Source organism: Dama dama, chromosome 22, assembly GCF_033118175.1.
Source record: "Dama dama isolate Ldn47 chromosome 22, ASM3311817v1, whole genome shotgun sequence".
NCBI lineage: Eukaryota > Metazoa > Chordata > Mammalia > Artiodactyla > Cervidae > Dama > Dama dama.
This window is the reverse complement of record NC_083702.1, coordinates 50,152,618-50,296,796: the sequence shown is the minus strand read 5'-3', so window position 1 is coordinate 50,296,796 and position 144,179 is coordinate 50,152,618. Positions and strand designations below refer to the sequence as shown.

General features: G+C 42.3%; 1 protein-coding gene across 1 annotated transcript; it reads left to right on the top strand.

Annotated features, from left to right (window-relative positions):
* Positions 1 to 48,786: 48,786 nt before the first annotated feature.
* C22H12orf75 (chromosome 22 C12orf75 homolog) lies at positions 48,787 to 93,503 on the top strand. The gene is made up of 6 exons (XM_061125454.1): positions 48,787 to 49,045; positions 65,673 to 65,697; positions 85,418 to 85,453; positions 86,268 to 86,347; positions 87,334 to 87,371; positions 92,642 to 93,503. The coding sequence occupies exons 1-5, from the start codon at positions 49,000 to 49,002 to the stop codon at positions 87,336 to 87,338; spliced, it is 192 nt and encodes a 63-aa protein (XP_060981437.1). The 5' UTR covers positions 48,787 to 48,999; the 3' UTR covers positions 87,339 to 87,371; positions 92,642 to 93,503.
* The last annotated feature ends 50,676 nt before the right edge of the window (positions 93,504 to 144,179 follow it).

Sequence of the window (144,179 nt, the reverse complement as noted above, 5' to 3'; positions counted from 1 at the left end):
AGTCAGTTCTTCCCATCAGGTGACCAAAGTATTGGAGCTTTAGTCCTTCAGCATCAGTCCTTACAATGAATATTCAGGGTGGATTTCATTTAGGATTGACCAATTTGATCTCCTTGTTGTCCAAAGCACTCTCAAGAGTCTTCTCTAGCACCACAGTTCGAAAACATAAATTCTTCAGCACTCAGCCTTCTTTATGGCCTTCTCTCACATCCATACATGACTACTGGAAAAACCATGGCTTCAACTATATGGAACTTTGTAGGCAAAGTGATGTGTCTGCTTTTTAAAACACTGTCTAGGTTTATGTATGAATATGATAACAAAAACGAAGGTTAAAGTCATAGAAACAGGTCCAGCATGGAGTGAAAATTAACCCTTCCAGGTTACAGTGTTTACTGCATTGTTCTTGGAGGAGAGGAGTCTGAAACCATCATGTTTTTCAAACACCATGAAAAGTGAAGGCAGGAGCTATGAAAAATGTAAATTTGTTGCAGCATTTCATGAAGTTGACCACTTTAAGAACTACTCTCTGTCCTTACACTGGGCTCCAGCCTTTCTAAGAAAACACACTTTCTGGAAGGCAACAGGTTCTCTGGAGCCTTGGCACTTGCACCTCCCTTTCTAAGGAGCATTTGCTCCCTTTCTTGCCACTGTTTCCTAGATGTTCCTCCTGCCCCATCATCTTGGACACTCAATGACCTGAAGATGGCTTCTCACTGTATCTGCCTCCATAAAGGTGGATGGCACCCTGCAATATAAAGATCTGCTTACAGCCGAGTCTCCTACCTGATGCCACCATCCTTGGAGGGCTCCTTCCTTTCCTGGTGTGACCCAGTCTCTGCTTAGCAAAGCCACTGCATGTTGTAGCCCCTCAATACATATTTCTTGAATGAATGAGTGTTTATGCCTTGGATGATGAAGGGAACATAATCACTGTTCTCTGAAAAAAAAAATTAATAAATAAAGCACAACTTGAGAGCTGTGAGTTAAGTTCTTTGGAGGCAAAATGAGAATATACCCCAGGGGGCGACAGCTTCTCAGATAGCTCTGAGGAACTGCTTCAAAGAAGCGGAGGCAAGGTCAGTGTTACAGATGGGTTTATTGGCAGGGGGGTACGTGCAGTCAGACACATGTTTTGGCAGAGAGTTGTCGCTAGTCATGAGGAGCAGATGTCACTGTTAACGATTTTAGTGCTCTTGTAGATATGACAAGATGCAAGAATTCGAGCTCATAAAACCTCCTCCTGAAAATATTTAAGTCTCTGAAAGCCTGTTCTGCCAGTTTTTCCCAGAGCACAGGGTACTTTATTCCTAGTCTCCACCCCGAACTCCTTTCAGCATGTTTGGGGCGTTATCATTGTGGTCAGGGTGGCAAAACGTATAAATCATTTTTTTTTCCTGAATGCCTCTCTTGTGAATATGAGTTACAGATCCTTGACGCTCTAAATCTTCAGACATGAATCTGATTTGATAGCTGCTGTGTGGCTGTGTCATTCTGACTTCAGATTTCATTTTCTTAGTTCTGCTTGTGCTGTGAATCTCACTCTCACCTCCCACTACCCCCACCAATTTACTCACCACAAGGTGAGTTCCTCTGGGCTCTGGCTTTCTCTAGAGAGGTCAGCAGAGGGATTCCTTCCTTACTCTTCGGTTTTTATCTCTCCCTGGAGGGTATCAGGTTACCTGGCCAATAGCAGAATTTCACTCCTGGAGTTCTTGGCATCTGCAGCATTGGCAGTCAATGGATTTGCAAGTAAAGCTCTCTGACGGGTAGACAGAGGAAGGGTCTCTCCTGAGACCTCCAGTAGCAAGGGTCCAGTGAATACATGGGCTTAGAGGGAAGACTGCCCTGCTTTGGTTACCAGCCAGCCGTTTACTTAGCTTCTTGATCTACAGCTTCCTCACTGATAAGGAGAAGATAATAAAAGTCCTGACATCATAAGGTTTTTTATAATAATTAAATAAAGTCATGCACATAAAGTATAACATCAAATCTGGCCTACACTAAGCAGTCAATAACAAAAGCTAATTGATGCCCCTAATGCATGTGTGTGTGTAATTGATGACATAATAAATTTAGTTTTCTAGTCTAGGGATTTCAGATATGATTCATCTAAACCTCTGGAGCAAGGTTTTGGAATATAAGATATTACAAAATATACCAACAAGGAAGCAACAAAATGCAATACAATATCAAGATTAGGTTCAGCGGTAACAGAGACCTCAAATAACTGTGGCTTCTACAACATAGAAATTTCTCTCGTACATAAAAGCCCAGAATTGGCAGTATAGTGTCAGGATGGCACTTTCTGAGGTCCTCAGAGATCTAGGCTGTCTCTAATCCCTTCCCACCTCCAACTTTATTAAAGTATAATTGACAAAAATATATATATTTAAAGTGTACAACTTGATGCGTTAATACATGTGTACATTGTGAAATGTGTACCACAATCAAGTCAATGAACACATTCATCATGTTACATAGATACTTTTTTAGTGAAAATGCTTGAGATCCATTTTCTTAGCCTATTTCAAGTACACAGTACATTATTATTAACTACAGTCACTATGATGTACATTAGATCCTCAGAACATATTTGTCTTATGACTAAGTTTATACCCTTGGACCAACATCCCCCCATTTTCCATATCCTCAGCCCTTGACACTATCCTCCACCTTTCAACTATGTTTTTATGATTTGACTTTTTTTTTAAAATTCTACATGTGAATGAAACATCCCATATTTGTCCTTGTCTGGCTTATTTTACTTAGTGTAAAGCCCTCCAAGTTCATCCATGTTGTCACAAATGGCAGGATTTCATTCTTTTTTAAGGTAATAATGTATATTTATCTATTTCTTTATCCATTCATCCATCCACAGACACTTAGGTTGTTCCTCTCTCTGTCTTGATGCTTCATCATACATTGATCCCTTGAGTCACTTCATGACCCAAGAGGGCTGCTCAACTCCATCCATCTAATTTAATTCAAAGCAGGAGGAAGTAAACACAGGAAAGAACAGATGGTATAAACTTGCCCTCCTTTTAGGAGGATTCCTGGAAGCTGTCACATGACACTTCTGCTTAGAATCCATTGGCCAGAACTGAGTCACATGGCCTTACCCAACAGCAAAGGAGGCTGAGAAATTCAGCCTTTATTCGGTGTTGCCATATGCCCAAACAAAAATCAGTGGTCCTATTATAACGGAGGAAATGGAAAATGAAGAGTATAAACAGTCTCTGCCATAAAAACCCATCCTTCTCCTCATAATATTCGTCATAATCAAGGATCTTAAGTGAGGTCCCTAAAACTTTACTGCATTTTTTCAATAAATTCAGTAATAAGGCCTAGCATTATGCTTGGCACTGATATATATGCCATAAATCTAGGCACTGAGGGTACAAAGATAAGTAAGGAACAGTTCCTCCCCAAATAAAAATAGTACAATGTTTTATGTGCTGTACCAGCGGTGGTTACAAAGTGTTACTGAATATGGAGGAAGGAATGATTAAACTTTCTGGGGGAGAAGGTTACAGGGGATGGCCTGAGGAGGCCTCATGGAAAATAATTTTTGTTTGGGACCTTCATAGATAAAGAGAAGCTTCTTAGAAATGAGCAGAATTGAGCCCAAAGCCAACTGCTGGGAACATTCTCCACTATAGGAAAGGGATGCTCGGCTTAAGTAAGTGGATTCAAGCAAAAAGTTAGAAATGGAATGCAGAGGGAGAAGAAAAGAATGTAAAGCAATGATCATTTTTTACTTTCAGTGATGAAACATGGCTGGACCACTTATAGTCTTAGCCTAATTTTTTTCCCCTGAAATATTGAGTACTTTTCACAAAGAGCTAATTTAGCATACTGTATATGGGGCAGTGAAGAGGAGAGTGAAAAAGCTGGCTTAAAACTCAACATTCAAAAAACAAAGATCATGGCAACCGGTCCCATCACTTCATGGCAAATAGATGGGGAAACAATGGAAACAGTGGTTGACTTTATTTTCTTGGGCTCCAAAATCACTGCAGATGGTGACTGCAGCCATGAAATTAAAAGACACTTTCTCCTTGGAAGAAAAGCTATGACCAATGTAGATGGCATATTAAAAAGCAGAGACATTACTTTGCTGACAAAGGTCCATCTAGTCAGTTGAACTATGGTTTTTCCAGTAGTCATGTATGGATGTGAGAGTTGGATTATAAAGGAAGCTGAGTGCCAAAGAATTGATGCTTTTGAACTCTGATGTTGGAGAAGACTCTTGAGAGTCCCTTGGACTGCAAGGAGATCAAACCAGTCAATCCTAAAGGAATCAGTCCTGAATATTCATTGGAAGGACTGATGCTGAAGCTGAAACTTTAATACTTTAGCTACCTGATGTGAAGAACTGACTCCTTGAAAAGACCCTGATACAGGGAAGGATTGAAGGCAGGAGGAGAAGGGAATGACAGAGGATGAGATGGACTTGATGGACATGAGTTTGAGCAAGCTCCGGGAGTTGGTGATGGATAGGGAAGCCTGGCATGCTTCAGTCCATGGGGTTGCAAAGAGTCGGACACAACTGAGTGACTGAACTGAACTGATACGGGGCAGAAAGATTCTTTTTAGAAACAGATTAACAGTACTAAATGTCAGACTTAGCTGAAGTTTATATGATATGGAATTTCTGCTAAAATATAGAAAATAATCTCATTGAGAAAGTAATCAAAGCTCTGGGGGAAAAGCTTCAGTGATAGCAATAAAATCAATCTCAGTTTATGATTACAAATGGGGGGAATGAATTTATAAAGTTAACAAGCTTTCCCAAATCACTGGGCTTTATTATGGGAGGAACTCAGATTTTCTCATTCCTGGCAGTGTCGGGTTCCCTCAGTTACTAAGCCTCTTTTAAATGTGGATGTGGAATTTTCTATATTGAATACAAGTGATGATAAATTGAAATAATAATGGAGTACAGTTCAGGCAAATAAACATGGAACTGGGTGTACACTGAGGATCTGGTCTCAGGCACAACTCTGCACCGTCGAGAACTTGAACTTTCTGTGTACTGTACCAGATCCAAGGACATCACCAGCCATATTCAGAACATCACTTGCCAGCTATAACCTTACAATCTCAAGGTCTCCCCTTGTATCTATGCAACCATTTTGGATCACAACCAATCCTTACTTAACAACACCTTTACTTCTTGCCAGATCCAACTATTGTTCAGTTGCTCAGTTGTGTCTGACTCTTTGCGACCCCATGGACTGCAGCACGCCAGGCTTACCTGTACTTCACTATCTCCTGGAGTCTGCTCAAACTCGTATCCATTGAATTGGTGATGTCATCCAACCATCCTATCCTCAAGGTCCCCTTCTCCTCCTGCCTCCAATCTTTCCCAGCATAAAGGTCTTTTCTAATGAGTCAGTTCTTCCCATCAGGTGGCCAAAGTATCAGAGCTTCAGCTTCAGCATCAGTCCTTCCAATGAATATTCTGGGTTGATTTCATTTAGGATTGACCAGTTTGATCTCCTTGCAGATCCAACTATAATTCTTCATAAATAACTCATGTAACCAATTGTAAGCTTGAGATTTTGCCTATATAGGTCTGCTCCATTTTGTAGTCTGGCAGAAAGCAATTCAAGTGCCTCTTGAATCTCTATCTCCCGAGTTACAGTCTCAAACAAACCCCAAATAAACATCTTTTTATTTCAATCGGATCTCTGTTTCTCAAATTCTGTTTAATACATGTAATGTTACAAATTCCAATTTGTTTTCTATTCTGTTCCAGCATGCATACATTCTAACATAAACTCACATGTACAATCTGAAAATACCTATAGTCGATTGTGAAAAATGTCTTAATAAAGCTTTATCATGCATCTGGATAAAAAATTAAACACTGTAGACTGTGATGCTACAAAACTGTCACAATAAACATAGAAGCCATCACATGTCAAAACTGGATTCAAGATAATTTTAAGAACTTCTTTCTAAAAGAGCACAGAAGGACTTCGGTTCATCAGAATCTGGGGAAGAAAAAGTATTCAGCCATCCGAGGCACTGCTAAGTGTGACATAAACCTTACTGCAGTTGGGATGGGAGACTTTGAGAAGCCTAGAGTCTATTCAAGAGAAAGATACAAAGTCTGTATGCAAAATATGCTGCTTTCAGCATAAAAAAATAAGGATGAAGTAAAATAAAAGTAGCAATTGTGTTAGACTCTTTTGTTTCATGCTAGGGAGGGATTTTCAGTGCTAATCAATGTAAATGGCCCATTTTGAAATAATTTCACTATGTAATTTTGAGGAAATGCAATAAAAGTTTCCCAAACAATAAATGTCACTATTAATTTATAAAACTTCTTGTTGCCCACTGGATTTGTATTCAAGATGGTCTTATTTTCTTTCTCTATCTTTTAAGTTACTTTTAATTAGCGTCCGCTTTTGCAGTTTTCTGAGAAGGATTACCATTTCCTAAGTCAGATACAATTTTGCTCTCATTTCTTTTTTTTTACTTTCCTGTCTTGGGAACTTTTGTGATTTGTTTTCATTTTTGGCCACTCCGGATGGTATGTAGAATCTTAGTTTCCTGAGCAGGGATCAAACTCATGCCCTCTACAGTGGAAGGGCAGTCTTAATTACTGGACTGCCAGGGAAGTCCGAGGATTTTTGTTTTTGACTCTTAGGAACCCACCAACCTCTTGGCCAGGGTCTTCCTCTAGCTGAGCCACACCTAGGTTTCCAGTACAAGAGGTTGCAAGGTGGTAGACTCAGTTAGCCAGAGGGGCTATATGCTAGTAAGCAAGAGAACCTTTTGAATAGTAGCCCTGCCACTTTCTAGCTGTGTGACTTTAGACAGGTTGTTTAACCTCTCTGTGTCTCAGTTGCCTACATCATAAGTTGCTGCAAGGATTGAGTGCCCAGGGCATAATGAGTGCTCAAAGAAATGTTACTTAATATCATTATTGTGTTCCCAACAATATATTTATGTCTGAAGCAAATGCTTCTTTTTTAAAAAAATTAATTTATTTAATTGGAGGCTAATTACTTTACAATATTGTAGTGGTTTTTGCCATACATTGACATGAATCAGCCATGGGTGTACATGTATTCCCTATCCTGAACCCCCCTCCCACCTCCCTCCCCATCCCATCTCTCAGGGTCATCCCAGTGCACCATCCCGGAGCACCGTGTCTCATACATCCAACCTGGACTGGTGATCTGTTTCACATATGATAATATACATGTTTCAATGCTATTCTCTCAAATCATCCCACCCTTGCCTTCTCCCAGAGTCCAAAAGACTGTTCTATACATTTGTATCTCTCTTGCTGTCTCACATACAGGGTCATCATTACCATCTTTCTAAATTCCATATATATGTATTAGTATACTGTATTGGTGTTTTTCTTTCTGACTTACTTCACTCTGTATAATAGGCTCCAGTTTCATCCACCTTATTAGAACTGATTCAAATACATTTTTTTAAATGGCTGAGTAATATTCTGTTGTGTATATGTACCACAGCTTTCTTATCCATTCATCTGCTGATGGACATCTAGGTGAAGCAAATGCTTCTTTAACATTTTCTTTAATATAATGTGTCCTGAAGTAGAGAATCCAGTTATTGAAGTCAAAAGATCTTGGTTCAAAGCCCAACATTGCCACGTTCTAAATGTGTAACCTTGGCAAAGCATACAACCCTCACGGGCCTCAGTTTTCTCAACCACAAAATGTAAAGACAGATGGATACGCTTTGATGCAAAACTCCTATACATTCCAGCTCCTCCCTTTGCCTCTTCAGAGCAGTTTCTCAGAGCTGTCTCCCAGGCAGCAGTCCTCATTTTGCCCCAAAGAATGCTTCACTTGCAACTCTCACGTTGTGCAGACTTTTTTCAATATGTATCTGCCCAATATTACCTTTTCAAATATTATTAATTTTTTCAAACGGAGTCATTTTTCAGGGATTCTCCCACACATACCACATATTTGTCATGCAGATGAGCTGTGAATTTAATGTTTCCAGGCTTCCCAGGTGGCGCTAGTGGTAAAGAACCCACCTGCCAATGCAGGAGACATAAGAAATTTGCATTTGATCCCTGGGTTGGGAAGATCCTCTGGAAGAGGGCACGGAAACCCACTCCAGTATTCTTGCCTGGAGAATCCCATGGACAGAGGAGTCTGGTGGGTTACGATCCATGGGATCACAAATATTAGGGTACAACTTGGCAGGCATGGCTTAGGGATCTCTTTGGGAAGCTAGAGGATGCCCAGGAGGCTCTCCACACACTGAGGTGCACACAGGCCAGACAGTTCGGGCACTACCTCAGGGGCTGGCTGACGATACTGTAGCCTAATCATGATCTGTAAGAGTAAGTCACAGCCTGGGGAGTTGTACCACTAGATTACCTCTGGTGGTGCAGTGGTAAAGAATCTACCTGTAGGAGATGCAAAAGACACAGGTTTGATCCCTGGGTGGGGAATATCCCCTGGAGTAGGAAGTGGCAACCCATTCCAGTATTCTTGCCTGGAAAATTCCATGGACAGAGGAACCTGGTGAACTAAACAGTCCATGGGTTTGCAAAGAGTCAGATACTACTGAACATGCACACATGCAACAGAATTCCAGAAATCAGGAAAGGAACTTAGTGGCAGCTACCTGTTTGAGGATCAACACTGGCAAAGATATGTGTCTATCAATCACGTGGGAACTTTGCTTTCTACAAGCAGTGACACAGAGGAATGAAAAGCATTCAAAATGTGAAGCAGGTCATCTAGCTCCCCAGTTCAAGCTCTCCAATGTTTCCTCATCAAATTACTGTAAAATCTAAAGTCTTCTCCATGGTTTGCGAGGTTCTACCTAATCTGGTCCCTGCCTACCTATACTCCCTGGCCCCCACCCCCACTTGCTTCACTCCAAGAATGCTGCCCTTTCATCTGTTTTCAAAGACATCAAGTTGGTTCTTTTATCTCCTGACTGGGGCTCTCTTACTCAGATGTTGTCATTAAGACTTTTCTTGTGACTCAGGTCTCAGCCCTGATGTCCTTGCTGACTGAATCTAAAATTGTCCCTTAGACCCTCTCCATCATTTATAATATCCTGGGAACTTATCACTGTCTTGGTTTTCTTATTTGTTATACATTTATTATCAATGTCAAGCCTAAAGGGTATAATTCCCCTGAGCAGGGAGGGATCTTTTCTGCCTTGTTTCCTGCTGTATCCTCAGGTAGGGAGCAGAGCACCTAGCACATAGTTGGTGCTCAATAAAGTTGTCAATTTAATATATGGATAAGCAAATGAATGAGTGAGGATGGTAGTGGAGAAGCCTGCCCTCTTCTCCATTTTAATTTCATGTAATTAACAGAAGGGGTGGTTTTTGGGGATGGGGGAATTAACACGAAGAAACTCTGAGATGAATCTCAATATCAAAGTGATGTAGTTTATTGAAGACCACAGAATCTGGAGTCAGACTTGCCAAGTTCAGTTCCCACCCTGCTCCTCTGCGACTTGTCGTAGGTTCTCTAACTCTCTGGAAAAAAATAATGAGTGTGATAGTAAAAATGCTTCTTATTGTTTAAATATTAAATGAGATAATGCATATAAAGCTCTTTAAATAATGACAGGCCCATAGTAAATCATTGTGTTGTTGTTTGGTAAAACGTCAAGTCTCTGATTCCCTAGCCTCCTCCCTCCCCGACTTCATGTCAGCTTTCCCAAATGCTGAGCACTGCCTCATGTGACCGGAGCCTGCTGTCCCAGGAGTTCCCAGTCCTCCCCATGCCACTCCCCTGTGCTGAGGAAATTTCCATCTCCAGGTTCCTGGGGTTTAGCTTCAATTCCATTCCTTTCTTTCTTACTAGAGAAAGCACTTTGGAAACCAAAGTGAAAACCCAGTTACTAGAAGGATAACAGGAATCTTCTCAAATTCAAAAAACCATAAGTGTAAATCATTAGAAAACTCCGTCATCTCTCAAATGACACTAGATAAGTGAGCCTGGGGACCACTGGCCTTCAGAGCATACTGAGCAAGAAAAGGATTGAAAATGAAATGGAGAAGAAAGCCGCCTTGAGCAGTAACTGCTGTGGTCCCAAATTATAGCTGATGATGTTACCTACCATCAGGTCTTGGGGAAGAATCTTTCCTGAACTGCATCCAGGAAGTTACACCGTCCATCAAGAGTAATGGAATTGGATCCCTGCCCCTCCACAGGGGAGCAATTGATTGAAAATGGTATGTAAGTTAATGCCTGAAAAAGTCCATTAGCAGAGATTGCATCCTGCCAGAACCGTGCACACGGAACATCAGCAGAATGAATGGCTTCAGACTACTGCTTGGCAGTGGCTGATACTGAAGCTGTTAGGTGTTATAGGTGTTTGAAGAGCTCTGGCTCCTTAATCCTTTACGTCTCAACGCAGAAAGGAATTCAGCGAGAGGCAAAGTGATAGATAAGAAGTGATTTATTAAAATAGGACGCTTGTAAGGGTCATAAGCTGGCAGGCAAGCATTGCGCTGGCTGCCCTGGTTGCTCAGTGGGTTATGAGAAAGAAATAGGGGGAGCTGATCTTCTTTGTCTTTCTTGAGTAGACGTCATGTTTCCATCATCAGTTCCTCCCCCAGGTAGGGCAGGGAGGTTTACCTATCCCTCCCCCAGTCAGGCCAGGACTGTTGTAATGCTTTGGAAAAATATTTTCAGGTGTCCGTACAATGAGGTTCTTTCATTTTGAAAAGTCACCTTCCCATAAATGACTGTTTTGTGTGTGTGTGTGTGTGTGTGTGTGTGTGTGTATGCACAGAACCTGTTTTGGAAGTCATTAACTTGATGATTTCATTGGGTAGTTTGTAGGCCTTATTTTCTACTATTGTTTTATTGTTTTGGGGGGCATGGTACAAAGAACGTGTCTCAGGGACCAAAGAACATGCTTTGCGGTTACTAATTCACTCAGCTCACTGGGCAGGATGTAGGTCTCATGCCACCAATGTTCCATTGTTTGGGGGCATGTCTCCTATTTCTGTTGCATGGCTTTGCTGCTAAGCAGTTAGCTTGATTTCATCATTAGGCAAGCCTGTCTGGCTTTGATGCAAAGTGACTTGTTTTGCTTTATGAGTCAAGCAGGATCACATTGTTTCAGAATTTTCCCATTATTTTCTTGAGTGATCATTAGTCTTACTGTGGTCTCCCAAATTCCTCTAAAGTTCTCTCTCTATCAACAATACTCTAAGGGTTTCTAAGCTAACTATTTGATCATCCTATTCTGTCCTTATATTCTGTTGTTACCTTAATCAATACCATTATTTTTAACTGAATAATAAAATGCATACAATTCTCCTTCTATATTGTGTTCCATTACACTCTTCATTTGTGGTCTTTGTAGAAACCTGAAAAGAAGTACTCCTAAGGACTAGTTATGGATCTGAAGACTAGTTATATATCTGAGCTGGGATACATGACTGTCTTAGAGTTTCTTCCCAAACCAAACCCTTAGGCAAGGATTTGAATGTTAAGTTGCTTATTGGCAAGTACAAGGGACATTGTTAGGAGAGTGGACAAGTGCTACAGGGAACGGATGAAGCCAGTAAAGAGGGTATTATAAAACCAGTGGCCTCAGTGGGCAACTGAAATGTAACACCATAGGGAAATTCTGGGAAACAGTATGAAACACACATCTCAGAATAATCCTACCTGAGGGACAAGGGCTTGGGGTAGATAGAGCAGGAGGGTCATTGGAGTGAGGCAAAGCTGCAATAATTTCCTGGTACTTCTAGCCTGCTGCAAACACATGTCATTGAAAGTGCTTTACAGGTTTCCAAAAACAGCCCTCTAGGTCCCAAGATGCCCATGCTCAGAGCCCCATCAGCTGGAGCACACACAGTCGGCGAGGGCTGTAAGGGGGATGCTGGTGGTGGCTGCATCATTAACCACTGTAGTCGGTGTAAGCTAATCCGAACACCACGACTAGCTGGAAGATCCCTGGCAAAATTTTAACCTTCTTTCGTCTCAGTATTTAAGCCTAAAGATTAATACCAGCCTTATCAGGTCACTGTGAGCATTAGTGCAGAAAATGTATGTCAAGTAAACCCTGGCACACAGTAACTCTTCAACAAATTTTACATATATATGAAGTCCTTGGGGTCCTGAGACCAGGCCAACTGCTCTCTTATTGAATGTAGCTTTAACAGGGCTTACTTTTTTTTTTTAATCATGCTTACTTTGATCTGGGAATGTAACACATTACCAACTACAGCAGGAGAGAAACGGCCCATTTGCATGTCAGATAATCACCCCATTATTAAGTATATATTATACAAATAGGATCTAGATTGCTATGCCCAGAGGTTTAAACAATTTTTGAAGAAGTAACACAAGAGAACTCCTGGGGCCCAGCAGATGGCTTCGTGGCTCCCTCTGCCCTCAGTCTGTGGTTTAGTCCCAAATGCAAGCCCCAGATCAACCCTTTTACCCAGGGGATGTGGGTACTCCCCTTGGCAGTAGATGTGAGGAAACAGGGGGTGTTGTCAGCTTCCAAAGGAACCATTCCTCTCAAGATGCCTAACAGACCTCCATGTTCTTTTCTGTTTGTGGCCATGGTCACTCCATTTGTAAATAATGAAATGTGCTCCTAAACATTATTTCTTTTATGTAAAGAAGAATGCTGTCAAAAGATAAAACTCTTCTTGGTTTTACAAAACTCTAAAAGGAACCCAATAGAAACTGTTGATTTATCTGCATGCTTATTTTTCAAATTGGGGAAATAAATACCTTTTTAGAAATTACCTTTCATACAAAAGATACTTACTGACATTTTACGGGCTTAAAAAAAATCTTTCTTTACTGTATCATTGACAGTCTGAGAAAAGACCTGTTGTATTTAAAGTTATTTTTGTCTTAAAAAAGAACTGTAAATAGCTGCATTCAGTTGGTTCTTAAATATCAGGGTGAGAGTTTGATTTGGATTTTAAAGCTATTAGTCTCCCAGTCAACATTATTGAAGAGCTTCTTTGCAAGAGTACAAATTGAAAGGAGGCAAAATATTTAATAAAAATAGATGGTTATCGAGTTTTCAAGAGAATGTCAATTTCTAACAATCGTTCTTTTTAAATAATTTTTTTATGTGGATCATTTTAAAAGTCTGTTGGATTTGTTACAGTATTGCTTCTGTTGTTTATGTTTTGGATTTTTGGCCAAGATGCATGTGGGATCCAACCCACACACCCTGCACTGGAAGGTGAAGTCTTAACCACTGCACTGCCAGGGAAGTCCCCTAACAATTATTCTTGAGAAAAGATTTGCAGTAGTTTCTGGGTATTTTTAAACAATGGATCAAGATTTGCTTTCTGGTTTTATGTAAAAGCAGTTTGAGCAAGAACAAAAAAAATGTAACTGGTTCCATTTTCACCATCTCTTATCTTTTTTCTTTTATGGCTTGACTGCAGAGAAGAACATCTTGGAAGATTACCAGTTCAATGCCTCTTCTTTTCACAGTCATTAGTAGTATCATTTTGTTCATAGACTGATTTTTTTCAAGGCTGGAATCAGAGTTGATGCTTTTTACGTGCTAATTTCTGCTCATTTAGATTTCTTTTTTTTGGTTTCTCATAATAAATTTTCACCTGTCTTAATTTCAGCCTTTCTTCTTAGTCACTCAATTACTCAAACTACATAATATGTATAATGCCCAAGATCTCATATCCTATTCTCTTTAGAGAAATGACCAGAAACCCCGAAAGTTAATGCTTTCCACTTACAAACTCACTTAAGCCCTGCTAAAGTGGAACTGAGATTTCTTAATTGCTTCTCTGTTTGGCAGAGCTTTGATTTTTAATCCTTGTCTGTACGGTTCCAAAGTTCTAGCATTTTATTTTATATCAAACGCCTCTTTGTTTGGTGCAAAACTGAAAAAAAGAAACTTTTATCTTTTTTGATACTCATACAATGAATGTTGCTGGTGCATCAGGACCAAGGAATGGGAAATTCACAACAAACAGCCAGTTAGTAATCACCTCTAAAGTGCTCAAAATTGGTTGGGAGAAATGTTTGTAATCTTAACAAAACTTTTCAACAAACCTTTACCTCTTTTAGTCAATTTTGAGTTCCCCAAGACAGATGTCTAAGATTTAAAAAGCGTTCTTCATTCACTGCATCTACTTTTGTATTTACTTTCATTACCACCATTGAAACATCTTGTTCCTGCATTTTTTCCTGCAAATAGATAAAACTGAACAACATCAAGGCATAAATAAGCCTCTGGGGGTTGATCTAGGAGCCCTACCCTTTAGAAATTGTTTCTGTGAGAAAACAGGTACCAATTCTGAACAAACAGATTAGAACACAATCCCTTTGTACATTGGACATGATGATTTGTACCAGGTTAAAAATGGATTGGAAGTAGAATGGATTGAAATCTAAAGGTTGACTTTGCCTCCACCTGGGTTTGTCATCTTGAGCAAGTTTCCAAACCTTTCTAAACCTCTATTTCCTTTTTTCTAATATGGGGGAAATAATAGTGCCTACTCCAAAGGGTTGCTATGAGATATAAGTGATATATATAAAGCACCTTGTAAAAGCTAAACAAATATTAGCTATTATGATCATGTTCTTAAGGCACCCTTTAGACCCCAGATTACAAATATTGGGAGCTAGAAAGATCAGGGTTCAGGCCCAAAGTCCTTTCTAGCATGAAATCCAGTGGTTTATTACAGAGAGATTACTGTTACTAGTAAGGATTCCTATTATAACCCTGGAAAATTTCACAATCTTTTGGGTCTGTATTTTCTTCTTTAGAATAGATGTAAGTAATAATAAAACCTACCTCTCCTCTTTTTCCTTTGCTTTTATTGGGCTATAGTTGAATGTAATATTGTGTAAGTTTAAGGTATAGGACTTGATCATTTGATATATGTATATGTTATAAAATGACTGACATAATAAGGTTAGTTAACCCATCACCTCACATAGTTAACTTTTGTGTGTGTGAGTATATGTGATGATTACATTTAAGATCTACTCTCTTAGGAACTTTCAAGTATATAATAGTTTTGTTAACCATCATCACCATGCTGAACATTAGATCCCCAGAATTTCTTCATCTTTTAACTGGAGATTTTAACCCCTTCCCCAACATCTCCCCATTTCCCCCTCCCTCGGCCCCTGGCAGCCACCATTCTACTGTCTATTTCCATTAGTTCAAAAATCTCCCTCTCCTGGGTGTTGAGAAAAGGGAATTCTCTTAAACTCTTGGTGGAAAAACCATAGCTTTAACTAGCAAAGCTAGTCAAAAAACCATAGCTTTGTCAGCAAAGTAGTATCTCTGCTTTTTAATATGCTGTCTAGGTTGGTCATAGCTTTTCTTCCAAGGAGCAAGTGTCTTTTAATTTCATAGCTGCTATCATCATCTGCAGTGATATTGGAGCCCAAGAAAATAAAGTCTGTCACTGTTTCCATTGTTTCTCCATCTATTTGCCATGAAGTGATGGGATCATATGCCATGATCTTCATTTTTTGAATGTTTAGTTTTAAGCCAGCTTTTTCACTGTCTTCTTTCACCTTCATCAAGAGGCTCTTTAGTTCCTCTTCACTTTCTGCCATAATGGTGATATCATCTACATATCTGAGATTATTGATATTTCTCCCTGCAATCTTGATTCCATCTTGTGCTTCATTCAGCTCGGCATTTCACATGATGTACTCTGCATGTAAGTTAAATAAGCAGGGTGACAATATACAGCCTTGACGTACTCCTTTCCCGATTTGGAACCTGTCTGTTGTTACACATCCAGTTCTAACTGTTGCTTCTTTACCTGCATACAGATTTCTCAGGAGGCAGGTCAGGTGGTCTGGTATTCCCATCTCTTAAAGAATTTTCAACAGTTTGTTGTGATCTACACAGTCAAAGGCTTTGGTGTAATCACTAAAGCAGAAGTATATGTTTTTCTGGAATTCTCTTGCTTTTTCTATGATCCAACAGATGTTGTCAATTTGATCTCTGGTTCCTCTGCCTTTTCTAAACTCAGCTTGAACATCTGGAAGTTCATGGTTCACGTACTGTTGAAGCCTGGCTTGGAAAATTTTGAGCATTACTTTGCTGGCGTGTGAGATGAGTGCAATTGTGTGGTAGTTGGAACATTCTTTGGCATTGCCTTCCTTTGAGATTGGAATGAAAACTGACCTTTTCCAGTCCTGTGGCCACTGCTGAGTTTTCCACATTTGCTGGCATATAGAGTGCACTTTAACAGCATCATCTTTTAGGATTTGAATTCCTAAAAGCAAACAACAGCTTTGCTTTGTGGTGATGCTTCCTAAGGCCCACTTGACTTCACATTCCAGGATATCTGGCTCTAGGTGGGTGATCACACCATCGTGGCTATTAGGGTAGTGAAGATCTTTTTTGTATAGTTCTTCTGTGTATTCTTGCCACCTCTTCTTAATATCTTTGCCTTCTGTTAGGTCCATACCATTTCTGTCCTTTATTGTGCCCATCTTTGCATGTAAGATTCCTTTGGTTTCTCTGATTTTCTTGAAGAGATCTCTAGTCTTTCCCATTCTATTGTTCTCCTCTATTTCTTTGCATTGATCACTGAGGAAGGTTTTCTTATCTCTCCTTGCTATTCTTTGGAACTCTGCATTCAAATAGGTATACTTCCCTCAGAGGGCCATGCTAAAGATGAAACAAGATGTTACACATGGCCCACTTTGCATAGTGTCCAATTCAGGATCAGTGATCAAAACATTAGAGATGGGGATGAAGATGGTGATGGTGCTGGTGGTGGTTGTGTTGAGAGTAATGATGAGGAGGATGGTGAAGGCGATGATATTGATAATGGTAATGAATGTGATAATGATCATGACACTGGTGCTGGTGGTAATGATGATGATTTTGTTGATTTACTGCTTAAAATTGTTTACTCTTACATTTTTCTTTTCAGAGTTGCTGTTGTTTGCTGCAGCCACGGGCACTTAAAATACAGACTTGAACTCTCCAAAGATACTCCTTTCTCTATTTTCTAATATAATCTGTTTGAAACTGTTTCCCTGGTCAAATTACCTTGTTGGTTCCATATCTAACTCCTGTTTTATAAGCTACTTGTTAAAACAAAAAGAAATGATGATACGAGACAACTATTTCTACATTTTCTTTTTTCTTTTAATTTAATGAATTTTCTACTTGTTTTAAAGAAACGATATTGGCAGAGTGTGCAGACTGTCATTTTGATGGATCTTTGTAGTATTTGACAAGATTCGACAGAGCTTTCAAAAACTGTTAGGTTTATCAAAATTCTATTCTGTACTTTGTCAAGATCCACCATCATTTATTATAAATCAGAGACCTGTCAGATAGAAACATTGTCATAGCAGGGGTTGTCTATGCTCCTCGGGTCACCTGTACCTCATTCAAACCAAAGAGCTACAATTTTATATCCTGAAATTCCAGATAAGATTTCATTTGAAAAGAGGTTGCACAGCCAAAATATTTGTGCTTTTGTACATGCATGTCTTTCTGTAGACTGAGACAGGAAATATATTTCCAGACAAGAAAAAATTATAATTAGTCATTTTTAGTAGGTCAGAAAGGTAATGGAGAAATGATGAGAAGAGTAAGGAAAAAAGGAGGTAAATAAAGACAGACAAGTAGATAAACACACACTTGATTAGATAAGAATATTTTAAATTTATTTTTTGTTTGACATAGATTAACATATCCTTGGGAACTAAGTTCAACAAGCAGCTCCTTGAAGATAGAAACTGGAATTTACACTGGGTTTTGTACATCATTAGTCTCTGCTCTGGCAGAGTTCAGGTACGGCTGGATCCAGAAGCTTAAAAACTGATTGATTACTCACTGGTCTCTTTATTTTCATCACTCTGCTTTCCTATGTTGGTTTCATAATCAGATAGGATTTTGCCGACATCAGTGATGCCTGTTGCTTCCATGGTTCTTCACTAGTGATCCTGGGAGTGGAGAATTAAAGGGTGGAGAAATACTCTACTTTTTCAGTATTACTAGAAATGGTCCTAAGCATGACCCTCATTACCCTGACTTGAGTCATGTGTCCATATTTTAGCCAATCACTGTGGTCAGAGGAATGAATATTTTCATTGGCCATTTCTGGGTCACGTGTTTATTACTAGAGCCAGAGCCAGGAGGTAAATCCTGTATGATGTATGTGGACCTGAGAGCAAGGAAGGAGTGTTAACTGAAAAGAAAATCAGGGTGCTCTTCCCGAGAGGCAAAACAACTGATATATGTTGTATCTCTGAGGCTGTGGGCTGCCCCGGTGGCTCAGGCATAAAGAATCTGCCTGCTAGTGCAGGAGACGCAGGTTCAATCCCTGGGTCAGGAATATACCCTGGAAAAGGGAAATGGCAAACCACTCCAGTATTCTGGCCTGGGAAATACCATGGACAGAGGAAACTGGTGGGCTACAGTCCACGTGGTCACAGAAAAGTCAGACACGACTTAGTGACTGAACAATAGGAGCAGTATCCTTGCAGCTGCCTCTGCCCTTTCTCCTCGGGTTCACTCCTAAAACTCTCCAAAGGAAATCTTCACTCTCCAAAGGAAATATTATGAAGAAAGAGTTAGAATACCAGCTTTGGAATAAGACATTCTGTGTTTAAACTTTGTTACTAACTTGGTATGTCGCTGGACAATGACCTAACCTCTTTAAACTTCATTAGTTGCTGACATTAAATAAGACTAAAGCAACACTGAGATGTTTGGACCTAGTAAGAACTCAATCAATGTTATATTTCACAGAAGCTCTGTTAACCTCATCCAGCTGCTTAAACTTCTCTCTATTCTCAAAATGCACAGATAGACACCTAGAATGCATCTATGGCTTGCTGAATATCTGGACACTTCTATTCCCACCTTTTGAGTTGCGATTGTTCCCAAACATGTATATCCCACTTGTGCTTCTTATTATTTTAACATAATTATTACTAAACCAATGTCCTAAATGTGCAAAAAGAGAGGTATTTCTGTGAAATGTCTTTCGAATGCTTTATGAATTTTCTAGAAAGATTTGATAGAAGTAAATTACTAAAAAGAATTACTATGAAATTAAAGATGAGCAAAACTAGTGTAAAAGGTTGAGGAAGGTAGTAAAGTTCAAGAAGGATTCTGCTCACCAAATAGTTTACAAGTGTAGTTTAGTGAAGAAACATGATGTAGAACTCTAATATCAGACCTTTACTCAAGTGAAAATTGTGGCTATAGTATATCAGTTGATTGGCGACTGTATATACAATCATGTGTTTTAAATTCAAATAATGCCCAAGGTATCCATGGACTATGTTTATGATTCCATGCTTTAGATATTTTCCTGACTAAACAATAACCAGTCTTAATTGCTTTATATAGATAGAAAATGGTATCTCCTATGTTATTATTATTCCTATTATCACTACGATTCATTGTCAACACTTTTTAACCTCCCATTCACTTCTCAACCATTTACAATCTGGCATCTACATCTGTCACTCTCCTTGAAGTTTTACCTAAGAAATGTGTGACCTCAATTCTTTGCTTGTTCTTTAAAAGTTGCAGTTTCTCAGAATTTTGCCTCCTTCAATTCAGACTCCAGGGGACTATTTCCAAATGCCTCACGAAGCTGAAGAACTAGAAAATCTAATCAGTCTATTTGGGATTCACTTTTCAGCATTATCAGTACCACCACTGACAGCCCACCTGGGGCACAGAGTTCTTATTGTAGGACACCTCTGTTGTCCAAAGTACCTGTACAGGCTTCTTTCATGGTCTCCAACATTCCAGGTCCCAGACTCACATCCACATACTCTGTCTCCTTTCCTGCATCAGGACCACTATGCCTGAGGGCTCTGGAGCAAAGGACCACTTTGCCATATGCTGGGACCAATACCCTAGACCTCGCTGTTGAGTCACATGTCTCCCCTTCCATCTAGAGAGTTCCTCCTTGGGCCTTTGCTGTCCTTCTCTCCCAATGCGCTTCAAGCAGAACATTCTCAGTGTCCTAGAGAGTTTTGTAGGGAAAATTGTCAAAGTCCTTAAGATGAACTCAAAGAGTACCATTTGTCTTTAGTGAAAAACGAGGTGTTTTCTGGCACATCATTCTGGATTATCTGTTGGATGGGGCCCTGTGCCTTTTGCTGTCTTAAAGGGATTTTATAACTATTGTTTTGAGACAGCTAATAGCAATGTCAATACTTTTCCATGGATAAAAGCAAATTCTCTCCACTATAAGGACAACTGTTTCCCACTCTTCAACCAAAGAAGCCAGTTTTGCACCTATTTCTAAATTTATTTTAGAATTTATTTCTTATTATATTAACATAATTATTACTAAACCAATGTCCTAGAAGTGCAAAAAGAGAGGTATTTCTGTGAAATGTCTTTCGAATGCTTTATGAATTTACTTACATAAGTGTAGCAATATGGATTCTCCATTGAACTGATTATAACTGCTTATGGCTACTTCATTAATTAATGAGTTAAACAAAGTCTTTGACGAGTGTTCAACTTGCATTTGTATAAGGGTCATGATTGGGCTTCCCAGGTGGTTCAGTGTTAAAGAATCACCTGCCCATGCTGAAGCCGAGGGGGTCCCTAAATCAGGAAGATCCCCTGGATAAGGAAATGGCAACCTAGTCCAGTATTCTTGCCTCAGAAATCCCATGGGCAGAGGAGCCTGGCAGGCCCCAGTCCATGGGGTCACAAATAGTTGGACACAGCTTGGTGACTGAGCATCCATGCACATACAAGAGTCATGATGACACCATCTTTAAAAAACTTTTCATTTTTTAACAGCTTTTAATATCCTAGATCCTCCCAAGGGTAGCTTTTGTCATATCAGAGTCCTGTTACATCCTCCTCCAGTACAATATGTAGCAATTTTCCTTACCTTCACACCACTAGGAGAAACCACCTACATGATTCTTCCCAGAGCAGAGAAACTCTGCACCAAGATGATTTACTATTTCCATTTGGAAAGCAGCTGGCAGCTCTTACGTGGCAACTTCTCTCTCTCAAGTTCCTTCTAACCAGGTGTCTCCCTACAGGAGGTCACAGACTCATTTTTTACATTCTACATGAACCTGTTCATCTGTATCCTTGTGTCATCTTCCCATCCACCCACTCTCTGGAGCTTTTGGAGTGAGGATATGTCTTATTCATCTTTATAGTCTCCGTGATGTCTAACATTGTGCCTTGTGTATCGTAGGTGTTCAGAAAATGTTTACTGAATTTATGCCATATTATAGGATGGAAGTGGCTCAGTTGGTAAAGAATCTACTTGCAATGCAGGAGACACAGGTTTGATCCCTGGGTTGGGAAGATCCCCTGGAGAAGGAAATGACAACCCATTCGAATATTCCTGCCTAGGACATCCATGGACAGAGGAGCCTGATGGGCTACAGTCCATGGGGTTGCAAGAGTCAGATATGACTTAGTGACTGAACCACCAACCATAGGGTGGAGAAGAATAGAATGACAGCCATTTAGAGCAAGGATCTTAAAGTATATTAGGCTGATAGAATTTTAGAATTAAAAGGACTGAGCAAACTCTGGGAGGTGGTGAAGGATAGGAAAGCCTGGCATGCTGCAGTCCATGGGGTCACAAAGAGTTAAACATAACTGAGTGATTGAATAACCATCTCCTAGTGGATTTGATAAAAGGAAAACTAAAGAGGGAGTGGTAGCCATCTATCAACCATTATTTCAGATGTCCCTTCACAATGCCAAAGTCACTGGCTCCCTCCCTAATCTAAGGGACTAACATACCCCTACAGTCCTAAGAGGCTTTTACTGAATTTGGATCAAGAACAGGCCTTTGCAGAAACAAGGTTAACACTTTGTATCTTTTCAAATCTGGGACACACTGCACTAACAAGGGCAGAGTGATTATAAGCCAAGTAATAACCTGGTACTTGCTGTGCAGGGAATTCTAGATAAAGAGAAGATACTCTGTGATACCTTGAGATTCCTTTCCAGCCAGCACTCAGTGATCCCAGAAGAGATTAAAAATACCACCCAGATTTTTTTTGTTTTTTTCATGAAACTAACCCACAATGTCATCAATTTAACAGAGAACACATGACTCTGGCCGTTCTCCTGAAACACTTTTTACTACAGCAAAATCTAAGAACAGTGCTGTTGAGTTTAGTTCAGTCGCTCAGTCATGTCCGACTCTTTGTGACCCCATGGACTGCAGCATGCCAGGCCTCCCTGTCCATCATCAACTCCTGGAGCTTACTCAAACTTACGTCCATCAAGTTGGTGATGTCATCCCACCATCTCATCCTCTGTTGTCCCCTTCTCCTCCTGCCTTCAATCTTTCCCACCAGTGCTATACATGAGCCTATCAATGAGGTTTGTTTTTTATATATTTGTAAATGAAGTAACTAGAATAAATGAATTCTATCTTTGGTAGCATCAAGTTCGGAATCACAGACTTTCAGAACCATGAAGCTAGGATTTCCCAGTCTAACAGCAGTGAGAAACACAATATTTACCTTTTGTACATCAGAAGAGGATAAGAAACTGACTCCCAAAGTAGTAACAGTCATTGATTGAGCACTGTAAGCATCCTTTAGCTAAAGGAGCTTGTTCAGGTCACCAGGAACACACCTGTGGTTGGACAGGCTGGGCTTATGGCTCAGTACGGCCAGGACCGTGCACACCAGAGCAACTGTGGGTATTTCAGTAAGTGGTGGTAGAAAGAACCTATGATAGGATTTAGGTTTTGGTTGAGGAATCTTGGGGAGAGGCTAATGAAGCAAGGGCCTTATCAGGAAGCAGCGGCAATACCGTGACTGGGCATTTCAATAAATCTTATCTCTAGGGAGGGCAGCCCTGAGTCAGGGATGACGCAGTAATTGGTAAGGAAGTAGTAGTCACTCACTTTAGCAGAGAGAGGCATGCGCGCTATTTTGTGGGCTGCACACAACCTTCTTCTCTCTCGTGTCATCATGGTCTCAGAGTGGCCTTGTCTGATGTCAGTGTCCTGTGAGATGGTTTGTGTCCAGCAGGAGAACCACATGGCCTGTCTGGGAACATCACACCAGCAGTGCAGGGGATGTCAAAGCCTGCTTTCTCAGCATTAACTATGCATTTAGTGCTTCATACACATCATTTCATTCAAACCCTACAATTCTATTGTTGTTTTTGTTGTTCAGTCGCCAAGTCCAACTCTTTACAACCCCATGGACTATAGCACCCCAGCCTCCTCTGTCCTCCAATATTTCCCAGAGTTTGCTCAAATTCATGTCCATTGAGTTGGTAATGCTCTCTAACCATCTCATCCTCTGTCGCCTCCTTCTCCTCCTGCCTCTCAATCTTTCCCAGCATCAGGGTTTTTCCAATGAGATGGCTCTTTGCATCAAGTGGCCAAAGTATTGGAGCTTCAGCATCTTTCCTTCCAATGAATATTCAGGGTTGAATTCCTTTAGGACTGACTGGTTTGATCTCCCTGGAGTCCATTAGGTAGATATAATGAGTCCCATGTTACAAATGAGGCAATAGAGATTTGAAGAAGCTAATGTTGGTGGTGGTGATTTAGTCGCTAAGTAGTGTCCAAATCTTGTGACCCCACGGACAGAGGAGCCTGACAGGCTACAGTCCATGGGATTCTCCAGGCAAGAATACTGGAGTGGGTTGCCATTTCCTTCTCCAGGGGAAGCTAATGTTAGCAGTGAGGAAATGGCAAGTGGAATCAGGGCTGATACAGGCTGGATAGATGTAGGTGCCAATAATAAAAGTTGTTAGGCTGAGGGTTGGAAGGGGTGAATGTATTCCCCAACTCAACATCTGCCTAGGGCTCTTGGGAACCTCTGTAAACCAAAGAAACCCTTCCTTTCAGATGGGTGAAGGCACTTGCTCATTAACTAACATAGACTAACTTTACAAGAAACCCATGTAAGTGTCCAGACCTTTACTCCTGGGTTTTAACCCACTCTAATATTCTTGCCTGGAGAATCCCATGGACAGAGGAGCCTGGCAATTTCCGGTCCATAGGGTCACAAAGAGTTGGACACAACTGAAGCGACTTACCATGCATGCAGGTCTTTAAAATGTAAAAAGACAAAAACTAACTCTCAAATCTACTAGGCTGCACCACTTCTTCTGACTCCTTGAGATGTTGTTACTTATTTATTAAGAAATACTCTCTGCTGCCAGCAGCTTTCTTTTAATTTTCTTTAGAAAATAGCAACTAACATATGCTGCTTTCAGTTGTGGGAATGAATTAATTTCAATTTACAGACTCAGTGATGGGAACTGCTCCAGGATGACCTACTGTAAACAATCTGTTAAAGGTAGGTAAGAAATGAAAGAAAAGTTAATTTTTAAAAGTTCAGCCAGAAAAAGGAAATATTAGTCTCCATGATAATTTTTAATTTGAAAAATATGTTCATTACCCTCCCCCTCAATTCTTGAGATTACTGTCAATTTCAAAAGTATCTTCTACTTCTAAATTCTACAGAGTTCTTGCTTTTGAAACATACTAGTCTATCCCCTGGAGAAGGGAATGGCTACCCACTCCAGTATTCTTGCCTGGAGAATTCCATGGACAGAGGAGCCTGGTGGGTTATAGTCCATGGATCAAAAAGAGTCAGATAGGACTGAGTGACTAACACTTTCATTTTCAGTCTATGTAATAAAGGAGATGAATATGAATCTACTATGCTTAAAAAGCTAGAAAACAATTTCAGAACAGTCGTCAATGCCTACCCTGAACTAATGTAACAAAATCTAGAGAAAAAAGTTAAACAATTCTCAGTATCCCTAGAAAGGAGAAAAATTTAGTTTTCGATCTTGCTGATGATATTGACTGTAAATTTCTTTAACATTTACCTGGTTCTAGGTATTCCTTTTTACTCTGTTGCTATAAAAATGCTGGTTTCAGCAAATAAGTTTAAAAGAAACAGCAAAGCAAACACTAGAGAAGGTAGGTGTTTCTTTTCTGAACTCTAAAGGGAAGAAGGACTGCTTTCATTGCTGGTAATCACATTCTGAAAAACCCAGAGATGAAACTTTTCTTCATTTGTGATATTTTACTTTTCTTCCTTCATTTTCTTCATGTATCTTCACTGCTCAAACCTTATTTGAAAGGTGTATTTTTTAAAAAGTATTTATTTATTTATTTATTTGGCTGTGGTGGGTCTTCATTGTTGATGCAGGCTTTCTCTAGTTGCAGCGAGCAGGGGTACTCTCTAGTTGCGGTGTGCAGGCTTTTCATTGCAGTGGCTTCTCTTGTTGTGGAACACAATCTCTAGAGCATGAGCTCAGAGTTTGGTGCACGGGCTTAGTTGTATCCAAGGCATGTGGAGCCTTCCCAGACCAGGGATTGAATCTGTGTTCCTTGCATTGCAAGGCAAGTTCTTAACCAGTGGACCACCAGGGAAACCCAAAAGGTGTATTTTTTGTATTTTAATGTCAAAGAACAAAAAGATATACAGAGAGAAGTCTTCCTTTGTTCCCTAGAAACTTAACCCTTTCTCAGAGTCAATCTGTGTTTTCAGTTGGTTGTGTATGGCTTTTATGCATTCACATATAAATATGTATCAGTGCTTGTGTGTGTACATGGATCAATTTCTTCTTAAAAGTAACTTTACATTTTGAACTTATTTATGAATCATAAAAAGCTGGAAGAAATGTCACAGAGTTCCTTTGTACACTTTACCCAGCTTCCTGCAAACACCTAGCATCTCCATCCTTTCCTAAATACAGGTATAAAGTTAAAGCACAACTCCGTCTACACAGAGCTGTTACTAGTTGTTATCTCTGGGTTACAGGATTGGGAATGGGAACAACTTGATTTTCTACTTTTATACATTTCCAAATCCATTTTATACTTTTATACATTTCCAAAATGTCTGAATTTTTATAGAAAATGTATTACTTTGATATTGATGAGGTAAAATGTGGTTTGAAAACTAAAGGGCAGGAGAACTCATAGAGGCAGAAAGCAGAGTGCTGGTTGCCAGGGGCTTGAGAGGGGGAAATAGGGAGCTGTTGTCTAATGGGTACAGTTTTATAAGATGAAAAAGTTCTGGAGATTGATTTCATAACAATGGGAATGTACTAACACTACTCAGTTTGGTATGGGCTTCCCAGGTGGCTCAGTGGTAAGAGATCTGCCTGCAATGCAGGTTTGATCCCTGGGTTGGGAAGATCCCCTGGAGAAGAAAATGGCAACCCACTTCAGTATTCTTTCCTGGGAAATCCCATGGACAGAGGAGCCTGGCAGGCTATAGTCCATGGGGTCGCAAACAGTCAGACACAGTTTCGTGACTAAACAACAACGACAACTCAACTGTACAGTTAAAAATTGTTATGGTAGTACATTTTATGTGTGTTTTACCAAAATTTTTACAAAAGTAGAGGGTTTTTTTTTTTTTTAATATTTCAAGAAGCAGAGTATAATTCACCATTGGAATGTAGCCAAGATTCAGATAAAAAGCCTTCCAAATATTTAATGACCATATATGGTGAGGCCCTGAGAAATTATGATCATCCGAAAGATTTAAGCCTTACACCTCTCAGTGAGGGAAAATGACAGCCAGAGAAAATACCCATGGCCATTTTTTCACAAAAATGCCTTTTGATATTGACCACAACTTTAGGATAGGGAAGGAAAAAGATCTAATGTTTGTTTTGAACATTATTCTCCCCCCAAATCCTGACATCCTTAAGTCAGAAAAACTCTGATGTGCAAAACTTTATATCAGTTTATTGTTAAGGATTCCCCACCAAGTAGATTTCTGAGCAAAGATTGTATTACCAGGATAGATAAAGTTAATTTTGTAATACTATAGAGGTTGATAAATCAAGAGGACATAATGATCTTTGATGTTTTTAAGGGTCATGTGCCTATTCCTGTTATTCTAGTTGGAAACCACTAACAAAGATACCTGGTTGGAAAGGGGGTAGAAGTTCTTGCAAAGCAGGAGGACTAAGTAGAAAAAAAACAGTGGATGTCCATTACAAAGATGCTTGGTTAGACTAGTCCAGGAATATGGATGAGGTGTGGTACAAAATACTTGACATTAGGATGTTCTGAGAAGTCCAGGAGACATCGTTAAGAAATCTATACAGCACCATTTCCTTCTTGTACTCAAGGGTATTTATTATTGGTATTTGTGGAAGAAATGAAGAAATTTGTGAAGTTGTCAATTTCAACTCTAAATTTGATATTTTAATTTCTTTCATGAACAAATGAAATTATTTTACAATGGGAGAAGTATGGCTGATAAGTGATGCAGTGCATTTGATACAGCCATTTAAAAAATATTTATTTAACGAAAGACCATATGCTTTCTATTGCTTCAGGAAAGTGACCTTTTGCAAAGCAGAGCTCTTGGATCCTTGGTTGTCTCACATTTCTGTTACTCTAAACCTATAGCTTCTAGATGTGGTTGCCTGACATAATAAAGGGAATACATGAATGTATAGTGAAACAGAGCGTGAAAAATTTTTCTTGGGTTCTTTTTCCATTTTTATTTGATAATAATTGCACATCTTTATTTCTATATTAATTTCCTGCTTTTTTTTTTGCTTTCAAATACTTTGTTTCTTGGTAATTTAATTCAAAAGGGTTTCTCTTGGTACATATTGAAGGAGGCACCAAACTTACACAGTGGGGACTTGATGGAGGAAGCACCCATCTTTGCATTCCAATGCAATCACATTCTCATTGATGAGGGTACACAGTCAACACATGGACAGGGTATAATAAGGAGGTCATTCCCATCACCATTTTGGAATTCTAGCTTACAGGGATGAGTTAAAATTGCGCTTCCTATTTACTTGAGCACTTAATGGGTCCCTTGAGAAAACCAATAAAGAGACATTGGGAACTGATGGATGGACATGGAAACATTTACTTTCTTCTGCAAATACTTTCTGATTCCTTCTCTTTTTTATAAATAACCCTCCTTGTTCCAAAATAGACTATTTGCCCTTGAAAAAAATTTGCCTTTGAAAAAAATTTGCCTGCAAAAAAAAATTTGTCTGCAAAACTTGACAAAAAAGCAAATATTTTATTTTTAAAAATTGTCTAGAAAATTGTTCCTGCCAGTGCAATTTCCATCTATATTTTAATTTTTTCTTCCCTTTTTTAAAATGATTTTTAAAAATCAAAGTATAGTTAATTTCAAATGTTGTGTTAATTTCAGGTGTACGGCAAAGTTATTTGGATATATGGATATGTATGTATTCTCTTTCAGAGTCTTTTCCATTATACGTTATTACAAGCTATTGAGTATAGTCCCCTGTGCTATACAGTGGATCCCTGTTTACCTATTTTATATATGTGTGTGCTTACTTGTGTCCAACTCTTCATGACCCCATGAACTAGCCCACCAGGCTCCTCTGTCCATGGAATTTTCCAGGCAAAATTACTGGAGTGGGTTGCCATTTCCTACTCCAGGGGATCTTCCTGACCCAAGGATCAAACCCAAGTCTCTCACTTCTCCTGCATTGGTGGATTCTTCACCCCTACCCAACCTGGGAAGTCCTCTACATTATATATAGTAGTGTGTGTATGTTAATGCCACACTCCTAAGTTTGTTTTCTGTGTGAGTCTATTTCTGTTTTGTGAACAAGTTCATGTGTATCTTTCTTTAGATTCCACATACAAGTGATATTATATACTATTTGTCTTTCTCTGTATGACTTCATTTAATATGATGATTTCCAGGTCGATTTATGTTGCTGCAATGGCATTATTTTATTCTTTTTTAATGGCTGAGTAATATTCCATTATGTATATGTACTACATCCTCTTTATCCTTTTCTCTGTCAAAGGACTATTAGATTGCTGCCAAGTATTGGCTATTGTAAATAGTGCTGCAATGAACATTGGGGTGCTTGTATTTTTTCAAATTAAAGTTTTCTCCAGATATATCCCTAGGAGTGGGATTGCAGGATCATATGTTAGTTCCCTTGTTTTTTAAGGAACCTTCATACTATTCTCCCTAGTGGTTGTACCACTTTATATTCGCACCAACAGGGTAGGATGGTTCTCTCTTCTCCACACCCTCTCCAACATTCATTACATGTAGACCTCTAAACGATGGCCATTCTGACTGGTGTGATGTCATACCTCACTGTGGTGCTGATTTGCATTTCTCTAATAATTAGCACCATTGAGCATCTTTTCATGTGACTGTTGGCCATCTGTATATTCTTAGGAGAAATGTCAAATTAGGCCTTTTGCCCATTTTTTGATTGGATTGTTTGCTTTTTTGTATTAAGCTGTTTGAACCATTTGTGTATTTTGGAAATTAATCCCTTGTCGGTAGCATCACTTGCAAATATTTTCTCCCAGTCCGTAGGTTGTCTTTTTTGTTTTGTTTATGGTTTCCTTTGCTGTGCAAATGCTTTTAAGTTTAATTAGGTCCCATTTGTTTATTTTTGTTTTTATTTCCATTACTCTAGGCGTTGCATTCCCAAAAGTATTGCTGCAATTTATGTCAAAGAGTATTCTGCCTGTGTTTTCCTCTAAGAGTCTTATAGTATATGATCTTACATTTAGGCCTTTAGTCCTTTCTCTCTAAATGATAATAAATTTTTAGTAAAATCTCTCTTTTTGTATACCACTTGATCACCTGCTATCTTCTCATAACTGTTTTGGGTTTATATATCTTTTATCCTCTAACTCCAGGGAAGAAAGTGGATTTTATTTTCTTTGAATATCCTTCAGTGCTTTGCCTATCATTCTGGCATATAATACATATGAATCCAGCATTTGCTTAATGAGTGAACAAACTGATGACTGCTAAAAGCTTAACAATTTTGAAGCTGCCTGTAAAAATCTCTTTTCAATTTATGGTGAATTATGTTACTGCTGTTGTTCACTCACTCAGCCATCTCCAACTCTTTGCAGCCTCATGGACTGCAGCACACCAGGCTTCCCTGTCTTTCACCGTCTTTGTTTTATAGTAAAGCAACCTGTAAGTAGGCATCTCATATTCACATTTTAAAGATACTAGTGACTAAAAGACAGGAGAAACTTCTTGGACTAGAGAGAGAAGCTTTCCAAAGTTAAGAGTGTGAAATGTGGGTCTTCCCTGGAGGTCCCATGGCTGGGACTCTGCACTTCAAATGCAGGCGGTATGGGCTTGATTCCTGGTTGGGAAACTAGGATCCCACAGCCACATGGTGTGGCCAAAAAAAAGGTGTGAAACGTGAAGAGTCTTTGGAAACAAGGTTGGAAAAAAAGAAAAGGAAGGTTTTTAGAGAAACTGATGATCAGCAGGCATGACACTTAAATGAAGGTGAGGGATCAAACTGGGTTCTGAGACTTGATTTCCAATGTATGCGTAGGGCTTTCCCTTATGGCACCAAGGAATTCTCCAGAAACCAGCTGGTTTCCTACAGTGCAACTCAGTTCTGGCACTATCCACCTGGAGAAAGCACCAGATCAACTAAAGTTTCAGTGCTACAAGACTGTCCGTATCCCCTTCATCTTCAGGGTTGTTACCTTGACTTCTGACCAATTGGCTATAAATCAGAAGTTCTCATGACTCCTATCTCAGGATTGGTTAACTTGCTAGAGTGGCTCAGAGCACTTAGAAAAACATGTTAATTCCTAAATGACTGGTTTATGGTAAAAGGGTATAGCTCAGGAACAGCCTGATGAAGAGATGTATAGAGCGAGGTGTGCATCCAGTTTCCATGCCCTCTCCAGGCACTCCCCTCTCTCAGCCCCTCCAACTTGGAAGTTCTCCAAAGAGTTTTTATGAAGTTTCATTACCTGGGCATGGTTCATTAAATCATTGTTCACTGGTCACTGATTCAACCTTGAGCTGCTCTCCTCTCCCTGGAGGTTGGAGGGTAGGATTGAAAATCCCAACACTCTAATCACACAGTTGGCTCCAATGGCAAACCAGCCCCTATTTTTTGGGTGCTTTCCAAAAGTCACCTCTTTCACATAAAAAAAGATACCCTTATCACTTCCAATTCTTAGGAAGGCCCAAATTTTGGAAACCATGGAGGGAGACCAAATATTCACGAGAATTATATTTGTCACCTGAATGTATATACATATTTTTCTTATAAATCATCATATCACAGGGTGCCACATTGGCTTACTAAGAAATACATTCTATTGATTTCCACAAACAACAGAAACCTCTATTTTGTAGCTTAAGCACATCAGTTTATTTATCTCATGTCTAGGGGGAAGCCATGCAAAGATGGTACTGTGGCTCCAAATTGTCTCCAACTGTTCCCATATGAGGAGCATAAAAATTGCTTGTTCACTAGCTAAAAGTCAGATTTCTGAACCCAGTACCCAATTTACTAAATCAAAATTCTAGGTATGGCCACTGGGAATCTGAATGTTGAACTGGTACCACCTGTTTTTCTAATGGAGGGTACTGACATAAAATAGTGTGCCAGTTATTTTTCTGGCAGAATTTTTTTGGGGGGGTGGGGTGGGGCGGGCATCACCAAAGAATTGCAATACAGACCTGCAACCATGGTGAACCATGTGTGAGTCCTCACGTAACAAGAAGAGGAGAACTCTTTTAAAGAGGGGAAAAGGAAGCTGGGAGGGCTAGAGAAAACAAAGAATTGATTGGAGGAACTGATAGTTTGAAGTATAGTGCTTTTCATTGGCTGAGTTATGACATTCTTCAGTGGCTGAGCTATTTCCAAGAAAGAAGTCTCTTTCTACTTCCTGTTAGGCTCTATTACCTGGTCGGGCATAAGAGCTCCCCCTTCTGGCCTCCCAACTCTTATTTTAATTGAGGTTTCTCAAAATTTTCCAAGCGCCTGACTTGACAATCATTTATATTTTTCTCAATTCCTACCTGCAGGAATTTCTGTCCTGAGATTTATGCGGCAAGTTGGTAAAATGGCTTTGATCTCTAAATGGCTGTGGCAGAGTGTTAAGCCAAGAGTCCAGCATGGAAGAGGGAAAAGGAAAGAAAAAATGTGTTAAAGCTAGTGTCTCAAAGCTGTAAGCTAAAGAGGAGAAGATTCTTGTTCTTTGGCTAACAGCAGTGGAATTTTACCTTTGAGGTATACTAAAAAATATTCCATTTGGGGTTGTTTCAGCCTGTTTCATTAGGACCTATCAAAATGATAAACGATTATAGTTCTTAATAATAACACTCAATATGTTGGCTGTTTCCCTGGTGGCTCAGATGTTAAGGAATGCTCCTGCAATGCAGGAAACCTGGGTTCGATCCCTGGCTTGGGAAGATCCCCTGGAGGAGGGCATGGCAACCCCGTCCAGTATTCTTGCCTGGAGAATCCCCATGGACAGAGGAGCCTGGTGGGCTGCAGTCCATGGGGTCACAAAGAGTTGGACATGACTGAACAACTAAGTACGGCACATGTTGGCTGTTGAAAATCAGACCTTTCAGTAGGGAACTAAAACAGTAAAAATTATAGCTTGATTTATGGATCCTTCATTAAAGGAAGAGAGACAAAGCAGTTTTATGTATGTGGCATATAAGATGGTAGATGGGAATTTACTTTCCCGTTCTCCATCCCTGCAGTAGTTTTAAGACTTTTTTTTCCCTCCTTGGGCTATATTGTTTCCACTTCCAAATTTCAATGTAAGTTGCTTGTTTATTCTCCCATTATGTATTTTCCTTTATTATTTTCTGTGAACCCAGTGCTAGAAAGTGTCAGTGCTGCTTTGAGTCCTTGTACTTGTGGCATAATTAGGAGAACTTGCATCTTGAGAGAAAGTGCAATTCCTTTAAATGAGAAATTATACTAATGGACTTTTATCTCATTTTCCTGGTGCAATGGTCCCTAAAACCGGTTGATGATTAGAAAGCCCTGGGAAATTTTTAGCATATTTTTCACTGCTAATTAATTAATTTCAAGTACAAATGTAGCATGTACTTTTTAAAAAACCGTTCAAATAGTGCAGAAAGGTAAAAAGTGAAAAGTAAATCCCCTCTTCTCCACTTTGAACTTCTTAGAATACTCCTATTGGTAATATATTATTGTGTATTGCCTTTCAAAAACTTTGGTACTTAATGCAACCGTGAAAAGTGAAAAAAAAGTGAAAGTGTTAGTCACTCAGTTGTGTACGACTCTTTGCGACCCCATGGACTGTAGCTGCCAGGCTCCTTCATTGATAGAATTCTCTAGGCAAGAATACTGGAGTGGGTAGCCATTCCCTTCTCCAGGGTCTCTTCCCAACCCAGGGATCAAGCCCCAGTCTCCTGCACTGCAGGCAGATTCTTTACTGTCTGAGGCACCGGGGGAGGCCCTAATACAACCATGGTGGTGGTGGTGGTTCAGTCGCAGAAGTCAGACATGGCTAGCATTGCTAAGTTGTGTCTGACTCTTGCGACCCCATGGACTGTAGCCTGCCAGGCCCCTCTATCATGAGATTCTCTAGGCAAGAATACTGGAGCGGGTTGTCATTTCCTTCTCCAATACAACCATATGCATATTTATATCTTTTTTTCCCCTCACAAATGTGACCATTCTATATCTACCATTCTGTAATTTGCTTTTCCTGTCCACTGTTTCCTGGACACCTTTTTTATATAATATGTGTAGTTCCACTTCAGTGTCTTAAATGGATATGTTTTTCATTAAAATGATTCTGATTCATTCAATCAGGGGAAGGATTTGTGCTTCTCTGAGAAGCTGCTGTATTATTTCTGATACAAACTAATCCATGAACTAGCATTTAGAAACCACTGTCTTAGTTCATGTGGCAAAACATGTTTTAAGATATGTCATCTTCCATGTTTGGCTGAAACTTCTTTACATCAAGGTTAGAAATTATGTTTTCCTTTCTACTTCCTGATAAGAATGAGAAATGCAATATCCAACTGCCCCCTAAGAGATGTTTTTAAAGACAAAAAATTCTCCTATATATACAAGGAAGAAAAGTTTCCTTGGCAACTGATGGCAAGTATGAAAGATAATGGGTGGAATTTATTGTAAGAACAAGGCAACATTTCTACTGAGAATGTCAGACTAAAGTAGTCTAAACAAGGTACTTATAGATTTGCATGCACAGCCAGGAATAAACAACTGAGAGTCATAGATAAATGGATGGACAGTGGCCAAGCAGTTAAAATTAAATACTGCCCCTCCCCTTTTAAAGCAAAGAGTATTTTCCTTCTATCAAAATCATCTTTGCTTTGAACTTGGGTTCTGGTGAATTGCCTTGACTAATGTTTCCTGCCCAGGGATAAAGATTTAATTTTTGAAAAACGCTATCCAAAGTTGTGGGTGGAGGTTTTGAATAGTCTTCTAGGAAACGACTAGAAGTCAAAAGGCCTGCCAAGGAACTTCTCTGGGGCTCCCTGCCTGAGTGGCTTGTCATCGAGCAGCAGGGAAATGTGCTGTTCTGCAGGGTGAATCTTGGCGGGTCAAATTCAGACTTGATAAGAACACTAATTAGAGTAATGGAAGTTAGAGTTCATTTATCCCTTAGGAAAGATTATGAATGGTGTGGGGGTGGGGACTTGAGAATACAGGGTCCATTAAATTCCTTAGTTTAGAAGAAAGGACCTGCCCCTCCAAGCAGAACATCTCCCAGCTTGTGACAAGTGCTAAATGCGGTAAGTTCCCAGGGCCTGAAAATCAAGCTTTATTTTAACCACATCACAGTTTCCAAAATGAAAAAAAATATTAAACAGAACTCAAAAGATCTTTTAAGCTCAATTTCTTCCCCCCCCCAATCATCTATAGAGGCAATTGGAATAGAAGCTGAGCACTTTCAAAACACATTCTTAGAGATTTCAGTTTGGATTTAATCAGCCATGGGACTCTCCCATTTTGGAAATTACCACTTTAAGAATTCAAACTGCATGAGACTGCATATCATAACTATGATAACTATGGAAAAGTTGCATATTTGTATTTCTAGGTTGGTTTCTGAAGAAGTATTCATTGATTTAGGTATTTATTAATCACTCTACATTGCTTTGGTTATAGTTAGAAACCAAGTTTGGTTGCTAAGTCACTTCAGTCGTGTCTGACTCTTTGCAACACTATGGACTGTAACCTGCCAGGCTCTTCTGTCCGTGGGGATTCTCCAGGCAAGACTACTGGGGTGGGTTGCCATGTCCTACTCCAGAGGATCTTCTCAGCCCAGGGATTGAACCCATGTCTCTTATGTCTCCTTAATTGGCAGGCAGGTTCTTTACCACTAGTGCTACCTGGGAAGCCAAGTTAGGTTCACTTGAAAAAATAGAATATATTAGAAGTAAATCACACTGCTTTAGAGAATCATAGGAGGAATTTGTCATAGATAAATAACGGCAAAGTAGTTAAATTAAGTAAATGTTTTTAAAGCCAAGAGTATTTCCTTCTATCAACATCATAGTTACCTTGAATTTGGGTTCTGGTAAATTGCCTTAGCTATTTTAGTTAACAGCAGGCCTCGGGAAAAGGGATCCAGGGAAGAGATGGAGATTCCACAAACAGGCTCTTTTGGGGGCATTGCCATCAGGATGACTCAGCCCCAACTGCCTTCCATGCTGGTGTCACTGCTCAAGATTCAGATTCTGGTGGAAGGATTGGATTGGCCTAGGTTGGTTCACAGCCCATTTCTCAACCATGTCTTCTCCTTCATGAGCTGTTGTGGCCCACAGTCCCATCAGAACCATGCTGAATGGGAGATGAGGAGTTACCCAATGGGTGCTTGTGGTAAGAAGGGAAAAGACGTACTTGGTAGGTCACAACTAGAGCAACCCAGAGGGATAAACTGGGAGATTGGGATTGACATATGTGCTGTGTGCTTAGTCGCTCAGTCGTGTCTGACTGTGATTGCATGGACTGTAGTCCACCAGGCTCCTCTGTCCATGGGATTCTCCAAGCAAGAATACTGGGGTGTGTTGTCATACCCTCCTCCAGGGGATCTTCCCATCCCAGGGATGGAACCCAGGTATCCCACATTGAAAGCAGATTCTTTACCATCTGAGCCAGCAGGGAAACCCAGTATTGACATATATACTCTACTACGTATAGACTACATAACTAATAAGGACCTACTGTATAGCAAAGGGAATTCTTCTCAATACTCTGTAATAAACTATATGGGAAAGAATCTAAAAAAGGAGGGATACTTGTGTATGTATAACTGATTCACTTTGCTGTACAGTGAAACAAACACAACATTGTAAATCAGCTATACTCCAAAAAAAACAAACAAACAAACAAACAAAAAACAAACAAAAAAAACCTAGAGCAGCCACGGATGTCAAGTATATTAATTAAGATGATTTCAGTGGCAAGAAGGACTATCTAACAGTTTTGTGAAAGGTAGAAGTTTTATGGTCTCACCACCTTGGAAGAAGTCCAGAGGTCCCAGAAGATACTCGACAAATACTCATAATGAGTAGACAGGGAGTTCTAGAAAGACAGGAGGTGTGCCATAAATGAGGGAAGTTAGAAAGGGTAGTAGGGGGATAGAATCAAACAACAGAATTTATTTCTACAATGGAGGAAGATATTCTCACTCTGAAAGTCAGAGAAAAGGTAAAAACTGATGCTCTTTGTGTAAAAGAGGAGCGTGATAAATGTGAGATGCATTTTTTGATATAATGGGGGTGGAGTCCAAGGCACAGGTGGAAGGTGACCTACTTGCAGAAAAAGTACATATGGGAGCTTTTTTCACAAGTGGTGAGGAATGGATAATGCTCATCTTAATTTCTGATGTGTGTGACCACATACAATGACTACTGTAGCAGCCCAACTCTGATAACAAGGCAAATGAAAGAGAAAAAAGGTCGCTGATTTTATTTATTTATTTTTTATGTTTTCATTTATTTATTTATTTTTTATTAGTTGGAGGCTAATTATTTTACAATATTGAAGTGGGTTTTGTCATACATTGACATGAATCAGCCATGGAGTTACATGTATTCCCCATCCCAATCCCCCTCCCACCTCCCTCTCCACCCGATTCCTCTGGGTCTTCCCAGTGCACCAGGCCCGAGCACCTGTCTGATGCATCCCACCTGGGCTGGTGATGTGTTTCACCATAGATAATATACATGCTGTTCTTTCGAAACATCCCACCCTCGCCTTCTCCCACAGAGTCCAAAAGTCTGTTCTGTACATCTGTGTCTCTTTTTCTGTTTTGCATATAGGGTTATCATTACCATCTTTCTAAATTCCATATATATGTGTTAGTATGCTGTAACGTTCTTTATCTTTCTGGCTTACTTCACTCTGTATAATGGGCTCCAGTTTCATCCATCTCATTAGAACTGATTCAAATGAATCCTTTTTAATGGCTGAGTAACATTCCATGGTGTATATGTACCACAGCTTCCTTATCCATTCACCTGCTGATGGGCATCTAAGTTGCTTCCATGTCCTGGCTATTATAAACAGTGCTGTGATGAACATTGGGGTGCACGTGTCTCTTTCAGATCTGGTTTCCTCAGTGTGTATGCCCAGAAGTGGTATTGCTGGGTCATATGGCAGTTCTATTTCCAGTTTTTTAAGAAATCTCCACACTGTTTTCCATAGCGGCTGTACTAGTTTGCATTCCCACCAACAGTGTAAGAGGGTTCCCTTTTCTCCACACCCTCTCCAGCATTTATTGCTTGTAGACTTTTGGATGGCAGCCATCCTGACTGGCGTGTAATGGTACCTCATTGTGGTTTTGATTTGCATTTCTCTGATAATGAGTGATGTTGACCATCTTTTCATGTGTTTGTTAGCCATCTGTGTGTCTTCTTTGGAGAAATGTCTGTTTAGTTCTTTGGCCCATTTTTTGATTGGGTCATTTATTGCTGATTTTAAATGCCCTTATCCTGCTTTTGCTGCCATAGGCTTTCTCCTATTAGATATAGTTCATTCTCAGTGATGTTGGTGAAGTACTTTTCAGCACCCTTCACTTAGGGGACCTGCGGGTCAGGTCCCCACATCTATTGGCAGAACCTGAATTGGCCTCATGTATGGCCTTGGCCAGCTATGGAGGATAAGAATTTCATTCTGTGCCAATAGGTGGGAACTATTTCTGATTTATTGCTTAGGGGAATTTAGGTCATGGTCTGTAATGGTTGATAAGAGCTCACTGGATAACATAAGGAACTCAAATTCCAGGACTGGATTTGATAGGATGTGGGACTCCGAAGGATAGTTTCTTCCAGTGACTTTTCTCTTATTGGATGTACATTTCAAAAGAAAGTGCTCCAGAGACTAAAGAGTGAGAAAGTAAGGAAAGCAGGTTGATTTTTTTTTTGCATGAAATTACTGTGGACAATCTCTGGTCGGGTTGAGTGGCTCTTTCTTTAACAAGTTCTCCTTGACTGACTCCATGACTTAGTGAATATTTGTCTAGCATTCATCAGAGAAATAATAGCTTAAGATTACTGAAAGTTTGCCATGTGTTTAGTTACGCTCTGAAAATGGAAAGTTGAATGGAATCTTGACCTTGTGGAATTTGTATTTTAGAGTTGGTTGGGGTGGTTGGATAAACAAGACCTAATGATATAGTATGGTTAGGAATGTGCCTGTGGTATAGTGAAAGTGAAAGTTGCTCAGTCATGTCTGACTCTTTGTGACCCCATGGACTATAGCCTGCCAGACTCCTCTATCCATGGAATTATCCAGGCAAGAACACAAGTAGGTAGCCATGCCATTCTCTAGGGGATCTTCCCAACCCAGGGATAGAACCCAGGTCTCCTACATTGTAGGCAGATTCTTTACCCTCTGAGCCACCAGGGAAGCCCATGGTATAGAGGGAGGAGGAATTATTTCCTCCTGGGAAAATAGGAGAAGACTTGCTGAGAAGATAACACTTGATGGGCCTTGAGGATTGAATATGAAGATGTCAGAGAATGGAGGAGAGGGAGGAAGGTATGCCGGGCCGGGGCACCTATGTGAGCGAAGGTGTGGTGGTGACAGCCTGTTTGGAGTGCTCAGAACACAGTGGTCAGGAAAAGGAGACGGAGCTACAAAGGTGGAAGAATCAGGTGATACAAAGGCTCTAATTGTCACCCAGAGAGCTTGGCCTCTGTCTTATTGACAGTGAGGAGTCAACGTGGGGTGTAAAGGAGGGGAATGATATGATCAAGTGTGTTTGCACAGAAGGCAGCCTTGGCAGCAGTGAGGGTGGCTGCTTTCTCTCCTGGGATGACCCGTTGTCTTCTCCATCTGGCCAGACCATTCATATTTAAAGGTTCAGCTCAGGTGTCACCTCCTTCAGAGCCTTCTCTGATCTCCTCCATCTGGAACACCATGGAATCCTATAAAATGTGTTTCATAGCACCCCACACACCCAGTGACACATTTCTTTCCTGGTTAACCTGAGGGCTGTGAGGATTGGCCTCCTATCCTGGCATCTCTGTGTGGTCAGAACCTGGTACCCTCTGCAGCATTTCCTAATTGCTCACTAAAAATTTTGTTGTTGAATGAATGAGCATAAGCATCCACTGTCTTTATATTTGCTGAAGCTGGTTATACATAAAAAGCACTATCAACTGAATGCTTACTCTTTGTGAGATAATTGTGATCTCACTTAATTCTCACACAAAACTATTTGCAATAGTGAGAATAATGTTTCTTTTTCTTCTACTATGACTACTATTACCACTACTGAAATTTCTTACATGATCTTACTATGTGCCAGACACTGAAGTGATTTGCATACATTAACTCAAGTCTCATGGCAACCTGCTGGTCTAGGTGCTATTCCCCACACCACCCCGCCTTTTTTTTTTTTTTACAAATAAGGAAGCTGAGACAGTGTGTGATGATGTAACTTGCTAGTCAGTGGTGAATTAGGGTTTGGGCTCAAGCAGTCTGGCTCTAAGAATCTGTGAGCTTTTCGTTGTTTAGATTATGTCCAGGACTTCCCTGGCAGTTCAGCAGTTAAGACTACACACTTACACTGCAGGGGGTGTGGATTCAATCCCTGGCTGGGGAATTAAGGTCCCATGTGCTACATCCATATGATAGGTCTAAAGCAGTTAGGAGGGTTTAGGTTATTCAGTTAATAAATGTCAGGACAAAGAACTAACTCCATGTCTATCTGGCTCCAAAGTCCTAAGACTTCAGATTCCTGCTCTGTTTTATATTAAACATAATATGAGTGTTCACCAGGGTTATCACTAGGACATTCAGAAAACTGAATTTCTGCAGAGTTAAACAAAGCGTGATAGGGAGAAGTCTGATTCCTAGAGGGTTTAGAAGTAGGGGAGGCTAGTGAAACTCAGGGTGGGTGGACTGAGTGTCTATGAGAAATTGGAAGTCAGAATTGCTTCAGTCTAGGAAGTTTCTAGACTGAGATACTGTATCTGAAATCAGATTTTAAGACCTTCAAGCTAGGAAACATCTAGTAGCTTGATAGATCTTGTGTGTGTGTGTGTGTGTGGTGGGGGGGGTCATTTGTTGAAGCACTTAAAATCAGAAAATGATGTACTCATAATCTCTCTGAATCCTGAAAGATTTTCTTTACTAAAGAAGCCTGAAATTGGAAATCATTTTCTTTAGAAATCCTTTTGTGTCCAAACACAGTTCAATTTTCGTGTGCTTTAGCTAATGATTAAATATCTCCCCTTCACCCTTCAGTTCCTTCCCCCTTTTCCAAGCAATTTAATCTTAGCCATTCATATATATTGTTTAGTTAGTCATGGCAACCAGGTCCTTTGATAAGCCAGTTAGCAACTAAATTTAGATACAATATTGACAGTCTGGCTGTATTAGCCAAAATTTCTAACATAAGGTTTGAGTGAGTTTCTTTAGCAGGCTAGATTGGTATTGCTTTGTCTTTCAAATGCATTTGTAAGGAAAACATAAGAGGTGACAATGCAGCTCATTTGGTTTCATTTAAGGTAGTCGGTGAAAAAATAATACAGAGGGGAGGAAATTCCTTTGGAAGAAAAGGACTTTTCAGGAGAAATGTGGATGTGGGAATTTCAATATCAAGCTTCCTTTTATTTTCTTGTGTAGAGAAACAAATACGTAACTGTTAAAATCCCATTTTCAAATATCAAACTTACAAATGACAGTCCACGGTAATGAAAACTTCATATAAATGCATCTAAACTGTCACTCTAAGTGACAAGGTTCTCTAAGGTTTGATGGTGTTGTATAATTTAAAATATGTGATTGTAACTGTAATTCAAGTGGAAGGATATTTACAAGTTTAACATTGTCAATGAATATATAACATTGGAAGAGTCTTACTGTATGCTTTTTAAGCCATCAGAGATTATTCAACCATGTTTCAAATCTTCAAAAATAGTATGTAAAAAAATTCATTAAAGAAAATTCAGGCAAATTACTTCCTGCTCTTGAATTCTAGCTTGATGTCTCTTCAGTTCATCAGGGCAAGCTCATCTACTCTCTACAGGTTAATAGCTGCTTTTACATCCTGAATGTTTAGCTGCCCAAGGAAAATGCTCACAGTTCCCTTTAGGAAACGAGAAAATGCTTCAGAGAAAAGGACATGACATTTTTTATTTTATATGTGCATTAAATTTTCATCATGCTGCCGACCAGGCCTCAAGAAGCAGGATTGCCACTTAGCTCCTGCAAATTTTCCCCAGGATCTTCTCATTGTTATAAAAAACTATTGACTCCAGACAGAACATTTTATTCTAGATCTCACTTGGACCTATTTAGTCTGTCAATTCATGGGCACGTCAAACAATATACAAGCTTTAATAATGTAAAAAATACTATGGAATAACCCTAAATGTAAACTGTAATAACATCTCCATTTATATGAAGTGCTCAGAATAGGCAAATCCACAGAGATGGAAAGCAGAGGAGTGGTTGTCAGGGGCTAGGAATAAAGGTGGTGGATGGGGAGTAACCGCTTAACGGGGGCAAGGTTTCCTTCTGAGATGATGAGAAGTGTTTGGATCTAGATAGTGGTGATGGCTGCACACCACTGTGAAGATTAAATGCCACTAAATTGTATAGTTTAAAATGCTTTATTTATGTTATGTGAATTGTATGTCCATTTAAAAAATGTAGTAACGTCAAATTGGGAGCACTGGCAGTGATACTTGGTGAGGGAAACGGTATTTACAAGGAGATTGAAGTCACATGCCTGTTTTTGCTCTCTGCCCCAGCCTCTTCCTTTAAAAACAGCCAAGTAATTAGACATCACCTGGAGAGAAGGAAGCAGACACATCGTGTGAGCTATAAAATGGGGACACCCACCCCAAGATACGTGATGGCAAAACATTGGACCATACTTCCTGGGATCCTTTCTTACTCTGAAATCCCAGGAAATTTGCTCAACACATTTTTCTCACACATTTTCTAGTGGTGTCCCACCTGCTCCTTGATTCTAAGTCCTGAGTTTTGGAGTCCTGAGGAGGTCATAGCCGATTAAAACACAAAGCCAAGAAGCTTTAAAAGCCTAGCTCCTTCCTAGGCCAGAATGCTGGAGTGGCTGGGTAACCTTTCCCTGGTTGTGGATGGATTCTTAACCAGCTGAGTCACAAGGGAAGCCCAAGAATACTGATCTCCAGGGGATCTTCCCAATCCAGGAATTGAACTGGGGTCTCCTGCATTGCAGGCAGATTTTTTACCAACTGACCTGTCAGGGAAGCCCAATCCTATCCTCAGGGGTTACCTTAAATGTCACCATCAGCGTCTATGAAGCTCCTCCACTTGTATATTTAATCTCAGCCTGTTGCGTGACTGAATCTCTTCCTTGCACTTACCCCAACAAGTGATTTGAGGGCATTTATTTGTGGATTTTTGCTGTTATTGCTTTTTTTTTTTCAAACTGTCTCCTTCTCTAGGTCAACCTCACAGTGGCGTGGATGAATGTTTACATATATTCCTGAGTCCCTGCTTAGGTCCAAAGTGATTGAAGTGCTGGAAAAACAATGACTAACTCAAGAAGCTGTAAAAATAGCAAAGCAAACTCAAAAGAGATTAGAAAGAAAAAAATAATAAAGGCTAGATATAAATTGAAAACAAAACAAAACAAAAAAAAGAGGTGGTAAAAAAATGAACAATGGACTCTAAAACTCCAATAAAATGCACAAATCTATAGCAAGACCAATCAAGAAAGAAAGAAAAAGTGCAAATAAACAGCAAAAGTGAGACAGTAAGAGGGAGCACATCCACAGATATAAAAGAGATCAAAATCACAAGGAAAAATACTGTGGTCAATTTTATGCCCATGCATTTGAAAACATATACTGTACCAAACACAGGTTTGGTTGCTGTATCCATGTTATGATATGTTATAAAATGCTATGCTCTGTTTTGATATGATATGGTATGGTATGACATACCTGTTGGTATGTGATGATAACCCTAACATCTCAGTGACTTAAACAGAACAGAAGTTTCTTTCTTGCTCATGCTGTAGGTCCACTGTGTGTGTGGGTGGGGACCTGCCTGATGCAGTGATTTAGAGATCGAGACTGATGGAGGATGAAACTCCTTTACATGTACCTCTAGGGTCCTCACAGCTGGAGAATCTAGCACTTGCAATAAAGAGTGTCTTCATGTGCGGCTGGCTTGGAGATGGGCTACTCAGATTTCCCTTCAAGAGAGAACTTGCTATGAGAGCTGAAGTTGGTTGACAGTCTCCAGTTCTTGCCATCTTCCAGATCTGCTGCTGTGGTCAAGCTGAGGTCAAGATCTCTCTGGACAGCTTCCAGCCCAGCTGGGATCCTAGGGCTTGGCTGTCTCTGCCCAGCACGGGCCTACCCTCGCAGCCAGTCTGCACTTGAAGTTCTGTTGCCTTGGCTAAGACTGTCTCAGAGCTGCACCAGTCTGAGCTTCTTCCTGCCCAGTCCTCCTTAGAGACCTCTCTTCTTCTTCTCTCCATGGATGACAGAGCTAAGAATGCAGCCTGAAAGGCTTTCCCTGCCTACTTCTGATCCTTCTTCCCTATGTCTTTCAGGTGTTTCCTGCAATAAACCTCTTGCACTCCTGACTCCCAGGAGACCAGAATTCATAGAGTCTCTAAGTCATATTTTGTGTGACTTGTACTCACATTTCATTGGCCAAAGCTAATCACATGTCTAATCCCATCTTCAAGGGTGTAGGGCATCTAATCCAGAAGACAACTAGATATTGTAGCACATTTGTAACATCTATGACAACTACTGATTAAGCAGCTATTAATTATCCCTCCTTTTTTTGCCAGCAGAGCCCCAGTTGTGTTCAGGGGTCTATCCTGCACTTTCTGTCATAACTCAGGGACCAACTGTGACTTACCAGAGCCAGTGATTAATGTCCTATTTATCTTCTTAGGGGTTGGATCAGGAAAGGGGCGTGTGACTGATCCTGGCCAGTGAAATGGGAGTGAAAGTGCTCTGGGTACCTCCTGGCTTTAAAAAAGGGATGCAAAGAGGGGAAAGCCCTCTTTGCTGAGGGTACGACAAAGCCCCGCTTTGTTGTCGAGTATTTCTGTATACGGCTGAGCTACTCAGAGCTGAGGCAGCCATCTTGCAGTTGGTCAATAGGGAAAAAGAAAGAAAGCAAAAATAAAGGAAAGTCAGGTGTCCAACTCTTTATGGACGACAAATCATGAAAACTGAGACTGACTGAGCCCTGTGTTTGCCTTATTTTCTCTTTCTTGTCAGATCCATTTCAGTCACACACCTTTTTTCTCTTCTTCTCACCACATCAGTTCTTGTTTAAAGAATGAAAACAACAGCTAAATGGTGTGATTTAAAACTGGCACAGAGAAAGAAGCTAAAATTGACCAGTCAGGAAATGAGGCATGCATTAATGATTTTCTTTTGACTCATTGCTTTTTGAAAATATCCAAATGTGGTTAGCCATTGTCCAGGAAATAAAATAAATTCCTAAAAAGGATAAAGGAGACACTAGACTTACTCTTTCACTTCACGTTAGGGAGAGGACTGACTTTTATGGGGCACTTACTGTATGCCTGACATCTTGTTAGGAAATTTTCGTGTATTGTATCACCAAATGATTTTCCATTGCCCTTCGAATAAAATCATAACTTCTTCCTAAGCCCACCTACCTAGTGTGATGTGGCCTACCTCTTCAGCTGACTACCTCCATCTCATCTCTAGCTTAGCTGTCCTGGCCTTTTGTCGTTGTTGTTTATGAAGTATACCAGCTTGTTCTTGCCTCAGGACTCCTGCACATCTCATTCCCTCTGCCTGGAATGTTCTTTCCTTTATCTTCACAAATCTGACTTCTTTTCATCAATTAGACCTCAGCTAAAATAGCCTTTCTTCAGAGGGCTTTGGGCTTCCCTGGTAGCTCAGTGCTAAAGAATCCACCTGCCAATGCAGAAGATGTGGGTTCGATCCCTGGGTTGGGAAGATCCCCTAGAGAAGGAAATGGCAACCCCGCTCCAGTAGTCTTGCCGGGGAAATCATTGACAGAGGAGCCTGGCAGGCTATAGTCCATGGGACTGGAAAAGAGTCAGACATGGTTGAGCTACTAGATGACAACCACAACAACAGAGGGCCCTTCCTCGACCATGCGCCTACCACAGCCCTCCCCTCAGGCGTCTATTTCAGTTTCCTGCTTGATTTTTCCCCACTGCACTCAGAGCATCTGAAATTACTTTTCATTTGATTTTGATCTGCCTCCTTTAATTAGATTTTTCCTCTGTATCTTGTTCACTGTTGTATCTCAAGCATTTAGAAGAGTGGCTGGCACTAATGAGGCACTCAACAGTGTTTGCTGAAAGAATAGACAGTATACTCTATAGCCTTATAAGGCAGAGCACATATGATTAACAAGGGCCAATGTCCTCCAGCCAAAGACCACTAGGAACATCCTGGCAGTTGAACAAGTTGAGTTTATCATTCATCACAGTGACAGAGAATGCACATCATGGCGAACAGAGTGTTAGGAAAAGATTTAAAAGATCTGGGTTCAAGTTAGGTGATTTTGGTTGGGGTTTAAGGAAGCAGGATTTTTTCCTGGATTGGATATTGTCAGGAAGTATGGACAAGTCTATGATGGGATATTCTTAATGAATGTCACCTACAAGGTAAGAAGACTAGAATGGTGCTAAAACTATAACTGGTAATAATAATTTAAAAAAAAGTAACAGTCATTTGTATTGGTCAGGTTTGGGTGGTGTTTTTGTGGTTTGCCAGTGAATTTGTTTTTGTTATATTTAGACAAGATTACTGAGTGGTCTTTTTGGTCTTACTTCCTCATAGTTATCGAGCACGCATCACTGATATTGGTTTCTATGCAACTGTCTTTAATCAGAGGATGTGAAGACCTAGCCGTGAATGTCAGATCATTTACTGGATGTCAGGGTCTGTTTTCCTCTTTCTGATGAGTGTTCTAGGGCTCCAGCATCATATGGTGAAGAAATCAGTAAAAGTGTTTCTTTTGGCTGTTTGATAATCCCCCACGTTTCTTCCTCATCGGTTCTGTATTTCTATGGAAGTAACCACTGAATCAAGATGGTGCAGGCCAAGTTAGAAGAGCAGTGCTTCTAAATGCCAAACAACTCAAAAATGCACCATTTGCTCAAGAGTTTATTATCATCTCAGCATGAGCCCAAGTATACCTAACTTTAAAGGGGGCATGGTGTATCTTTTGTAACCTGAACGATAGGACTACCCAGTCTTCACTATTGTTCCAAAGATCATGTACAGCCATCCACTAGGGCCCTGGTTCGAATTCAAGGTTTCCTCAAAACACAACTGTATGGTTTTTAGGAAGGTCTTTTACCAGTATCCCAGCACCCTCTGGGTTTCCTGTATTCCTCTGTTAGCATCCCTGATATTTTGTAATTATGTTGCTTATAATCTATCTGCCTGGTTAAACTTTCTCCCATATGTTTGTAACCCTCGACCTTAATTTTAACAAGGGACTTGGCACAGGTTAGATTCTCTATAAATATTATATGGATTTAAAATGGAGATTTAATTCCTGGCTTGAATTCATCTCACACAACATTTATTGAGTCTGTCCTATGAGCCGGGAAGACATTTTGATAAATCAGATGTCCTTACTTTCAGGGAATTAGCACTCACTTATAATAGATTTAAGAAAAAGAAGACCTGTCATTTATTTAGGTACTATGTTAGGGGCTTCGCATGTGTCTGAATAATTATTGCTGTTTTACTGGTAAAACAACCGATAAGTTGTGGGTTAAGTAATTTTGCTGAAGTCACACAGCTACTAAGTGGCAGAGCAAGGATTTTAACTCAGATAGTCTGGCTTCTTTTGCCTTCAATCCTTGCCAGCATCAGAGTCTTTTCCAATGAGTCAGGTGGCCAAAGTATTGGAGCAAAAGGAGAAGGGGGCGACAGAGGACGAGATGGTTAGAACATGAATTTGAGCTGACTCTAGGAGAGAGTGGAGGACAGAGGAGCCTGGTGTGCTGCAGTCCATGGGGTTGCAAAGAGTTGAACATGGCTTAGGGAGTGAAAAAAAGCCTGACTCCAGTAATAGTTTCCCAACTACTAGGCTGAAAGATGCCACATAAATTCACAGTTCTGTCATTAAATCAGTGTTCAAGTTGATCTGGGGGGGGCCTGGGCTTGCGATAGCTTGAAATAGGATCTCAGTTCTTTGACCAGAGATTGAAGCCAGGTGGAGGCAGCGAGAGTGCAGAATCTTAGTCACGAGACCAAGAGGACCAGTGGCTAGCTAGGTCCTGGTTCTTCTGAATTTCAACAAAAAGTTGGAAGTAGCAAAACAAGTGTTTTTTTAGGAGGAAAAATGTATATTGTGGGTAGATATACACAGGTGGGCTCAGAGAGAGTCATGTGCCTTTGTGGGCACGCTTAGTGGCTCAGTCGTGTCCAGCCCTTTGAGACCCCATGAACTGTAGCCCGCCAGGCTCCTCTGTCCATGGGATTCTCCAGGCAAGACTACTGGAGTGGGTTGCCATTCCTTTCTCCAGGGGATCGTCCTGACCCAGGGATTGAACCCAGGTCTCCCACATTGCAGGCGGATTCTTTACTGTCTGAGCTACCATGGAAGCCTTTGCGGTAGCTTTGGTTTCTTATTTGGGGCAGTTCTTGTGAGTTTCCTCTGGTCAATTACCTTGCTTTGCCTGGCTCTAAATGCATATTTGGTACAATTTAGGGCCCTGCCTGTCTTGTATGCAAGCATCTTTTGGCCAAGATGGAGTCCAGTGCAAGGGTTCTGGGAAGTTGACGGAGTATATTATAGTCCAGCACTTCCTCCCTTCTCTGACTTCTGAGGAACCTTTCTGTGTATGTGCAGTTTGGGGGATCTTCTTGATCTCAAAAATGAGAAATATGTATGTAGTCTCTTTATCTTCTATCCAAGCAGGACTGGGCTCCTGTCATTATCTTCATCTTGGAGCATCTGCCCACAGGGGACAGATGTCAGCTGCTCAGCTTGAGGTCCATTTATCTCTTGCATCAAGGTTCTGGATCCAGGTTTTTCAAAATTGCAGCAGATACTTAAAGTCTAGTAGGTTAATAAGACCATCATAGGGAAGACTTTATGTTCCTGTTACTGGCCAGCGTGGATGGGGGAGCAGAGTTGTACTGGCTTTCTGTTAAAGCAGAAGGATTTCCGTTTATAGAAATATAATATATTTGGGGGAGGGGAGCGCCCATTTGCTCAAAACAGGTGTTCCCCGCCACTTTCTCCACGGACCCCCTCCCGTCTCCCGCCCCCCCGCCCCCAAACACACATTCTGAAGTAGGGAGGGGAAGTGGGGAAAAAGAAGAAAAGGCACAGAGGATGTGAAGTGCCGCCAGGTGGGCATCCTCCACAGCCCTGCCACACCCTGCAGCCCGCGCCGGCCACACCCCTCAGCCCCGCCCTCACCTCCAAACCCACTTCAAACTCCCGCCCCCTCTTAACGACGACCAATGTCCGGCTGGGGAGCCCTCAGGAGGCTGAGGATTGGCCGGCGCCGCGGTTGCCGAGGTGACGGGTGGGTCCGGCGGGGTCCCAGAGCCGGGCGGGGCGGGGGCGAGGATTGCCCGGCGGTTTCCGCCCCAGCTGGCCCAGGCCTACTGCGCCCAGGTTTGCCCTCCTGGGTACCTAGAGGGGGTGGTCCCCGCGAGCCCCTCGGACCCGTAAGTCCCCCGCCGGCCTCCGGCTCGGGGCGCGCCGCCCTCCGCCTTCGTCTCCGCCCCCAGGATCTGCGGCTGCCGGCTGCCGAGCGTGGCTTCCCCGGCCGGCGGCGCGATGGGCTGCGGGAACTCCACCGCCACCAGCGCGGGCGCGGGCCAAGGTGAGCGCGGCCGGCCGCTGGGGGCGCGGGGACCGCGACTCGGGGGCGGTGGGGAGCTCTGCAGGGCTGACCGCCTCTGCGGGAGAGGCCAGGAGAGAGGCGGCGAGAAGGACTGGTGCGGGGACCCGGGGCAGGGAGGGCGTGCAGCCCCCTCTCCTCGTCCCCGATTTCGGGGCCCGAGCCGACCGTCCGGGTTAGGACAGCCTGAAAACAGGGCATTTCCCCTCCCTGTGCGGGGGCGGTCACGCCTGGATGAGGAGAACCTGCAGGGCGATCCTGCGCAGGGAGCGCGGGGAGCCCTGGTGGCGGGGCTCCCCTGCAGCGGGTAGTCCCGGCACTCTCCTAGGAGGGAGGTTTCCTAGTCGTGGCCAGCGTCTGCTCCCTCCTTTCTCGCACTCGCTTCCGCAGGCCTCGGGCCCCAGCCCCTCGCAACCCAGAGTCTGCACCTGGAAAAGTGCAGCAGAAAGATTCAGGACTTTCTTTAGAGGAAGGGAAGGTGTTAGTGGGTTGAGAACTGCAAACAGGGCACTAAAAATTCATCTGAGTCTGTCTTGATGTTTAAGACTGGCTGGGCTGTTAAGATTCCTCTGAGAAGCTGCAGTATCGAGGATGCTTTAGAATATGTGTGGCAGAGCTTTAATATTAGCAATGATCTGTTCATATATTTTTCATTAAAAAAAAAAATATTGAAACTTCTTTTTACACTTCTTCATTGTGTTGATTGGCCGGGGAAGTCGTCTAGATTCCCCCCAGTCAGCCAGGCGTTGTATCAAGTGACTTATTCCAAAACTCAACGGTTCTCTTTGACTCAGCTAGTGTCTACAGATTTAAGAGTCTGGGTCTGTTTTGAGTAATACAGTATCTGCTGACCTATTTTGGTGTCTTTTGGATGAAGAACTCATATCTCCTCCAATTGAGATCAATCAGACGCCACATCCCATCCCAACCAGCAAATGGGAGCAGCGCTCTGATGCTGCAGTGTTTCCAAGGCCGGAGCGGATGCCTGGTCAATGACTTTGTGACCTTGGGCCTGTCACTTCCCTTGATCCAGACCTCCTGGAAGATGTAGTTTAAAATTCAAGCCTTTCCAGTTTATTTATTTTAAAGTTTATTTTGTTGTTCACCTGTGGGATCAGATATGGGAATCTGCTCATTTAATTGGCGAAGTTTGTTGTTCCTCTCTGGCTGTCAGTGACCACACATATGAAATATTTTAGGAGAAGGCACTAAAATATGTGCGATTCTAGTCCCAAAGCTGTGAATGAAGCCAGGTAATGATTCATTGAAAAGTTTATCTCTTAGAGGTCATCTTTACCATCTCGAATTAAATTCCCAATCTTGTGACAGGCAGAGAACTCCTGGGGAACAAACCCTTTCAATTCTTGTAACAGCGTCAAAGGTAGTTAGTTTAGTTAGTGCCTTAGCATATGGACAGGAGTCTCACTTGAGAGTGGCCAGAGAGCTCTGTGTGGAAACCTGGAACCATGTCAAGACCGCTTCCTGCACCAGGAATTACAGTTTACTCTTTAACAACTGAGGTTGCACTGTGTGGGTCCACTTATACATGGATTTTTTTTCAATAGTAAATGCTGTAGTAGGACATCCTCTTCAGTCAGTTGAATCCAAGGCTGTGGGACTGTGGATACGGAGGGCTGACCATGAATTATACTCAGATTTTCCACTCTGTGGAGGATTGGCGCCCCTAACCTCCATGTTATTCAAGGGTCAAATGTATATCTCTCAACCTAACATGCCCTGTGGCCCTATGCCTTCCACTGCATGTGCACCTTACTTTTAAAAAGGTTAAAAACCATTACCTTTGGTTTGGTAGGTTTTCCATGTTATCATAAAAAGAAACAAAGAAGAGAAGTTGTAGGAAGGATTTATAACCCATTTGCTTTAAAGTAGAGCTAGCTTACTTCAGGGCGTGTTGCCTCCCTGTCAGGGAATCGAACCCTAGTCTCCTGAGTGAGAGGCAGGGATACTCACCACTATTCTAATGAGGAGGGTTTCCCTGGTAGCTCAGTAGGTAAAGATTCTGCTTGCAATGCAAGGATCTGGGTTCGATCCTTGGGTGGGGAAGATCCTCTGGAGAAGGAAATGACAACCCACTCCAGTATTCTTGCCTGGAAAATCCCTTGGACAGAGAAGCCTGGCAGGCTACAGTCCATGGGGTCCCAAGAGTTGGACGTGACTTAGTGATTAAACCACCACTACCAGCTTACTTCATTTATGTTTTTGTTTATTAATGAACTGCTTGTCAGGTTTGGAGATAGAGGGAGGTTTTCCATTGCTAAACCAGGATGATGATAAGTGAGCTCTGCAATGGTGATGTAAGAAATAGAGAAAACATGATTCTCTTTACAAATATTTGGCTGACCTTTATTCCCCCAATGAGCACATTCCTTTTTATGTAAAGGGAGATACAGTTATATTGAAAGAAACCACTCCGAGCACACGTCTTCGTGATGAGTAGCCTCACTTTTGTTCACGAAGGACAGCTCCTGTAAGAGCGTGCTGTTCTCTCCTCAAGCTCGCTCTTTGCTAAAAATTACTGTATGTTCAGAGAAGAGGAAAATAGCGAGGGCAGACTGTAAAACACGAAGGAGAAGAAAACATTATGAGTTGGAAGTTATTGCATCACCTCTTTGATGACTCTGCCCTTGTCCCTGAGAAGTCATCCCCCAAACATTTCTCTGCTGGTGAGTCCGGGTGCCTAGCCTCGGGCGTTGGCCATTGTTATTTTGAAATTTTCTGTCAGCTGGTGGTGGCACCTTAGGTTCAGAAAGGAAATGCATCGAGAGGAGAGATGGAAGGGTAAGAGAACTAAACCACAGTGCAAAGGTTTCTTTCAATTGTGAACTTTGGCATCAGCATTAAATACGCTATTGCCCAAGCTGCAAATGCATGTCACTGAACTCAAGTAAAATGAAATGCATTAAATTGGTGTTGTCTCCACCCTCTAGTAATTACAGTGCAAAACTTCTGAAATGTCCCAGGAGTCTTACACTTCAATAGTCATTTTTAAGCTTTTTAGCAAAAAAAAAAAAAAAAAAAAAGAGAAAGATGGTGGGCAGGTGCTGAACTTGAATGTGGAGAGTGAAGCTCAAGCTTGACATTGGCACTGTGCTGGCTGTCACTGTGGGCATTTCACTTTATTTTTTTGAGCAACAGGATAGCACCCTACTGTAATTACTATATAGAAGTGGAGTAATACCATGTTGAAGGTGAAATGGTGTTCCCCGAATATTTTTCTATAAGAACACAGCAAATCTGCTTTCAGAAGATACATTAGCACTTCATAACAAGGACCCCCAACGTGAAATCGCCGTTGTAAGCCCTGTCTTACTCTCTGAGTAATTCAGGTAAAACCAGATAATTGTTTCTTTTCCCTGGACTATCTGGACAACAGCTTTTCTTGGCTTTTTTCTGGTGAAATTGGTTTATATGACAAATGGATATTTAGTAGTGTGCTTCAGTAAATTTGATTCTGTATGTCCAATACATGGAGAAACTAAAATGTAGTGCAGTGATCAAACAGCCAGAAGGAATCAGCTCATACAGGCCCTAAATAATTTAGGGTAGATTTCCTTTACAGTAGATTTCTAAGTGTAAGCTAGTACATGGTCCACCTCTGTGTGCAAAGTTTTGTACTTTGTTAGGCAATTTTAGGGCAAGGGTAGGGGCAGCCAGCAAGGGATGACTGTAGAATGAAATCAGGCTTTCCCCTTCTTGAGAAACTGGTTGTTGAGGCAGGAAGATTCACCATTTGAGAACTCCTGCAAAGCAAAGTGTAGTCAAATATACACTGAGCATCCAAATGCCCAAGAGATGTGGAATAAATGATAGTTTATTCAGAGAAGTCTTCAGGGAGGAGTCAAAGTATCCATGCTATCAGGGTAGAAGGGATCATGAGAACCACTTTTGATTATACGAGCGCGGTCCCCATTCTGATGTTTTAGGACCATCACTGTCTCAATATAGGAATTTGATTTTTCCCAACCTAGAACTATACAGGACTTGTATTTTCCATTCAGTGACAATTCAGTACACTTTCCCTGCATAGCGTAGAGTCTAGGCTCTAAACTTTAGAGGAATGTCTGAGTTTAAGAGCCCATCTTTTAAAAATTGAAGTATTGTTGATTTACAGCATTGTGTTAATTTCTGCTATAGAGCAAAGAGATTGTTATATATAGTTTTTAAAATATTCTTTTCCACTATGGTTTATCTTAGGATATTGAATATAGTTCCCTGTGCTATGTAGTCAAATCTTGTCCTTTTTCCATCCTATGTGTAATAGTTTGCATCTGCTAACCCCAGACCCGCAGTCCATCTCTCCCTCATCCCCCACCCCCTGGCAACCACAGGTCTGTTCTCTATGTCTGTGAGTCTGTTTCTGTTCTGTAGATACATTCATTTGTGTCATATTTTAGATTCCACAGTGATATTGTATAGTATCTATCTTACTTTGATAGATAAAGAGTCAATTTTGAAAGGGTTTCATTTGCTACAGGGCAGGGAACTGTTGCTTTCTCTGTGTTTTTCTTTGCTGTCTATCTCCACCACTCTCTCGCTCAGCAGCCAGATTCTCTATTCCCTTGTTTTTCCTTGAATATATTCCTTAATTAGGCGGAGACATGAACACCCCTGCATTTGAGCTGATGAACCATAGCAGGTCAGTCATTTCCTGTGTATAGTCATGCATGTAGATTGTTGCCTGAGTCTGTAATGTAAACCAGGAAATCCTATTTTATGTGAACCAGAAAAATCTCTTCAAAGTTTGGATGGTTCCAAATGTGTACAAGAGCCTATTTCAGTGTAGACTATTTTGCAGGCTGTGAAAAATATTTGCATCAGCAGAGTCATTTCAGAAGTATTCTCCTCCTTGATTGAATTGTTGAGTTGGTTTTTCTACCAGAGATGTGTAAGTGGCAGCTATCTGACCATAACTTAGTTTATTACTAGACTCTTTCTATAGTGGTTCTTTTGTTATTTATATACTAATAGTCTAAGGAGGTGGGGAAGAAGAATTTTATTCTATTTTATCATTGTACCCAGGGAGTTACTATAATTCTTTTGGGTCCAGTTACTTAGGTTAGTTATCACCTTATCCTCTATTAGATACATAATCACATTCTCTTCCGTTGCTGTAACTATGTAGTCCAGCCTTCATCTACATCTGTAGATGGTTTCAGTCAGTTCAGTTCAGTCACTCAGTCATGTCCGACTCTTTGTGACCCCATGAATTGCAGCACACCAGGCTTCCCTGTCCATCACCAACCCCCGGAGTTTCAAACTTATGTCCATTGAGTTGGTGATACCATCCAACCATCTGATCCTCTGTCATCCTTTTCTCCTCCTGCCTTCAGTCTTTCCCAGCATCAGGGTCTTTTCCAGTGAATGTTCCTCCCAATGAATATTCAGTACTGATTTCCTTTAGGAGTGACTGGTTTGATCTCCTTGTAGTCCTAGGGACTCTCAAGAGTCTTCTCCAACACCACAGTTCAAAAGCATCAATTCTTCGGTGCTCAGCTTTCTTTATAGACCAACTCTCACATCCATACATGACTACTGGAATGGTTTGGTAGTTCTGAAATTCAGCCACTGTGCTCAGTATTAGTCCAGGCTGTGTAGTGTTAATAATATAAAATTTTGCTTCATCAAAGAAGTCATTAATATCTTATGTGCTACTTCCCCCCCAGCTCACTTAGGGCCCCCCCCCCCCCCCCACCAATCTGTCTTTCTATTCTTTAAACATGCTCCACTCATTCTTGTTATCTGGCTATTTGAAATACTCTTTCCTGGAGAGCTGACATTTTGTTTATTTATTGTCATTTTTGTTTCCCTTCCCCAAAGGTAAACTTCATGAGAATCTTGTACATCTTGTTCACAGCTGGACACTCGGCCTCAAGACCAATATTCAGTCTTCCAGTGAAATTTTTTGGGTCTTAAAATTTTTTTTTGTTGAATGGATAAATATACTGGGGAAACAAAAAAGATATAAAATTAAGTCCTAACTTGTATAGGCACTCTGTGACTGATATAGCACTAGAGCAATGAAATAAAACCTTAAGCGACCTGGGAAGCCTGCTTGGAAGAGGCGGGACTTGATTTGACTTTGAAGAATAGGTAGGATTTGGATAAGCAGAGAATGGAAGGGAGGGCACTTTTAGAGCAGTAAGAAAACACAGGGACAGAAACGGGCTCGGTGCATTTCAGGGCAGTAGCTCACATTGGTTGCAGAGTGTTGGAAGTAAGAGCCGTCAGGATGGGAGCTGGGAAGGACAGAGAGGCGAGAAGGCCTCAGAACTGAGAGGAGGCTCTGGAGCCAAAAGACCCCAGTTCAAATCCTGCTCGCATCATTTATCAGCTGCATAACCTGGACAACTTGCTGAAACTGTCTATATCTTGGTTTCCTCAGCTGTAGAATGGAAGAGTAGTTATAGAACCTACTCAAGATTAAATGAGTTAATATATATAACGTGCTTAGAGCAGTGCCTTATTGTCTAAGTACTTGGTATGCTATTATTAACACGGGGAAAGACTGTCATACCTGATATAGAAGGACGGAGCCAGCAGTAGAGTGATGTGATTTCAGGCTGTTGTCAGGAGTCCTTAAGTGAGAAGGTTGTTGGTGAATGGTGGAGGCATTGACATCAAGGACCCCTGCAAGCCAGTTAGGCTGAGGACCGGCTACATGTGAGGGAGGTAGGAAGTGGAAGTGAAGCTGCTCAGTTGTGTCCGACTCTGTGACCCCTTGGGCTGTAGCCTATCATGCTCCTCCATCCATGGAATTTTCCAGGCAAGAGTACTGGAGTGGGTTGCCATTTCCTTCCCCAGGGGATCTTCCCAACCCAGGGATCAAACCCAGGTCTCCCGCATTGCGGGCAGATGCTTTACCATCTGAGCCACCAGGGAAGCCCAAGGGAGGTGGCGGGAGAGAGAAATGAAAATGAACCCAAACTGTTAAAGCCTAGGAGACAGGTGGCGCTAGTGGGAAAGAATCTGCCCACAATTCGGGAGACCTGGGTTCGATTCCTGGGTTGGGAAGATCCCCTGTAAGAGGGCATGGCAACCCACTCCAGTATTCTTGCCTGGAGAATCCTGTGGACATAGGAGCCTAGTAGGCTCCAGTCCATGGGGTTGCAGAGTCGGACACAACCGAAGCAGCTTAGCACAGAAGCAGGAGGCTGGAAGGAGCCCTCTAACGGGAAGGTAGGAGGATGCAGGTGACCCATTATCTTCCTGGATGGACTGCATTTGACGTGATGTGAAGGACAAGATGTGTGGAAACACCTCTGTGCAGACAGTTATCCCTGGCGCGAAAGGATTAGGAAATTCACTTGTTCCAGCCCCCCAGGATCGATGTTGCAACCACGTGGCTGGTGAAGGTGACCCAAGAGAGTTATTCAATTCTGCCATGAGCCACTTACAGCTCAATAGAGACATAGCTTAAATTATAGCAGCTAAATGTCAATGCGTTGCCTTATGTCTGTACTTATATAGCTGTGTTTATTAATTTTTGTCTACTGAAAGCGAAATATTTGGCAAAGGCAACCTGTAAGCAAAGAGATTTTCTCTTAAGAACATCCACGTTCATTAACATAATTTTATTTGCGACAACATGGGTTGGACCTAGAGGATATTAAGCTAAGTGAAATAAGTCAGACAGAAAAAGACAAATACTGTATGTTTTCACTTATATGTGGAATCTAAAAAATGACACAAACAAATCACTATAACAAAACAAAAACAGACTCACAGGTACAGAGAGCAAACCAGTGGTTGCCAGGTAGTGAGGGGGGCTTGTGGGTGAAATAGGTGAAGGTATTAAAAGTGTGTGTGTGCCAAGGCGCTTCAGTCATGTCCAACTCTTTGCGACCCTATAGACTATAGCCCGCCAGGCTCCTTTGTCCATGGAATTCTCCAGGCAAGAATACTGGAGTGGGTTGCCATGTTCTCCTCTGGGGGATCTTCCTGACCCAGGGATCGAATCTGTGTCTGCTACGGCTTTTGCATTGCAGACAGATTCTTTATCGCTGAGCCACAGGGAAAGCTCCATTATTAAGAGGTATAAGCTACCAATTATACAATAAGTAAGTCTTATGAATGTAAGTCAGCACAAGGAAAATAGTCAATAATGTTTTAATAACTTTGGTGCATAATCTATAAAAATATTGAATCTTACGTTGTACCTGAAATTAACATAGCATCATAAGTCAACTATACTTTAAAAAATTTACATTTTTAGGATACACTGATCTGAAATTTTTTCTCCACTATTGAAGAAATAACTTAAGATTCTGTGTCTCTTATTGGCTTATTGAAAAATAGACATTGCTGTAGATGAACTAAAGAGCTGTTGTTCTACTTCTTTTGGCCAAATTGAGCTGATGACATAGTTTTAGAACTATTATGGGTCAGAGGAGACATAGCAAGCTGTCAAAATTAAAGGGAGCTTTGTTTTTTTTTCTACAGTTATATTTATACAATTCTCAGACGTTTTTCTTTCACAAAACAAATAAAGAGTAAAACGTTCCTGCATATTTTTATTAGTTCCCATAAGAGCCATAATCATTTATATTTCTGATTAAAAGAAGAATGATTTGTGCATCTTTAGTGCCTTTTAGAAATTCTTCATGTGCATAATTTTATTTTCTGGTGTATGTGTTTTAAGTTATCACTACTCAGTCTGAACAAAGAGATACGATTTACTATGTAATTTAGCGATTCATTTGTTTGTGAACAGTTCCGGTATATTACATCAGTGCTATGAAGTGCATAGAGAACAGGGATGAAAAAGGCATTAATAGAGTGTTTTTTCAAATGTACATATGTCTGTGACCTTTCTTTTAAGAGAGATAAATATTTTCTTTTTGTTAAAATTTGGCATGTGTATGGAAACTCATAAAAATAAATATATGACTCTGAACCATATTGAAAATGTACTGGGCAGTACAGGGCAATCTTTTAAACTTATAAGATTTATTAGATTGCCAAGAAACATCTGTCTATAGGAACCAAGATGTTACAAATATCTGCTTATTATCACTGAACTGATGTATATTGCAGCTAGCTTTATCATGCACTAGGAGTAAAATTTTGTCTGTGTTTGCAGAATAAGTGGCATGTCATATTAAATTTAATTTTTCTTCGATATTAATTTTGCTATGTATTTCTTTTCAAAAGGGAATTTCTGCTTTTGGAGAGGTGGAGGAGCACAGGGATGAGAAGTGTATTGGGTTGAATGGTGACCTCTAAAAAAGATACGTTCTTATCCTAATTTGGAATATTGTCTTGTTCGGAAAAAGAGTCTTTGCTGGTATAATTAAGGATTTTGAGATGAGGACACCGTCTTAGATTATCTGGATAGGCTCTAAATCCTGGATGATGAAGCATCTTTGGAAGAGGCAGACAAGGAGAAGATAGATACGGAGAAGAGGTGATGTGAGGACAGGGGTAGAACAGAGACGGCACTGTCTGGCCACCAGCCGCAGAGTGCCAAGGAGGACCCACTGTCCCGTGATGCTAAGAGGCCTGGCCGTGTTCTTCCCGCAGCCTCTGCGGGGCGTCGGGACCTCCTGACACCTTGATTTTGTACTTCTGGCCTCCAGAACTCCGAGAGCACGCGTCTCTGTTGTCTTAAGGCATTTAGCTTGTGGTGATTTGTTACTGCATTCCTGCAGAACTACCACAGAAAACTTTTTTGTACTTGTTCCTGGAATGGGATAAAATCAGAAAATCAGAACATGAAGAGTTTACAAACAATACCTGTAGTGTGAATAATCATCTGCTGAAGCAGATTCAGCACCATTCAATCTTGGTGTGATTCATACAGAATTTCAAGGCTGTTCAGAGCCTCAGCTATTTATGGGGGTGCCCAGTTTCTATAAAATGTGAAGGTTATCTGAGACGTTTTTCCTTCCTGGATGCCATCTGCCTCTCCAATTCTCTGACACCGTCCAGTTCAATTCTGATGCTCATATGTGGAGTTAGTGTCTGTCACCGTAGGTTTGAGGGCTGAGTCGCCCGAGATGGCCTCACTTCAGACACCAGTAGCAAGTATTGGGTCCCCAGCTTACTTGCACTGCTGTCTGACTTGACAGCAAATTTGGGGGTTCTCACATCCCCCCTCCTCAGATCTGACCATTTGTTAGTATGACTCTATATAAAGGACACAAATGAACAGCCAGATGGAGAGGTACAGAGGTCATGTTAAGAGACTCAGGTATAGGGGTCTCTGTCCCCATAGAGTTAGGGCGTGCCCCCTCCTGGCACATGGATGTTCAACTCAGAAACTTTCTGAACCCTGTCCTTCTAGTGGTTTTATTTCTTGCCTGGAGAATCCCAGGGACAGAGGAGCCTGGTGGTCTGCTGTCTATGGTGTCCCACAGAGTCGGACATGACTGAAATGACTTAGCAGCAGCAGCGTGGACGTTTCATTACATAGGCCTGATTGATCAAATCATTCGCCATTGGCGCTTAACTTGATCTCCAGCCCCTCTCTTTTTCCAAGAGGACAGGGAGTGGGGTCGAAAGTTCCAAGCTTCTTATCAAGCCTTGGCTTTTCTGGTGACCAGCTCCCATCCTGAAGCTATCTGGGGTCCTGCCAAGAGTCACCTCATTGGAAAAAACAGGCTCCTATCACCCTTATCTTAGAAAGTTCCAAGGGTTTTAAAAGCTCTGTGCCAGGAAGAGGGAATGGAGACCAAATATCTTTCTATGATTCCTCAGTATCAGATTCATTTTTAAAAAATGTTTGAATAAATTGCATTTGCTGTGCATTTTTAAGTGACTGAGACTCTTGACTTTGGGACTCATGCATACAATTTTAAAATCTTTTGATGAAAGTAAAAGGTATAGACTTCGGTGGCAGTCCAGTGGTTGAGTCCACGCTTGCACTGCAGGGGGCGTGGGGGTGGATCCGTGGCTGGGGAATCCTGCCTGCCCTACAGTGCAGGCGCTTCCCACCAAAAAAATATATATGTGTACACAATCTTGGTGAAATGAGGCAATATTGTGAACAACAGTCTTCTAAGTGTTAAACAGTTGGATTCAGAAGGAAGTATTCTTTACATACCATAACCACTTACATTTTTTGTCACTGGAACTGAATATGATACTTTTCTGAGAGCAGACTTTCCCCTCCCACTTCCATTTTTTAGGAAGATATTTAAAATTATAATGATCAATAATATAATTTTGGAAAATAGTCATTAAATCTTTTGACTCACGAAAATTCTAATTTAGGTCTATATATTTTGTGTTGCTTCTATCCCACAAGAAACATGGTTACCTGCCTTCCCTTGTATTAATGTACCATAGCTATGTTTAAACAGTAGAGAGGCATTTTGGCAGGAGATGAAGTGGTAGTAAAGGGAAAAATGTTCTACCCCAGGGCCCTTGAAAGAAGTAACTACGCCACTATAAATATTTGTTTAATAAATGATGAATCTCATGAATCATAAACACAGCTTAAAGCAAATGGGATTTTGCCACTATTTGAATTGTTCTAGTCAAAGTATCTTTTGCATAAATTATCTAGAGAAGAACTCTCCATCTGGTTAACTGTAATCAGTATATAGATGAAGTATGATTAAAATGTTATCTTGAGGGTAATCAGAATTTTTCTTCTCTTTCTAGTAATTTTATGATTTTATACTTTTGCAAAACAAAGCTATTTCATATTTTATATACCTAGAAATTCTGATATTTTTGCTGGGAGTTTCAACAATTACAGATTTTGTTTTTCTTTTTCTCTGGGGAGTTGTATGTCAGGGAGTCATGTTCTACCTTTCCTGATTATAAGCTTATCATTAATCCCTTGCTCCTGTGAAGGTATACGCTGTCTTCCCTTTTAGACAGATGAATATACATTATAATCATATCTATAGGCTTGATGTGTATACATCAAATCAGTGTTTCTGACTTCTTGGCCTCCGTCCCCACTGCAGTTAAATAGATGGTGCCCTTTAAGAGAGGTACATTTGCGAACAGAAGAAATGGCTTGCTGATTTCCTTCTGGAAGGTAACACCTGGCATCTGCCTTGGGCCTGCCAGGTGTTAGATGGTGAACCCAGCAGGAAAGAGGCCCTGGGGGTGCCCGGAGTCAAGGTGAAGCGGATGCAGGGTTTCTGGTGACTAATGAAAACAGGTACTGAGGAGATGATGTGTGACTGTTTTGAAATGAATTTCACACACACATTTATTGTGGTTTGTCTTTTCCGGTGCCTTTGTCGGCCCAGGATTAGAAGCTGAAGCAGGGGGATCTAGGGACTGTCAAATAAAATACTGGAGCAGGAATTTTTCCTGGGTCTTCTGCCTTCCAATTCCGTGCTGCTGTTTCCCTACCACCCCGCGGCCGCCCCTCAGAGGCAGCGGGGTGGCTTCTGTCCGCTCTGCCCTCCCTTCATCTCCAACAGCTCAGCACTCGTGGCCCTCACATCACGACCGCTGCCTTCTTTCTGTGTGACGTCCCGGAATCCGTTCTGATGCCTTCTGCTCTCTCCTCCCCTGAGTGCTGCAACCCCCAATCATTCCCCATCTTTTTCCATGAAAGTGAAACTAAGAAAACGAGGATATTTATTTTCTTTTTAGACTTTCTCCCAGATTCTCATGCTTGTTTTGATTCTGAAATAAAATGTCCATTTTTATGGGTTTTTGGTGGCACTCATCTTTTGTTTATTTTTTCCTGTCGGACTCTCCACTGTTATTATGTTTAAGATTTTTTAAAATTTTAAGATTTTTTTTTTTGGTTTTATGATCTCAGATTCCAAAGCCGTTTTTATTTATGTAATCTTAGTGAGAGTTGTGAAACAGAAATATTACTCTCCCCTGAGTAAAGACTCTTTAAGTTTGTTACAAAGTTCAGGTTTGGTCAAAACCTTTAAAGAATTTATTTGAGACATAGTCTTTTTTAAATGCATTTTTAAATAATTTATTTTTTGGCTGTGCTGGCTCTTCATTGCTGCTCAGGCTTTTTCTCTAGTTGTGGCGAGCAGGGGCTTCTCTCTAGCTGTGGGGCACAGGCTTCTCGTTGCAGTGGCTTCTCTTCTTGTGGAGCGAGGGCTCTAGGGCCCCTGGTTTTCAGTAGTTGTGGCTCCAGGGCTCTGGCTCACAGCCTCGGTAGTTGTGGTCCACAGGCTCAGGTGTTCCACGGCATGTGGGATCTTCCCAGGTCAGGGATTGAACTCACGTCTACTGCACTGGCAAGCAGATTCTTTACCACTGAGCCATCAGGGAAGCCTGAGACATAGTCTTGATCATCTTTATTCTTTTCTTTGAATTTGCAGTATTATAGGTCCTAGATTAATATCTCTCGGGTGAAGTTCTTACAATTTTGGCAATAACTCTTCCTGCAGATTTGTTTTTATTTTGTAGCATGTTTTCCTTTATCTTCACACCTCTGTGACCTGTGCAGGAGTTAACTCCCACTTCATAGATAGGAAGATTGAGATACTAAAGAAAATGTGACTGCTAATAACAGTGATGCAGTGCAGGAGATCCAGGTTCAATCCCTGGGTTGGGAAGATCCTCTGGAGAAGGAAATGACAACCCACTCCAGTATTCTCACCTGGAAAATCTCATGGACGGAGGCGCGTGGCAGGCTACAGTCCACAGGGTCGCAAGAGTCGGACACGACTTAGTGACTAAACCACCACCACCAAAAACAGTGAGCTATTTTTATGTGCCAGACTTGGTTCTGTTTACATCTTTTTATAATTAAAAAAAATTTTTTTTGGCAATGCCCTGTGGCCTGTGGGATCTTAGTTCACCTGCCAGGGATCAACCTGTGTCCTCTGCAGTGGGACCGTGGAGTCTGAATTACTGGACCACCAAGGAAGTCTCAATTTTTAAAATGTATTAATTTTCTTTTTTTTTTTTTTACTGAGGTGCAGTTGACATATAACATTATATTGGTTTCAGGTATACAATGAGATGATTCCATGTTTATATATGTAGTGAAATCACCACAATAAGTCTAGTTACCATCTGTCACCATAGGTAGTTAACTTTTAGGATTTATTGTCTTGGCAACTTTCAAGTATGCTGTATAGTATTATCGACTGTAGTCGGTGTGCTGGACATGACATCCCCATGGCTTATTTATTTTAGAACTGGAAGTTTGTATGTCTTGACTTGCTTCACTTGTTTTGCCCATTCCCCGACTTGCCTACCCTGTGGCAACCACCATTCCTTTCTCTGTATCTATGATTTTTTTTTCTACTTGTTTTGTTTTTGAGATTCCACACATAAGAGAAATCACATGGTATTTGTCTTTCTCTGATTTATCTTGCTTAGCGTAATTCTCTCAAGGTCCATCCATGTTGTTGCAAATGGCAAGATTTCTTTCTTTTTTCTTTATGTGCGTGAGTGCATGCTAAGGCACTTCAGTCACGTTCAGCTGTTTGTGACCCCACAGACTGTAACCCATCCATGGGATTCTCCAGGTAAGAATACTAGAGTGGGTAGCCATACCCTCCTCCAGGGGATCTTCCCAGTCCAGGGATTGAACCTGGGTCTCTTAACGTCTCTTGCATTGAACGGTGGGTTCTTTAACTAACACCACCTGGGAATCCCGCTGAGTAGAATTCTATTCTATTATTCTATCCTCCTGTATCTGTATCTCACATCTTCTTTATCCATTCATCCATCGCTGGAGTTAGGTTGTTTCCAATCTTGGCTATTGTGAAAAAAGCTGTGATGAACATAGGGGTGTATATATCTTTTCGAATTAGTGTTTTTGTTTTCTTTGGATAAATGCCCAGGAGTGGAATTGCTGGATCATATGGTAGTTCTATTTTTAATTTTTTTGAGGAACTTCTGTACTGTTTTCTGTAGTGGCTGCACCAGTTTACATTCCCACCAACAGGGCACACTGGTGTCCTTTTTCCACATCACTTGCCAACACCTGTTATTTGTTGTCTTTTTGATAATAAACATTCTAACAGGTATGAGGTGATATCTTGTGGTTTTGATTTGCATTTCTCTGATGATTAGTAGTGTTGAGCATCTTTTCATGTACTCATTGGCTATCTGTATGTCTTCTTTGGAAGAATGTCTATTCAGATTATTTGCCCATTTTAAAATAAAGCTGGTTTCTCTCTTTCTCTCAACCTCTCTCTCTCGCTCGCTGTTGAGTTTTATGAGTTCTTTATATATTTATAATATTAACCTCTTAATCAGATATGTAATTTAGAAGTATTTTCTTCCATTTAGTAGGTTGCTTTTTCATTTTGTTGATAGTTTCCTTTTCTGTGCAGGAATTTTGAAAATTTGATGCAGTCCCACTTGTTTAGTTTTGCTTTTGTTGCCTTTGCTTTTTGAATTAGATCCAAACATTAATTTCTAAGATCAGTGTCAGGTAACTTACTGCCTATATTTTCCTCTCGGAGTTTTATGGTATCAGATCTTACATTTAAGACTTTAATTCATTTTGAGTTAATTTTTGTGTATGATGTGAGATAGTTGTTTAGTTTCATTTTTTTGCATACGACTGTCTAGTTTTCCCAAGATAGTTTATTGAAAAGACTATTCTTTCCATGTTTCATATTCTTGCTTCATTTGTTGTAAATTAAGTGAGCATGTATGCATGGGTTTATTTCTGGGTTCTCTATTCTGCTGCATTGATCTGTGTGTCTGTTTTTTGCTGAAACATACTGTTCTGATTACTATAGCTTTGTCACGTAGTTTGAAATAAGGAGCATGATGCCTCCAGATTTGTTCTTTCTCAAGATGCTTTGGCAATTTGGGGTCTGTTGTGGTTCCATAGACATTTTAGTATTATTTGTTTTATTTTCTTGAAAAATGTCTGGTATTTTGATAGAGATACATAGATTTTAAAGAACTTCACGGTAACTTTTGAGAAAGATATTCTTATTTTCCTCATTTGACACGAGGGAAGTGAAGTTATAAGAGGTTAAATGATACTTAATTCCATGTAGCTTTCAAAGTTGGAACTAAGTTCTATTTGTTTAGGTAAGGATATTAGGGGGCAGAAGTGCAGATGGAACTGTGTTGTGGGCGGAGAATCTGTGGTAAGTGAGAGGACTGGGGTCCAAAAGAGATGGGTTGTTTTTGGCATGTGGGTGGGAAGCAGAAATGAGAGGGTTCAATAGCAAATAGGATAAGAGTTGGAAATGAATGTTACTCCTTTTGGAGCTGGGCTGGCATCTTTGAGACTTCCCAATTCATTTAGGATGTCATCTCCATTTTTGTCATGTGACTTTGCTTTACTTTTTGATTAGTGCATAGTGTAACATAACAGTTCCATGTAGGTACCAGCTTAGAAGTCGTGTGGCTTAGAAAAGAAAATATTTCTCAAATATGTTACTGTATCTGTAAAATTAGCAGATTAGATTGGGCTGTCTTGTAAGGTTCCTTTCAGAATTAGCACTTTATGATTTATAGGAATTGTTACAAATGGAGAGAATAAATTCTAAACCTAAGATTTGGCTTTTTATGATTTTCCTGTTCTCCTTTTTCTTCTTTTGTGAGATGATCTTTCAAAAAATCGTATTCTCAACTCATCTCTTGAAAAAGTTATTTTAGTTGAATATTGGGCTTAAGATTTTTGTACTGGTGTTACCAAGATAATGAGAAAATATCTTTTTCTATTTTTTCCCAGGCCCTGGAGGAGCAGCTAAAGACGTGTAAGTACTTAACATTATGATTTTCTAAACTGTTTCCGAGGAAGACACTGTTTTCATGATTATGACCTTTAGATACGTAGGTTTGGCTGAAAAGACATGGAAGTACTTTCTGTACTGAACACAAATCAAGGCTTTCATTTGATTTGTAACTAAAGTGCTATTTGAATAAAGGGATTATTTGTGGCTTTTTATTTTAGCCTTTCCGTTGCCCTAGCACTTTAACCCAGAAGTTTATGCAAGGGAAATGTTTAATTGTGTTTCCATCCTAGCTTGTGTAGAGATTTCTTCTAATCGCAAGCCTGTGATTACGGCAGAATTAAGCACCTAGCTTCTATGACTATGCAACATCTTAGAGTTTAGCCTTTGGGAAGGGTGGGAGCCAAGCATTTACCAAAGACACACTAAGTCGCTTTGAAGTTGAATAAATAGACATTTGAGTGAATGTGTATGTCCATTCAGGGTCATCAGGATTGAGTTTGAGGGTTTCCATCATGCATCTTCTTTGCATCTTCCTACCTTGACTCTAGGTATAGACAGGACACTGCAGTAGTTCACTATTTAAGAGTGTTTGTGGCACTGGGAACTGTATTCAATATTCTGTAATAAACCATAACAGAAAAGAATATGAAAAAGAATATATATATATGACTGAGTATATACACATAACTGAGTCACTTTGCTGTATTATACACCAGAAACTAACACAAGATTGTAAATCAACTATACTTCAATTAAAAAAGAGATAAATGCAAATGTTCTGGGAAAAAAAGTGTCATTTAGGGAGCTGGGTAGTGAAGGTGGAGTAGGGAAGGGAGAAGGTGGGGATGAAGAGCCCCCAAGGACAAAAGTAGAAAAAAGAGTGTTTGTGGTCACTCCATGGGTTGTGGGACCAGCCTCTGTCCAAGCCACTGCAGTCGGTTTGGAGGTCACGACTGCTGGTGCCACACACACAGACCAAGAGGGCAGGAGAAGATGTGTTACTCACATAACGGGGCTTTCTAGAGAGCGCAAGGCGGTCTCCTAAACTGGTCCATTCGGTTTGCATGAAGGACGGGGTAAGTGGCTTTGTTTCTTATTATGAGTGGTGCTGGGGGTGGGTGGGGGCGGTGGGCAGAGGAGTGCCTGGCTGTCTCCTCCCTCTTGGCACCCATGAAGGAGTTCACAGGTTTTTTTTTTTAGGCTTGCACAGTTGTGGGGCAAAAGGATCAGTGGGACTTGAAAGCTTTTGTCACAAGCAGAGTCAGGCATTTATATATATATATTACCAAAAAGGAATACAGAGAAGATTAGATTAGGGCTATAAAGTTTTGGGTGGATTAAATAAGCTTTTCATATGGAACTTGAGGTACAAAGGAAGCAGTGTAGAATACTTCAGTCTCCTGGTTGCAGTGGTTGGGTTTATTACCAAAGCATCTAGCAACGATGCGTTCAGCATCCTTACGTGTTCCTGCTATGGAAGTGCCTCCATCTCTCCTTCAGTCTCTCCCTTCCTTTTCTGTACGTTGTTGCCAGGTTAATCCCCTGCCCTTTTAGGATCTCTGCTCCCAATTTTAGATTAGTCTCCATTGCCCATGGGATTGAGTCCAGAATCCTTTGCAAAGAGGAAAAGGCCCTTTAGCTTCCAGCCTTTAGGAGAAGGAAGCCCTGCAGTCAGGGAGTGACAAGGTCAAGGACCCAGCAGGGAGCTGGGCGCTATGAGACCACGCTCAGGGTCTCAGACTGACTTCCTGATTTCCGTCTTGGCTCCTTGATTTTTTTTTTTGCTCTTTCCTCTGCCTGGAATGGCGAATTCTGTCTGTAAAAATCCTGTCTATTCTTCTTGGCTTATATCTTATCCTTTATGAGAAGAACATCCCTGATCTCTCTGTTAGCTATGGTATCTCCCTCTTACAGCAGTTTGGATTTTTTTCCATTGGGAATTGAGAGAAGTCCCCTCTCGTTCATAGTATCATGTTGGGGACATAGCTAGTGTGTAACGAATGAATCTCATCATTTTTCTTTAAGGAGAGATTGATGTTGTGACTTCTTCTTTCTTTTAAAGGTATGGAAATTTCTAAGAAGATTTAGTGATGGCTTTGTGGATGTTCTTGTCAACATTAACTTCTCCAGGACAAGACATGACATTTAACTATAACTACTTTTAAATTGTTTATTTATTTTTTCTTTTTGACTGTGCCAGGTCTTCGCTGATGCTGCGGCTTTTCTCTAGATGTGGCAAGCGGGGCCTACTCTCTAGTCGCGGTGCGCGGGCTTCTCTTTGTGGTGGCTTCTCTTGTTGCGGAGTACAGGCTCTAGGGCATGCGGGCTTTAGTACTTGCAACACATGGGCTCAGTAGTTGCAGCTCCCAGGCTCTGGAGCACAGGCTGAACAGTTGTGGTCCACGGGCTTAGCTGTCCTGTGGCATGTGGGATCTTCCCAGATCAGGGATCAAACACGTGTCTCCTGCATTGGCAGACAGATTCTTTACCACTGAGCCACCAGGAAAGTCCCTTACCTACTTTTTAAAATCTTGAATTCACTAGATGTAAATGTCCTGTGACTTTGTGTACCTCATAACTTCTGTAACTAAAAAGATATAATTTTATTCAATAAGTGACCCTTTAAAAATAAATTGGTAGATTTAATTGGAAAAAGTTAAAGAAAGTATAGTATTTTTTTCCTTGCACAAAAGGTATATTCAAACCATTTTTTTTAAAGCAGAAGCTGTAGATTTATAAATCTTGACTGTAACATTAGAGGGTGTCATGAATGACGGAGGAAACCAAGAAATTAAGACAATTTAAACTTTTAGTATGAAAATTTAAATTTTTTGTTTTTGTTTGTCATCTAAAGAGACTGATCCCAAATTAAAAGAAGTGGCCAGACCCATGTCATGGATGATGAGAGTACAGAACTTCAAATAGGGCACCCAGTATATTATAGAGACCACATAAAAGTCTTTTGAGGGGGGTTGTGATTGTTTTTATAAGTCAGAATCATTATAATTGCTCCTTTAATATATAATCAATGCTCTAGGGACGGTTTGGGATTTTTACAGTATCTCCCTTTTACTATTATTTGCCTGCTTTCTATAGGCAAGAAACCAGGATATAATAAATAAAATGATATTTTTGCCCTAGAGCAGGTCAGTGCCTACTGGGGACTAAACTACAGTGTAACAAGTGCTAATTGTTAAAATAATCAAAATGTAATGCTAGTCTGGGTCCTGAAGGGTGAACAGGAGTCCGTGTGAGGAGGGGAAGAGTGGCAGGGCAGGGGAGAGAACACAAAAAGAGGCCCATGGGTGCCAGAGAGCCTCATGCTCTTCTGGAAAGTCGGCCAGTGTTCCCGGAGCCTTTGGCGCAGGCTCAGACAAGTGGAAGATGAGGCTGGTGGGCTGGAACCAGCTCGTGGAAGGCCTTTGGTGGCAAGCTGGTCATGGCACTTGATTTTTATATGCATTCAAGAGCCATTCAGAATTTTAAGGTGGGGACTTCCATGACTGTGTTTGGGCTTTAGGGTGATGACTCCCAGGGCAGTGGGCTGTGTGAGATGGGGGAGGGTGGGGGCCCAGCAGTGGGGGACTAAGGCCCCGAGAGGGTCAGGCAGCAGACAGGAGCACAGGTGACGATGCATTCAGGGTGCACCTGGAAATGTCATTGATAAGACCTGCTGAACGACTGAACAGGGAAGAAAAGGAAAGGAAAACCTGAGGTGAAATGATAGCTCTGCGGTTTCAAACTCGAGCCAAGGGAAGGAATGGCTGATGACCCAAAGAGGTCACATGAGCTAAAGAGAGAAGCGAAGCCATTGGATGCAACGTGATGGCTATGCTGGTCACTGGGGGATGTGGTTTCAGTTGAGTGGAGTGAGTACCAGTAGAGTCTGAGTGGCCGTGAACTAGGAGTGAGGAAGTGATGCCTGGTTTTTTGTTTTACAATATTAGGCAGTAAGGGATGGAAAAATGTGGTAGCTTAAAGAGGAAACATATTTTAAGAAATATATTTCTGTTATAAAATAAATACTAAGGAGATTTGTAAACCACAGAAAAGCATTTTAAAAAAGAAAAAAGAAAAAAAAATCAGCTATTATCCTACCATGAGAGACAAGAGACAATCAGCATTAATATTTTACATTATTTTCTTCCATTTCTTTGTGATTTTTTTCTGCCTGATTATGTGTATGGGTGATTTTATATACTGAAGTCTGATTTTATTTCTCTATTTATTTTTACAGAAGAGACAGAGGGTGCACCGATAGGTGAAAGTATAGGAACCAGTAGAGTGAACAAAGCTGAGGGTGGTTTGCGGAGGGGTTATCTGTGTGAGGGAGAGAATAATTGATGGATGTAGATTCTAGAACATGCAAGAAGGATTAAAAACATAGAAGGTTCACCTTACCAACTTGAGATAAGGAAGAAAGCATTGAGTGAAGATATATAGACATTTAATCATCATAAGACAGACCTACATGTATATCAGGGAGTGAGACTTTGTTTTTCTCACTCCCTCTTGTCAAAATTAAACCACAGAACACTCACATGCAGAACAAAATAGAAGTGAATTCAACTTGATGACATTTGACTGTTTTCACAAACCTGCAAAATCAACCATGCTTTTATTTTATTTCAGCGAATTATCTTAGCTATTTGGCACAGATAGGTTGTGTTGGGATATTTTTGGTTGGAAATGGCAGAAGCCCAGCTTAAACTGGCCTAAACAAACAAACATAAAGGAATTTATTGGCACGTGTAACGGAAAAGCTCCAGGGGTTCAGCCTTAGTCACAGCTTGATCCAGGTGATCGAATGACAGGAAGAAACTCTTTCCTCTTCGCTTTCCTGTGTTTGGCTCCATTCTGAGGCAGCTTTTCCTCAGTGGTGATGAAGATGGCCAGTTTTTAATCTCATTGGCTTAATTCCCATGAAAAAAGAGCTTGTCTTTCCCTGAAGTTTGATCAAGGCATAGCGCTAGGCTCTCCCTGGCCAGGACATGGGGTCAGGTGCCTCTCTCTGAACCAGTCCGAGGCCAGGGGCACGTGGGTTTCTCATTGGCCAGGCCTGGGTCACGTGCCGACTGCTGGAGCCAATCAGTGTCGTTAGCCTCTCCTAACCTTAAATAGTGGGAGAGCCGTGCTTCCCACACCAAAGGAAAATTGGGATGCTGTTACCAAAATGGGAGAGAATTATAACGGGACAGGCAGAGAAAAAGCAGGTGTTCCATGTAGGTCAACTTTCATATTATTTCAAAATAATCTTTTGATTTAATTTTTATTGGAGTGTAGTTGCTTTATACTGCTCTGTCACTTTCTGCTGGATAGCAAAGTGAATCAGCCATATGCATACACATATCCCCTCTTTTTAGGATTTCCTTCCCATTTAGGTTACCACAGTGCATCAAGTCGAGTTCTCTGTGCTATATAATAGGTTCTTGGTAGTTACCCATTTTCGGAGAAGGCAATGGCACCCCACTCCAGGACTCTTGCCTGGAAAAACCCACGGACGGAGGAGCCTGGTAGGCTGCGGTCCATCGGGTCACTACGAGTCAGACATGACTGAGCGACTTCACTTTCCCTTTTCACTTTCACACATTGGAGAAAGAAATGGCAACCCACTCCAGTGTTCTTGCCTGGAGAATCCCAGGGACGGGGGAGCCTGGTGGGCTGCCGTCTATGGGGTCGCACAGAGTCGGACACGACTGAAGCGACTTGGCAAGCAAGTAAGTTATCTATTTTATACATGGCAGGGTATATATGTCGATCCCAGTCTTTCAATTCATCCCACCCCTTAATTTTCAGTGTGTGTGTGTATATATATGTTTTACAAATATATTTGGATAAGAAACAGTATTAAACAAGTTGAATCAAATTTAATGTTTGCCTTTGAAAATAAAAGATCATAGCCTCTCAATTTAAACAAGGTTTTTCAAATACTTCTTTCATTTAAAACTTGTAAAGTGATATTTCATTAAGATTTTTCTGACAAAGCAGTTTTATTGTTATGGAAGGTAACAGCTATAGAGAAAAATATCTTGGAATAAGTTACCATGAAACGCATCAAACCTTTGCCTTTTTAAAAAGTTTAAATTACATATCTCTGGTCTTGAGTTTCCTTGGAATCCTTTATAAATTTCCCATGTCTAATATATCTGTGTCAGCTGAGCCCTTTCCTGATTAAAGATCTGAGTGTATCTGATAACCTTGTTTCTCCTTTGTGAAGTGGCATGCAAGGCTGTTTTCTGAGGGTGAGGTAGCTTACTTACTACTCAAAAATGTTACCTATTTTCTGGGGGTAGGAGCGTAGTTAGCATTGAAAAAAACCTGCATTTTGGAAGCAGAGAGAACTGAGTTTAAACTTCTGTCCACCCTTTACTGTGCATGTGTGCTCAGGTGTGTCTGACTCTTGGCGACCCCATCGACTAGCTCCTTTGTCCATGGAATTTTCCAGGCAAGAATACTGGAGCAGGTTGTCATTTCCTTCTCCAGGGGATCTTCCCAACCCAGGGATTGAAATTGTGTATCCCGCATTGGCAGGTGGATTTGTTACCACTAGTGCCATCATAACATTGGGATAATATTAACTGTTCAGAGTAGCCACCTTCATCATTATCATCATCATTCTCAAAATTAAATATTAAAATCATTTTAATAGCTTATCTTTGTTGAGAACTGCATACCATAGAGTGAATTCTAGTACTTGAAGTACATCATCTCACTCACTACCCCCGATAGTGTGATGAAGACAGTAGTGCTTTTTCATTTTACAAATGGGGAGATGGGACACAGAGAAGTTAAGTAACCTCTTAAGGGTTACGATGGTTATTGACAGTATACTTAGTATCCCAGCATAATACTTGGTATTATGTGTTGTCCCCTCCCTCATAAATTGTAGCTAGAATTACTAGGTGGTTTAAGGGTTGTTGAAAAGATTTGGCAGTGCCTCTATCATGAATCACTGATGGGAAAAGTGCATCAAGGGCCTCGCTGTGGTTAGAAATCTCACATTCCCATTGGTTGTCCATCAACACATGAGTAGATTTTCCTCGGTAGGACTCTGTGGAATAGAACAGGCAGAGAAGCAATTGGGCGTGTTCATTCAGGGATAGAGAGGGATTGGTGACCAGCAAGTATTGCCGAAATGTTTGACTACAAGGCATTTGCTAGAGAGAGGGGGAGGGGAAGCACTACGGGGCTGAGAAAGGGTAGAGCCTAGAGGGTGGGTGGACTGGAGGCTTCTTTGGGATTGGTTGGGGGGGGATGGGAGATCAAAGGAAGATTGTTTTCCCCCCAGGGAGTGGAGCTGTCTGCTCTAAAATATGAGAGGTGAAATAGTTGCAGGAACTAAGCTCCATGGAGCACCCATGGGAGTAAGTTATTAGAAGAGCAGTAAAAATTTCTGGGGTAGAGGAAGTTAGCAAAATGTGAAGCAAGAGGTCGACTGAATGGTTTTCATGGGATTTAAAATTGTCCAAGATAATGATGGTGAGAAAGAAAACCTTTGAGCCCAGGCCAAAATCTTCAGTGCATCCGGGGTCTGTTATGGCAAGGTTCTGATGCCAAGAGGAGAATTTTGGAGTGAAAATAAAATTGATCTCAGCTGAAACAGTGCTTTGGAAGTTGGAAGTATTCTGGCTCCATCTCCTGTTTGGAGATACTGGGACAAGGGAAAACTAGCTGCTTATTCCCTAGGTTTTGAGAAAAGTGATACATCAGGGGAAAACAAGGTTCCTTAAGGAGGAGAGAACATTCCTGCCTGCCTTGTAGCAAAGGATACTTCTACAGCCAATATTGAAATAATCCAACACTGTGTGCTTCTTAAAAGGGGAGCAGGAGAGGGGTAGGGAAATTGCAATTTAATTTTTGACCCATTAAACCCCATCCGAAGAGCGAATGTTACTGAAGTTCTCCGGTAATATTATGCATTCTGGAAGAAAGAAAGGGACCAACATTGGCTAAGGGGTCTGACCCAGGAGAGAGACTGAAAGCTAACTACTGTCCTAAGGAGTTTTGAGATTGTGAAGACATGAATGAGATTACACATAGGCCCAAACAGTCAGTGATAAAACATTAATTCTGTCCAAAATCATATGTAATTGAATGCTTGGTGGAATTGATTTGAATTTCCCTGAAAAGTAGGAGTCATCGTAAAAACCTCTTACAGAGAAAATTAAATGATTGCACTTTATTTGGAGGACTGTAGAGTGGGTAGAAGGAAACACTGTCAATTAATAAGCTTATTCCAAAAGTCAATCATGAATGGTAACTAAAACTAGATCATTGGAACTACACAAATGATCCCCAGAGGTTTTCATATTGAAATTGTACTGTTTACAAATCACAAGCTTGGCCTCTTTTGTTACACTGCAAATAGGGAAAAAGAAAAGACTGCAGACTGTTTTCTACTTCTTAGATCATCCTTAATAAGAATAACGCTATATTTAGAACACTTTTCTTGATGAATAAATGAAAAATAAATAATTTCTTTGCCATGGAACTATGTTGTTCTGGAAAGCTTGGGAAATGAGAACTTTCTGAATTTTAAGGTAACTGTAGCCACCATGCTTGAGGAGATATTAATTGGAGTGGCTGGCGGCTGCCTGATATTTATCATCTGTGTTTGTTCTGGCGAATGCGCCTAATGTATCCATGCCGTGGGTTCATTATTTTACCTCTGAAACCCTTCTGTTGGTCCCTCAGGACAGCTATTTTATGCAACCCAGAAACTAAGCAAATATAGTGACGAAAATATTTTTATTACCAAGTGCTACTGAGAAAGAAAAAAAAGTAGTGGTTTGTATTTGCCTTAGTAACTCAGAATAAGGTCTCTACATGATTGTTGATAAATGGACATCATAGTGGAATAAGAAGGGGCTTCTCTGGTGCCTCAGACAGTAAAGAGTCTGCTTGCAGTGTGGGCAACTTGGGTTCAATCCCCTGGAGAAGGAAATGGCAACCCACTCCAATATTCCTGCCTGGAAAATCCCATGGATGGAGGAGCCTGGCAGGCTACAGTTCATGGGGTCGAAAAGAGTCATACATGACTGAGTGACTTCACATGGTGGTATAAACTGATGAAAGGCTTTAGGTGTTTGGTGTGGCTATTTAGTTTTATATAGGTATATGCACAAAATGGGCTTCCCTGCAGGCTCAGTGGTAAAGAATCTGCCTGTCAATGCAGAAGATGCAGGTTCGAACATCCCTGGGTTGGGACGTGGGGAAGATTCCCCTGAAGGAGGGGATGGCAACCCACTCCAGTATTCTTGCCTGAGAAATCCCATGGACAGAGGAGCCTGGTGGGCGACAGTCCACAGGGTCACAAATAGTCAGACATGACTTAGTGACTAAACAACAATTCACAAAATTCATTAATGAAGAAAGAACAGGCAGAGGAAAACCAGCCAACCCCGAAGAGCAACCACAGACATGGAGCTGGCTGGAAGGCAGCTCACCTTCTGGAACCTTGACTTAAAAGCAGTCCGAGCTTATTTATAGTTAGAGAGAAAGTCAGTGTCTCCGGTTCATTTCGAGAAGGTGTGCAAAGCTATTAGGAAGCAGATGGGTGTGTAGTGACTAGCAAATCTGGATCAGTATAGACAGTCAATCTGAGAAGGGTTAGAAAAGAACCATGCTGGTTTCACTGGAAGTGGGCTAGAAGTATTTGGTGGAAACTTAGATGTAAGAAAGTAGTTTTGAAACTAACGGTTGCTTTTTTTTTTTTTCCTTTTTCTCACATGGCCTCAAATCGGGGCAACTTTGGTGAGACAGAAATCACTAAACACTGTACCACTCTGCAAAGGTGTGTCATTTTTAAACTATCAACTGTGAATTTAGCTTTTCAGCAATCCCCAGAGTAGGGGAGATGATAGACTAGTGGTCTATCCTCAGTCATGCTTGACTCTCCAAACGTTTTTATTGATGCAGTGGCTGAGAATCTGAGTCAGAGCTTGGGCGCGGGTGACCTAACTGCAGGAGCTTATGGTGAAACTCAGTGGGTGACTTTAACCTTTTCTTTCTCCTTGTACACCTGTCCTTTGATAAAAGAAACTAAGTCTTTGCTAACAAAAAGAGACCCAGTGATAATTAAATGCCCAGTGTATTTTTATAAACCTAGTCCAGAATGATTAATATGTGTTCCATGGTTCTTAGGAAGTGTTTCTTATGGTTTAAAAGTTTTTTTCCCCTTAAGATGGGATGTGACCTTTGTTTAAGTAATATTGTGCTGCTACATTTTTTTCTCAAATATGATGTCACTTTCCACAAATTTTCAAATGCTGGGTGTGTGTGTTAGTCGCTCAGTCATGTCCAACTCTTTGCCACTCCACGGACTGTAGCCCGTCAAGGCTCTGTCCATGGGGTTCTCCAGGCAAGATTACTGGAGTGAGTAGCCATTCCCTTCTCCAGGGGATCTTCCCAACCCAGGGATCGAACCCAGGTTTCCTGCATTATTGGCAGATTCTTTACCATCTGAGCTACTAGGGCAGCCCACTTCAAATACTGTATATGCTCAGAAATAAGACACTGTCTTGAAACCAGAGAAAGCAATATAACAATAGGCTTTTAGTCAGGCTTCTGGAAAAAGCAGGTTTATCACATAAGTTTATTCTGTAGCGTATTGGTTCATGGGATTTGAAAATGGAGGAAACTACTTGATCTAAGTCCTTTAGTACCATTTTGTTCCTTTACTCTTTGGACCTGAGAAGTATGTCTTTAGTACCATTTTGTTCCTTTACTCTTTGGACCTGAGAAGTATGTCTTCTTCGAATATGCATCCTGGGCATAACTCTAAAATGGACAGTGCAGCCCAGCTCTTAGTTCCAGCCCCTTCCTCGGGGCCTGGCCCCCTTTCTCATATGCCTTTCCCGTCATTGACACTGAGGCACACCTGACAAATAATAGAGAATTTGAATTTGTAACTTTTGCCACCAGGTAAAATCAAACTATATTTAAATCATGGCCTTTCCAGACCCTTAAAATTATTCAAATATGTGGTTGCCTACACCACTGAATAAAAATGCCAGCCCACCTGCTTCTCCATACTCACCCCTCTTCTTCACCTAGTTGTGGCGGTCAGAAATCAGGGGTGTGTGTGTGACTTTCTCAACTTGCTGCATTTGTCGTGATATTAAGGCATTAGAACTGTGTTAGTTGGCAGGGCTTTCTGTTAGCTGTTTTAGCTTTAGTTCCACATTTCCGGGAGTAGTATGTGGGCATTTAGTCCCTGGTTAGATTAGAGACAGCTGTTGTAGCCTCTTCTATTTCCCATTTCCTCTCTCTCGAGCAGTAGACTGGCGTACATCAGAATTAAGGTGGAGCTAATGAAGAACTGACTTGCTCTCCCAATCTTTGCCAGACAGAAACTTTCTATTTTCCTAGCAGGGCCTTTGAGAATAGGGTAGACCAGCTAGGTAGGAGGCATGGAGTTGGGTGCCCTCGCCTGGGTGGTTGCCTTGTTAGGGGGTAGTTGTCTTCCTCAGGACCTGCTGCAACCAACCCTTATTGTTATTGGGCCCAATAGTAGATCCGATCTCAGGGTGCTCCCACAGACAGGCACAAAATCTGGCCTGGGAGGAAAGAGCTTATACTGCTAAGTAATTGCAGGATTTTGTAAGTTTCTTTTACTACAATCCTCGGGAACATGTGTGGAAATGGCTTCTAAGGGTGTGAGACCAAGGAGGAAGGAGTGTATAAGGAGACTGAATTTATTATTTAACAGATTCTAGACTTAATAATTCAGTTGCATGGCTGGGACTCTTAACAGTTTAGTCAACTTGGTTGATGAACTTTAACTGAAGGAGTTTACACTCTCACCAGGGGAGGAGTATGTCAGAACTTTCCTGGTGTGATGGGGAGGAGGGAATACAAAGGTTTGCAGAGATAGGAATGCTGGTATGGATTTTTCAAGTGTGAGCTGCTCCCCACTGCAGAGGAGACCCCCTTCCCCAAGGCACTGAGCAAATTGAGAAACACATAGTGAAGGGAGTATCCAGGGGGGTCATTCTTTGTAACATGGCTGTGACAGTGGGAGATGCTGCCCTTGAGATGGGTTCTTTGTTTCCTTGAGGGGACGGGATCCCAGAGAAGCAGAGGTCAGGAACTCAACCACCCAGTCAAGAGGGAGGGGATATATGATTCACAACAGTATACAGCAGAAACTAGGACAGCATTGTAAAGCAACTATGTGTGCATGCATACGCAGTTGCTCAGTCGTGTCCGATTCTTTGTAGCCCACCAGGCTTCTCTGTCCATGGGATTTCGCAGGCAAGAAGACTGGATTGGGTTACCATTTCCTCTTCCAGGGGATCTTTCCAACCCAGGGATCAAATCCACGTCTCTTGCGACTCTGGCATTGGTAGGCAGATTCTTTACCCCTGAGCCACCTGGGAAGCCCCAAAGCAACTATACTCCAATGAAAAAAAAATGAAGAACTCAATCACCCAAGACAAGATAGGCATACTCACCATCATGGGCAGTAGGATGAAGAGGCACATTGTTTCATCTTGGAAGGAATTTTGAGAGTAGCTAGTTGATCACACTCTCCCTGGAGATAAATGAGAAGCATAGCCTCAATGTTCCTTTTCTCCCTTTATGAATCTTGTAAGAGGAAGACTTCTGGTGTGCGAGCCAGAAACTTGAACTGAGATCATCACAATGGAAAGGCATGGCTTCTTAACCCAGTTTCCAGACTCAAGTCAGATTCAAAGTGATCAAGGCCACATTTCCTTGAGGGAATTTTAAACATGGCTACATACATTCATGGTAGAGATTCTTTCATGTCTTCTCAGAGTTGTGTTCATTCATTAGAGCACCTGTGCCCAGGACAGAAGGAAGTATCTGGACCTTCTCGAGATTTCTAGGCACTGGCTCTGGTTGATATTAATGCCTGAGGATGCAAAATGCCACTCTGGGCCATCAGTCCATGTGTGGGCTTATAGTGGTCAGGGAAGCAATGGAATTTTGGCTAACCTGAAAACTGTGGTGAGTCTAATAGTCTGCAGATCCCGGGCTCTGGTCATTTCCTTTGTGAGTTCATAATCAGAGTAGATGTATTTGGAAACTGAAAGAATTCCCACACTGGTTGTCATGGTAGGAAGGATCAAGTAGAAGCCCATGGAATTTCCCTTCGTACCAGAATAATATACAAACAGGAACACTGAATTCCTGGAGTTGCAGGAATTAGTGCCCCCCCCAAAGATGTGGAAAAATGAAAACATGAACACACTTCTCATATCTCCTTTTAACTTGTCTGTTTGGCCTGTGCAGAAGGCAGATTTATTTTAGAGAGTGACTTTGGATTCTTATAAGTTTAATGAAATGATGATTCCAACTTCAGCTGCTGTTCAACGTATGGTATCTTTACTGAAAACAATCAACATAGCCCCTAGCTTCTGTTATGCAACATTTGTCAAATGCTTTATCTTTGAACCAGTTTGCAAGGATTACAGAAGCAGTTTGCTTTTACCTGGTAAGGTCAACAGTATACCATTGTAGTCTTGCTGCTCATTCTGTATTCTGCAATATCTTGATGTTATTGACATCTTATAGCACATCATACTGGTCCAGTACATTGATGATGTTATAGAGATTAGACCTGATAAACAGGAAATAACGCATCCTTTAAATACTTCAGTGAGACACATTCAGTCCAGGGAGTGCAAGATAAACCTCAGTCTTGCTGTAATGTATCAGTTAGTGTCAACTTAGGGTAAAGGAAACCACATTAGCTGAGAATTTACCGTTAGGAATTGATTAAGCAGGTCATGGAGGATTGAGGATGTGAGAAAGGAAGACTGAGATAATAGGGAGCATCATATCAGGAAGTGGCTGCCACTCCTAGGGAAGGGGTGACAAAGGAAAAAGGTTGGGGTTGCCAGAATCTAAGAGCTGGAAGAGGAGGGGGGTTCTCTGGGCTTGGGATGCTGACTTCTGGGGAGAGGGCGCTGCCAGGCCGGTGTCACATCTGAATTTTGTAATCCAGCAGGAACCACAGCTGGAGGCCACATAGTATCCGTGGCCTGCCCACTTGAGCTGTGATGACCAGAAAAAGAGTGTTAACAAGGCTGGTCCCGTCAGCCAGCTCCTGGGCTGCTGCAGGCAGGAGCAGCGCGCGGAGCTGGAAAGGGCAGTCCTTTTCCCTTTCCTGCATTTTGTGTCTCTCGAGCATCCCCTTTGGTGGAACCGAACGGGGAGCCAGGTGGCAAAGGAGGCTGTTGCTCCGAGTCCTTGCAGTGTGTGGGGAGGGGGGGTCCCGCACAGCTTCCCCGCAAGAGCAGATTTTGTCTGGATAGGCCACACAGTTGTTCCAGCTGTCGACCGCTTGGTGTTAATAATTTGTGCGGGTTTTCCTTCCCCCTTATTGACGTCAGCCTCCATCGTGGTGAAATTGGGGCTGGGGCAGGAGAAAAAGGGAGGGAAATTGGTGAACGTTGCCTTCCCCTTTCTGTTTTTTAGGCAGTTTGATTTATGGTACGTGGTCCCTTCCCTCCTATACCCGTGTGTTTTGGTTCTCTTGGTAGAAGCCTTCTTCTCAAGGTTTCTTCCCCTTTGTGGTAAATTCAGGGGGATTCTTGTCCCGGAAGGCCTTCATTCACATTTCCCGTCTTCAGTGTCTCTGCGTGTAGGCACCTGGGCGTTGACTCCTGAACTATGTCTCAGAACTGTTATTTAGAAGTGGACCACTACCCTGAAACTTCTAGTTTCTTTTTCTTTTTTTAATTAATTTATTTTTTAATTGAAGGATAATTTTGCTTTACAGAATTTTGTTGTTTTCTGTCAGACAGCAACAAGAATCAGCTGATTGACAGTACACCCATGTCGCCTCCCTCCGAGGCTCCCTCCCATCTCCCTCCCCAGCCCACCCTTCCAGATTGTTACATGGCTCCTGTGTGAGTTCCCTGAGTCATATAGCAAATTCCCGTTGGCTGTCTGTTTCACATGTGGTATTGTAAATTTTCATGTTGCTCTCTCTATACATTTCACCTTCTCCCTCCTGCCCTCCCCCCACGTCCATAGGTCTGTTCTCTATGTCTGTTTCTCCATTGCTGCCCTGCAGATAAATTCATCAGTGCCATCTTTCTAGATTCTGTATATGTGCATTAGTATGCGATATTTATATTTCTCTTTCTGACTTATTTCACTCTGTATAATAGGCTCTAGGTTCGTCCACCTCATTAGAACTGACTCAAACGTGTTCCTTTTTATGACTGAGTAATATTCCGTTGAATATATGTACCACAGCTTCTTTATCCATTTATCTTAATGGACATTTAGTTTGCTTCCATGTTCTAGCTATTGTAAATAGCGCTGCAATGAACATTGGGGTACATGTGTCTTTTTCAATTTTGGTTTCTTTAGGGTAGTAGTGGGATTGCTGGGTCATATGGTGGATTTATTCCTAGTTTTTTAAAGGAATCTCCAAACAGTCTTCCATAGCGGCTGTATCAATTTACATTCCCACCAGCAATGCAAGAGGGTTCCCTTTTCTTCACACCCTCTCAAGCGTTTATTGTCTGTAGACTTTTTAATGATGGCCATTCTGACTGGTGTGAAGTGGTGTCTCATTGTAGTTTTGATTTGCATTTCTCTAATAATGAGCGATGTTGAGCATCTTTTCATGTGTTTGTTAGCCATCTGTATGTCTTCTTTGGAGAAATGTCCGTTTAGGTCTTTCTCCCACTTCCTGATTGGGTTGTTTGTTTCTGTGGTATTGATTTGTATGAGCTGCTTGTATATTTTGGAAATTAATTCTTTGTCAGTTGTTTCCTTTGCTACCATTTTCTCCCATTCTGAGGGTTATCTTTTCACCTTGTTTGTAGTTTCCTTTGCTGTGCAAAAGCTTTTAAGTTTAATTAGGTCCCACTTGTTTATTTTTGTTTTTATTTCCATTACTCCCTAGGAGATTTCTGCTGGTCAATGTATGTTGACTTGCCCCTTGTCTAGGGTAGCAGGATTATGGGCCAAATGTGTGGAGATATTTGGACCAGTGAACTCCTGAGCAGTACTGTCAGAAGAGGCAGAGCGGTTTGGCCTCTTCCGGCTCATCTCCTGTGAATCGGCTTCCTTTTTACTTTGTCGTTCCCAGCATGGACTAATTCAATCTTCAGTCTCTCTTTTCTAAACAAAGACTCCAGGGTGAAATCATCTCATTCTTTGTCTTTAGTGCTGGCAGAAAATAGAGCCGTGATGGCCACGACCAAGGGCTTTCTAGGCTCTGCCAGTGGCTGCTTTCTCGCCAAGCCAGGGTTTACATGGCTTTCTGTCCTGCTCTCCCTGCCCACATCCTTCCCTGCTTTTGGGAACAGATCTTGTGATCCGTCAGCAATCACAGCTGCACAATAGTCACTGCCCTTGCCCTAAAGCTATAGTGACCAGGAAAGAAAAATGATCAAGTCCTCCATGAAGATCAGCCCTCCTTCAAGGGCTCCGTGGTAAGGGGGTGCCCTGGTCTGACCACAGGCTATTTTCATAACTTTAGAAACTGAACAGAAATCTGCATTGCATGTGCCTACAACGAGGCTGCACAGGCTGTAGGTTAGCAAAACATAAGGTTTATTTGCCTTTGATTCACATTCTACACATTCCCAGTGGGAATCATCCCATGCTTCAGAGGCTTTGTATGTCTTCGGCACTTGTATGTCTAGGAAAATTGTCAGTAAGTGAGTTACTAAGGCCGGTTGACAACAGGATCTTTCAAAACACACTCTGTGAGGGGAAACAAGTACAGTGATCCTTTAAGATGGTGCACGGGCGGGGCAGCCCAGGTGTTCGGACAGCCAAGGCGTTATCCCAGACTTGTGAGTCTTCCCAGGTATTAGAATTCTGAAGGCTGAAGTTTCTTGCTAAGTTGCTTAGCTGTCAGATAAATTTATCACCCCCAGTTGTTTTGAACTGCCCTGAGATAATGTCCACTTTTCATCAACAAGAAATGCTCTTTCGAAAGAAGCTGGTCTTCACACCAAAGGGGTATTTTTTTAGATGCTTAACATCTCTAGATCTTCCTCTTCCCAGGAATGTTTGTTGCTGCTTGATGAACCGTTTCTTTTTCTGAAGGCAATAGCCAGTGCAGTCAGGGCAGGACCACATCACCACAGCTGAGAGGCTGCCGTCCTCTCGAACAGGACAGGGTAGCACTTGGCTCTCAGGCAGCCAGAGTGGCTTAGCCCTCTCTGTCCACAAGGAGATTTGGTTTAGACCAGCCACTATTTTTTGATTTAACTTTGATTTGGACCTGGTTGTTCAGATGAATACAGTCTAATATAACTGCTGATCTGGAGAGGTTTTCAGCCGAGAAAACGTCAATACATAACTATGTTGCCATTTAACAAGTTGTAAAAGATTGCGTGCCCCTGACAGCATAGAGGCTTAGGTCTAATGCAAATGAAACATTGACTAAGACCCCTCTGCCACCTTGGTTCCCTCTTATAAATGGGATGATAAAATCAGAGAGATCCAGCTTGGGAGACAGAGGTGTTTCTCTGATACAAATTAGCACGGGCTCACAGTTTATGAAGCAGGAGCTGGAATTACACACACAAAAAATCACACACACATACAAATCTTTATTGGCGTATCAACCCAGTGAATCTTAAGGGAAATCAACCCTGAATACTTGTTGGAAGGATTGATGCTTGAGCTGAAATTCCAGTATTTTGGTCATCTGATGCAAACAGCTGACTCTGGAAAAGTCTCTGATGCTGGGAAAGATTGAGGACAGAAGGAGAAGAGGGCATCAGAGGATGAGATGACTAGATGGCATCACTGAAGCAATGGACATGAACTTGGGCAAACTTTGGGAGATGGTGAGGGACAGGGAGGTCTGGCGTGCTGCAGTCCATGGGGTCGCAAAGAGTCAGACACGACTCGGTGACTTAACAACAACAACAACAGCAGAACAACATGGTTGCTTTGCAGTATTAAATTAGTTTCTATTGTTCAGCAGCCTTTGGTTTGAATTCTGGCTCTAAACTTGGCCGTGTAACCTGGGGTGCAGTACTCTACCTTTCAGAGTCTTAGTTTTTCATTTTTAAATGTGACTAATGCTCATTTTGGGCTTCCTGGGTGGCTCAGTAGTAAAGAATCTGCCTGCCAATGCAGCAAAGGTGAGTTCGATCCCAGGGTCGGGAAGATTCCCTGGAGAAGGAAATGGCAATCCACTCTTGGATCCTTGCCTGGGAGATCCTGTGGACAGAGGAGCCTGGTGGGCTACTGTCCATGGGGTCGTAAAGAGTTGAAAATGACTGATCGACTACACAACAGCAGCAGCAACAAATCCCTGTTTTTCAGGATTGTGACGAGGATTAAAGGAAATACTAGACTTGCAGGAGCAAATGCCTGGTGCAGTTACATAGGCAGGTTGTGAGACGGGGATGAGGCTCAAAGCTTTTGCCAAGAGTGGTGTGGAGGCAGCGCCCGCTCCAGGGGAAGCCACCACGTAGGTTTGTCACAGGAAGTGTTTTTCACTTTAACGTCTTCCTATTTGAGAGGCAGAGCGGTGAATTGGAATGTGCAATGTGGTTTTGGTGTCGGATGGGTGGGGTTTCAATGTTGGTCTCACTTGTTGGACTTGCATATTTGTTCACTACCTGGCTCTCTGAAGCTATTTCCTCAGAACTGTTGGGAGAAATCGCACTGGTGCATGTGGAATGTCTGGCATGTGGAATCTGACACATGGGAAGGACTCATTGATAATGCTGTTTTTACCGGTGTAGTCTTTAGTCTCCAGTCTTTGTATCATAGAATAATCATTTGTGGAATGAAGGGAGCATGTAGATAAAGGCAGGCATTATATCTTAATTGAAGGTTTAGAAAATGGCCATCTGATAAGTCTTTATAAAGGGTATTTTTAAACATTTAGTAATATATCTGAAGCTTAATTTATTACCCAATAAATATGGCAGCTACATTATCATTTCCTGCAAATTAGATGCATAAGATATTGATTAATTTTATACAGAGAATGCAAGTTGGGTTTTAGGGCATTGAATAATTTATGAGGTAATGGATTAAAAATAATTCACTATTTTCTTACATTTAGGGAAGTGAAATATATTTTAAAACATTGAATATATCCTTGAGCTGAATCACACAAAAGGGGAAAGACTTAAGATACAGAGATATGTCACTGGATAGGAAAAGAATATCTGTAGCAAAAAATGAGGCATTCTGTATGTCCACGTCTGCCAGTAACAGCTTCAAAAACAATTTCATGATAACACTGGCCATTCAGAACCAGAGTAGATTGTTCTGATAATCTTGAACAAGTTTGTCACCATCATTTTCCTAGTGTCTGTACTGATGGGTTATAAATCCATTTTAATTAAGAGTTGTAAATAGCACCTAAAAGTGTTAATACCACTTCAATAAGCATAGCATTGGGTCTACTACAGTATGACTTTGACACCTTTGAATTAAAAAATGATCCAACTTTATCAAGAGGTAAATGAGGTTGATCATTAGCTGGTGAATTCAGATTATGGGCTCAATTTGGACAAATTAGATCACAGGGTGGTTTTTGCCCTCTGTGGGAGTATTTTCTGTGTGTATGGCCAGTGCTCAGCAGATAAATTCCAAATCTCCACTTCCTTTCTCTGTAGAGGTAGAGACAGTATATTGTGTTACTGAAATACTCAATGGAAGAACTTGAAAGAAACAAAACTGTCTTTAACTCATCAATCCCCTTTTGCTCAGAACCAAAAATGAAGTCTCTGTGTAACCAAATGGCTCATATCAAATGTTTTTGATCTCTTAGAACAGAAGAGTCGATAACAGAAGATGACAAGAGGAGGTATGTTTGGTGTTGAAGCTGCCTTTAATTTGAATAATTTTGGCCACACCTCATGGATTTAATTTATCACAAATTAATTTAACTCACAAATTTAATTGACCCCTGGGTAGCACATTGCCGATAATACAGATTCCTCCAGGAAAACTTCTGGTGCAGAGAACACAGGTGGGAGCATGCAGTGTGATAAAGACCTTGCCCAGAGTTCTTCTTTATCTTTGCTTCTTCCAAACAAGCGTGGTTGGCCCTGTGCATGCAGCCTGTGCTAGTTTCCACTTGTGGGCTTTGGAGGAGCTGTTCTCTCAAATTGGATGACATCTCTTCATTTCCTCTGCCTTCTCCACCCTTCCATCCTGTGATTAGCTGCACTTCACTCTCATTACTCCTTACCTCTCTCTTTCTCCTCACTTTATATCTACCTACACGTAAAGTGTTTTTGTGTGTTCATAGCACCTACTACCACATTAGTCAAATTCTTGATAAATATTGACCGATTAACTGTAACGTGTCACACTACTGATATTTATTGCTCCACTGAATTCTAAAAAAATCCCAACTCTTTCTTTCTCATTGCAAGTAAAATATCTAAAAACTACTCTACAACTTTCTTTTTTTATGTGTAGCTTTTCTTTAAACATAGAAAAACAATGATCTTCCAAGGACAATAGTATTCTGGATTCTACTTTTGAAAAATCGTGAATTAGTTTAATAATTCTGTAGTTGTTTGATAGTTCCCCTGATATCATCACTTTCTGCAAATGTATAGTAACTATGTAGTTTGGTCTGATTTTTCTGTCTCTGCTTCTTTTTCATCAAGAAACTATGGAGGAGTGTATGTTGGTCTGCCATCTGAAGCTGTCAATATGGTGTCCAATCAGACAAAGACTGTGCAGAAAAGTAAGTAAAACTCCATGATATTTACTGTTTCTCCATGCTTCTTTGTTATGTGAAAACAAACGTGAAACTGGTATTTCCACTTGCCTGGCTCACTCTAAATATTACTGAGTTTCAGTGAACCATGTATAAGAACCATATTTGGGACTTCCTTAGCAGTTCAGGGTTGAGACTTCAAGCTTCTACTGCAGAGGGCATGGGTTCAATCCCTAGTTATGGAACTAAGATTCCACACGCCACCAGGCATGGCCTGAAACAGAAACAAACAACAACAGTAACAGCAAAAACCCGTATGTGCTCATTGTAATCATTTGTTGAAACTGCCACCCACGTGATGAGAATAATTCCAGAACAACAGTTAGCTTCTGTCTGTGGTTGATCCATGGATATTTTAAATTTCATATTAATTTTAGTAATGATCAGTGTGAAAGCAAATGTTTCAGTAAATTTATGGAATTTTTGTAGAACATAAAAGTAAATTCCTGTTATATATTATAAATGTAACTGGTAAGTAGCCTGGTGATTAGAGGAAAATTAACTGCCTTTTGTGTAATGAAATGAAGTGGAGGCTCCTTTTTCTGAGTTTTAGTAGGAAGTAATTGTGGGGCTAATGAAGTCCTTCTGATAATAGGTATGACTGCAGCCTTGTAGATAGCTTCTTGCTTAAGTGAAGTTTTAATGTGGCTTGTAAAGAACACTGATTTACTAATCACTATCCAGTTGTCTGATATGTGATTTTTTAAAGAACTATTGCTATGTACACATATAATTATATAGATGTAACATGTAATTTAATTTGTACACAAATATAATAAAAATATTATATTATTTTTAACATACCATGGTTATTTGTTCCTCATTGCTTTTTATCTACTTGATGATTTAGACTAGCAAATATGTATATATCCTAGCTATTTGTAGTTCTGTGGGAAACTGGAATATGTTCTTTATAACTGAATATTTAACTTTTCTTAATTTTCTTTTTTAAGATTAGAAGAAAATAATATCATGACTCAATAATCAAGAGGTACTGTACATTTTTCTAAATAATTCTGTATATTTAACCTTGATCAATGAACTATAGATATTAATAATGCTCTGTATAAGATTAGGAGGGATCTCATCTTTCAGTTAAATCTGTGGAATCCAATATGTTTTATTGCAAAGAAGTCTTTAATGATTAGATTGATTTTCTCTGCAGTTAACTTAGTTTTTTTCAACTGCAACTTAATTCATTAAGTAAGAACAAGCTATGTGTTTGCTTAGACTTACCGAGGTTTCACTCTTCATTGCCAGATTCTTTGAGGGGCTATGACCTTGAAAATGATAGACAAGGAAAGACTAGAGAGGCTGGGAGTTAGATTTGGATCCATATTAAATGTTTGGCAATAGCTGGGGTAGTTGATAGAGAGAAGATTTATCAGTACCAAAACTCCAATAGAGATAGGTAGTCATAAATGTGCAAAGATGCAGTTTTGCAGGAAGGAATAGTAAAATTATAGACCAAGTTTAAAAGATGAAGCACTGTTGACCTGATGAAGAGTGTGGAGTTAGAATTATATTGATACAATGAACAGGAACAAAGATACAAGAAAAATTGCTTTCATTAGCTACCCTCTGGGTACCAGACACTCTAAAAGATACTGAGCAACCCTAGAGCCAAAGAATTGCAGTTCACCTGGTCCACAATGCATGCAATGCTTAGATCTTGCCTGTCTTTCCGTCTTGCCAAACATCCAATGATCAGGAATGCTCTGTCTCCTGAGATAGCCCGTTCTCTTTTGGGAGTCAGACAGCCTTGGTTTTGAGTTCAGGCTCTTTCTGTTACTAGCCTGGCAAGTTACTTCCCCCGATATTTATCTTGATGGGGTCTTGTTAGGATTAAATATGAAGTCAATGATACATTCTGCTGTAGTTGTCATTGTCATCATCACCAGCATTATCATCATTGTACCATCATCCTTTTTTGTAACCAGAATCCAGCCATTGGTAGACCAGAAGCAAGACTGATTTGATGTTGAACCAACTTCTTGCTCAGAACCAGTATGGGTACTGGTGTCTGGGATGATATGGGCTGCAAAATAAACTCACAAATGGAGACAAATAAACTGTCCAGTTGGAGGAAAGGGACATGGAAGCTTTAACTGGTTTCTTTGGGATAAGAAATACAACAGTATTAGGCAGCCACTTCTTCAAAGACTTTCTCATCAAGGCTACAACATTATGGAGCATTATTCCCTAGTGCTCATATCCATGTTCGGGTGTTGAGTTTCTCTTTAAGTTGCTGGAGATTTTCTATTTCTAGTATTTTTAAGAGTTCTAAATCTCATGTGAATTTCTAAGTTCCCTGCTGTTTTTTTCTGATGTGACTGTATTTTTTTTATTATCTGAATCAAATAGAAAAGATAATCTGGTTGAAAATAAGCATACATTAGTGTTTACCCTCCGAAAACAGGGTGTATTTCAGAAAGCATCTGAACAGAGTGGGAAGCAGTGCTGTGTAGACAGAGAGATCAGGAGACTCGGCAGGTCTGTTTTAACGCAGGAGCTTAGATGAATCCCTCACTTTCTCCCAACTTCACCCAATTTCAATTTTCACATGAGAGAGTTAGACAAGATGGTTGTGGAACCTTTGTATATGGATCTGAAATTTCCTGATAACAGTGGAACCACACTGCTGGTGAATCAACCCACATAATGTTAGATGGTGAGCTCGAATATTTCCCTACTGCTCATGGCTGTCAGTATGAAAACAGACACTATTTTATTACCATCCCTCTCTCTTCTCATCTTTCCCCATTCTTTAACTCTACGGCTGAACAATCAATTTGCCTCTTTTGAATTATCTGAGAAGTTTTCTACATTGAAAGGCTGTCCATTTACTCAATAGTTAAGCATCCTAGGTGGTACTTATCTGTGAGGTGTCGGAACATGTGGTGTCTGAGCTTAAATTATTGGGCAGGAATGCTGATGATAAGAGACATTTTACGGAAGAGATTGGAGATTCTTGTGTTTTTTGACCTAAACCAGAGATCAAGTTGCCAACATCCATTGGATCACAGAAAAAGCAAGAGAATTCCAGAAAAACATCTACTTCTGCTTCCTTGACTACACTTTAGCCTTTGACTGTGTGGATCACAACAAATGTGGAAAATTCTTAAAAGTAGTCAATAGACCACCTTACCTGCCTCTGAGAAACCTGTATGCAGATCAAGAAGCAACAGTTAGAACCAGACATGGAACAAAGAACTGGTTCCAAATTGGGAAAGGAGTACGTCAGGCTGTATACTATCATCCTGCTTATTTAATGTCTATACAGAGTTCAGTTCAGTTGCTCAGTCATGTCTGACTGTTTGCAACCCCATGGACTTCGCACGCCAGGACTCCCTGTCCATCACCAACTCCCAGGGTTTACTCAAACTCATGTCCATTGAGTTGGTGATGCCATCCAACCATCTCATCCTCTGTCGTCCTCTTCTCCTCCTGCCTTCACTCTTTCCCAGGATCAGAGTCTTTTCAGATGAGTCAGTTCTTTGCATCAGGTGGCCAAAGTATTGGAGTTTCAGCTTCAGCATCAGTCCCTCCGATGAATATTCGGGACTGATTTCCTTTAGGATGGACTGGTTGGATCTCCTTGCAGTCCAAGGGACTTTCAAGAGTCTTCTCCAACATCACAGTTCAAAAGCATCAATTCTTTGGTGCTCAGCTTTCTTTATAGTCCAACTCTCACATCCATACATGACCACTGGAAAAATCATAGCCTTGACCAGATGGACCTTTGTTGGGGAAGTAATGTCTCTGCTTTTTAATATGCTGTCTAGGTTGGTCATAACTTTTCTTCCAAGGAGTAAGTATCTTTTAATTTCATGGCTGTAGTCACCATCTGCAGTGATTTTGGAGCCCCCCAAAATTAAGTCTGTCACTGTTTCCCAGTGTTTCCCCATCTATTTGCCAAGAAGTGATGGGACCGGATGCCATGATCTTAGTTTTCTGAATGTTGAGCTTTAAGCCAACTTTTTCACTCTCCTCTTTCACTTTCATCAAGAGGCTCTTTAGTTCTTCGCTTTCTGCCGTAAGGGTGGTGTCATCTGCATATCTGAGGTTATTGATATTTCTCCCGGCAATCTTGATTCCAGCCTGTGCTTCATCTAGCTCAGCATTTCTCATGATGTACTCTGCATGTAAGTTAAATAAGCAGAGTGACAATATATAGCCTTGATGTACTCCTTTCCCTATTTGAAACCAGTCTGTTGTTCCATATCCAGTTCTAACTGTTGCTTTCTGACCTGCATACAGATTTGTCAGGAGACAGGTCAGGTGGTCTGGAATTTCCGTCTCTTTAAGAATTTTCCACAGTTTGTTGTGATCCACACAGTCAAAGGCTTTGGCATAGTCAATAAAGCAGAAATAGATGTTTTCTGGAACTCTCTTGCATTTTTGATGATCCAGCGGATGTTGGCAATTTGATCTCTGGTTCCTCTGCCTTTTCTAAAACCAGCTTGAACATCTGGAAGTTTACGGTTCACATACTGTTGAAGCCTGGCTTGGAAAATTTTGAGCATTACTATGCAGAGTACATCATGAGAAACGCTGAGCTGGATGAAGCACACACTGGAATCAAGGTTGCCGAGAGAAATATCAATAACCTCAGATATGTAGATGACACCACCCTTATGGCACAAAGTGAAGAGGAACTAAAAGCCTCTTGATGAAAGTGAAAGAGGAGAGTGAAAAAGCTGGCTTAAAACAGCGTTCAAAAAACAGCGATCATGGCATCCAGTCCCATCACTTTATGGCAAATAGATAGGGAAACAATGGAAACAGCGACACATTTTATTTTTTGGGCTCCAAAATCACTGCAGATGGTGACTGCAGCCACAAAATTAAAAGGTGCTTTTGGAAGAAAAGCTATGACCAAACTAGACAGCATATTAAAAAGCAGAGATATTATTTTGCTGACAAAGGTTCATATAATCAAAGCTATGGTTTTTCCAGTAGTCACGTATGGATGTGAGATTTCGACTATAAAAAAAGCTGAGCACCGAAGAATTGGTGCTTTTGAACTATGGTTTTGGAGAAGACTCTTTAGAGTCCCTTGGACTGCAGGGACGTCATACCAGGCCATCCTAAATGAAATCAGTCCTGACTATTCACTAGAAGGACTAATGCTGAAGCTGAAACTCCAATACTTTGGCCACCTGATGTTAAGAGCTGACTCATTGGAAAAGACTCTGATGCTGGGAAAGATTGAAGGCAGGAGGAGAAGGGGACAACAGAGGATGAGATGGATGAATGGCATCACCGACTCAATGAACATGAGTTTGAGCGTGGGGAAGATGAAGATGGTGAAGGACAGGGAAGCCTGGCGTGCTGCAGACCATGTGACCACCAAAGACGGACACAACTGAGTGACTGAACAACAGATGTGTAAAATCTTAGTGACCCAAGTTCACGGTTGAATTGGTTACTTTTTGAAGCTATTGGCTCAAATGGTAAAGAGTTTGCCTGCAATGCAGGAGACCCAGGTTTAATCCCTCGGTTGGGAAGATTCCCCTGGAGAAGGAACTGGCAACCCAACCCACTCCAGTATTCTTCCCTAGAGAATTTCAAGAGCAGAGGAGCCTGGCGGGCTACAGTCCATGGGGTTGAAAAGAGATTTGGACACAACTGAGCGACTGACACTTTCGCTTTCAGAATCTCTTAAAATTGGCTATGTCTCCAGATGTGTCGTTTTTTCTGCAGATGACCCAAGGGTGGAAGTTTTGCCTGTTGAGATGTATGGGGTGCTGCCAGCACAGTAATGCTTCTCAAATGCCCGTGGATGGGCTTGCTACGTCAGATCCCCAGGGAGGATGGGGATGGCTCGCCCCCTCCCAGGAAGGTCTGACTGAGCAGGGAAGGCGTGGGGTTGTGGCTGAACAATCTGTATCTTGTGCTGTGGATGGGTAGCTAGATTTGGGCATCATCCCATTGGTGTATTGGGTTAGCCAAAAAAGTTCAATTCATAAGATGTTGTGGAAAAACTCAAATGAACTTTTTGACCAACCCATAGTTTAATTATAAGCTGAGAGTCTCTTTCTCCATCCACCTTTGTCTCTTTATGTAAATGTCATCAGTTCTTCACCCAACTCTGGCAGCATTTTCATTCTCAGATCAATGTTAAACGGATGTTGAATGTGTATTTTACTGAAAAGAAAATCAGTAAAAAATTTGCAGGCTTAACGCTGATGTATTTTATCCAAGTGTTGCCTTTTGTGCTTCCTAATAACTCTTTCTCCTTTTTTGTCACCCTCATAGCCTGTTCATCAAGATCTGGATGAAATTTTTCCTTCATGGGATTTTGTAACGTGCACAGACATTTCCAAGGAAATTCTAAACAGTCTCCACACCTCCCCCGTAATTCTTAGTTGATAGTTAAAACCATGGGTACATACTGAATGTTGTGGTACTAGAGAGGAATTGGTTAAACAACATGCTTGGATATGGAGCTTTCTGTGATCCGCTTGCAGAAGGCAAACTTATGAAGGCTTCTTGCCCAGCTGGTCCTGTGTCCCCGCTGGGGTCTCACCTGAACATCCCCACAGCTCATGAAGATCATGTCTTTTCACTGATGCTTTTTTTGATAGTTTTTATAAATCAAAATCCTTCATCTATTTATAACTTAAATAATAAAGCACTATCAACGAGTTACCCAAAGTAATATATTTGTGTGTTATTTTTCACTATTTCTACTTCATGTTGATTTTTAGCTGTAAAATTGATTAAATTGATACTTCCTGCCATCTCTTTCCCTTTTTTACTATTGGTTTTCAGCTTTATTTAAATGTCTAAGGAGTTTCTTTATTGGGAACAACGCATTACATGGCAATACTTCAGCTGCTGAGGTTTGCATTGCATGCTGTATGTACATTTTGATTAACTTCCTCTTTGCTTTAGTTAAAGGCTTATGTAACTACAAGTACTTCATAGCCATCAAGTCTCCCATTCTTCCTGTGTGTGATCATAGCATCTTATCATGTTAATTCTGTACTATTTTCAAGGACTTGTCACTGATGGTTAGTGGGATATTTGGAAAGTTCTTAATTTGATAACAACCTTGTACTGAAGTGTAAATCACTCAATTGTATTTCAACAATTAAAACATTTTTATCCCTCTTTACCTGGATTTCTTCATTATTTTTCGGAAGAACACTTTCACATGTTGTGAAAGTCACATGTTGTGATATGTAGATGCAATACATCAGTATAAAAATAATAATGTATAAATGGATTGCTATGAAAAGAAAAAAGTCTTTCACAAGAAGAAAATCATTACCTTATGTATTCCATACAACAATCATAGGGACTTCAAATGGATTTGAAAAAAACAAACAAACTGAAGATTAGAATCACTGAGAAATATTATGATACATGTACTCCTGTCCCATATCCATACGTCCATAATGGCATTTAGGTGAAATGTCATGTTTATCCCATAGAGATAACAGATAGATTAACTTTTGAAAACTTTTAATTTTGAAATAAATTTATATTTCAAGAGGAGTGTAGATGGTACAGAGCGTTCTTAAATGCTGTTCTCCAGCTTTCCTTAATGTTAACATCTTACATAAACATAGTATATTTGTCAAAACTGAAATATTAAACATCGGTATAATGCTATAAACTAAGCTACAGGCTCTCATTGGATTCCATTAGCTGTTCTGTTAGCATCCTTTTTCTGTTCAGGATCCAACCTGAAATTCCACTGCATTCTTTTTTTTTTTTTAATTATTTGTTTGGCCACACCAGGTCTAAGTTGTGGCATGTGAGATCTAGTTCCCTGACCAGGAATGGAACCCAGGCCCCCTGCATTGGAAGCATGGAGTTTTAGCCACCAGAACACCAGGGACGTCCCAAAATTCTACTGCGTTCTGTTGTATTTGTCATCCTGAGTCTCCTCTTCTTGGCGTTTTCTCATAATTTCCTTATTTTTCATGACTTGAGACGTTTGAAACCTACGTATTTTATAGTATTTTCCTCAGTCTGGATTTCTCTGATGTTTTCTTATGGATGGGGGTTATAAGTTTGAGGGGAATACCACAGAGATGAAGAGCCCCCTTCATCACATCATATGTAATATCTTATGATTCCAACATAATTTGTTATTGGTGATATTAACTATGATCACCTGGATAGCAGCATCTGTCAGGTTCCTCCTCTGTGAGGTGTCTTGTGTTCTGTTTCCATCCTCTGTTCCTTATAAGTGAGTCAGACGTTTAGACCATACTCAATAGAAGAAAGTGAAAGTTTAGTCACTCAGTCGTGTCTGACTCTCTGCGACCTCATGGACTGTAGACTACCAGCCTCCTCCGTCCATGGGATTTTCCTGGCAAGAACGTTGGAGTGGCTTGCCATTTCCTTCTCCAGAGGATCTCCCTGACCCAGGGATGAAACCCGGGTCTCCCACATTGTAGGCAGACGCTTTATGGTCTGAGCCGCCAGGGAAGTTTGACTACACTCAAAGGAGAGGGGAATTAAGCTCAACCTCCTGGAGTAAAGAGTGTCAAGGAATTTTTAAGAAGCATTCTGTATTACTTGCCATAAAAAAATGAAATCTTGCCATTTGTGACAACATGGATGAACTTATTTATATTAAGTGAAATAAGTCAGACAGAGGAAGACAAATACTGATGATTTCACTTATATGTGGAATCTAAAAAACCAAACGAATAACTAACAGAAACAGTCATGCAAACAGCTGTTTGCCAGAGGGGAGGAGGGGGGACGGAATGAATAGGTGAAGGAGATTAAGAGATATAAACTTCCAGTTACAAAATAAATGAGTCATGGGGATAAAATGTACAGTGTGGGGAATGTAGTCCATAATAACGTAGCATCTTTGTATGGTGATAGATGGTAACCAGAGTTACATGGTGATCATTTTGAAATGTATAGACATATCAAGTCATTATATTGTGCACCAGAGTTTACAAAAGAGGTCAAGTATACTTCAATTAAAATATAAAGCAAAAGGGAAAGGAAAGGGAAAAACCACAGTAATTATTAAGTATTTTAGGGGAGACACTTTGAGACTCTGAACATGTCCCGTTTTTAAAGGTTTGCCCACTAATTTTAGCATTCATCCCTGGACCTTGCTGGCAGCATATACTGTGGCGTTCCAGTGCTCATGTTCTACTTCCCTTGTTCCTTCACATGTGTTACTTGGAATCCTTCTCTGAAGAATACTTGTCTCTTCTCCCACATTTGCCTTCCCAGGTGGCTCAGTGGTTAAAGAATCCATCTGCAATGTAGGAGAGGCAGGAGACTTGGGTTTGATCCCTGGGTCAGGAAGATCCCCCGGAGGAGGAAATGGCAATCCACTCCAGTATCCCTGCTGGGAAATCCCATGGCAGAAGAGTGTGGCAGCCTACAGTCCATGGGGTCACGAAGAGTTGGACGTGACTGAGCACCTCCATTTATGTTTTTTATTCAATCATTTATTTATATCCATAGGACTCATGGATACTATTTTCTTCTTTAGGTTATAGTCTAGCACTATAATGATACCTATTTTATTGCTCACATTGTTCAAGTTTTGCTCATTGGTTGTTTTTTCATGTTAGTTCTTGAAAAACCCCATCCTTTGTTCTTCTTAGGTTGACTTTTATTAGCAAGCAAGAACAAAAATCCAATTCAAAAGTTAGTTTAAACACATTGCTAAAACTCCATCAAATTTTATTATAAATGAACAGTATTTTCCATATTATGACAAGTCTTGTCATTTTTCTTCAACTAGACATTATTTAAATTTAGAACCTTGTGATTCTTACATGTTAATAACACCACCCACTTACCTGTGTCTTAAGTCTAATGATTAACATTTTTATTAAGTATTGCAAGGATCTTGAGTGAAAGTCTTAGAGAAGAGTAATTACTAATGTTAAGAGCTTTTTAAGAGCTTTCTAAAGTGAGAGATTGGAGAAACCTTTCAGTTCAGTTCAGTTGCTCAGTCGTGTCTGACTCTTTGCAACCCCGTGGACGGCAGTATGCCAGGCTTCCCTGTCCATCACCAACTCCCGGAGCCTACTCAAACTCATATCCATTGAGTCGGTGATGCCTTCCAACCATCTCGTCCTCTGTCTTCCCCTTCTCCTTCCACCTTCAGTCTTTCCCAGCATCAGGATCTTTTCAAATGAGTCAGTTCTTCGCATCAGGTGGCCAAAGTATTGGGGTTTCAGCTTCAGCATCAGTCCTTCCAATGAATGTTCAGGACTGTGCCCAAAATTTGAGAGTTAAAAACTTTTCAATCAATGTATTCTGGTTCTTTGTAAGACTTACTGAAATGTAACATATTCTGGAGAGATGAGTTTCAGAGAATTTCTGACTAATTATTTTGACTGGAAAAGATTTCTTAAGAAACCTATGCTAGGAGACATTTATTTCTAGACTTGGTTTTAGGAGACTGCTTGATGTTAGTTTTGGAAGAACTGTTTCAATCTCTGGAATGTAGATATCTGGTTTTGGCAAGTACAACTAACTTCTGGGGTTGTATGGCAGAGTGGCTGCCTTGAACTGAATTCTCAGAAGTGATCTGGAGGAGGCTCTAGGGAGAGGAACACAATGATAGAAGAGGCTAAGTTAGTACTTGCCTGGAGAATCACCATGGACAGAGGAGCCTGGTGGGCTATGGTCCATAGGGTCACAAAGAGTCGGACATGACGGAAGTGACTTAGCAAGCACAAGTTAGTACAACTGGGAGGTTATCTCACTGGGCTTTCCAGTTGGGGAGAGCTTGAAGAGGAAGAAAAGAAGGTTCTGTTTTGCAAATGGGAGCTTTATGTAGTCGTATCATATCTGTGCCGAAAGTTGTGAAGAATTTCAGGAGTGAAAAGTTATGTAAGGAACTCATTGTCAGGAAGATAGTTTACATTTTCTTAGCTTGCTTTTACTAATTGAACATGATAACTCCAAGCTGAACAAAATGATGCGCTTTAGATTGGTTTCTGATGCCCCATTCTGATTCTTAGTTATTTTATCGATCATCACCAATTGGGTTCTTGCTGTGCCCCGCAGGGACACTAGTCACTGAGGAGACTGCTGAAAGACCCAAGCCCTGCATTCGGGGCTCTTTAGAATAGCGGGGGAGCGGGCGCTGGGTAACCTGTAATAAGCGCAGAGCAAGGCCCAGGGGAGCCTGACGGCTTTGGGCGCACAGTGCAGGTGCACGCTGTCAGACTTCTGGCTTAGCTTAGACTTCCCAGAGTGCAGTTCCCTGCCGAGCCATGAGGGGGAGCACCAGGCAGCCAAATACGGGCAGAAGACGACCAGTAAGGGTAGAGAACCGCAAGCCCAGAGCCCTGAAGACCCCCAGCGTGTCTTGGGAACTGCTGGGAGTTCATCCTGGCTGGTGGGGGTGGTGGGAATTGGGGGGAAGAGGTGGGCAGGGTGACTGGGAGCTTCATGGGGTGAGGTGAAGCTTCTCCTGAAGATTGTGGGAAGCCACTGTCGGGGGAAGCAATTGTGGGGTTTACCTGCTGGGTGCCCCCAATCACCTGTCACCTAAGGGCCATCAGAAGGCTTCGTCCTTCGTTCTCTTCCAACCCCTGGTTTGTGACTCTCTTTGTAAGAGACATGACTTAATACTTGCAGTTCCAGTTTGTGATGATGGGCCTTTCCCATTTAATGGATAATACAAAAGACTTAGAGTTCTTAGACACAGTGCAATTTGTGGAAAGCTTTGTTAAACAAACAATAACATCCATCTCCTACACAAGACATTCCTTCAAGACTAGGAAGGGTGGTTGGCTGTTTAATGCACAAAAACGGACACAGAGAGCTAAGGAAAAGAAACAAAAGTGTATGTTCCAACCAAGACCTTCTACTAGGAAGGTCAGAAACATTCCAGGGGGCAGGGCCACCCCTCCCCCAGCACCAAGTGTAACCAGCTGCTTAGGAATTGGGTTTTTGATAATATTGAGGCCATCCTGTTACTTCACATCCCTCTCCCCTTCTCTTTCCACTAAAGCAATTCATTAAATGAAGACAAACTTCTTTCGCCACCAGTAGAGTCTGTAACACCAGAGGATGAGATGGTTAGATAGCATCACCGACTCAATGGACATGAGTTTGAGCAAACTCTGGGAGATAGTGAAGGACAAGGAAACCTGGTATGCTGCAGTCTATGAAGGTTGCAAAGTGTCAGATACAACTTAGCAACTTAACAACAACAACAGAGTCTGTAACCACATGTTACATAATAATTTAGCACTTCTTTTATCTATTTTGCTTATTCCATAAATATTTAATGTTAAAGTGCTGCAGACTCCCTAGAAGGTAGGCATCTTGTATATTCTTTTCCATTCTTAGAATTGAGTCTAAGGGACCTATATGAAAAAAATGACTTTGTATTGATATGAAAGCAAGAGAATTTGTGACTCTCAGACAGGGTGTGTTTTCTCTAGAGTAGTAGTATCTTTGGGACAGATTTAAGGCCTTTGGTAAATCTTTTGGCTATTTCTGTGCCTTGAAAAATTTCAGTAAATAGGACAAAACCTATTCTGGTTTTCTTCTAAGATTGTTATTAGAAGGATTCATTAATTCACTGATTCATTCATCCAACAATTATTTCCTGAGAGTCTACTCTAGGTCTGGCATTTATTTTAAAAAAATGTAGCAAACTTTATCTTTTTACTCATCCTGTGGATGTGTATTTTTAAAAATTAATGTATTTGGCCGTGTTGGGTCTTAGTTGTGGCACTGGGGATCTTCACTGTGACCCCCAGGATCTTTTGTTACAGCGCATGGACTCTGTAGTTGTAGCAAGCAGGTTTAGTTGCTCCAAGGCATGTGGGATCTTAGTTTCCCATCCAGGGATTGAACCCGTGTCCCCTGAATTGGAAGATGGATTCATAACCACTGGACTGCCAGGGAAGTCCCTACTCAAAGTATGAAAGTGTTAGCCACTCAGTCGTGTCTGACTCCTTGTGACGCCATGGACTGTAGCCTGCCAGGCTCCTCCATCCATGGGATTTTCCAGGCAAGAACACTGGAGTGGGTTGCCATTTCCTTCTCCAGGGCATCTTCCCCACCCAGAGATAGAACCTGGGTCTCCCACATTTGCAGGCAGACTCTTTACTGTCTGAGCTACCAGGATACCTCTATCTCATCTAATTCATTAGGACATTTTTATTTTTTAGAATTTCTGTAATTTTTATTAATTTTTTTCTGGCCATGCTGGGACTTGTAGTGTGTGGGCTTTCTCTAGTTGTGGAGCTTGGGCTTTGTTGCCCCATAGCATTTGGGATCTTAGTTTCCTGACCAGGGATCAAACCCCTGCATTGGAAGGCAGATTCTTAACCACTGTACCACCAGGGAAGTCCCACTGCCCTTTTGATAAGAACAATCACTGGCTGGAGGCCTGGCATTGTTTTAGGCATTGGAGATGCAACAGTGAGCCAATCAGACAAAAGTCCTTGATATCAGGTTTATGTTTTACAGAGGGGAGATGCACTAAGTGAATAAATATTATGTATGTGGTTACAGTAGTAAGTTCTATGGGGAAAACTAAGCCAGAAAAGAAGGAATAGAGAGCTAGTTGGGAAGGTGGGTTTGCAATTTTAATCTTGAATAGGAAGATCAGGGAATTACTCACTAAAAAGACATTTGAAGGAGAAGTAGCTACCCATGTAGGTTCCAGCAGAACATTTTAAGAAGTGGGAAGCTAAAATGCCTCATGCAAAAGTATGTCTAGAATATTTAAAGAAGAGGGAAGAATTCAGTGTGGTTGGAAAAGGATATGGCAAATGGGAGGGTTGTTGGAGAGGTTAGAAGGTCGCTGGGGAGGGGTATTTTGGAGAAAGACCAGGACCATTATAGACTTTTAATTCTTTAAAATGTATTTTAAAATAAAAACTGTATATGTTTATTGTGTTCAACATGACTTCATATACATAGTGAAATGATTACTACAGTCAAACCAACACATTATTTCCCATATGTGTCTGTGATGAGTTTGGTTGAGATCTACTTTCTTAGCATATTTTGGTTATTCAATACAGTATTATTAACTATAGCCATCATGCTGAGCCTTGGCTCTTTAGACTTGTTCATCCCACATAACTGCAACTTTTTACCCTCTGACCAGCATCTCCTCATTTCTCTCACTCTCCCAAACCCTGGTACCCACTATTCTACTCTCTGTTTCTATGAATTCATTTCTTTATAAAAAATTTTTACTCACAAGTGTGATCAGACAATATTTCTCTTTGTCTGTCTTAATTTACTTGGAATAATGTCCTCCAGGTTCATCCATGATTTTTCAAATGGCAGGATTTCCTTCTTCTTTTATGGTTGGTTAATCTTCCATTGTGTATATACACACACACACCACATTTTCTTTATTTATTTTTACAGACATCAGCAGAAACCAAAATTGCTTGCATGTCTTGACCAGTGTCAGTAATAATGCAGGGAACATGGTGGGGGTGGGGGGCAGATATCTCTTTGAGATAGTGATTTTACTTCCTTCAGCGATATACCCAGAAGGAGGATTGCTGAATCCCATGGTAGTTCTATTTTTCTTTGCAGAATTTCCATGCTGTTTTCCATAGTAGCTGCACCAATTTCCATTCCCACCAACAGAGTAAAAGGGTTTCCTCTTCCCCACATCTTTCTCGAGACAGTGATTTCATTTCCTTCAGCTACATACTGAGGAGGGGAAATGCTGGTGCCTATGGCAGTTCTGGCGGCTTAGACAGTAAAGTATCCGCTTACAACGCAGGAGACCTGGGTTCGATTCCTGGGTCGGGAAGATCCCCTGGAGGAGGCATGGCTACCCACTCCAGTATTCTTGCCTGGAGAGTCCTGATGGACAGAGGAGCCTGGTGGGCTACAGTCCACGGGGTCGTAGAGAGTCAGACACAACTGGGCAACTAGCACGTGGCAGTTCTATTTCTAACTTTTTGAGGAACCTCCATACTGTTTTCCATAGTAGCTGCACCAGTTTACATTCCCCTCAAGAGTACAAGTGTCTCCTTTCCCCTCATCCTCTCAGCACTTAACTGCTTGTCTTTTTGATGATGGCCATTTTAATAGGTGTGAGGTGATACTTCACTGTGGCTTTTTGATTTGCATTTTCCTGATGATTAGTCATGTTGAACACTTTCTGTGTTTCTCTTCAGTTGATTGTTTCCTTTGCTGCGTTCGACAATAAAGGAATGTTTTATGAGTCAGCTATATGGGAATATTATATAGTCAGAAAAATTATGCTTTTGATGAATATGTAATTTAATGGGGAAATGTACACAGTATGTTTCAGAAAGCAAACGTAAATTTACATACAGAATTATCCCGGATATTTTTGTATATATGTGTAAGGGTGTATATGTATACACACAGAATAAGGGTGAGTGGGGTGTGGTGCAGTGACGGAGTGGGTCCTTGTCTCTCTCATTGTTCAGTGACCTTCAAGCCTGAAACACCCTGACCCTGAGCATTAGTGCAGTGTCGGCTCACAGGAGTGAGTAAAACTGGTTTATTGCATATTGATGGAGGAAGTCCTTTCATCAGTTTACCAGATCTTGAGTTTTACCAGACACTTGACTGTATTATAGTTAACTCTCACAGAAATCTTCTGTACTTTAAGGTAATAGGAAACTAGTTTGAGTTGACTTCTTAACAGTCTGCATAAAGTCTGTAATAACTTTGAGTGTTTAACATCTTGGGAAAAAAAAAAAAAGACCAACTCCATTGGCTAGGGGCATGCCTATGTAATGCATGCATTTACTGCCCTCTTGTGGAACTAACTTCTAATAGCAAGTTAATTTTTTAAAGTGTTTTCCAGAGGAGCCTGGCCGGCTACAGCCCGTGGGGTTGCAGAGTCAGACGCGACTGAGCACGCCCGCACCCTGCTTTACAGGGTTGTGGTAGTTTCTGCCGCATGTCAGCGTGGATCAGCTGTCAGTCACTGTAGTCGCTCAGTCGTGTCCGACTCCTTGTGACCCCGAGAACGGCAGCATGCCAGGCTTCCCTGTCCTTCACCAACTCCCAGAACGTGCTCAAACTCATGTCCATCGAGTCAGTGATGCCATCCAACCATCTCATCCTCTGTCGCCCCCTTCTCCTCCTGTGTTTAATCTTTCCCAGCATCAGGGTCTTTTCCAATGAGTCAGTTCTTCGCATCAGGTGGCCAAAGTATTGGAGTTTCAGCTTCAGCATCAGTCCTTCCAATGAATATTCAGGACTGATTTTCTTTAGGATGGACGGGTTGGATCTCCTCACTGTCCAAAGGACTCTCAAGGCTTCTCCAACACCACAGTTCAAAAGCATCACTTCTTCGGCGCTCAGTTTTCTTTATAGTCCAACTCTCACATCCATACACAACCACTGGAAAAACCATAGCCTTGACTAGACAGACCTTTGTTGGCAGAATAATGTCTCTGTTTTTTAATATGCTGTCTAGGTTGGTCACAACTTTTGTTCTAAGGAGCAAGATCTTTTAATTTCATCGCTGCAGTCACCATTTGCAGTGATTTTGGAGCCCCGCCCCCTCACCAAAAAGGCTCTCACTGTATACACATATCCCCTCCTTCTTGATTGGGTGGTTGAGTTCCTGACCTCTGCTTCTCTGGGGTCTCACTCCCCCACCCCAAGGAAACAAAGAACCCATCTCAAGGGCAGCATCTCCCACTGTCACAACATTACAGAGAATGATCCCCCTGGACACTCCCTTCACTGTGTGTTTCTCAATTTGCTCAGTGCCTTGGGGAAGGGGCTCTCCTCTGTGGTGGGGAGTAGCTCACACTTGAGAAATTCACACCAGCATTCCTATCTCCTCAAACCTTTGGATTCCCTCCTCCCCATCACATCAGGAAAGTTCTGACATACTCCTGCCCTGCCAATTGTGCAATGGAAAAGGAAAGAGAGAGAGACTCTGCCGTGGGCTCCTGGTGTTAGACTCAGCCTGGAAGGTCTCTAGCGCTGCTTGACTTATTATGGTGAGTACTATGAGCGCTCTTTACTCTCAGAAACCTTTACCAAAGAACGTTGCTGTTTCCTTGATTCTTCTCTGGCAGAACCATTTATTTCATGGTGAAATATCTCTTTCCTGGAACACAGGGTTTCTCTGTGATGTTTATGATCACTTCTGTGTTTCTGATGAGGAAGCCAAGATACAGCAGAGCCGTGCACTTGCCTCGGTCTGAGCCTCTGTAAGGTGGCGCATTCCATTCACACATTAACTGCACATCTGTGAGGAGGCAGGCCCTAAGGGCTGGTCGATGCCAAGGTGGGACTTGAGTCCAGGTTTGTAGAATCTCAAAGCCTTTCCATGATAGCATGGCAACATTTGTCAGAGGCTTAACTTACCAAAGAGTAGTTAAAAAGCAAAAGGAGAGAGAAGAGGAAATGCCAGGGAAGAAGAAAAAAGTATGCAGGAGAGAAATGATCTCATTCCAGTATGATTTAGAGGTTGCAAACAGGCAGCATTAACTGTTGAACTTCTAGGAGATAAACTCTCCCAACAGGAACCAGTGTAGAGATAAACACAGGAATCAGACAGATGGAGATTAAAATATCACTCTTAAAAAAATCCTGGGGATTTCCCTGATGGTCCACTGGCTAAGACGTTGTGCTCTCAATGTAGGGGCCCCGGGTTTGATCCCTGGTAAGGGAACTGGATCCCATGTGCTGCAACTGAATTTGCTTGCCTCAACCAAAGATCCTGCATGCTGCAACAAAGATCAATGATCTCACATGCTGCAACTAAGACCTGGTGTAGCCAAATAAATAAATAATAATAAAAATTCTGTTGAGTAACATCCTCTTCCAAAATTCATGCTCATTCCACCTCAGAATGTGACCTGATTTGGAAATAGGGTTTTTGCAGATGTAATTAGTCTAGATGAGGCCATGCCAGGTTAAATGAACACTGAATCCAGTATGTCTCATGCCTTATAAGAAGGTAAAACAGATGCACGAAGAGGGAGCATGTCATGTGAAGACAGAGGCAGAGATGGAAGTGATGCAGTTGTGAGTCATGGAAGCCCAAGGATTGCCAGGAGGCACCAGAAGCTGGAAGGGGCAAGAAAAGAGCCTTCCCTGAAAACTTCAGAGGAAGTATGGCCCTGCTGACACCTTGATTTTGGACTTCTGGCCTCCAGGACTCTGAGAGAGTACATTTCTGTTGTTGTAAGTACCAGTCTGTGGTACTTCATTATGGTAGACACAGGAAAGGAAAACACCACAAAAGCAGTTTGGAGAACATGACTTTCTGCTCACTTTCTGAGTGCCCCATGGGGTCACAAAAGAGTCGGATGTGACTTAGTGACTAAACAACAACAAATCCTTGAGTAGACAGACTTCCCCCCCAGCCTTTCTTTGAAGATTTTCCACAGATCAGGCTGGCTCCTTGGAGGATGGAGACTAGGTGAGCAAGCAAGCCCAGTTCCTTCCTGGAAACTCACCAATCAGAGGGGAAGAATGAGGCGGGTATTGGGGGTAGTCTTGCTAAACTTCCTCCAACAGGAAACATGAAGAGTAGGGGATAAGAGTTCCTGCCTGACAGTGTAGATGCCAATTTTCAGACTGCATCATGTTTTTCTAAAGATATTTGAATCAGTTCCCATAAAAGTTGGGAGATTTCATATAAAATCCAGATTTCAAGCGTCTTTCAGAAAATGGAAAATCTGGTCACACTGGCCACTTTCCCACAGGGCTAGGACTGGCTGTTACTGCCAAGCGGTGTCTTCTTCTGATGGGGGCCCTCTGGCTCCGCATTCTGCCTGCCACTCTCTATGTCTTATCCCTGGTCCACACCATCCTCTCTGCTCCTGCCCGGCACTTTCAGACATTCTGGCTTAGGATTCTTGGAGTAGTGGTTGAGAGCACAGAGTTGAGTCAGACTAATCCTGGGTTCAAATCTGTGCTCAGTTACTTCCTAAATGTGTGGACTTGGGCAATTGATTTTACCTCCTTGAGCCTCAGTTTTCTCATATGTAAAATGGGGATAATAAGAGAACCTATGTTGGTATATGGCAAAAGTTGATACAGCATTTTAAAGCAATCATCCTCCAATTAAAAATTAATTAATTAATTAAAAAAAAAATCCACGACTATTGCAATCCCTTCCAAGGGGGGGGGGGCGGGAAAGAGAGAACCTACCTTATGGAGCCTTGGAGAGAGTTCAAGAATATAATCATATGAGTCTTACACATGCAAATGCCCAGGAGATGGGAGCTATTGCTTCTATTTGAAAAGCAAAACTGAACAATGAAAGAGGAAACCTCAAGGAGAGAAAGCCTCAGGCATTAGTACGCTTTGTCTAGCTTTAGGGCTGCCCTCCATCTCACCAATTTTCAGAAAAATATTTTAGTAAGTCAGCTTCTCAGGAGCACCTTTCTTTTCTTTTTTAAATAATTTATTTATTTTAATTGGAGGATAATGACAATATTGTGATGGTTTTTGCCACACATCAACATGAATTGGCCATAGGTATACATGTATCCTGAATCCCTATCCCACCTCCCTCCCCACCCGATCCCTCTAGGTTGTCCCAGAGCCCCCGCTTTGGGTGCCAGGAGTCCCCTTCTGTAGGAAGGAGTCCAATAGCAGTTTGGGGAATTAGAGGTCTAAGTGAGGTGATTTCCCCCTCCTCCTTAAGGGTTTGATTCTCTTTGGGAAGAGGTCGTGGAGAGGCAGGAAACCCTGGACCCCATCCAAATACTTTGATTGGTTTTCAAATACTTGCGTTCTTAGCTGGCTTTGCAGACCGCCTCGTGGCCCTCAGAGGACAGCTCCTGCTCGCGCTGATCACTTCCCCTGGGAGGCCCAGAAAGACAGAAGACGGCAGAAGGAACCAATTGACTTCAAACAGCATACTTCCAGGTGGAGGCGAGAAGCCAGATGGAATTGGGAAGGAGGCAGTGTGACAGAGAGGAGAGTTTTTGTTTTTTTTTTTAAATTTTTACTTTTTTAACTGAAGGACATATAAATTTCTCATTGTGAGAAGGAAGGCTCAGTTAGGAGGCCGTCAGCCTCTGAAATGGTTACAACCTACAGAAACCAACTTAAACCAGTTGTAAAAATGAATTTATTTGGAGGGATAATGGGGCATTTTGTAGAAGCCAAGGACAGGGAGTTCTCTCCAGGGACTAGAAGCATGAGCTGGGAAGTGATGAGGTACAAGTTGCAAAGCATTAATAAAGCTTAGCTGTTTATACAACTAGATGCAACATGAGAAACGCTGGGCTGGAGGAAGCACAAGCTGGAATCAAGATTGCCAGGAGAAATATCAATAACCTCAGACATGCAGATGATACCACCCTTAAGGCAGAAAGTGAAGAAGACCTAAAGAGCCTCTTGATGAAAGTGAAGGAGGAGAGTGAAAAAGTTGGCTTAAAACTCAACATTCAGAAAACTATTATCATGGCATCCGGTCTCATCACTTCATGGCAAATAGATGGGGAAACAGTGGAAAGAGTGGCTGACTATTTTTCTGGGCTCTAAAATCACTGCAGATGGTGATTGTAGTCATGAAATTAAAAGACGCTTACTCCTTGGAAGGAAAGTTATGACCAACATAGACAGCATCTTAAAAAGCAAAGACATTACTTTGCCAACAAAGGTCCATCTAGTCAAGGCTATGATTTTTCCAGTGGTCATGTATGGATGTGAGAGTTGGACTATAAGGAAAGCTGATCGCCGAAGAGTTGATGCTTTTGAACTGTGGTGTTGGAGAAGACTCTTGAGAGTCCCTTGGACTGCAAGGAGATCCAACCAGTCCATCCTAAAGGAGATCAGTCCTGGGTGTTCATTGGAAGGACTGATGTTGAAGCTGAAACTCCAATACTTTGGCTACCTGATGCGAAGAGCTGACTCACTGGAACAGATCCTGATGCTGGGAGGGATTGGGGGCAGGAGGAGAAGGGGATGACAGGGGATGAGATGGCTGGATGGCATCATTGACTCAATGGACATGGGTTTGGGTGGACTCCGGGAGTTAGTGATGGACCGGGAGGCCTGTTGTGGTTCATGAGGTCGCAAAGAGTGGGACACGACTGAGCAACTGAACTGACCTGAGATACAACATGTTTGTTCAAGCACCATGCATTGAGTAATCCATCTTTTCTCAACTGGTTTGAAGCAGCACTTTTATCCCATTCTAATTCTTGGTGTTTGGATCATTTCTGGTAAAATTCTACTGCATCTGCTCTTCTGGTTGTTATGGGTTGAATTGTATTCTATAGAAAAGATACGTGGAAATCCTAACCCCCAGGACCTCAGAATGTGGCTTTATTTGGAAATGTTCTTTATAGAGAGTAATCAAGTTAACATGAGGTCATTTGGGTGGGCCTTAATCCTGGCATGCTGCAGTCCATAGGGTTGCAAAGAGTCGGACATGACTAAGCAGCCGAAATGTACTGAACTGAACTGATCCAGTAGAATTTCTGTCCTTATACAAAGCGGACATTTGAACACAGAGATGCACAGAGGGAAGGCAGTCATATGAGAAAGAGGAACCGCCTGGGTGATGTACCTATAAGCCAAGGAATGCCAGAGAGTATCTGTGAACCAGGAAGAGGTGAGGTCCTTCCCCAAAAGGTTTTAGAGGGAGCATGGCCCTGCCAACACCTTGAATTTGGACTTCTAGCCACCAGAACTGTGAGACAATACATTTCTCCAGTTTGTGGTACTTTGTTATAGCAACCCTAGTAAGCTAATACAATGCCCCAACGTACCAAGCTGTTTTAATTATTATAGCTTTATAAAATTTAAAAATACCTGGTCATGTTAATTCCAGGGATTTCATGTTTAAGATGTGGAAGGTTAGGTCTAATGTAAATGTTAAAGATTATAATCTAAAACACCATTTAAAAGTTAACTATTATCTAGAAAACTCATTGCAATATACTCTTGAAATGGGCACATTTTATGGCATGTTAGCTATCCCCCTATAAAACTGATTAAAAAGAAGACTAAGACTCAAATATATCATATCCTACCATGTAGCAAAGGGAGGGGGGTCACCACCATTTTACTTTCTTAAAATTTTTATTTATTTATTTATTTTTGGCTGCACTGGGTCTTCTTTGTTGTATGTGGGTTCCTCTCTAATTGCAATGAGTGGGACCTGTTCTCTAGTTGTGGTGAATAGCTTCTCATTGCAGGAGCTTTTCATGTTGCAGAGCATAGCCTCTAGGGTACTGGCCCAGTAATTGTGACCCATGGCCTAGTTGTCCTATGGTATGTGGAATCTTCCCAGACCAGGGATCAAACTCATGTCCCCTACACCAGCAGGTGGATTCTTAACCACTGGACCACCAGGGAAATCCACCATTTTGCTTTTTAATTTATGTTGCATGGTTTATGCAAACTCTGGACCAAAGCTCTGCATATATTTAAAATTCTGATGAAAGTCTCACTGACTGATGGGGCTGGAGTGTTATACTGATATTTAGAAACAATTTAGGCCAACAATCATCTACTTGCCTGAAATGGTGCTAGTGGATAAATTCTTATAACACATGAGCAGGTCATTCTCAAGTACAGACTGGGTGAGGTTCTGTTATAACTTTATAGATCAGCTGAGTAGTAACAGCAAAGCTTAAAATATGCTTAGTTGTGACCATCTAATGTCAGAGATCACTTCAGTATTTTAGTCTTTGCTGTAGTTCTGACTTTAGCAGGCAGAATGGTTTTAACAGAGCAGCGTGGGATTCACAAAATTGCCTTGCCTAGTGGAACGGCTCCAAAATCACTGCAGACAGTGACTGCAGCTATGAAATTAAAAGACACTTGCTCCTTGAAAGGAAAGCTACGACAAACCTAGACAGCATATTAAAAAGTAAAGACATCACTTTGCTAATAAAGGTTTGTATAGTCAAAGGTAGCTCTTTCCAGTAGTCATGCACAGATGTGAGAGTTGGACCATAAAGAAGGTTGAACACTGAAGAATAGATGCTTTCAAATTGTGGTGCTGGAGAAGACTCTTGAGAGTCCCTTGGACTGCAAAGAGATCAAACCAGTCAATCCTAAAGGAAATCAACCCTGAATATTCGTTGGAAGGACTGATGCTGAAGCTGAAGCTCCAATACTTTGGCTACTTGATGCGAAGAGCTGACTCATTGGAAAAGACCCCAATGCTGGGAAAGCTGAGGGCAACAGGAGAAGAGGACAGCAGAGGGTGAGATGGTTGGATGGCATCACTGAATCAATGGAGAGTTTGAGCACACTCTACGAGATGGTGAAGGACAGGGAAGCCTGGAGTGCTGCAGTCCGTAGGGTTGCAAAGAGTTGCACATGACTTAGTAACTGAACAACAGCAACTGAAACAGCTAAAGCATCTTTAAAGTCACTGAAGGATTAAATGGTGAACTGAACATTCAAAACAAAATAAACTAGTTCTGAAGTATTCTGCAACTATCTTACTGAACAGGAATTGAGATTTCTAGCAATTAAAAATGTTGTCATCGACTATTTCAAGATATATTTGAAAAGTGTTCTGGTTTTTCAAAACAAGGAAAAATCTAAATTTGCTGAAGACTTGTTCATCAAATCCCTCCGAAGACATTTAGTAATTAAGGAATGTGATTAATTGTTGGTGTTAGTGATTCATTGTTACACCAAAAATCCTGACTATCTGTCAAACTCTGGGTCTATTCCAGTAAACTGAGATTGGAAGGTGAGCCATGAAAGCTTTTACCTGTGTAGCTACTTATTTATGTAAATTAAGAGAGCTGTGGTAACTATGGGTTGCATCCACCTAGCACACTCTTCTTTTCCCCTTGTTCTGCTAAGAGAAGCCCTCCTCCCTGTGGGAAACCCATTCCTCATGGGTGGGAGGGGCTGACCTCACAAACTCTCTCACCACCAAGATGGCAACGTGACTCTAATCTGGTCAAAAAGTTCCCTATTTTCATTACCTATAGTCATCTCTCTGAGAAGAGCATGTGACCTTAAATGTCTGATCAGCATCTGGCCTGAAATTGTCTCCAGAACTTTAGGGAGAAAATTTTCCCTCTATGATTATGCATGTGTGCTAAATTCACTTCAGTCATGTCTGACTCTTTGCAACCCTGTAGACTGTAACCCACCAGGCTTGTTTGTCCATGGGGTTCTCCAGGCCAGAATGCTGGATTGGGTTGCCATACCCTTCTCCAGGGGATTGTCCTGACCCAGGGATCAAACCCACGTCTCTTACGTCTCCTGCATTGGCCGCCAAATTCTTTACCACCAGTTCCACCTGTATGCTCACAGCTTGATGTAAGCCTATGATGTAAGCCTACAGCTACTGAGGTCATCTTTCCTTCCAATACAGGGAGGCTCTCTAGGAATGAAGCCACTCTGAGGGAGAGCAGGGCTGAGAGATGGAGGAGGGGGAGCTGGAGAGGTTGCCATGGCTGAAGCTGTTTAAGTCCTTGGCTCTTCTTACGGGAACTGATAAATTCTCCCTCTATTTTGTTTTCCTTAACCTGAGCTGAGTTTCTCTCACGCAGAACGTAAAGATAACTGGTGAATTGTAATTGTAATGACTGGCAAATTGTCTACCTGTGAAAATCAAGCTCTTCTTGGAAATGTGCAACAACAATAACAAAAATTAGATGCTGAAGCTAATACAGGAGTGGGCTCTCCTACTGGTTGAATAAATAAATCCTCATTTAATATGGAGACGTGAGCGCTCAGAGAGGCTGAGTGTCTTGCTCAAGATTGCATAGCTTACAAGCAGTGCAGCCGGTATCGGACTCCATATTCTTATTACTTTCCTCCCAGGAGGCCTCCCTTGGGAGGGGACTCAGGTGCTGGTCAGTCACTGGTGAAAGTCACATGAATGGAAGTAGCTTCTTTTAGCTTTGAGATCAAGGTATTTTCACTAGTTGGGGAAAGGAGTAGTGGGGAGGCTTTGGCTGTAGAGAGGAGATTCTTCTCGGCTGACCCATGGACGGTGATGTTCCTTTCCTGCCCTGTGCCTTCTCAGATGGCTTTTTATTTATTTATTTATTTTTATTTTTTTAAATTTTTTTATTAGTTGGAGGCTAATTACTTCACAACATTTCAGTGGGTTTTGTCATACATTGATATGAATCAGCCATAGATTTACACGTATTCCCCATCCCGATCCCCCCTCCCACCTCCTCCTCCACCCGATCCCTCTGGGTCTTCCCAGTGCACCAGGCCCAAGCACTTGTCTCATGCATCCCACCTGGGCTGGTGATCTGTTTCACCATAGATAGTATACATGCTGTTCTTTTGAAACATCCCACCCTCACCTTCTCCCACAGAGTTCAAAAGTCTGTTCTGTATTTCTGTGTCTCTTTTTCTATTTTGCATATAGGGTTATCGTTACCATCAGATGGCTTTTTAAATGATGCTCTTTTGACTAAGGATGTGTGGTTGAACATCAAGCTATGGGAAGAGGTGTTTTGGTGACTTGAGGACTTTCTAATGAACTTGGGTCCTTCTTCTTGAATTTTTGGCTGTCCCCTGTTGAATTCTACTGGACACCCAGACATGTTAGCCTAAGTAGTTCCCTTTTGAGGGTTGGGAATATTATGTTGATTAGGATCAGCATTTTTGTCCCGCCCTGCCCTCAACATCTGGGCTTTTTTTAAAAAATGAGAACAGAGTGCAGGTTCTAATCTCCAACTGATCTCGAAGTCTCTTGTTTTAGGGGATTGTGATGGGCTTGACAGTTTCCTGTGCTAAAACGCTCTTGTGTCTTCCAATAAAAATAAGAATCATCCTTAGTGGTCACTCGGTTCAGGCCCTATGATCAGTGGTGTGTTTATATTATCTCATCGAAGCCATCACAAAGTTGTGTGGTGAGGACCACAGTGTGCAGTATAGGGGGGGGCTGACGCTCTGACAGGTGCGATGATTTGTTCGAGGCTGTGTGGTTAGTCAGTCAGTGTGTGGTGGGGGAGGAGGGGGAACTGACACCAGTCCAGTGAGATGCCAAAGCCGGTTTGCCGGGCACAGCAGCAGCAGGCCGCCCCTGCCATTCCAGGAAGCCTTTTGCCAGGATGGCATCTGGAAAGAAGGGCGACAGAGTGAAGGTCACCTGCTGGCCCAACTCCCCATCCAGATTGTTGGGACTTGTGGTTTAGCAGGTCACCCGATGCAAGGATGGCTTTCCCACCGGGAAGAACTTAAACACCGACCACTACACCCACGACTACAATGTCAACAACAAAGGTCGTTCAGCAAATGCTATCTTCCTCCAGGGAAGTCCATGTTGAGAAGGCCTGATGCACTGCATCGTCTTGGTGTGTGTATGTGTGCGTGTGTGTGTGTCTGGTTGTGAGGGTGCATAGATGAGGCCTTGACTCAGTATCCCAGCCACGTCGCCTCCCTCCCAGCCCTGCCCCCACACATTCAGGTACCCTCTTCCACCTGCGACAGTGCTCTGTATCCTGGGTACTCCAGCCACTCCCATCGGATGCTGCCAATACCTGCGCTCTCCACAGCACAGGGCATTCTTTCTTAAAGCGTTGAGGGGGACCCCCTCATATCTGTGCCTCTTCTGGGCTCTTCTAGCAGCTACCCAACCTTTTAAGAGTGTGAATAGCCCTCTTCCCGAGCCAGGAAGGTGTGGTGCTCAGCAAGGGACTATGGATGGGGCTGCCCGTGGTTGCTCTCTTGGCTTGACTCCCTGCTCCCTGTGTGTACTCAGGCATGTTGGTTAACCTCTTTGAACTTTTGCTTCCCCATCTTTGAAAGGAATATCATGGTACCCTGTTGCTAGCAGGGAGGAGTAACTGAGATGATGTAAATGAACACCAGTAGATAGCATCATCTAGGAAAGAGAGGCTAAAATTTCCTGAATTCAAACATCTTAATTTCTTTATCATATCTTGAAGTCAGAGGGACTATGTTCCAGCAACTCTGGTTCCTTGGGTCTCTTGGTTTTCATAGGTTGTGGACAGGCTGGGGCTTCAGTTGAGCCTGGGTGTTACCCAGCAAGGGCACACAGCCTGACAGTCAGAGAAATCAACAGTATGGCCCTGGCTTTCGAGAAAAGATAGAACCGTATTGTGAGATGGGCTCACAAAGAGACAGGAGGCAAAGCTTACAAACCTATCTTTCTGATCCAGGGTCAAGGGCAAAATTTAAAGTGGTTGGGAAATTTCAAATGTGGAAGCTGATTGGCTAGTCTCCAATCAACTGATTAGCTCGTCTCACAGTCAGTCCATATTAGCTACCCTGGGCTGTGGGAGGCAAGATTTTCCTTATTGCAGCCCTCCTCGCTTAGCAAAGAGCTCAGTGGCTGCACTTCTATTCTTTGAACTCCGTAGACTGAAGATTCTGGGTTCTGAGCCATTCTGGAGATCTGGGCTCCGGTTGTGTCACAAGTGCAGTCCTGTTCCTGTAAATAACTTAGGGTCAATCCACCTATTTAAGGAGGCCAGACCCATTTAAGCTGGTGAGTCTGTTTTTGTTTTATGTTATGTGTATTTTATTTTTAATTTAAAAAGTTTTACTTTTCTACAATTAAAAAAGCTTTTATTGGAGTACAGTTGCTTTACAAAATTGTGTTAGTTTCTACTGCATGGCAGAATGAATCAGCTCTACATATACATATATCTGCTCTTTTTAAACTTTCCTTCCCATTTTAGTTCACCACAGAACGTCGAGTAGAGTTCTCTGTGCTATATAGTAGGTTCTCGTTAGTTATCTATTTTATGCACAGTATCAATAGTGTACATAAGTCAATCCCAATTTCCCAATTCATCCCACACCCCCCCTTCCGCCTTTGGTATCCATGCGTTTGTGCTCTATGTCTGTGTCTCTATTTCTGCTTTGTAAATAAGTTTGCCTATACCAGCTTTCTCAGATTCCACCTATCAAGCCGGTCAGTGATTTACGTGCTGTTTCACAGGTGTCTCCCTTTGATCTCCTCTTCTTTGTTCACAGGTTTCAGGGTCTGTTCAGCAACAAGGACTTAGTATGCTCCACATCCCTTCATCCTCCTGGTGAGAACCCCGCCCTCCCCACTCAGCCCCCGGCTTCCGAAGCCCCGTATGTGATATCGACATGACCCCTTGTGGGGCCCCTGCATTGTGCGGGCGACATTGTCATCCTCCCTTCAGTTTCACTTGTAGTGAGCCCGAGAGACAAAATCTTGCCTGTGGAAGATTCCAGGGAACATCTCCTGCCCGCCTCCTGGAAAGTGGTAATCCTGGCTGAAAGAGGTTTTCACAATCTTGAGAACCATGGAACATAAGCGCTACATAGGCCTGCGGTGAAAAGTCCATTTTACAGACAAGGAAAACTGAGGCCCAGAGAAGAGAGATGGTGGTTTGTTACGGGAAGACGGTGCGGGGTGGTCAGGAAGGCGACTCAGGTTCAAACCCCAATTCCTTCATGTACTCGCTCTGGGACCCTGAGCAAGTCATGGGCTGTTGCTAAATCTTGACTTCCTCTCCTGTAAAATGGTAGTGCCTGCCTCCTGGTGGAGTCACTGAGAGGATTAGACAAGATTTTGTGTGTGTGTGTGTGTGTGTGTGTAATGCAAAAGTAGGAAGTCAAGAAACACCTGGAGTAACAGGCAAATTTGGTCTTGGAGTACAGAATGAAGCAGGGCAAAGGCTAATAGAGTTTTGCCAAGAGAACGCACTGGTCATAGCAAACACCCTCTTTCAACAACACAAGAGAAGACTCTACACATGGACATCACCAGATGGTCAACACTGAAATCAGATTGATTATATTCTTTGCAGCCAAAGATGGAGAAGCTCTATACAGTCAGCAAAAACAAGACCAGGAGCTGACTGTGGCTCAGATCATGAACTCCTTATTGGCAAATTCAGACTTAAACTGAAGAAAATAGGGAAAACCACTAGACCATTCAGGTATGACCTAAATCAAATCCCTTATGACTATACAGTGGAAGTGAGAAATAGATTTAAGGGACTAGATCTGACAGACAGAGAGCCTGATGAACTATGGACAGAGGTTCGTGACATTGTACAGGAGACAGGAATCAAGACCATCCCCAAGCAAAAGAAATGCAAAAAGGCAAAATGGTTGTCTGAGGTGGCCTTACAAATAGCTGTGAAAAGAAGAGAAGTGAAAAGCAAAGGAGAAAAGGAAAGATATTCCCATTTGAATGCAGAGTTCCAAAGAATAGCCAGGAGAGATAAGAAAGCATTCCTCAGCAATCAATGCAAAGAAATAGAGGAAAACAACAGAATGGGAAAGACTAGAGATCTCTTCAAGAAAATTAGAGATACCAAGGGAACATTTCAGGCAAAGATGGGTTCGATAAAGGACAGAAATGGTATGGACCTAACAGAAGCAGAAGATATTAAGAAGAGGTGGCAAGAATACACAGAAGAACTGTACAAAAAAGATCTTCACAACCCAGATAACCACAGTGGTGTGATCACTGACCTAGAGCCAGACATCCTGGAATGTGAAGTCAAGTGGGCCTTAGAAAACATCACTATGAACAAAGCTAGTGGATGTGATGGAATTCCAGTTGACCTATTTCAAATCCTGGAAAGATGATGCTGTGAAAGTGCTGCACTCAATATGCCAGCAAATATGGAAAACTGAGCAGTGGCCACAGGACTGGAAAAGGTCAGTTTTCATTCCAACCCCAAAGAAAGGCAATCCCAAAGAATGCTCAAACTACCGCACTGTTGCACTCATCTCACACGCTAGTAAAGTAATGCTCAAAATTCTCCAAGCCAGGCTTCAGCAATACGTGAACTGAGAACTTCTAGATGTTCAAGCTGGTTTTAGAAAAGGCAGAGGAACCAGAGATCGAATTGCCAATATCCGCTGGATCATCGAAAAAGCAAGAGAGTTCCAGAAAAACATCTATTTCTGCTTTATTGACTATGCCAAAGCCTTTGACTGTGTGGATCACAATAAACTGTGGAAAATTCTGAAAGAGATGGGAATACCAGACCACCTGACCTGCCTCTTGAGAAACCTGGATGCAGGTCAGGAAGCAACAGTTAGAACTGGACATAGAACAATAGACTGGCTCCAAATAGGAAAAGGAGTACATCAAGGCTGTATATTGTCACCTTGCTTATTTAACTTATATGCAGAGTACATCATGAGAAACCCTGGGCTGGAAGAAGCACAAGCTGGAATCAAGATTGCCGGGAGAAATATCAATAACCTCAGATATGCAGATAATACCACCCTTATGGCAGAGAGTGAAGAGAAACTAAAAAGCCTCTTGATGAAAGTGAAGGAGGAGAGTGAAAAAGTTGGCTTAAAGCTTAACATTCAGAAAACTAAGATCATGGCATCTGGTCCCATCACCTCGTGGGAAATAGATGGGGAGACAGTGGAAACAGTGTCAGACTTTATTTTTTTGGGCTCTAAAATCACTGCAGATGGTGATTTCAGCCATGAAATTAAAAGACGCTTACTCCTTGGAAGGAAAGTTAGGACCAACCTAGATAGCATATTAAAAAGCAGAGACATTACTTTGCCAACAAAGGTCCATCTGGTCAAGGCTATGGTTTTTCCAGTGGTCATGTATGGATGTGAGAGTTGGACTGAAGAAAGCTTAGCGCCGAAAAATTGATGCTTTTGAACTGTGGTGTTGGAGAAGACTCTTGAGAGTCCCTTGGACTGCAAGGAGATCCAACCAGTCCATCCTAAAGGAGATCAGTCCTGAGTGTTCATTGGGAGGACTGATGCTGAAGCTGAAACTCCAGACTTTGGCCACCTGATGTGAAGAGTTGACTCATTGGAAAAGACCCTGATGCTGGGAGGGATTGGGGGCAGGAGGAGGAGGGGACGACAGAGGATAAGATGGCTGGATGGCATCACCAGTCACTCGATGGACATGAGTTTGAGTCAACTCCGGGAGTTGGTGATGGACAGGGAGGCCTGGCATGCTGCGATTCATGGGGTCGCAAAGAGTCGGACACGACTAAGCAACTGAACTGAAGTGAACTGTGTGTGTGTAGCTCAGTCCAGTGCCTGGCCCAGAGGCAGCACTTGACCAGTTCAACTCTTGCACTCCATCCTCATTCTCCTTCACTTTTCTTCTGTTCCGTGCCCTTGATGTGGAGTGCATGCCGCAGCACCCAGAGAGGCTGTAGCAGAGGCCCCACAGCCTCCTCTTCATGAAGCCCACGATTCTGGAATCTGGGGACCTGGGAGTCACCCTCATTTTAGTTTCAGGTTTCCTGTGGTCACACATGCTGCATAAGCTTTGGAAATAACTTTGGTTTTCCTTACTTATAATTATGTCATAATCATCACAAAAATGGTATAATTATACATTTTGAAAAATGGAAGTATAGTTGACTTACAATGTGTTACTTTCAGTATAAATATATATGTATATTCTTGTTATTTTCAGTTACTTAGTCATGTCTGACTCTGACACCATGGACTGCAGCACGCCAGGCTTCCCTGGCCATCACCAGCTCCCGGAGTTTGCTTAAACTCATGTCCATTGAGTCGGTGATGCCATCCAACCATCTCATCCTCTGTCGTCCCCTTCTCCTCCCGCCTTCCATCTTTCCCAGCATCAGGGTCTTTTCCAGTGAGTCAGCTCTTTGCATCAGGTGGCCAAAGTATTAGAGTTTCGGCTTCAGCGTCAGTCCTTCCAATGAATATTCAGGACTGATTTCCTTGAGGGCTGGTTTGATATATACATATATTCTTTTTTCAGATTCTTTTCCATTATAGTTTATTACAAGATATTGAGTATAGTTTCCTGTCCTATACAGTAGGTCCTTGTTGTTGATTTTATATACAGTAGTGTGTATCTGTTAATCCCAAACTGCTAATTTATCCCTCCCCCTGCTATCCTCTTTGATAACCATAAATTTGTTTTCTAGGTCTGTGAGCCTAATTAATTTTTGTAAATAAGTTCATTTGTATCATTTTTTAAGATTCCACATATAAGTGATGCCATATGATATTCGTCTTTGGCTTAAACTTCACTCAGTATGATAATCTCTAGGTCCATCCATGTTGCTGCAAATGGTATTATTTCATTCTTTTTATAATTACACTTACTATAGCAGATCTTTCAGTGTCATATCTTTTTGTCTTTTCACACTGTTCATGGGGTTCTCAAGGCAAGAACACTGAAGTGGTTTGCCATTCCCTTTTCCAGTGGACCACATTATGTCAGACCTCTCCACCATGACCCTACTGTCTTGGGTGGCCCCACACGGCATGGCTTAATTTCACTGAGTTAGACATGACTGTGGTCCTGTGATCAGATTGGCTAGTTGTCTGTGATTGTAGTTTCAGTCTATCTGCCCTCTGATCCCCTCTCTCAGTGCCTACTGTCTTACCTGGGTTTCTCTTATCTTGGACACGGGGCAGATGACACCACCCTTATGGCAGACAGTGAAGAAGAACTAAAGAGCCTCTTGATGAAAGTGAAAGAGGAGAGTGAAAAAGTTGGCTTAAAGCTCAACATTCAGAAAACGAAGATCATGGCATCCGGTCCCATCACTTCCTGGCAGATAGATGGGGAAACAGTGGAAACAGTGACAGACTTTATTTTTCTGGGCTCCAAAATCACTGCAGATGGTGATTGCAGCCATGAAATTAAAAGACACTTACTACTTGGAAGAAAAGTTATGACCAACCTAGACACCATATTAAAAAGCAGAGACATTACTTTGCCAACAAAGGTCCATCTGGTCAAGGCTATGGCTTTTCCAGTGGTCATGTATGGATGTGAGAGTTGGACTATAAAGAAAGCTGAGTGCCGAAGAATTGATGCTTTTGAACTGTGGTGTTGGAGAAGACTCTTGAGAGTCTCTTGGACAGCAAGGAGATCCAACCAGTCCATCCTAAAGGAGATCAGTTCTGGGTGTTCATTGGAAGGACTGATGCTGAAGCTGAAACTCCAGTACTTTGGCCACCTGATGTGAAGAGCTGACTCATTGGAAAAGACCCTGATGCTGGGAGGGATCGGGGGCAGGAGGAGAAGGGGGCGACAGAGGATGAGATGGTTGGATGGCATCATTGACATGGGTTTGGGTGGACTCCAGGAGTTGGTGATGGACAGGGAGGCCTGACGTGCTGTGGTTCATGGGGTCGCAGAGAGTCAGACACGACTGAGTGGCTGAACTGAACTGAATTATAACAGATATCTATGGCGTGTGTCCACTACGGCACTGTGCGTGAATATTCACAGTAGTCTCTTGAAAGTGAAAGTGAAAGTGTTAGTCACTCAGTCGTGGCCGACTCTGTGTGACCCCACGGACTCTAGTCTACCATGCTCCTCTGTCCATGGGATTCTTCAGACAAGAACACTGGAGTGGGTTGCTGGTTCCTTCTCCAGATAGTCTCTTGTGGTAGGGTCTATGTTTATGATCCTCCTTACACAGATGGAGAGGCCAAGGTGCTGAGTGGCTAGGGATGTGCTCAAGGTCGCTAGATGCTAGGTGGCCGTGCCCAGATAAGGCCCCAGAGCACTCTCATTTTGGAGTTTCTGTGGTTTCTCTCTCTACACACAACCAGCCTGCCTTTGTTGCTCTTAGCCTTATTGAAAGAGGATCATCCACTTTTCTTTTGTCTTTAAAAATCCATGTTGGCTTTTCAAGTTTTATGGGCAATTATATAGTTTCCCCACTGCTGATTCTCGGGGACGGCTATGGGGCTGGCAGCTTCTCTTCAGATGAAACTGGAGATGGCTAAGTTTTACCCGTCGGCTTCAGATATTTGACAGCTGGTATTCTCTGCTGTTATTTTCTCTCTTCCTTTAATAACTTTTGCCTCAGATGGAAAATTTTATAGTTTTTTTTTTTTAAATGGCTTTTATAAAATTGGAGGGCTGGAGGTGATGGGTGGAAAAACAGGCAGGGCAAAGGAGAAAGTCTTTCTATTTTTAAATCTGGTCTCATTAAAAGAGCTCTTTGCCCTGTCCTCAACGTTCTGGCTTTCCAAATTCTCTCTTGTTAGTGGTTTTGCTCTGTCTCTGTTTATTTTGTGACTCGTGCCTGAGGGGGATGTATTCTCAAAAGAGAATTCTCCACACCACATCTTGTTCTGACTACATGTTGCACCACCCCCTCTCTCCGTCAAAGCCCTCTCTGTCCGGGGCAGCGGAGGTTTATTCTGGTGAACAGGGATGCCATGTAGAGCAGGAGTTAGATGGGGTAGGGACGGAATGAACTTCCTTTAGAATACCCAGACATTTGAGCGGTCACACCCACAACACAATGTTTTTCCTGGCACCAACACCACTTAAGCAGTGGATTTGTACAGAGGATTCTACTGTGGCTGAAAGACATCAAAATTCCCGTTGTTTTAGTCAGAACAAAGAACACAAAACTTCGCTCAGATGAGGGGGGCTCAGGAGAGGCCAGCCTTAGGTTCCACTCAGAACTTCCAAACACATCGTCACATTCCAAGAAACACAAACCACCTAGAAAGCCAATCATATCCTTTCTGACATGTGCTCTTTCCCTGTATTTGCCAACCACTTAATGTTGAAAATGATGACAAAGATGGAAAGATAGAACAAGCCACAGTTCCAGTTCCATTCTACATGTGAAGAATGTCCAAGTGTGCATGTACCAAGAAGTAAAATATAAACAGTTGAGTCAGTTTTGAGCAGCGTTTCTACTGTTCTGGTAAGAAGTAAATACATGTGCATACATGAGCTACAAAGTATGAGTTATGCAGTTTTGCTGATTCTGCATGTGAGTCAAGTGCTTTTATATTTGTGGTTAAAACCTATTGTACAATATAAAGATGGAACTATATAATTTATGCTAGTAGTTAAAAATTTCAGTTTTAGTCAGAACAACACTGTGTGTGTGCTCAGTTGCTCAGTCCTGTCTGGCTCTTTGCGACTACATGAACTGTAGCCCACCAGGCTCCTCTGTCCATGGGATTCTCCAGGCAAGAATCCTGGAGTGGGCTGCCATTTCCTCCTCCAGGGGATCTTCCTGACCCAGGGATCGAACCAGGGTCTCCTGTGTGTCCTGCACTGGTGGGCAGATTCTTTACCACTGGGACACATGGGAAACCCCTAGAACAACATTAAATAATAAGTAAAAGCAGCATATCAAGGTCAACATCAATGATCATAGGTCCCATCAATAGCATGTAATCTTGATATGATGTGATGAAGTGGCACTTTATCTTGTGATCTCTCTCCCCACCATAATCCCAGTTTAACCAAGTGAACACCAGACAGATCCCAATGGACAGGCATTCTGCAAATACCTGGTTAGTACTCATAATTGTAAAGATGATCCAAATCAGTACAAGTCTGAGAGACCATCACAGCCAAGAGGAGACTAAGGAGACATGACAACAAAAAGTATGTGGTCTTCTGGATGAGATCCAGGAATAGAAAAAGGGTATTACTTAAAAACAAAGGAAGTTGGAATAAAGTGTAGATTTTACTTAATGGGGAAAAAATGAGGGGGCTCATTCAAGGGCTCCAACTGTTATTTCACTGGAAAACAAAGGTGCTGGGTCCTCAGGGGACCCGGGCACTAGACCTGTGGGCCACAATCCATTCTTTCAGGCTTTCGGTGCAGGGGTTCCCTTCTCCTCCAATTTCTTGGGGCTTCTTGATTTCCTTTGAGCCTCTTTTTCCTCATCTGCCTAAGAATCCGAGAGTGGTTGAGGGGATAGGTCAGCAAGGGGAAGCTGGATGTTCATCCCTACCATCGCTACCTCCTAAACTTTCAGCAAAACAGTGCGTGCCCGTTTCCTTGCTGGTGAAGTGAGCACTGGAGGTTTCAGTAGGTTATCACTTGTCACATACTTAGCACAGCACCCAGTGCTGGGCAGTGCTCAGCCTAGGTTACTGTGGTTGTCTCTTGTGACTGGGTTCTTTTGCTCTCGTGTGGCCAAGGGTATGTTAACAACAGCCAAGGATAGTAGTAACACTGCTAATAATAATCAGACTAGCTCATAGTTACTGAACTTTTACTATGTATTTCATATGTATTTTCATTGTATCCTCAAATCATATTGAAATAGTTGCCTTTATTTATGTTTTATTTATACTTATTTTTATTATATATTTATTCATTTATACTTTATATATACTTATACCTTTATACCCCACTATAGATAAGGGAAGTGAGGTTTGAGGAGAACAAGTAACTCACCCCAAATCACACAAGTAAGTTGGAGTCAAATCCACATGCATATTGTGGGAATACATGACTGTCTTAGTCTCTTGGGGCTGCTATGTCAAATTACCACTGACTGGGTGGCTTATAAACAACAGGAGTTTATTTCTCACGGTTTTAGGGGATGAAAGTCAGATCAGGGCCCCAGGACGGTCAGGTTCCAGATTGCAGACGGCCAACTTATCATCATATCCTCATATGGCAGAAAGATGTTAGGGAACTCTCTGGGGTATCTCTTATCAGGCACTAATGACATTCATGAGGGCTCCACCCTCATGACCTAATTACCTCCCAGAGACTCTACCTCCAAACACCATCACATTAGGGATTACGTTTCAACATACATGCTTTTTGGGGGGAGAGGGGTGATGCAAAAATTCAGTTCATGACAATGACCTTCTAAATCCAGTGCCTCCACTCTTTGGTGATGTGGTTTACAGTTCTTAAACTTGGTTTCTTGATTTACTAGTTCACATTCTTGAGGAGAAATGTGATGGACCTCGCTCAGCCTATGGATATTTTCCCCTTGGGTTAGGTGTGCATTCTTGGATCAGTCAGCTGTGGCCAGAGGGGTGGGGTCATGTGGTTCCAACATGGCAGTCTAGACCGCATAGAGACAGAATGTTTTCCAGAAAGGGAAGGTAGGATATCAAACCCTTCTGTTATACACTCACATTTTAGTCCTAAAATTGCCTCAGTGTTCCCTCTGGAGGGTTAAGTCACCGTAGGTATTACTGTATGCCTTTTTCCCGCTGATCTGGGCTTTAGGCGCTGGGGCCATTCACTGGAAAGCCCAGGCTTGCCCAGCCCTGGAATCAATCTACATGGTGTTGGCAGTACATTGAGTGCCCTGTGTCTGCCAGTGGGTGGGATCTGGAAATTAATTTGGCAGTGATAAGCAGCTAGGTCCATGTGTCTACCATGCTGGTTGCCCCCCCCCCCACCCCCCAACTTCTCGCTTGGTCTTTCTGATGATATTCCTGCTTGGTTCTTGGGATGGTACTTTAATAACCCAGATCATCCCACCACTTCCTCTCCATTCCCTGGGCACCCGACCACAAGCTGAGATTCTGCCCTAATTTAAACATAAGGCTCTGAATCATAGATTCCCCCTGCTGCCACACATCCATCCATCCACCTACCCATCCGACAAATCAGGTCCCTTTGCATGTTTTTCTCTTAACTTTCACTGCAGAAAATTTCAGACATTCACAAAAACATGCAGCCTCATATGATAAATCTTCATGTTACACATCACCTGGTCTCATCAATGATTAAATCATGGCCAAGCTTGTTTTATTTATACTTCCACCTAATCTGCCTCAATATTATTTTGTACCAAATTTCAGATCGTTATCACTGAGTTTATAAATAGTTCAGTGCACATCTCTGAAATATTAGGTTTGTTTTTAACATAATCACAAGCCTGTTAACTTGCTTAAATATATTAACAATGATTTCTTTATCTCATCAAATAATCCAGTCATCTCACACATGTTTTAAGTGTTGTTTTTTTTTTATTGACAGTTTTTGAGTCAACATTCAAATAAGGTTAACATATTGTGGTTTGTTGATAAAATCAGCAGATTTTTGTCTCCTTTTCTAGTTTCCCTTTTATTTCTTAAAGAAATTGGGATGCCTTGGAGAACCTCCCAGTGGGGATGTGCTGATGGAACATTAACACTGAAGGCCCTGCTTCAGAGTTGCAGACTCGTTGTGTCCTTACAAGGTGGAAAGAAGGAAGGAGGTCTCTGGGGATGCTGACTTAAAAAATGTTAATAAAAAAACCTTTAAAAGGAAGGAAGGAGCTCTCTGGAGCTTCTTTTAAGGGCACTAGTCGCATTCCTGAGGGCTTCATCCTCATGGTCTAACCACCTCTCTGAAGTCCCACCTTCTAATACCATCACACTGGTGATTTGGCTTCAACATGTGAATTTTAGGGGACACAGGTTTTGAGCCTATAGCAGGGTATAACTTGGACTAGATATGAAATAGACCCCAAATAATAATATACTAAATTAGGTAGACATTGATTTCTCTCTCATGGAAGAGCCCAGCTCCTTCCATGTTTTGGCTGAGAATTTAGTCTCTGGTTGCAGGAGATGAGAATTCCTTTATATGGGGCTAAGGAGGGGCTAAGGAGGCCCTTGTATTTTTCTACTTGGTTTTCTTTATTGACTAATAGTCATTGCAGTCTTTCACTATCTTTTTTTTCTCCAAAAAATACATTGTTCTCCAATAACAGCCATTCAGTTCCATTGTCCCTAATGACTTTTTTCTCCATCTTTGGCAAAAGCCCAATATGTCACACACTCTAGGACCATTTCTTCCACCGGTATCCCATTCTATTTCACCACTGGTGGAAGTTTGACCAGTTTCACCACCATGTCGCATATAGGGCTGAATTAGCTCTCTGTATCAACAGTAATGGACTCCCCAGGTGGCTCGGTGGTAAAGAATCTGCCTACCAATGCAGGAGACACATGTTCAATCCCTGGGTCTGAAAGATCCCCTGGAGAAGAAAATGGTAACCCACTCTAGTATTCTTGCTTGGAAAATCCCGTGGACAGAGGAGCCTGGTGGGCTACAGTCCATGGGGTCGCAAAGAGTCAGACACGACTTGGAGACTAAAGAACAACCACCACAACATAGTAATTGGGCCCTCATTGCCTGTCAGCTGGCAGGTGATCCAGCCCTAGAGTCCATTTTGACATCTGTTTTCTCAGATTACTCCTGGCAGCATCTGTCCACAGCAGGCAGCTAGTGGCACAGAGATTAGGTTGTGTTAGGTCTACTGGGGGATGTGCTCAAGAGGGACACCTCTGGTGGAAAGGAAGGCGCAGGACTGAGCAGAGAGGGGAGTTCGACAGAGGATGAAGTGGTTGGATGGCATCCCTGACTAAATGGACATGAGTCTGAGCAAACTCTGGGAGACAGTGAAGGACAGGGAAGCCTGGCATGCTGCAGTCCATGGGGTCACAAACTGTTGGACATGACTTAGTGACTGAACACCAACAAACGCCTCAGCTGACCATTGAAGAACCTGAGAAGCTGGGATGACTGGTCAGACTTTGGGTCTCAAATGTGGGCAAGAGACCAAACCTTTTTATCCCCACAGCAACCAGTTACCACAGCAGGCTGCTGCCCCTGGGAATGAGCATCATCTTTCAGTGAGATGGTTTTCTTCGGGAAAAAAGGAACAGTTTCTGACAGGGCTGATAGTTGAGGGACCTCGGCCAGCAAAACGCCCAGCAGTGGAGGGAATATGAAAAAAAATGGCCACAATATTTTTATAGATACGTCCATTAGGAAGTGGAGTCTGTTTTCCACCCCTTGAATTTGGCTTGGCTTCAGGACAAGCTTTGGCCAATGGAACCAGAATCACATGTGATACAAGAGTCTTGAAAAGTGCTTGCACACTGGGGCTTGTTTTTCTTTTGCTGTTTGGGGGCCCTTCTACTGGCATATGGAGAAGCCCAGGCCAGCCCCACTGAGAGGAGAGAGGCCCTATTCAACCCGGGTGAGTCCCAGACATGTGACATCCTAGCCCATCCAGGCCAGGCCAGAGGCCCACATGAACCACCTAGCAGACCCACAGGATCAGGGAAAATGATAAGTGTTTATTACTTGCAGGCATTAAGTTGTAGGGGTCATTTGTTACACAGCAAAAAATTTACTGATGACTAGGGTAGCAGGAACCTGGCACTTGATCTGACCAAATGGGGAAAATGTTTTGGGATTTGGCAAACAAATATGGTTTTATTTCCCTTTCCCAGGTTTCTAGATTTCTAATAAAACTCTAGCCAAATCCATATGCTTTTCAGAGCCTTTACAAAACACCCTTTCAATTACCCTTCTCAGCTCAGACAAGGGAATAGAAGAGGCCTTTACCATTCATATATGCTAAGAAAAAAGCATGCTTTCAGAGCTGCCAGTGTTGCAGAACAGAAAACACAGTCACGACTGGAAAAAAACCAAGGACTGCTATTTGATGTTAAATGTTCTAAAGATAGCAGTCTGTTGATTGTTCATTGAATACAGTTTTTGGAGGAGCATTTGAGGAACTGATGCAGAGAATGAAGTGGAAATGTGCTCAAATGGAAAAGAAAGATCAAATCAAAAGAAAATGTAAATCAAGCACCTTCCAGTTGCTTATCGGAAAAATATTTTCATATTTTTCATAGCACATACTTGGCTGCCACTTGAAAATGTTTGTTGAATGAATACATGGATAGTAGGATGTACTACCATGTGTGAGAAATGAACTTTCCTCTTGCCCCTGCTTCAAGCTCTGGGAGGGATCACCTTGGCATCAAATAGAGGCTTTGGGCTCGGTGATCTTAAGATTTCTCTTCCCAGACCCCATAGATCTCCACTCAAATTCTAGGGCTGCCATTTCCATAAATATGTTTGTCTCCTCTCTGTTTCTTGATTTTTCCTTCTGAAAACAGAGATTTGGACCATCTAGAAAACCTAGGTTTCAGGAGTCTCCATGTGGTAATGGAATGTACCAGGAGAAAATGATCTGGATTTTCTTCTTTCTTCAGCCTCTCAGCAACCTCTCATGTGACCTAGTCCAAGTTATTTAAACACTCTGTGCCTCAGTTCCCAAATCTGTGTAATGGGACAATACTATTACTTGTAGGGTTGTAGGGAGAATTAGGGATAATGTACGTAAAGTGTCTGCAATATAGGTGCTAAATAGCCGGACATTATTTTATAATGGGTATGTTGCAGACTGCTGTAGAGGTAGGGAGAAAGAAAATTTGTATATTCTAATAAACTTTGTGAAATCTGGTATTTCTGATTTTATTCATAATTGTCAAGTGCTGGGCAACTCCTCTGGACCCATTCAGCTCCACATCTTTATTTAGAGTTCTGAATTCTGTCTTTCTGACTAGTCCCTCTTCCAAACCCTTGTGGGAAGAAGTCACATTTCTCAAGCTGCTAAATCAAATGACAGTTGCTTTTTGTTCCATGTGTTTCTCATTCCAAAATGTTGTTTTGAATATTTTCAGCTACTAAGCATAAACTCCGGTTGGTTATGTTTTGCCTTATAATTGATTTTTTTTTCCCTTCTGCACATCTCAGATGCCTGCTTTTGGGTTTTGCATGATTCTGTGGTTTCCCAGTCATTCACCCCACCCTTTAATCACTCCACCAGCACTGAGTCTCTGCTGCCTGCCAAGGCTGTCTCCCCCTTTTCCTAATATTCCCCGGGTTCTCCCCAAGGGTCGTTCCTTAATCCAAAGAGCTCTCCAATGCTTTGCAAAATTGAAAGTCCTCTGTTTATCCTGCCCCCTCCCCTCAATGTTCGTGGCAGTTATCTCACTAGGGCTTCCATTTCCTGCTCTTATTCTTGGCCCTCTGCCAGCCATCACACATTCACATGAAATCCTGCCTTTCCTCACAGAAGGGAAAGCTGTTTCCATTCATGGAATGCTCACTGGCCACAAAGATGCTACACCCTAGCCACAGGCAGGGTGTCCCGGGTTTCCTGACATGCCCAGGGCCACGTTGGAGGGCTGTGGTCCCAACAGTTATCTACAGTAAAGGCAAGTCAGGCTAGAGAACAGTGTGGTCTTTGTGGGAAAGGGAAGAGAACATGGGCTGTCAATTCTAACTAATCTGGATTTTGGTCCATGTAGTATGACTGTAACTTAGTTTGTTCATCTGCGAAATGGGAGTAATAATTCTACCCACCAGCAGCCTTCTCATGAGGGTCATGAATGAAAAGGGTCATTTGGGCCGGGAAAACGGTATTTGCTCCATAAGGATTTTATTCTCGGCCCTCCCCCTGCCCTACCCCTTATGGGTTGCTAAACCCTTCGGGTTAAAGTCCCAGCAAGGAAAAGAATGAACCTCAAAGGGGTTCATTGAAGAGGATATAATGAAGATGATGTATAGCAGTGGTCCCCAACCTTTCTAGAGCCAGAGACTGGTTGCATGGAAGATTTTTCCACAGATCTGGGGAGGGGGGTTGGTTTTGAGATGATTCAAGCACAATTACATTTATTGTACACTTTATTCCTATTATTATTACATCAATTCCATCTCAGATCATCAGGCATTAGATCCTGGAGGTTTGAGACTTCCACTGAGATTGATGGAGGTGTGGGCAGGGATGAGAAATGCCCTGGGATCAGCAAGAGCCAGAAGCCACAGCCTTTGCTGATGGGCAAGTCAAAGGTTTGAGTGCTATAGCTGTGATACAGGATCAGGGCAGACTGGCCCTTGGAAAGGGTCCTGGGGTCTTAGCAAACTTTCACCATTTCCTTCCCTCTTTCTCAGAATCCTAGATTTTTAATAAAAGCTGGGAAAATCCAAGTTTTTTTTTTTTTTAAATTAAAGTGGTTGGAAAGGAGCTGACTCCAACAGAGAAATGCAGCCACTGTTAAAATTATACCCTCTCAGGGAGGGGGGTGGTCACACATCCCTTCTCTCGCTGCTCATGCCTTCTCTTGGCTGACCCCAGCTGGAAGCCAGAGGTTGAGGGGCCTGAAGGATGAAGTCCAGTGTGTGGTCACAGAGAGAGGCAGAGAAACGGAGAAAACAGGCCAGGAGGAACAGAATCACCTTGCCATTTGTCATTGAAGAGCCAGTCACTTTGTTCAACGAGTCTCCGTTTCTTGTAAAGTGGGCATAAAACGAACCTGCTGATCCACCTCCCAGGGCTAGCATGAAGATCAGATGAAAATGTGATAATCATTTACTGTGCACTGACGTCTCTTCTTCATTGGCTTCATCTCACTCAGTCCCAACACTCAGGGATGGTGGAAGGCAGATGGACTTTGTATTCAGGAGTGGGGCTCAGCTGAGCTTTTTAACTGGCATCTCCATCAAGGAACTTCACTGTCTGAACCTCCCTTGCTGTCTTCCTTTGGGTAATCCCCCAAGCGGATCCTGAGACAAGTATTTGAGTGAAGTGGTTTACTTGGGATCTGGTTCCAGGAAGCATAGCATGGTGAGTGTGAGGAGTGAGTAAAACCAATAGCAGAACTCGGTCCTACAGGGACCTCCCGGAGACTGCGTGGGGAACATCCCTGGATTGTTCTGCCGCTGGGTGAGGTGCTGACTGCTTGTCCACTGGCTCCCATCCCTTGTTGACTGAGGGTTGCTCCTGGGGTTTCAACTCCACTGGGCCTTCCGGGTAGCCTGTATTTGGGCAGAGGAAACTTAAGCAGCCAGAGAGACACAGGAAGCCACATTGATGCCCTCCAATGAGCCAGGAGGAACTGGTTGGGAGACTGAATGCATCTGCTTGGGTTTCCTATGTTAATTCATGGGGCAGCTGTGAAGATTAAATGATTAATGATGAAATGATGCAACGTCCGCCAAGAACCTGACCCATAGCAGGTATCTATAAATAGGAGGTATTCATAAGAAGTTGGGTAAATATTATTCCTGTCCTACAGATTGTGGCAAATGGGACTCAAAGAAGTTAAGACATTTGTCCTAAATCACACGGACAGTTCTAACATGGCCAGGGCAGCCCCGTCTTACACTCTGCCATAGCTACCTCTGTTAACGAACTCTACATGTACAGAGCTTTTGTGTCATGAAGCGTGAGAAGCTCCATAAATATATTATAAAATGTTTGTAGTCCCAGACGTGCTAGCTCACACCCAGCTCAAAGGGACTCTGAGTAGCTCTTCTCTCAGCCCTAATTCTCATAAGCTCAAATACATATTTTCTTAGTCCCCTGGGGTCTTCCACGCTGTGCTCCAACAATCCCCAGCCCTTCATTAGCGATGCCTAGGTGTCTCCACAGATTTCAAAGGGGTGCCAGAAAGTCTCCAGACGACATAAAATGTGCTGGAAACCGCTAAGGGCATAAAACTCTAGACACCTTGTTTTCCATGTAATGTTTCCTTTTCAAAACAAATATTTTGAAATGCCCTCTTGACTATCCTGCTGATACAGGCAAAAAAAACCCCAATAAAATGCATAACTCTTTTTTAAAAAAAGTTGTAGGAAAGCATACATCGTGTAAAAGTTACCATTTTCACCATTTTGAGGTATCCAGTTCAGTGGCATTAAGTGCACTCACATTGTTCTATGGCCATCAGCATCATCCAGCTCCAGACCTTTCTGTCTCCCCAAACTGTAACTCTGTACCCACTAAACATGAACCCCCTGCTCTCTCTGCCCCCAGCCCCCAGCAACCACCATCTGCTTTCTGTCTCTGAATGTGACTCCTCTAGTGACTTCATATGGAGCTTCCCAGGTGGCGCTAGTGGCAAAGAACCTGCTTGCCAGTGCAGGAGACATAAGAGATGTGGGTTTGATCCCTGGGTCGGGAACATTCCCTGGAGGAGGGCATGGCAACCCACTCCAGTATTCTTGCCTGAAGAATCCCACGGACAGAGGAGTCTGGTGGGCTACAGTCCATGGGGTCACAAAGAGCCGGACACGACTGAAGTGACATAGCACGCGCACATACAGACCCCATGTCAGTGGATCTTTCAGTATTTGTCTGACTGACAGTTCAGCAAACATAAAGTCTTCAAGTTTTATGCATGTTGTAGCCAGCGCCATAATTTCCTTCCTTTTAAAGGCTAAATGATATCCTGTGGTATGTCTTCTAGACAACGTTTTGTTCATCCATTCATCTGCGATGGGCACCTGGGTTTCTCCCACCATTCAGCTATTGTTAATCATGCTGCAGTGAACACAGATGTACAAATACTTGGTTGAGTCCCCACTTTCAGTTCTTTGCGGTATCTACCTAGAAGTGGAATTGCTGAATCATTGGTAATTCTATGTTGAATGTTCTGAGGACCCTCCATACCATTTTCCATAGCAGATGCACCATTTTACCACCTCCCCTCCCCCATTCTGGCATAACTGTTTCATAAAGGAGGAAAAATAGGCAAGTAACTTGCAATTAAGTAGTTTGTAGTGTTTCAGAATGTAACACTGAGGCTGGGCTGCAGAGATACACAACACAGTGGTCAGATGTGCACCTCATATCCACAAGTACAGACCAGCGTGCAGGTGTGATGAGACCCATGCTATTCCTGAGTGTGTTGACATCGGTGATTTTCCACAAACAACAAATAAATGCCATCTCCATTTGACTTGTTGCATTACTTGTGTACAACATACAATGGATATATATTAAAGATGTGTACAAGTACCTTGATATTTATATGTGAGACAAAATTATACTCAGAACTTTATGAACAAGCTTTTTATCTACATGTTTTTCCAGCAGGACATTTGAAAGATGTGTGGGATGGGGAACTTTTTTCTTTTTTATGGTGCAGCACTGTCCTATGCCCCACCTGCTAATTTCCAGCAGCGAATTCCCTCAAATCCCAATATTGTGACCAAAAAATGCCCCTACAGATTCCCTAAATACTCTCCAGGAAGTGAGATATGCTCCCCATTACGAAATGTCTAGCAAGCCCACCTAGGGTCTAAAACATAGTAGATAAGTGGCCTTGGGTTGCTTCACAGTAAGAAAGAGAATTGTTGGCACAAAGGCATTTAAAGATGTCCAAGGAGTCCAAGATTTTGGTCACAAAAATCACCATCTGGAATTTCTTCCACTGGTTTCTTCCATCCCATAAGAGCTCAGTTGTTCTCAAAACCTGCTTTCACTGTTCAGCTCCTGGGTGAGAAGCAGCCTGGGGCGTGAGCACGTGTGGTCTGTGTGTCTGTGTGAGCGTGCTCAGTTGCTCAGCCACGTCTGACTCTTTGCGACCCCAAGGACTGTAGCCTGCCAGGCTCCTCCGTCCGTGGAATTTTTCAGGCAAGACTGCTGGAGTAGGTTGCCATTTCCTTCTCCAGGGGATCTTCCCGATCCAGGGATCTAACCCACATCTCCTGTGTAAAAATTCCTGCAGTGTCAGGCAGATTCTTTACCACTGCACCACCTGGAAAGCCCATGGTCCCAGTGGGAATTTTCGAAAAGAGGGCAGATTTGTGAGACATCTTGGAGGCTTATTCTCTAAAACTGAAGTGATTGGATGTAGGGACTGAGAAAAAGATGCAGTAAAAGATGGCCTAGCATCCTTGTGATTCAGTACAGGGGCTGACATAACATTAACATGGAGAGGGTGAGTGAGTGTTATACCTAGAGCTGGCCCTGGAGTGTGGCTGATGGAGGGTGCCTGTGACTATGTGCTCCACTGTGCAAGCGGGCTCGAGGGCATGCTCTGAATAGAGAGGGTGGAACTAAGACACAGCTGGTTATTAGTGGTTCTGAGATGTAGCAGGAAGAGCGCAAGGCATTGGGAGAAGGAAGACTAGGATCTAGGTTTCTGCTCTACCATCAGTAAGATGTGAGATTTGGGACAAATGGCTGACAGGTGTCAGTTTGTGCATCTGTAAAATGGGCTAATTGCAGCCCCAGCCCAGCACCTAGGGCACGTGTGTGACAGCATCATATTCTCGGCTGTGCCCTTTTATCTGACACCTGCTGCTCTGCTCACCTCACACCCTAGATGTTGGCAAATATCCTGTGTATCAGACAAGGTTCTCCAGAGAAAGAGAATCAACAGAAAATATGTTTGTGTATGCTAAGACATTTTTAAAAGGAATTTTAAGCTTATTTTAAGGAATTTGTTTACATGTTTGTGAAGTTGGCAAATCCGAAGTCCATGGGGCAGCTTGGTAAGCTGGAAACTCAGGCAGGATTTCTATGTTAGAGTCTTGAGGCAGAATTCTTTTTTTCAAGGAACCTCATTTTTTGTGCTTGAGTCTTCAGCTGATTAGACGAGGCCCACACCAGTCCATCCTAAAGGAAATGAGTCCTGAATACTCATTGGAAGGACTGATGCTGAAGCTGAAGCTCCAATACTTTGGTTACCTGATGCGAAGAACTTCATTTGAAAAGACCCTGATCCTGGGAAAGATTGAAGGCCAGAGGAGAAGGGGACAACAGAGGATGAGATGGTTGGATGGCATCACCGACTTGATGGACATGACTTTGAGTAAGCTCTAGGATTTGGTGATGGACAGGGACGCCTGGCGTGCTGCAGTCCATGGGGTCGCAAAGAGTTGGACACGGCTGAGTGACTGAACTGAACTGAACCCACACCATCAAAGGTAAGCTCCTTAAAGTCAGTTGACTGTAAGTGTTAATCACAGCTGCAAATACCTTTTCAGCAACATCTAGACTAGTGTTTGACTAGAGAGGTCCAAACCATGACCAGGGATTGAGCCCTTGGGATCTGTTCTGCCTGTCACATAACCCACAACCCACTCCTGGCTTGCTCTGGGTCTCATAACCTTCCTTAGGAAACTGACTATCATAGCACAGTCCCTCCAAAGCCTCAGGAAGAACTTTCCATGTTAAAAGTGCCCAGGTTAGAACAGGTAGGGTTCAGCATCTCCTCGGCTGAGCATGGTCCCCGTGCTGTCTCTAGTGTCTTGAACCCCTATGACTTCAACCCACTGGAGTGCCAAGCACATCCATTGTTGCCAGGATCCCTGGGTTTCCCTGACATCGCTGCCTGTGTCCTTCCTCGCTAGACTAAAAGGCCCCCTGTGGTACATGCCATCTTCCCAAAGAGTGGGGCCTTCTTAGCCCTCTGCCAGCAGCTGAGCCTGTTTGTCAGCTGCCAGGTGGTTCCTGCTTCTCCTAGGGTCTTGGGTGCCAGCTCTTTGGGACCATTCGGCTTCTCTAGGTCAGGCTGCAGAGAAACTAAGGAGTTGTGGAGAGTATGGCTTTCCTGAAAGATGAGTCCCAGGTAGCCTAGGCCCTCCTGCTGCTCTGAGCTTGCACTATATTTCGCCACTTGCTCTCTTGCCCCATCCCCATCATCCTACCTGGCCCCAGCCCCCTTAGCAATCTGTGAGAATAGGCAGCTCTTATTAAGATTTTCACCAGTTTTGAGGACATAAACTCTTGTGGTTTGCACCCAAATTGGCTGTCTCTCTCTTACTTGTCACCTCCATGAGACTAAATGCAGCCCCCTCCCAACTCTCCCCCCACTCTTGGCTTTCAAAAGAGATTCCCTCACACCAAATGTTTTGTAAATATCAGTAGAATTTCCTTAAGACTAGGCCATGATAACTGGTTGAAGTTCATGTCCTAACCAACTGGATCTAGGGATACTTTGTCATTTATTTCTTCTTTCGTTTATTTATTCATTTATCCCAAATGTGACTACTTCCCAGGTACAAAGCTTGCTCCATCAAGAGTTAGCCCTAGAAGGAGTGAGGTGGTTATGAGCATTTATTTGTCTGTGTTGTAGTCAGGAGTGTGGACTCGTGGAAAACATGCTGACTGTGGGCTCAGCATGAAATTGCCCTTCCCTATGGCTTCCAACTGAAACACTTTATGTCAGGAGACATGCGACCTTTAAATCCCATCTCAGCTGCACAGCCTCACCCAGGTTGGTGGGGAAGGGGTGGGAGGGTTGGGCAAACTGGCTGAGGGGTGGCTGTCTTTTAGTCCTACCTCAGCCCCATGGTGGTCAGGCTTGCTGTTCAGTCGCTCAGTCGTGTCCAACTCTTTGCAACCCCATGGACTGCAGCGTGCCAGGCTTCCCTGTCCTTCACTATCTCCCAGAGTTTGCTTAAACTCATGTCCATAGAGTCAGTGATGCCATCCAACCATCTCATCCTCTGTCACCCCCTTCTCCTCCTGCCCTCAATCTTTTCCAGCATCAGGGTCTTTTCCAATGAGTAGTCTCTTCGCATCAGGTAGCCAAAGGATTAGAGTTTCAGCTTCAGCATCAGTCCTTCCAATGAATATTCAGGACTGATCTCCTTTAGGATGGACTGGTTGGATCGCCTTGCTGTCCAAGGGACTCTCAGGAGTCTCCTCCAGCAGCAGAGTTCTAAAGCATCAATTCTTCGGCCCTTGGCCTTTATGGTCAGCACTCGATAAATGGCACACAGACTCACCAGTGCCATGACAGTTCTGAAGCCAACCATAACAGGCCAAAAAATGGGTGGCGGCCCAATTCTTAGAAATTCCTGCCCCCTTCCCTCCTGTTTCAGATGGTCTGGCAAGTATGATGTAAATGTCAAGAGCAGCCTGGTTGTGTCTCTGCCACCTCCTGGCCTTTGGCATCTTGGCCCAGGTCACCTGCCTTCTCCCTCTTGTCTGATAGAACCGTCTCTTCATTCCCCTGACCTGAGGAAGGTGACTTTGGAGTTCTGATAGCCATGTTACCATCTTTCCCTTCTTCCCAGTGTCTCGGATATTATTTCTCTGTGTCCACAGCATGCGTGATTTCCTAGGGGATTGTAAACTCCTTGGAAGCTGCCAGAAGCCTGAGATCTCTGAGGCACCTTTCCTGCCTCCCCATACGCTCCTCTCACAAAGGCACTGTCCTGGCCTCCTTTCTCTGGTCCTTTCATACTCACCTAAAGGGCCCGGGGAATTGGCTCTAGGCAGGTTCCCTTGAGCTTTCTTGCCTTTGGTGGTGTCCACACCTGGCCTGATGTCCCCTCTGCCTCTGCCTCTCCAAAGCCTGATTCTCCTCCCCCTGCTTCAGCTAAGTCCCCTCTCCTTGGATTTCAGACCCCTTAATTCCATTCCCTCTAGGGCATTAAAATAATGGCAACAACCAATCTCTGTATGGTTTTTTTTTCTTCTTCTAACCAAAATATTTTGGTGAATAGCTGCCATGTATCTCATTAAAAAAAAAAAACAAAAAAAACACTTTTATTTATGGCTGCACTGGGTCTTAGTTGCTTTCTCTAGTTGCAACAAGCAGGGGCTCTTCTCCAGCTACAGAGCACAGGCTTCTCATTGCAGTGGCTTCTCTTGTTGTGGAGCATGGACTCTAGGCGGCAGGCTTCAGTAGTTGTGGCTTGAAGGCTCTAGAGTGAGGGCTCAGTAGCTGTAGGGCATGGGCTTATTTGCCCCAAAGCGTGTGGAATCTTCCCGGAAGAGGGATCGGATCAGTGTCCCTTGTACCGGCAGGCAGATTCTCAACCACTGGACCACCAGGGAAGTCCGTAGCTCATATTTATTATGAACAGATTCTTTGCATACATGTCATTCTTAATGGTCACAGCAGCACCGCGAGATGTGTGTTAGTGTGCCTGTTACACAGACAGAGGCATTGAGGAGCAGAGACGCCAGGTCCCTTGCTCAAGTTTATCCAGCCAGGAGTCAAACACAGGTCTGCCTGCCTTCAAAGACTTCTAATCCACCAGAACATGTGGCCCATGGTGAGGATGTATTCTTCTCTGCTGTCTTCTTATAGACTTGGAAATGAGGCTGGGTGAGGATGGGGAACTTGCCCAAGAGGCAGATGCAGGACTCTGGCCCAGGCCTTCTTGTTACAAATCCTAGACTCCTCTCTCTACACTGCTGCTTCTGATGGTGGTTTATCCTCCTGGATAGTCATCAACTAAATGTTCACAACTGAATTCCTCCACCTGATTCAAGCAATGTGTGGGTAAGAGTAGTATTGGATTCACCTGGTTGGATCCCTAAATTGCCAAAACTGATGCATGACCGCTGGGGCCTCTGATCCGTGTTACATGGGTAATTGAATACAGGGTACGAGATCTACTGATAGGAAGGGAGGTGAGAACATCTTGGAGGATAAATTCTTATGTCAGGTGGGCATATCCATTTGGGATTCCACATTCCACCTGATCTGGAGGGACCTGCATAAGGCACTGAGCTCATGGCAGGTAAGGTAGGCAGACTGTGAAAATGAAATCTTTTCTCTTCATAGTCTTGCCAAGACCCTCTCATGTGGGATGGTGGGTGATGGGGACTTCCACTGACAGTGGCCACTCTCAAGTGTGAGTGGTCGATCTGGGCATGGGGTACTCTGTGAGCCTGTCACTAGCTCCAGAGATCTGGCATTTGCACGGGACTTTAATGGTTTCTTTTCTTGATTGCTCTTTCAGGGTGTATGAGAATTAACAATAAGTAGTGATGGTTCCACTGAAGGAGAAATGTGCCCTCTGGTAGGCTCTGGGTTCCCTGAGAAACAGACATGAAATGTACGTGGGATTTTCAGAGAGTGACAGCTGCCAAGAGCAAAGGAGGGCAGAGCAGGAGTGGGTGGGAGACCCTCAGAGCACAAGGAAGGTGTGTCACCTGTGACACAGGGCAAGACAGAGGGGGACGGGGAGGAAGAGCCTCAGCCTGCAGGGCAGGCTGGCGGGGAGTGTCCAGCCGCGGTGGTCTTAGAGGAGTCCTGCAGTGGGCAGAAGCGGCCGCGCTCTGACCTGCTCCTCGCGCCCACTCACCTGTGGCGTGAATCCAGGGAGAGTGGAGCCTCGCTGCACACACTGAGGCACAGCGGCTGGAGGCTGTCAGCCCACCGAGTCCCTGCCGGTGGTCTCCTGGGGCCAACGCATCTGCAGGAATGACAGAGACGAAGTCAGTGCTGTGGGCCCAGAAACATCCGCCTTACTGGTCACATGGCCACAGGTAAACATGCAAGTTTTTTTTTCAAGTTAATTAACTAACCTTTCAGTTGCTCAAAAATTGTTAGCTATCTTCCCTTCTGGGAGGGTTAAATAATGGCTAGCAGGGTAGATACACCTGGGTTCAAATACCATTTCTGCTACTTGTTAGCTATGTGATCTTGGACAAGTTATCTAACTGCTCTGGGACTCAGATTTCCCTTCTGAAAACGTAGACAATAATTTTTAATGTCATAGGGCAGTTGTGCGAATTCAATGACATAATCCATGTAAAGGAGTAAGAACATAATAGCTATTACGTGCCTGAATTCTAGACAGGCATCCCTCTTAAAGGGCCACGCTTGGCAGTGGCCAGCAGAGCGCAGCATTGCCGCAGTAATCGGACTCATCTCTGGGCTGATATAATTGGGTCTTTGAAGTTCAGGGCGGAAAAAACCCAAGATCTACAAAGTGCAGCAGAGTGACCAAATGACAGGCTGTATCAGAAGAGATGCAATGGCCCAGGAGCCTGGACAGAACTCTTTTTTTTTATAAAAGTGTTTATTGGTGGGTGGTTGCAATGAAATAGAATGGAGAGAAAAGCCAAGAATTGAACACTAGTACCTCTCACACTGATTGAGCATGCAAAACAAAACCTTATCGAAAAGGACATATTTGCTCTCCTTAATGTGTCTTGAGGGCCTCTGGAGTCTGGTGACCTGGGTTCTAGTTTGTTTTTATAATTTGTGCCAGAGAGTAAGACATTCTTTGAAAACACTTCAAATGCAATTTAAGGATCAACAATCTAGAGTTGATTGCTTTAAAGTGGAGCAGCTTTGGACTTTGAGCTTTCAGGACATCTGCTATCTGATGCCAGGGCAGTTCCTAAGTAGCTGGGTGGCTTTAAGCAACTATTGGGACATCTTTCTGTGGGAGGCAGCCAGCCTTTTGAGGAGTCTAGAGTGAAGGGCCAGGGTGAGGATTATTATTCCAGAGTCCCTGAAACATCCCCTCAAAGTTCTTCTTGATTTGCCCTGTGTTATCCTGCAGGACATCTTTCTGGCTTTCCCTGGTGGCTCAGATGGTAAAGAATCAGTCTGCAATGCAGGAGACCTGGGTTTGATCCCTGGGTTGGGAAAATCCTGTGAAGAAGGGAATGGCTACCCACTCCAGTATTCTTGCCTGGAGTATTCCATGGACAGAGGAGCTTGGTGGACTACAGCCCTTGGGGTCACAAAGAGTTGGACATGACATAACTCTTTCATATTCTGTAGGACATTCTTCTGGTTTCTCTAGTATCTTGGATGAAAGGGGACATTTTCTTACCCTCCCAGCATGCTTGTGACTAACTGTAACCTTTACTATCTGGTCTCTTAAGAGTCTCTCCGAAATAGCATTTGCTGTTGTTCAGTCACTTGATCATGTCCAACTCTTTGCGACCCCATGGACTGCAGCACACCAGGCTTCCCTGTCCATCACCAACTCCCAGAGCTTGCTCAAACTCATGTTCATTGAGTCCATGATGCCATCCAACCATCTCATCCTCTGTCATCCCCTTCTCCTCCTGCCTTCAATCTTTCCCAGCATCAGGGTCTTTTCCAATGAGTTGGCTCTTCGCAACAGGTGGCCAAAGTTTTGGAGCTTCAGCTGCAACATCAGTCCTTCCAGTGAATATTCACGGTTGATTTCCTTTAGGATTGACTCGTTTAATCTCCTTGCTTTCCAAGGGACTCTCAAGAGTCCAGCACCATATTTCGAAGGCATCAGTTCTTCAGCACTCAGCTTTTTTTATGGTCCAGCTCTCACATCTGTACATGACTACTGGAAAAACCATAGCTTTGACTATACAGACCTTTGTAGGCAAAGTAATGTCTCTGCTTTTTAATATGCTGTCTAGGTTTGTTATGGCTTTTCTTTCAAGGAGAAGGTGTCTTTTAACTTCACGGCTGCAGTCACTGTCCACAGTGATTTTGGAGCCCAAGAAAATAAAGTCTGTCATGGTTTCCATTGTCTCCCCATCTATTTGTCATGAAGAGATGGAACCTGATGCCATGATCATCATTAAACACAGAAATCCCTACTCCTATTTGCCATGGAGCTTTGCTTCATGTACAGAAATACAGTTCTGTTTCGTGTTGTATTCAACCTAAATGCTTAAATCCCTGGCCCATCTTATACCTAGCATTCCACGGTTTGCCTTTTTTACTTAACTGAGTACCTTAGAGAATTTCCAATGCCACATGTCAAAACTGACCTTGTTCTTTATGACAACCTGATGGTAGTTCATTGTATGGATTTGCCAGAGTTAATTTAAGAAATGCCAGATCGGTGGACATTTTGACTCTTTCCAATTCCCCCTTAAAAAAAAAAAACCAAAAAACTGCAAGATCATACTGTATGTCTTGTCCATATCTGCAAATATTTAGGATGAATGCCTAAAAATGGAGTTGCCAGGTTACAGGGGGTGAGTGTTTACAATTTTGACAGATACTGCCAAGTTTCTTCCAAAGGCTGTGCCTATTTACATTCCTGTCTCTTTCTAACACACTCTTTATTATAGTCCACAGATGCCAAGTAGGTTCTCTGTCATGAACTGATGGACTTGAAAGGCTGGTTAGCCTAGCAGTCAAGAGATAGATGTTACATTCAAACCCTAATTCAACTCTGCACAATTTATGTGAACTTGAGCAAGTCATTTAACCTCTTGTGATTTGGTTTTCTCAGGGGTAAAATTATACTATGACTAGTTCCTAATTCCCCAACCCCGATTAGTGTATTAGAAGCAGAGACATCACTTTGCCGACCGAGGTCCATATAGTTAAAGCTATGGTCTTTCCAGTAGTCATGTAGAGATGTGAGAGTTGGACCATAAAGAAGGCTGAGTGCCAAAGCATTGATATTTTTGAACTGTGATGCTAGAGAAGACTCTTGAGAGTCCCTTGAACTGCAAGGAGATCAAACGAGTTAATCCTAAAGGAAATCAACCCTGAATATTCATTGGAAGTACTGATGCTGAATCTGAAGCACCAACACTTTGGTTGCCTGATGCGAAGAGCTGACTCATTAGAAAAGACTGATGCTGGGTAAGGAAAAGGGGGTGGCAGAGGATGAGATGGTTTGATAGCATCACTGGCTCAATGGACATGAATTTGAGCACACTCTGGGAGACAGTGGAGGACAGGGGAGCCTGATGTGCTGCAGCCCATGGGGTTGCAAAGAGTTGGACACGATTCAGTGACTGAACAACTACAACAATCTTCCATTTAAATCATATGTCCCTTTGATAAAAGATCTAGTCTTTAGGTCAGTGGGTGGGCACTCAGGTTTGAGGTATGGTCTGCTGGTTTGACGACCCTGTATGGTCTCTCCTATTCCACTTAACTCTAGTAAAATTCTTCTTTTTTTCCCCCGGCTGCAGATATTTTTGATTTAGAGAGTGTTGGCCAACCCTATAGAAACGCTCCTTTCACACCTGTGGAATATCATGTTGCCTGACATTCACTTCTGTAGCACGTCTAATCCTTTCCAGTCCTGGGATCTGTAATTATATACACCCCTTCTCAGCTCTGGCTGCTGCAGACGCACTGCTGGATGGCTTGTCTGTTTCCTCCTTACCTTCCAGTGACCCCTAAAAGAGTTGTTACCTGGAAGGTGAACGTCTCCGGCAGAGGTGAATGCACTAGATATAATCACAGGCTCGTCTGTAGGAGCCAGTGAGTGCCTTGTGTGTTACTGGTGGGGCTGGACTTGACTGTAAGTGGCTATGGCTAGCAAACCCACGTGGGGTGGTTCACGTGGGGTGAAGTCATGGCCAGGAGCAGAGAGACAAGGAACACACCTGAGTGTGCATGTGTTACACCTGGGCCGTCCTATAAGATATCGATAGCAACCTCAGCCTAAAGTGGTGATTTATAATAAAATTAATTAAAATGCTTGTTCCTTAGCCACACTAACCATCTCAAGTCCTCTACAGCACCTTGAAAGGACTTCTGGCTTCCATTTTGGACAGCACAGATACAGATCAGTTCCATCACTCCAGAAAATTCTGGTGAAAAGCACTGCTGTAAAGTGTGGCAACAGGAGCAGGCATGCTGGGACCTCAGCCAAGGCTGCCGGGTGAGGGCGGGTAGAGGGTGGGGTGGGAAGCAGAGCCCTGCCCCGTTGGCTAATACAAGATGGGCTAGGGGAGCTGGCCAGGCTTGAGGGGTAGGCCTTGGCCCTGGCGGTGCATAGCCTCCCAGGAATGAACAAATTCAAGTGAAGTTTCCTCAATGTTACGTGGGGAGGGTGGGTTCATCTTCTTGGCCGGGCATGATCTTGAGAGTCTCAGGCGGATGGGAGCCCCAGGAATCAAGCCTGCACTGGGCATTGTACATAGATGATTTCATCTCACCTTAGGGGGAGATCATACCTCATCTCATAGATAAGGAGACAGCCTCAGAGAAGGGAGCCCAGACGGAAGCACTCCTGTGACTGCCCCGGGCTGCCTCAGTGGGGTGGAGGGGCTGAGTTCCGGGGCGGAGCAGTGGTCTGAGCTCTTAGCTGGAAGCTGGCTGAAATCCAGTGGGGTAGCTGAGATTGGGGTTGGGGTCACCTCACCAGCTCTCAAAGAGGACTGGAATGGGAGGCAGGGAAGAGGGGCAGGGCAGGTGGTCCTGGGACGATGGGACAGACAACTCTGGGGGTGATGCTGCTGCCTCAGGGGAATGCAGAGGCTGTAGTGGTGCGCCCTGTAGGTCTGAGAAGGAGACCGGGAGGGGAGGACTGTCATGCAGTGGCGTCATGAGTGTGAGCTCTCTGGGGACACACAGCCTTTCTCCCAACTCCACTTCTGCCGTTTATTCCTTTGCGGCCGCTGTGGAAATCACCTCTCTGAGTTTCAGCTTCCTCCTCTGTAGAATGAACATGATAAGATGGCATTTGTTATTATCATCATTATCTTTGAGGCCTCAGCTCTGAACACCATGCTTAACATAAATAAGCCCTCAATAAAAATTGCATGGAATTGAAACCAATTGCGAGGGCTGGAGTTTCTCTGGTTGAAACCAGAGACCACCTGGATGAAAAGAGAGATCTACCTACCCAGGTGTACACCAGAGCAATAATTACTGTAAATTACAAATCATGTATCTCTGGCCCACCAAAAGTTCCACTTCGGTCTGGGGCAAGAGTGAGGTGTGGCTAGGCTGGCTGAGTCTTGATCCTCACCCATGGTGGTCTTAGGTGCCCAGTGAGGTGGTGTTGCTGGAACTCTCCACACCCGTGTGAACTGTAGACTTGATTCTTTCCTTCTTCTGACCATCCAGCTAGTACTTGTTGGGACCACCCTCCTCCAAACAGCACATACACAATGAATATTCAGGGTCGATTTCCTTTAGGATTGACTGGTTTAATCTTCTTGCAGTCCAAGGGACTCTCAAGAGTCGTCTTCAGCACCACAGTTCAAAACCATCAATTCTCACCATCTTAAGTTTGTCCAACAAATCAGTTCATTTGAGTCGCAAACACAAGCATTAGCACCAATAGTACATTCACATGTGTTGTTATCTCATTTGATCTTTACAGCAATCCTGAGTGGTAGCCAGACCATGTATTTTTAGTTCCTTTCTATAGATGATGAAATTGATGTTCAGAGAAATGAATTCTTCAGATATCTTGGCTAGTGAATGATTATTTAATTGTAAATAATTGATCAAACACTTCTGGGACTGTCCTTAGAAGCATTCTTTGTTTTATCCAGAGCAAAGACTTCCCATTTCCTCATGAAGTTAGCAGAAATGATTTTGCAAAACAGCTGTGGGAAAGTTTTAAAATGAGAAGCATTGTGTTGGAATTTGGTTTTTACTCTCTGCTCCCTGAGACCCCCCACTATTCACATTGGAAGCTGGGGAGAGAGCTCAGCTGGCTGATCTGTGAGCTATTGAAGTTTTTGCTTAAAAAGGAAATTTGATCTGTGTCTAAGTGGCACTAATGTGTGGGCTGAAAGCTGCTACTGTAAATTCAGCAAGGGATTCATTAATGCTGTGAGCCTCCTGGAGCGCCGTGGATGGGTGACCTCTGAAATAAAAGCATAACCAGGAAAGATAAGGCTTCATGCATGATCTACAGGACTCTGTTTCTGGTGATCTTCAAGATATCTGAAGTCAAGAGTACTTAGGGCCAGGAAGCCAGAAGTTGGGTAGGGAGGGGGAGACCACCCAAAGATTAAATGATACCACACAATAGATTCTTGGCTTTTTGAAATTCTTTGGCAAATCTCCTCCCCGGCCCCCCATTCTCTTTGCCGGGAATAGTTTTTTCACTATTTTCTTTGCTGGGAAAAAGAGGCTATTTTTGAAAATACTACTGTGCAGTCAATAAGGTTCATGAATTGCTTTTGGGAAGGTGGAGCTGGAAAATCCAGGAGTTCCCTGTATCTGTGGGGTGAT

Bases quoted from the DNA above. Each gene is read 5' to 3' on its own strand.
- C22H12orf75 (XM_061125454.1), top strand. From the start codon at position 49,000: ATGGGCTGCGGGAACTCCACCGCCACCAGCGCGGGCGCGGGCCAAG. The intron at 65,698-85,417 runs GTAAGTACTTAA...TTGATCTCTTAG, and splicing joins GGAGGAGCAGCTAAAGACGT to AACAGAAGAGTCGATAACAG. The intron at 85,454-86,267 runs GTATGTTTGGTG...TTTTTCATCAAG, and splicing joins ACAGAAGATGACAAGAGGAG to AAACTATGGAGGAGTGTATG.